Source organism: Lagopus muta, chromosome Z, assembly GCF_023343835.1.
Source record: "Lagopus muta isolate bLagMut1 chromosome Z, bLagMut1 primary, whole genome shotgun sequence".
NCBI lineage: Eukaryota > Metazoa > Chordata > Aves > Galliformes > Phasianidae > Lagopus > Lagopus muta.
Window position 1 is genome coordinate 20844 of NC_064472.1, and position 144179 is coordinate 165022.

Consider the following 144179-nt stretch of genomic DNA (forward strand, 5'->3'; position numbering starts at 1 on the left):
GTGGAGCCGCTCCGGCAGAGCCCCCCCCCCCGCGCCAAAGCTGCTCCGGTAGAGCCACGTGGAGCCGCTCCGGCAGAGCCCCCCCCCCCCCACCCAAAGCCGCTCCGGCAGAGCCACGTGGAGCCGCTCCGGCAGAGCCCCCCCCCCCCACCAAAGGCCGCTCCCGGCAGAGCCACGTGGAGCCGCTCCGGCAGAGCCCCCCCCCCCCCCCACCAAAGCCGCTCCGGCTGAGCCACGTGGAGCCGCTCCGGCAGAGCCCCCCCCCCACCAAAGCCGCTCCGGTAGATCCACGGGGAGCCGCTCCGGCAGAGCCCCCCCCCCCCCCCCCACCCCCCCCCCAAAGCCGCTCCGCACAGCCGCGGCAACCCTACCGGACTCCCAGAGACAGCAGCGCACCGTCCGTTCCGAAGGAGTCCGAGGAGCGTCTGAGCGCCTTCTGCCGAGAGCGCTGCTTTTCAATGCCGGCGGAGGGGCGGAGCCAATGACGTGGCAGAGCGAAAGACGTACACGTGTTCCAAAGGGGCGGGGAGGGGGCGGGGCCACGGTGCCGATTCGATCTGCGTACTGGAAACTGCGGGAAGTTTCGAGAAGGTGGGGACGACCGCGGGGGAACGGGGGGACCTGCGGCGGGGGGGGGCGCTGACCGCGACGAGGGGGGGGGGGGGGGGTGACGACTGCGGGGGGATGGAAGCGAGTGGAGCGGCCCCCGATGGCGAGAGGGCTAAGCAGTGACACGGTGCACGGCAAAGTGCAGCGGAGGCGGCACAGGATGGTGTAGGGTGACGAAGGTAGGTGGGGGTACGGCAGGGGCGGCGGGAGACGGGGAGGGCGGCGGGGGGGCGACGCGGTGTATCGGGTAAGACCGTGAGGGGGCGGCGGGGGGCGGTGGGGGGCGGTGGGGGGGTAGTGGGGTAAAGCGGGCGGGGGGCGACAGGGATGCAGTGAAGGAACACTGACTGGCTATGACGTATGGAAGCGGGGAAGGGGTCTGTAGCACCGCTTTTAAAGTTACACAAATGAACTGTGCGTGGCCTGGACGGCTAAACTGTTCTTACCGTAAATAACAGGCTAGAGGGCCCTGTCTAAGCAATAGGAGTTATTATATATTTATAGTAGTTATTATATTATTATAGTGACAGGAGGATTAAATCACCTTATCGTGATCTCGCAGTGGTAAGCGTTATGTGCTCGCTATGGTAGAGGCGACTGCTGGGTGGCTTGAAACATACGCGATACCCCATGCTACCGCCCGAAACGCTATATTAGGTCCCCAGAAACAAGTTCTGTGGCTACGTGGCACTACAAAAAGGATTGAGACAGAAAATGGGACTCATTTCAAAAATTCTCTTGTAAATATTTGGGCCGAAGATCATGGCATCGAGTGGATTTATCGTATCCCCTATCACGCACCAGCTTCTGGTAAAATTGAACGCTACAGTGCGTTGCTGAAAATCGTGTTGAAAGAGATGGGTGGCAGAAAATTTAAGCGTTGGGAGAAACATTTGGCAGAAGCCGCCTGGTTGGTCAGTGCTACAGCATCGATTGGTTGTGATGGTCCTGCTACGTGCCTAGGTACTGTCGATGGAGATAAGATCTCTGCAGTACAGGTAAAGAACATGTTGGGAAAAGCGGTTTGGTTCTTTCCAGCTTTGGGGAAAGGCAGACGTCTCCGTGCAACTGTTTTTGCCCAGGGACCTGGATACGCCCGGTGGTGCTGCAGAGAAATGGGGATGTTCGGTGTGTACCGCGAGGGAATTTGATGTTGGGAGTGCGGTCAGTAACTTCACATATATGTATAGGTTTGTGTGAGCCCGTGTTTAACGTTTGGTAATTATTGCTGGTTAGTATATATTAAGCGTGGTGTAGCATATGGGGTGGAATGTCATGGTTTTGTGATTTTTGGTTTTCGGTATTCCGTATCATAACATCGTGTGGAGCGCTGGGACTTCAACTGTCAGTGCTCAAGTCCTGGGTACCTGCCCAGAAGAGAAAAACTACGTTCCCTGGGGGACTTTGCGGTCAGGGAGAAGAGATTTCACTCCTGGCAAGGTCTCCTGATGCTCTTTTCATCTTCTCTTCCTCGTGGGAGCTGCTACCGTCTCCCTGTGGCTCAACTGCTCTGCCCATCTCGCCTCAGTGAAGCGGAGAGGCCTATGCACCGTTTTGACATTCTCTCTCATTAAAATTGGTTTATTAGTTTTAATTCTGCTTATATTGTATTATAATGTGTTATCTCGCATTCCGATACTATATATAGTAAATTAGTTTCTTACTCCCCGGATCGTTCCAGCTTCGGGGAGGAGGCTGCAAAGCTGCCTGATGGAAAAGGACTTGGGCGTACTGACGCACGGTGAGTCTGAAAGTGAGGCGGCGGCGTGTCTGGGAGGCCGACCTGCTCCTCGCTTATGTGGCTGTGCTGAGCGGGACTGGGAAAGCTGTACTGCCCCTGTGCTCTATGAAGGAGAGGCCTCACCACGAGTACTTTGTTCAGTTTTAGGCACCTTTAGGTACACAAAGGACGTGAAGGTGCTGGACCTGATCTGAACAACTGCAACGAGGCCGGTGAAGGGCTTGGTGAATGGGCCCTAACAGAAGAGACTGAACACACCGGGGCTGGTTAGTCTAGAGAAAAGCAGATGATTGAGAGGACGCCTTGTTGCTCTCTTTCCGTATCTGAAAGCTGCCTACAGCGAGAGCGGGGAGCGTCTCTTCTCAACAGAGACGGGACGATGGAAAATGGCCGCAAGTTGCAACGGGGTAATTTTACGTTGGATATTAGAAATCGCTTCTTGACAGAAAGGGAACTGAAGCGCTGCGATAGGCTCCCCAGGAAAGAAACTGAGTCACCATCCCCGAATGTGCTGAAATAACGTACCGATGTGCTGCTCGGGGACAGGATTTAGCACGGGGTTCTTACAGTTAAGGTACTACGGTTAGGTCACGCTTTGCGTCCACAGTTCACACATGTGGACCAGCCTACGTGATCAAGTAAGAGAGTAGAAAAGAAAACAAGAAAATATCCCATTACGGGAACAGCTGTGATATCCAGAAATCAAACTCCATAGCCACACAGTAGTAATAAAACACAAATGTTTACTGAGCATTTACATGCAAGGGGGCGAGAAACGCACATAATAAACAAGCTGCTCAAGGAACTTGACGCTCCCAAGAAAATGGTGTATTATTACAAGGAATCCCCAGAATAATTGCATTTTTTCCCCCTCCCCGGTTCGAGGCTCAGTTCTTCCGCATGCGTGCGTTTTCTCTCGCAGCTGCTTGCGGGTATTTCTAAGAAATCCGTATGACTTCCTCGCCGTGCGCACCTTGACCTCGGTGAGATGGAGGACGCTTGACTGGCTCCGGCTCTGCTATTACTGTCCTTAATAGCAGCCATGGCTCAGTATGGAAACCTAAGGTTGATACAAATAGATGAGAAAAGAGTGACAATCACACATATAACCATAACAAAGGAATAAATAGAACACAAAACATGGCACTATTGCAACCAGAATACAAAATGTAACAGCACGCAACACCAACTTGCCCCAGGCACCATCCTGTGTACACTAAAATAAAGAAAATTAGTAACCGATTCATCTTCTCCTTATAAGTTTAACTTCAGACAATGCGCTTTTCTTAACAGACCAAAGAGTGCGTCAGCATCGTGGAACAACCTCTAGTACCGATACTGCAGTCACTGCACATACATTATTAGGTCTACAAAAGAACGCCTCCAGCTGCTATAAAAAGGGATCGGTTGGTACCAACAGGCACCGATGCCCCCTTTTCTTGGGAGTTCCCAGAAATCTATTTACCATCGCGGCTCTCCCTTCTCAGTCATTAGATTGCTGTCCTCTCTATAACATTTCACAAGTTCTGATTCAGGTGTCGAGATTTTAGATTGACTGTCTGGAATCAAAGCGTTCTCCAACTGCCTGTCCTGCCCCCTGACCCATCATCTCATTTCTGGTTTCCTATCCAATGGGACCTTGCTGCTGTCCTTTACACTGGAGAACAGCACGCTCCTTGATTGCTTTACATCATGCCGTTTTCCTGTGTGCGCAATCGTCTCTTTTTTCACATGGTACCACCAGTATGCAGCATCCCAAGGACACCGTTAGCATCTATCCGTATCATTCAGGCTCTTCTCCAGGCAGTTATTTCAGCCTTTTGAGGGACAGACTCCTCGGGTAACAGTAAAGCTTCCAAAACCTTGTCAGTAGCAGCTACGGCATATCCTGCCTTACGTTTTGCTTGTCTCACAAAACTACTACCATCAATAAGCCAGGCGTAAATCAATAAGACCAATCCCAGTTTTTATCCTCAAACATCGCTTATTATCATAGAAATCCCTGTTTTTATCCTGTAATATAGCTTGTTTTCAAAGAAATCCCGGTTTTTTCCCCTTCAATATCGCTTATTTTCATAGAAATCCCTGTTTTTTCCCCTGAAATATCACTTATTTTCATAGAAATTCCTGTTTTTTCCCCTGAAATATCACTTGTTTTCCAAGAAATCCCTTTTTTTAACCTAAAATATTGCTTGTTTTCAAAGGTGTCACTTACCCCGCTCCAAGAATCAAGGCGCAGACATCACAGCAACTGAGGGGGTGCCAAAAGGCAAACAGCATCTGGCGGGGTACTTGGCACATGGGGAAAGCATGAAGATACCTTTATGTCCTGGAACGCCCGCACCTTGACCAGGAACAGGACACGCTCACTGCGGAACCTTGGACGTCCCAAAATGCCTGCTACGTCTGGTGGAGGAGTCGCCAATCCTACCAAGAAAGAAGAAAGCCTCACACGTGGTCCTCAACAAAGTGGATTAGAGAAGAAAGGTGGGCATTGTACAAACCCCAAGACGAGGACAGCACTCAGCAGAAGCCTGTTTAGGAGATACCTCTTCTTTTGGCACCTCACTTGGTCACAAGTGTGCCCGGGGGTCATGGGAACTCCAGCGAGGCACCGCCAGGCAACATGGAAAAAAGAGAAGAGAAACAGAACACAAGTGAAGCAAATACTACAGAAGCCAAAATGAAATGAACCTGCCATTTATTCAGAGCAAGAAGAAAAAAAAAAAGAAGAGAGACAGAATGAAAGTGTAGCAAATGCTCTGGAAACCAAAAGAAATCAAACCTACCTTTTCTTAAGAGCAGCAGGTGGCACTGACAACCCATCAGCACTGGGCAGAACTGAGCATGGGGAGAGGAAGAACACCCGGTGAAAGCAACGTGAGCACAAGGGACAACCGACACCAAGCCCCAAAGGACCTCAGCGAGCGTGTGAAACAGGAGACGTCAGGGATCCGGGGGACTGGGCGCATCCAGGAACGCCCACACCTTTACCACAAACGGGACACGTTCACTGCAGAAGCTTGGGCAGCCCAAAATGATGCTGCATCTGGTGGAGGAGTCGCCAAGCCTAGAAAGAAAGAAAGAAGAAAGCTTCACACGCGGTGCTCAACAACGTGACTTAGCAACAAAGGCTGGTCATTGTACAAAGCCCGAGTCAAGGACAGCACTCAGCAGAAGCCTCCTTAGGAGCCTACCTCTTCTGTTGCATCTCACTTGGTCAAAAGCGGGCACTGGCGTCCTGGGAACTCCAGCGAGGCGCCAACAGGCAACATGGCAAAAAGAGAAGAGAGACAGAATAAAAGTGTAGCAAATGCTATGGAAGACAACAGGAATCGAACCTACCTTTGATTGAGAGCAGCAGGGGGCACTGACACCCCATCAGCACTGGGCAGAGCCGGGCATGGGGAGAGGAAAAACACCCGGTGAAAGCAACGTGAGCACGAGGGACAACCGACACCAAGCCCGAGGACCTCAGCGAGCGTGTGAAACAGGAGACGGCGGGGATCCACGTACCTTGGCGCAGAGCCTCAGGAGCGGACACTGGCATCCACCAGCGGCTGTGCTTTCCTGCTGCATCCAACAAAGTCTTCCTCGCAGTCCTCCCACTGCTTAGAAGAGCAACCCACGTCCGGAACCTCGAGCCCAACAGAATGCGACGAGCAAGGAGCTGGGCATCAATCTCAAGGCCAACAACTCGGTTCCCCCAAACCTCACTGCTCAGCCTGACACCAGACACCAGAAGCCCAGGCACACATCTGAGCCCTGCGATTCCCAGCCCTTAAATGAGCTCAGGCTGGGCTCTGGCTCCACCCAGTCCCACCCCCGGCTTCATCGCACCCACCTGTGCCTCCACCCTGCTACTGCCATCCTGCACAAGCTTGTCCATCATTCCTTCAGTCTCTTCTGTAACAGGATGAGGGGAAAGAATGGAGAGAGAGAGCAAAGAAAAAGGCGGGGAAAAGGCGGGGAAAAGGCTGCTGCTGACCAATGAGATGCTGGCGGAGGCGGGACGGAGCTGCCGATGACCAATGAAAGACTGGCGAGGGCGGGACAGCTGCCGGTGACCAATGAGAGGCAGACAGGGGCGGGACCGCCCTGCCGCTGACCAATGATAGGCTGCAGGGGCGGGACGGCGCTGCCAATGACCAATGAGAGGCTGATGAGGGCGGAACGGCACTGTCGATTAGCAGTGAGACGCACATGAGGGCGGGACGGCGCTGCCGATGACCAATCACAGGCTGGCGAGGACGGGACGGCGCTGCCTATAACAAATCACAGGCAGGCGAGGGCGGAACGGCGCTGCCTGTGACCAATCACAGGATGACGAGGGCGGGACGGCGCTGCCGATGACCAATCACAGGCGGGCGAATGCGGGACAGCGCTGCCTGTGAGCAATCACAGGCTGACGAGGGCGGGACGGCGCTGTCGATCACCAATGAGAAGCACATGAGGGCGGGACGGCAGAGCCGGAGACCAATGAGAGCGTGGCGGGAGAGGGACAGTGCTGCCCTTGACCAACGAGAGTAAAGTGGAGAGCGCTTTCCGGAAGGGACAAAGGTGTCACTTACCCCTCTGCAAGGATCAGGGCGCAGCAGTGCAGCAAATCAGGGGGGCCAAAAGGCTAACAGCATCTGGTGGAGGACTGGGCACATGGGGAAGGCATGAAGATAGATACCTTCGTGTCCTGGAACGCCCACACCATTACCAGGAACAGGACACGCTCACTGCGGAACCTTGGACGTCCCAAAATGCCTGCTACGTCTGCTGGTGGAGTCGCCAATCCTACCAAGAAAGAAGAAAGCCTCACACGCGGTCCTCAACAAAGTGGGTTAGAGAAGAAAGGTGGGCATTGTACAAACCCCAAGACGAGGACAGCACTCAGCAGAAACCTGTTTAGGAGACACCTCTTCTTTTGGCACCTCACTTGGTCACAAGTGTGCCCGGGGGTCATGGGAACTCCAGCGAGGCACCGCCAGGCAACATGGAAAAAAGAGAAGAGAAACAGAACACAAGTGAAGCAAATACTACAGAAGCCAAAATGAATTGAACCTGCCAGTTATTGAAAGCAGCAGGTGGCACTGACATCTTTGCTCCTCTACATTTTTGCTTATATTCCAAGAAATCCCTGTTTTTAACCTTAAATATCGCTTATTTTCATAGAAATCCCTGTTTTTTCCCCTGAAAGATCGCTTACTTTCTCAGAAATCCCAGTTTTTATCCTCAAACATCGCTTATTATCATAGAAATCCCTGTTTTTATCCTGAAATATAGCTTGTTTTCAAAGAAATCCCGGTTTTTAACCTTAAATATCGCTTATTTTCATAGAAATCCCTGTTTTTCCCCTGAAATATCACTTATTTTCATAGAAATCCCTGTTTCTTCCCTGAAATATCGCTTATTTTCATAGAAATCCCCGTTTTTAGCCTAAAATATCACTTGATTTCAAAGGTGTCACTTACCCCTCTCCAAGAATCAAGGCGCAGACATTACAGCAACTGAGGGGGTGCCAAAAGGCAAACAGCATCTGGCGGGGTACTTGGCACTTGGGGAAAGCATGAAGATACCTTTATGTCCTGGAACGCCCACACCTTGACCAGGAACAGGACACGCTCACTGCGGAACCTTGGACGCCCCAAAACGCCTGCTACGTCTGGTGGTGGAGTCGCCAATCCTACCAAGAAAGAAGAAAGCCTCACACGCGGTCCTCAACAAAGTGGGTTAGAGAAGAAAGGTGGGCACTGTACAAACCCCAAAACGAGGACAGCACTCAGCAGAAGCCTGTTTAGGAGATACCTCTTCTTTTGGCACCTCACTTGGTCACAAGTGTGCCCGGGGGTCATGGGAACTCCAGCGAGGCACCGCCAGGCAACATGGAAAAAAGAGAAGAGAAACAGAACACAAGTGAAGCAAATACTACAGAAGCCAAAATGAATTGAACCTGCCATTTATTCAGAGCAAAAAGAAAAAAAAAAGAAGAGAGACAGAATGAAAGTGTAGCAAATGCTCTGGAAACCAAAAGAAATCAAACCTACCTTTTCTTAAGAGCAGCAGGTGGCACTGACAACCCATCAGCACTGGGCAGAACTGAGCATGGGGAGAGGAAGAACACCCGGTGAAAGCAACGTGAGCACAAGGGACAACCGACACCAAGCCCCAAAGGACCTCAGCGAGCGTGTGAAACAGGAGACGTCAGGGATCCGGGGGACTGGGCGCATCCAGGAACGCCCACACCTTTACCACAAACGGGACACGTTCACTGCAGAAGCTTGGGCAGCCCAAAATGATGCTGCATCTGGTGGAGGAGTCGCCAAGCCTGGAAAGAAAGAAAGAAGAAAGCTTCACACGCGGTGCTCAACAACGAGGCTTAGCAACAAAGGCCGGTCATTGTACAAAGCCTGAGTCAAGGACAGCACTCAGCAGAAGCCTCCTTAGGAGCCTACCTCTTCCGTTGCATCTCACTTGGTCAAAAGCGGGCACTGGCGTCCTGGGAACTCCAGCGAGGCGCCAACAGGCAACATGGCAAAAAGAGAAGAGAGACAGAATAAAAGTGTAGCAAATGCTATGGAAGACAACAGGAATTGAACCTACCTTTGATTGAGAGCAGCAGGGGGCACTGACATCCCATCAGCACTGGGCAGAGCCGGGCATGGGGAGAGGAAGAACACTCGGTGAAAGCAACGTGAGCACGAGGGACAACCGACACCAAGCCCGAGGACCTGAGCGAGCGTGTGAAACAGGAGACGGCGGGGATCCACGTACCTTGGCGCAGAGCCTCAGGAGCGGACACTGGCATCCACCAGCGGCTGTGCTTTCCTGCTGCATCCAACAAAGTCTTTCTCGCAGTCCTCCCACTGCTTAGAAGAGCAACCTGTGTCCGGAACCTCGAGCCCAACAGAATGCGACGAGCAAGGAGCTGGGCATCAATCTCAAGGCCAACAACTCGGTTCCCCCAAACCTCACTGCTCACTTAACCTCACTGACACCAGAAGCCCAGGCACACATCTGAGCCCTGCGATTCCCAGCCCTTAAATGAGCTCAGGCGGGGCTCTGGCTCCACCCAGTCCCACCCCCGGCTTCATCGCACCCACCTGTGCCTCCACCCTGCTGCTGCCATCCTGCACCAGCTTGTCCATCATTCCTTCAGTCACTTATGACACAGGATGAGGGGGAATAAAGGAGAGAGAAAGCAAAGAAAAAGGCGGGGAAAAGGCGGGGAAAAGGCTGCTGCTGACCAATGAGATACTGGCGGAGGCGGGACGGAGCTGCCGATGACCAATCACAGGCAGGCGAAGGCGGGACGGCGCTGCCTGTGACCAATCACAGGCTGACGAGGGCGGGATGGCGCTGCCGCTGACCAATGAGAGGCTGGCGGAGGCGGGACGGCGCTGCCGCTGACCAATGAGAGAATGACGGAGGCGGGACGGCGCTGCTGCTGACCAATGAGAGGCTGGCGGAGGCGGGACGGCGTTGCCGAGAACCAATGAGAGAATGACGGAGGCAGGACGGCGCTGCCGATGACCAATGAGAGGCTGACGAGGGCGGGACGGCGCGACCGGTGACCAATCACAGGCTGACGAGGGCGGGACAGCGCTGCCGATGACCAATCACTGGCTGAAGAGGGCGGGACGGCGCGGCCGGTGACCAATCACAGGCTGACGAGGGCGGGACAGCGCTGCCGCTGACCAATCACTGGCTGAAGAGGGCGGGACGGCGCGACCGGTGACCAATCACAGGCTGACGAGGGCAGGACAGCGCTGCCGCTGACCAATCACCGGCTGAAGAGGGCGGGACGGCGCGGCCGGTGACCAATGAGAGCCTGGCGGGAGAGGGACAGTGCTGTCCTTGACCAACGAGAGGAAAGTGGAGATCGCTTTCCCGAAGGGACAAAGGTGTCACTTACCCCTCTGCAAGGATCAGGGCGCAGCAGTGCAGCAAATCAGGGGGGCCAAAAGGCTAACAGCATCTGGTGGGGGACTGGGCACATGGGGAAGGCATGAAGATAGATACCTTCGTGTCCTGGAACGCCCACACCATTACCAGGAACAGGACACGCTAACTGCGGAACCTTGGACGTCCCAAAATGCCTGCTACGTCTGCTGGTGGAGTCGCCAATCCTACCAAGAAAGAAGAAAGCCTCACACGCGGTCCTCAACAAAGCGGGTTAGAGAAGAAAGGTGGGCATTGTACAAACCCCAAGACGAGGACAGCACTCAGCAGAAGCCTGTTTAGGAGACACCTCTTCTTTTGGCACCTCACTTGGTCACAAGTGTGCCTGGCTGTCATGGGAACTCCAGCGAGGCACCGCCAGGCAACATGGAAAAAAGAGAAGAGAAACAGAACACAAGTGAAGCAAATACTACATAAGCCAAAACGAATTGAACCTGCCAGTTATTGAAAGCAGCAGGTGGCACTGACATCTTTGCTCCTCTACATTTTTGCTTATATTCCAAGAAATCCCTGTTTTTAACCTTAAATATCGCTTATTTTCATAGAAACCCCTGTTTCTTCCCTGAAATATCGCTTATTTTCATAGAAATCCCTGTTTTTCCCCTGAAAGATCGCTTACTTTCTCAGAAATCCCAGTTTTTATCCTCAAACATCGCTTATTTTCATAGAATTCCCTGTTTTTATCCTGAAATATAGCTTGTTTTCAAAGAAATCCCTGTTTTCCCCCTTCAATATCGCTTATTTTCATAGAAATCCCTGTTTTTCCCCTGAAATATCACTTATTTTCCAAGAAATCCCTTTTTTTAACCTAAAATATCGCTTGATTTCAAAGGTGTCACTTACCCCTCTCCAAGAATCAAGGCGCAGACATTACAGCAACTGAGGGGGTGCCAAAAGGCAAACAGCATCTGGCGGGGTACTTGGCACTTGGGGAAAGCATGAAGATACCTTTATGTCCTGGAACGCCCACACCTTGACCAGGAACAGGACACGCTCACTGCGGAACCTTGGACGCCCCAAAACGCCTGCTACGTCTGGTGGTGGAGTCGCCAATCCTACCAAGAAAGAAGAAAGCCTCACACGCGGTCCTCAACAAAGTGGGTTAGAGAAGAAAGGTGGGCACTGTACAAACCCCAAAACGAGGACAGCACTCAGCAGAAGCCTGTTTAGGAGATACCTCTTCTTTTGGCACCTCACTTGGTCACAAGTGTGCCCGGGGGTCATGGGAACTCCAGCGAGGCACCGCCAGGCAACATGGAAAAAAGAGAAGAGAAACAGAACACAAGTGAAGCAAATACTACAGAAGCCAAAATGAATTGAACCTGCCATTTATTCAGAGCAAAAAGAAAAAAAAAAGAAGAGAGACAGAATGAAAGTGTAGCAAATGCTCTGGAAACCAAAAGAAATCAAACCTACCTTTTCTTAAGAGCAGCAGGTGGCACTGACAACCCATCAGCACTGGGCAGAACTGAGCATGGGGAAAGGAAGAACACCCGGTGAAAGCAACGTGAGCACGAGGGACAACCGACACCAAGCCCCAAAGGACCTCAGCGAGCGTGTGAAACAGGAGACGTCAGGGATCCGGGGGACTGGGCGCATCCAGGAACGCCCACACCTTTACCAGGAACGAGACACGTTCACTGCAGAAGCTTGGGCAGCCCAAAATGATGCTGCATCTGGTGGAGGAGTCGCCAAGCCTAGAAAGAAAGAAAGAAAGAAGAAAGCTTCACACGCGGTAATCAACAACGTGGCTTAGCAACAAAGGCTGGTCATTGTACAAAGCCCGAGTCAAGGACAGCACTCAGCAGAAGCCTCCTTAGGAGCCTACCTCTTCTGTTGCATCTCACTTGGTCAAAAGCGGGCACTGGCGTCCTGGGAACTCCAGCGAGGCGCCAACAGGCAACATGGCAAAAAGAGAAGAGAGACAGAATAAAAGTGTAGCAAATGCTATGGAAGACAACAGGAATCGAACCTACCTTTGATTGAGAGCAGCAGGGGGCACTGACACCCCATCAGCACTGGGCAGAGCCGGGCATGGGGAGAGGAAAAACACCCGGTGAAAGCAACGTGAGCACGAGGGACAACCGACACCAAGCCCGAGGACCTCAGCGAGCGTGTGAAACAGGAGACGGCGGGGATCCACGTACCTTGGCGCAGAGCCTCAGGAGCGGACACTGGCATCCACCAGCGGCTGTGCTTTCCTGCTGCATCCAACAAAGTCTTCCTCGCAGTCCTCCCACTGCTTAGAAGAGCAACCCGCGTCCGGAACCTCGAGCCCAACAGAATGCGACGAGCAAGGAGCTGGGCATCAATCTCAAGGCCAACAACTCGGTTCCCCCAAACCTCACTGCTCAGCCAACCTCACTGACACCAGAAGCCCAGGCACACATCTGAGCCCTGCGATTCCCAGCCCTTAAATGAGCTCAGGCTGGGCTCTGGCTCCACCCAGTCCCACCCCCGGCTTCATCGCACCCACCTGTGCCTCCACCCTGCTGCTGCCATCCTGCACCAGCTTGTCCATCGTTCCTTCAGTCTCTTCTGACACAGGATGAGGGGAAAGAATGGAGAGAGAGAGCAAAGAAAAAGGCGGGGAAAAGGCGGGGAAAAGGCTGCTGCGGACCAATGAGATGCTGGCGGAGGCGGGACGGAGCTGCCGATGACCAATCACAGGCAGGCGAAGGCGGGACGGCGCTGCCTGTGACCAATCACAGGCTGACGAGGGCGGGATGGCGCTGCCGCTGACCAATGATAGGCTGGCGGAGGCGGGACGGCGTTGTCGAGAACCAATGAGAGGCTGGCGGAGGAGGGACGGCGCTGCCGATGACCAATCACTTACAGGCGAGGGCGGGACGGCGCTGCCGATGACCAATCACAGGCGGGCGAGGGCGGGACGGCGCTGCCGATGACCAATCACAGGCTGACGAGGGCGGGACAGCGCTGCCGATGACCAATGAGAGGCTAACGAGGGCGGGACGGCGCGACCGGTGACCAATCACAGGCTGACGAGGGCGGGACAGCGCTGCCGATGACCAATCACTGGCTGAAGAGGGCGGGACGGCGCGGCCGGTGACCAATCACAGGCTGACGAGGGCGGGACAGCGCTGCCGCTGACCAATCACTGGCTGAAGAGGGCGGGACGGCGCGACCGGTGACCAATCACAGGCTGACGAGGGCGGGACAGCGCTGCCGCTGACCAATCACTGGCTGAAGAGGGCGGGACGGCGCGGCCGGTGACCAATGAGAGCCTGGCGGGAGAGGGACAGTGCTGCCCTTGACCAACGAGAGGTAAGTGGAGATTGCTTTCCCGAAGGGACAAAGGTGTCACTTACCCCTCTGCAAGGATCAGGGCGCAGCAGTGCAGCAAATCAGGGGGGCCAAAAGGCTAACAGCATCTGGTGGGGGACTGGGCACATGGGGAAGGCATGAAGATAGATACCTTTATGTCCTGGAACGCCCACACCATTACCAGGAACAGGACACGCTAACTGCGGAACCTTGGACGTCCCAAAATGCCTGCTACGTCTGCTGGTGGAGTCGCCAATCCTACCAAGAAAGAAGAAAGCCTCACACGCGGTCCTCAACAAAGCTGGTTAGAGAAGAAAGGTGGGCATTGTACAAACCCCAAGACGAGGACAGCACTCAGCAGAAGACTGTTTAGGAGACACCTCTTCTTTTGGCACCTCACTTGGTCACAAGTGTGCCTGGGTGTCATGGGAACTCCAGCGAGGCACCGCTAGGCAACATGGAAAAAAGAGAAGAGAAACAGAACACAAGTGTAGCAAATAGTACAGAAGCCAAAATGAATTGAACCTGCCAGTTATTGAAAGCAGCAGGTGGCACTGACATCTTTGCTCCTCTAAATTTTTGCTTATATTCCAAGAAATCCCTGTTTTTAACCTTAAATATCGCTTATTTTCATAGAAATCCCTGTTTCTTCCCTGAAATATCGCTTATTTTCATAGAAATCCCTGTTTTTTCCCCTGAAATATCGCTTACTTTCTCAGAAATCCCAGTTTTTATCCTCAAACATCGCTTATTTTCATAGAAATCCCTGTTTTTATCCTGAAATATAGCTTGTTTTCAAAGAAATCCCTGTTTTTCCCCCTTCAGTATAGCTTGTTTTCAAAGAAATCCCTGTTTTTTCCCCTTCAATATCGCTTATTTTCATAGAAATCCCTGTTTTTCCCCTGAAATATCACTTATTTTCATAGAAATCCCTGTTTTTAACCTAAAATATCGCTTGATTTCAAAGGTGTCACTTACCCCTCTCCAAGAATCAAGGCGCAGACATTACAGCAACTGAGGGGGTGCCAAAAGGCAAACAGCATCTGGCGGGGTACTTGGCACTTGGGGAAAGCATGAAGATACCTTTATGTCCTGGAACGCCCACACCTTGACCAGGAACAGGACACGCTCACTGCGGAACCTTGGACGCCCCAAAACGCCTGCTACGTCTGGTGGTGGAGTCGCCAATCCTACCAAGAAAGAAGAAAGCCTCACACGCGGTCCTCAACAAAGTGGGTTAGAGAAGAAAGGTGGGCACTGTACAAACCCCAAAACGAGGACAGCACTCAGCAGAAGCCTGTTTAGGAGATACCTCTTCTTTTGGCACCTCACTTGGTCACAAGTGTGCCCGGGGGTCATGGGAACTCCAGCGAGGCACCGCCAGGCAACATGGAAAAAAGAGAAGAGAAACAGAACACAAGTGAAGCAAATACTACAGAAGCCAAAATGAATTGAACCTGCCATTTATTCAGAGCAAAAAGAAAAAAAAAAGAAGAGAGACAGAATGAAAGTGTAGCAAATGCTCTGGAAACCAAAAGAAATCAAACCTACCTTTTCTTAAGAGCAGCAGGTGGCACTGACAACCCATCAGCACTGGGCAGAACTGAGCATGGGGAAAGGAAGAACACCCGGTGAAAGCAACGTGAGCACGAGGGTCAACCGACACCAAGCCCCAAAGGACCTCAGCGAGCGTGTGAAACAGGAGACGTCAGGGATCCAGGGGACTGTGCGCATCCAGGAACGCCCACACCTTTACCAGGAACGAGACACGTTCACTGCAGAAGCTTGGGCAGCCCAAAATGATGCTGCATCTGGTGGAGGAGCCGCCAAGCCTAGAAAGAAAGAAAGAAAGAAGAAAGCTTCACACGCGGTAATCAACAACGTGGCTTAGCAACAAAGGCTGGTCATTGTACAAAGCCCGAGTCAAGGACAGCACTCAGCAGAAGCCTCCTTAGGAGCCTACCTCTTCTGTTGCATCTCACTTGGTCAAAAGCGGGCACTGGCGTCCTGGGAACTCCAGCGAGGCGCCAACAGGCAACATGGCAAAAAGAGAAGAGAGACAGAATAAAAGTGTAGCAAATGCTATGGAAGACAACAGGAATCGAACCTACCTTTGATTGAGAGCAGCAGGGGGCACTGACACCCCATCAGCACTGGGCAGAGCCGGGCATGGGGAGAGGAAAAACACCCGGTGAAAGCAACGTGAGCACGAGGGACAACCGACACCAAGCCCGAGGACCTCAGCGAGCGTGTGAAACAGGAGACGGCGGGGATCCACGTACCTTGGCGCAGAGCCTCAGGAGCGGACACTGGCATCCACTAGCGGCTGTGCTTTCCTGCTGCATCCAACAAAGTCTTCCTCGCAGTCCTCCCACTGCTTAGAAGAGCAACCCGCGTCCGGAACCTCGAGCCCAACAGAATGCGACGAGCAAGGAGCTGGGCATCAATCTCAAGGCCAACAACTCGGTTCCCCCAAACCTCACTGCTCAGCCAACCTCACTGACACCAGAAGCCCAGGCACACATCCGAGCCCTGTGATTCCCAGCCCTTAAATGAGCTCAGGCTGGGCTCTGGCTCCACCCAGTCCCACCCCCGGCTTCATCGCACCCACCTGTGCCTCCACCCTGCTACTGCCATCCTGCACAAGCTTGTCCATCATTCCTTCAGTCTCTTCTGACACAGGATGAGGGGGAAGAAAGGAGAGAGAGAGCAAAGAAAAAGGCGGGGAAAAGGCGGGGAAAAGGCTGCTGCTGACCAATGAGATGCTGGCGGAGGCGGGACGGAGCTGCCGATGACCAATGAAAGACTGGCGAGGGCGGGACAGCTGCCGGTGACCAATGAGAGGCAGACAGGGGCGGGACCGCCCTGCCGATGACCAATGAGACGCTGCAGGGGCGGGACGGCGCTGCCAATGACCAATGAGAGGCTGGCGGAGGAGGGACGGCGCTGCCGATGACCAATCACTTACAGGCGAGGGCGGGACGGCGCTGCCGATGACCAATCACAGGCGGGCGAGGGCGGGACAATGCTGCCGATGACCAATGAGAGGCTGACGAGGGCGGGACAGCGCTGCCGATGACCAATCACTGGCTGAAGAGGGCGGGACGGCGCGGCCGGTGACCAATGAGAGCCTGGCGGGAGAGGGACAGTGCTGCCCTTGACCAACGAGAGGAAAGTGGAGATTGCTTTCCCGAAGGGACAAAGGTGTCACTTACCCCTCTGCAAGGATCAGGGCGCAGCAGTGCAGCAAATCAGGGGGGCCAAAAGGCTAACAGCATCTGGTGGGGGACTGGGCACATGGGGAAGGCATGAAGATAGATACCTTTATGTCCTGGAACGCCCACACCATTACCAGGAACAGGACACGCTAACTGCGGAACCTTGGACGTCCCAAAATGCCTGCTACGTCTGCTGGTGGAGTCGCCAATCCTACCAAGAAAGAAGAAAGCCTCACACGCGGTCCTCAACAAAGCTGGTTAGAGAAGAAAGGTGGGCATTGTACAAACCCCAAGACGAGGACAGCACTCAGCAGAAGCCTGTTTAGGAGACACCTCTTCTTTTGGCACCTCACTTGGTCACAAGTGTGCCTGGGTGTCATGGGAACTCCAGCGAGGCACCGCTAGGCAACATGGAAAAAAGAGAAGAGAAACAGAACACAAGTGTAGCAAATAGTACAGAAGCCAAAATGAATTGAACCTGCCAGTTATTGAAAGCAGCAGGTGGCACTGACATCTTTGCTCCTCTAAATTTTTGCTTATATTCCAAGAAATCCCTGTTTTTAACCTTAAATATCGCTTATTTTCATAGAAATCCCTGTTTCTTCCCTGAAATATCGCTTATTTTCATAGAAATCCCTGTTTTTCCCCTGAAATATCGCTTACTTTCTCAGAAATCCCAGTTTTTATCCTCAAACATCGCTTATTTTCATAGAAATCCCTGTTTTTATCCTGAAATATAGCTTGTTTTCAAAGAAATCCCTGTTTTTCCCCTTCAGTATAGCTTGTTTTCAAAGAAATCCCTGTTTTTCCCCTTCAATATCGCTTATTTTCATAGAAATCCCTGTTTTTCCCCTGAAATATCACTTATTTTCATAGAAATCCCTGTTTTTAACCTAAAATATCGCTTGATTTCAAAGGTGTCACTTACCCCTCTCCAAGAATCAAGGCGCAGACATTACAGCAACTGAGGGGGTGCCAAAAGGCAAACAGCATCTGGCGGGGTACTTGGCACTTGGGGAAAGCATGAAGATACCTTTATGTCCTGGAACGCCCACACCTTGACCAGGAACAGGACACGCTCACTGCGGAACCTTGGACGCCCCAAAACGCCTGCTACGTCTGGTGGTGGAGTCGCCAATCCTACCAAGAAAGAAGAAAGCCTCACACGCGGTCCTCAACAAAGTGGGTTAGAGAAGAAAGGTGGGCACTGTACAAACCCCAAAACGAGGACAACACTCAGCAGAAGCCTGTTTAGGAGATACCTCTTCTTTTGGCACCTCACTTGGTCACAAGTGTGCCCGGGGGTCATGGGAACTCCAGCGAGGCACCGCCAGGCAACATGGAAAAAAGAGAAGAGAAACAGAACACAAGTGAAGCAAATACTACAGAAGCCAAAATGAATTGAACCTGCCATTTATTCAGAGCAAAAAGAAAAAAAAAAGAAGAGAGACAGAATGAAAGTGTAGCAAATGCTCTGGAAACCAAAAGAAATCAAACCTACCTTTTCTTAAGAGCAGCAGGTGGCACTGACAACCCATCAGCACTGGGCAGAACTGAGCATGGGGAAAGGAAGAACACCCGGTGAAAGCAACGTGAGCACGAGGGACAACCGACACCAAGCCCGAGGACCTCAGCGAGCGTGTGAAACAGGAGACGGCGGGGATCCACGTACCTTGGCGCAGAGCCTCAGGAGCGGACACTGGCATCCACCAGCGGCTGTGCTTTCCTGCTGCATCCAACAAAGTCTTCCTCGCAGTCCTCCCACTGCTTAGAAGAGCAACCCGCGTCCGGAACCTCGAGCCCAACAGAATGCGACGAGCAAGGAGCTGGGCATCAATCTCAAGGCCAACAACTCGGTTCCCCCAAACCTCACTGCTCAGCCAACCTCACTGACACCAGAAGCCCAGGCACACATCCGAGCCCTGCGATTCCCAGCCCTTAAATGAGCTCAGGCTGGGCTCTGGCTCCACCCAGTCCCACCCCCGGCTTCATCGCACCCACCTGTGCCTCCACCCTGCTACTGCCATCCTGCACAAGCTTGTCCATCATTCCTTCAGTCTCTTCTGACACAGGATGAGGGGGAAGAAAGGAGAGAGAGAGCAAAGAAAAAGGCGGGGAAAAGGCGGGGAAAAGGCTGCTGCTGACCAATGAGATGCTGGCGGAGGCGGGACGGAGCTGCCGATGACCAATGAAAGACTGGCGAGGGCGGGACAGCTGCCGGTGACCAATGAGAGGCAGACAGGGGCGGGACCGCCCTGCCGATGACCAATGAGACGCTGCAGGGGCGGGACGGCGCTGCCAATGACCAATGAGAGGCTGGCGGAGGAGGGACGGCGCTGCCGATGACCAATCACTTACAGGCGAGGGCGGGACGGCGCTGCCGATGACCAATCACAGGCGGGCGAGGGCGGGACAATGCTGCCGATGACCAATGAGAGGCTGACGAGGGCGGGACAGCGCTGCCGATGACCAATCACTGGCTGAAGAGGGCGGGACGGCGCGGCCGGTGACCAATCACAGGCTGACGAGGGCGGGACAGCGCTGCCGCTGACCAATCACTGGCTGAAGAGGGCGGGACGGCGCGGCCGTTGACCAATCACAGGCTGACGAGGGCAGGACAGCGCTGCCGCTGACCAATCACTGGCTGAAGAGGGCGGGACGGCGCGGCCGGTGACCAATGAGAGCCTGGCGGGAGACGGACAGTGCTGTCCTTGACCAACGAGAGGAAAGTGGAGATTGCTTTCCCGAAGGGACAAAGGTGTCACTTACCCCTCTGCAAGGATCAGGGCGCAGCAGTGCAGCAAATCAGGGGGGCCAAAAGGCTAACAGCATCTGGTGGGGGACTGGGCACATGGGGAAGGCATGAAGATAGATACCTTCGTGTCCTGGAACGCCCACACCTTGACCAGGAACAGGACACGCTAACTGCGGAACCTTGGACGTCCCAAAATGCCTGCTACGTCTGCTGGTGGAGTCGCCAATCCTACCAAGAAAGAAGAAAGCCTCACACGCGGTCCTCAACAAAGCGGGTTAGAGAAGAAAGGTGGGCATTGTACAAACCCCAAGACGAGGACAGCACTCAGCAGAAGCCTGTTTAGGAGACACCTCTTCTTTTGGCACCTCACTTGGTCACAAGTGTGCCTGGCTGTCATGGGAACTCCAGCGAGGCACCGCCAGGCAACATGGAAAAAAGAGAAGAGAAACAGAACACAAGTGAAGCAAATAGTACAGAAGCCAAAATGAATTGAACCTGCCAGTTATTGAAAGCAGCAGGTGGCACTGACATCTTTGCTCCTCTAAATTTTTGCTTATATTCCAAGAAATCCCTGTTTCTTCCCTGAAATATCGCTTATTTTCATAGAAATCCCTGTTTTTCCCCTGAAATATCGCTTACTTTCTCAGAAATCCCAGTTTTTATCCTCAAACATCGCTTATTTTCATAGAAATCCCTGTTTTTATCCTGAAATATAGCTTGTTTTCAAAGAAATCCCTGTTTTTCCCCTTCAGTATAGCTTGTTTTCAAAGAAATCCCTGTTTTTCCCCTTCAATATCGCTTATTTTCATAGAAATCCCTGTTTTTTCCCCTGAAATATCAATCATTTTCATAGAAATCCCTGTTTTTAACCTAAAATATCGCTTGATTTCAAAGGTGTCACTTACCCCTCTCCAAGAATCAAGGCGCAGACATTACAGCAACTGAGGGGGTGCCAAAAGGCAAACAGCATCTGGCGGGGTACTTGGCACTTGGGGAAAGCATGAAGATACCTTTATGTCCTGGAACGCCCACACCTTGATCAGGAACAGGAATCGCTCACTGCGGAACCTTGGACGCCCCAAAACGCCTGCTACGTCTGGTGGTGGAGTCGCCAATCCTACCAAGAAAGAAGAAAGCCTCACACGCGGTCCTCAACAAAGTGGGTTAGAGAAGAAAGGTGGGCACTGTACAAACCCCAAAACGAGGACAGCACTCAGCAGAAGCCTGTTTAGGAGATACCTCTTCTTTTGGCACCTCACTTGGTCACAAGTGTGCCCGGGGGTCATGGGAACTCCAGCGAGGCACCGCCAGGCAACATGGAAAAAAGAGAAGAGAAACAGAACACAAGTGAAGCAAATACTACAGAAGCCAAAATGAATTGAACCTGCCATTTATTCAGAGCAAAAAGAAAAAAAAAGAAGAGAGACAGAATGAAAGTGTAGCAAATGCTCTGGAAACCAAAAGAAATCAAACCTACCTTTTCTTAAGAGCAGCAGGTGGCACTGACAACCCATCAGCACTGGGCAGAACTGAGCATGGGGAGAGGAAGAACACCCGGTGAAAGCAACGTGAGCACGAGGGACAACCGACACCAAGCCCCAAAGGACCTCAGCGAGCGTGTGAAACAGGAGACGTCAGGGATCCGGGGGACTGGGCGCATCCAGGAACGCCCACACCTTTACCACAAACGGGACACGTTCACTGCAGAAGCTTGGGCAGCCCAAAATGATGCTGCATCTGGTGGAGGAGTCGCCAAGCCTAGAAAGAAAGAAAGAAGAAAGCTTCACACGCGGTGCTCAACAACGTGACTTAGCAACAAAGGCCGGTCATTGTACAAAGCCTGAGTCAAGGACAGCACTCAGCAGAAGCCTCCTTAGGAGCCTACCTCTTCTGTTGCATCTCACTTGGTCAAAAGCGGGCACTGGCGTCCTGGGAACTCCAGCGAGGCGCCAACAGGCAACATGGCAAAAAGAGAAGAGAGACAGAATAAAAGTGTAGCAAATGCTATGGAAGACACCAAGAATCGAACCTACCTTTGATTGAGAGCAGCAGGGGGCACTGACACCCCATCAGCACTGGGCAGAACTGAGCATGGGGAAAGGAAGAACACCCGGTGAAAGCAACGTGAGCACGAGGGACAACCGACACCAAGCCCCAAAGGACCTCAGCGAGCGTGTGAAACAGGAGACGTCAGGGATCCGGGGGACTGGGCGCATCCAGGAACGCCCACACCTTTACCAGGAACGAGACACGTTCACTGCAGAAGCTTGGGCAGCCCAAAATGATGCTGCATCTGGTGGAGGAGTCGCCAAGCCTAGAAAGAAAGAAAGAAAGAAGAAAGCTTCACACGCGGTGCTCAACAACGTGGCTTAGCAACAAAGGCTGGTCATTGTACAAAGCCTGAGTCAAGGACAGCACTCAGCAGAAGCCTCCTTAGGAGCCTACCTCTTCTGTTGCATCTCACTTGGTCAAAAGCGGGCACTGGCGTCCTGGGAACTCCAGCGAGGTGCCAACAGGCAACATGGCAAAAAGAGAAGAGAGACAGAATAAAAGTGTAGCAAATGCTATGGAAGACAACAGGAATTGAACCTACCTTTGATTGAGAGCAGCAGGGGGCACTGACATCCCATCAGCACTGGGCAGAGCCGGGCATGGGGAGAGGAAGAACACTCGGTGAAAGCAACGTGAGCACGAGGGACAACCGACACCAAGCCCGAGGACCTGAGCGAGCGTGTGAAACAGGAGACGGCGGGGATCCACGTACCTTGGCGCAGAGCCTCAGGAGCGGACACTGGCATCCACCAGCGGCTGTGCTTTCCTGCTGCATCCAACAAAGTCTTTCTCGCAGTCCTCCCACTGCTTAGAAGAGCAACCCGTGTCCGGAACCTCGAGCCCAACAGAATGCGACGAGCAAGGAGCTGGGCATCAATCTCAAGGCCAACAACTCGGTTCCCCCAAACCTCACTGCTCACCCAACCTCACTGACACCAGAAGCCCAGGCACACATCTGAGCCCTGCGATTCCCAGCCCTTAAATGAGCTCAGGCTGGGCTCTGGCTCCACCCAGTCCCACCCCCGGCTTCATCGCACTCACCTGTGCCTCCACCCTGCTGCTGCCATCCTGCACCAGCTTGTCCATCATTCCTTCAGTCACTTCTGACACAGGATGAGGGGGAAGAAAGGAGAGAGAAAGCAAAGAAAAAGGCGGGGAAAAGGCGGGGAAAAGGCTGCTGCTGACCAATGAGATACGGGCGGAGGCGGGACGGAGCTGCCGATGACCAATCACAGGCAGGCGAAGGCGGGACGGCGCTGCCTGTGACCAATCACAGGCTGACGAGGGCGGGATGGCGCTGCCGCTGACCAATGAGAGGCTGGCGGAGGCGGGACGGCGCTGCCGCTGACCAATGAGAGAATGACGGAGGCGGGACGGCGCTGCTGCTGACCAATGAGAGGCTGGCGGAGGCGGGACGGCGTTGCCGAGAACCAATGAGAGGCTGGCGGAGGCGGGACTGCGCTGCCGATGACCAATCACAGGCAGGCGAAGGCGGGACGGCGCTGCCTGTGACCAATCACAGGCTGACGAGGGCGGGATGGCGCTGCCGCTGACCAATGAGAGGCTGGCGGAGGCGGGACGGCGCTGCCGCTGACCAATGAGAGAATGACGGAGGCGGGACGGCGCTGCTGCTGACCAATGAGAGGCTGGCGGAGGCGGGACGGCGGTGCCGAGAACCAATGAGAGGCTGGCGGAGGCGGGACTGCGCTGCCGATGACCAATCACTTACAGGCGAGGGCGGGACGGCGCTGCCGATGACCAATCACAGGCGGGCGAGGGCGGGACAAAGCTGCCGATGACCAATGAGAGGCTGACGAGGGAGGGGCGGCGCGACCGGTGACCAATCACAGGCTGACGAGGGCGGGACAGCGCTGCCGCTGACCAATCACTGGCTGAAGAGGGCGGGACGGCGCGGCCCGTGACCAATCACAGGCTGACGAGGGCGGGACAGCGCTGCCGCTGACCAATCACTGGCTGAAGAGGGCGGGACGGCGCGGCCGGTGACCAATCACAGGCTGACGAGGGCGGGACAGCGCTGCCGCTGACCAATCACTGGCTGAAGAGGGCGGGACGGCGCGGCCGTTGACCAATCACAGGCTGACGAGGGCAGGACAGAGCTGCCGCTGACCAATCACCGGCTGAAGAGGGCGGGACGGCGCGGCCGTTGACCAATGAGAGCCTGGCGGGAGAGGGACAGTGCTGCCCTTGACCAACGAGAGGAAAGTGGAGATTGCTTTCCCGAAGGGACAAAGGTGTCACTTACCCCTCTGCAAGGATCAGGGCGCAGCAGTGCAGCAAATCAGGGGGGCCAAAAGGCTAACAGCATCTGGTGGGGGACTGGGCACATGGGGAAGGCATGAAGATAGATACCTTCGTGTCCTGGAACGCCCACACCTTGACCAGGAACAGGACACGCTCACTGCGGAACCTTGGACGTCCCAAAATGCCTGCTACGTCTGCTGGTGGAGTCGCCAATCCTACCAAGAAAGAAGAAAGCCTCACACGCGGTCCTCAACAAAGCGGGTTAGAGAAGAAAGGTGGGCATTGTACAAACCCCAAGACGAGGACAGCACTCAGCAGAAGACTGTTTAGGAGACACCTCTTCTTTTGGCACCTCACTTGGTCACAAGTGTGCCTGGCTGTCATGGGAACTCCAGCGAGGCACCGCCAGGCAACATGGAAAAAAGAGAAGAGAAACAGAACACAAGTGAAGCAAATACTACAGAAGCCAAAATGAATTGAACCTGCCATTTATTCAGAGCAAAAAGAAAAAAAAAAGAAGAGAGACAGAATGAAAGTGTAGCAAATGCTCTGGAAACCAAAAGAAATCAAACCTACCTTTTCTTAAGAGCAGCAGGTGGCACTGACAACCCATCAGCACTGGGCAGAACTGAGCATGGGGAAAGGAAGAACACCCGGTGAAAGCAACGTGAGCACGAGGGTCAACCGACACCAAGCCCCAAAGGACCTCAGCGAGCGTGTGAAACAGGAGACGTCAGGGATCCAGGGGACTGTGCGCATCCAGGAACGCCCACACCTTTACCAGGAACGAGACACGTTCACTGCAGAAGCTTGGGCAGCCCAAAATGATGCTGCATCTGGTGGAGGAGTCGCCAAGCCTAGAAAGAAAGAAAGAAAGAAGAAAGCTTCACACGCGGTAATCAACAACGTGGCTTAGCAACAAAGGCTGGTCATTGTACAAAGCCCGAGTCAAGGACAGCACTCAGCAGAAGCCTCCTTAGGAGCCTACCTCTTCTGTTGCATCTCACTTGGTCAAAAGCGGGCACTGGCGTCCTGGGAACTCCAGCGAGGCGCCAACAGGCAACATGGCAAAAAGAGAAGAGAGACAGAATAAAAGTGTAGCAAATGCTATGGAAGACAACAGGAATCGAACCTACCTTTGATTGAGAGCAGCAGGGGGCACTGACACCCCATCAGCACTGGGCAGAGCCGGGCATGGGGAGAGGAAAAACACCCGGTGAAAGCAACGTGAGCACGAGGGACAACCGACACCAAGCCCGAGGACCTCAGCGAGCGTGTGAAACAGGAGACGGCGGGGATCCACGTACCTTGGCGCAGAGCCTCAGGAGCGGACACTGGCATCCACCAGCGGCTGTGCTTTCCTGCTGCATCCAACAAAGTCTTCCTCGCAGTCCTCCCACTGCTTAGAAGAGCAACCCGCGTCCGGAACCTCGAGCCCAACAGAATGCGACGAGCAAGGAGCTGGGCATCAATCTCAAGGCCAACAACTCGGTTCCCCCAAACCTCACTGCTCACCCAACCTCACTGACACCAGAAGCCCAGGCACACATCCGAGCCCTGCGATTCCCAGCCCTTAAATGAGCTCAGGCTGGGCTCTGGCTCCACCCAGTCCCACCCCCGGCTTCATCGCACCCACCTGTGCCTCCACCCTGCTACTGCCATCCTGCACAAGCTTGTCCATCATTCCTTCAGTCTCTTCTGACACAGGATGAGGGGGAAGAAAGGAGAGAGAGAGCAAAGAAAAAGGCGGGGAAAAGGCGGGGAAAAGGCTGCTGCTGACCAATGAGATGCTGGCGGAGGCGGGACGGAGCTGCCGATGACCAATGAAAGACTGGCGAGGGCGGGACAGCTGCCGGTGACCAATGAGAGGCAGACAGGGGCGGGACCGCCCTGCCGATGACCAATGAGACGCTGCAGGGGCGGGACGGCGCTGCCAATGACCAATGAGAGGCTGGCGGAGGAGGGACGGCGCTGCCGATGACCAATAACAGGCGGGCGAGGGCGGGACAATGCTGCCGATGACCAATGAGAGGCTGACGAGGGCGGGACAGCGCTGCCGATGACCAATCACTGGCTGAAGAGGGCGGGACGGTGCGGCCGGTGACCAATGAGAGCCTGGCGGGAGAGGGACAGTGCTGCCCTTGACCAACGAGAGGAAAGTGGAGATTGCTTTCCCGAAGGGACAAAGGTGTCACTTACCCCTCTGCAAGGATCAGGGCGCAGCAGTGCAGCAAATCAGGGGGGCCAAAAGGCTAACAGCATCTGGTGGGGGACTGGGCACATGGGGAAGGCATGAAGATAGATACCTTTATGTCCTGGAACGCCCACACCATTACCAGGAACAGGACACGCTTACTGCGGAACCTTGGACGTCCCAAAATGCCTGCTACGTCTGCTGGTGGAGTCGCCAATCCTACCAAGAAAGAAGAAAGCCTCACACGCGGTCCTCAACAAAGCTGGTTAGAGAAGAAAGGTGGGCATTGTACAAACCCCAAGACGAGGACAGCACTCAGCAGAAGACTGTTTAGGAGACACCTCTTCTTTTGGCACCTCACTTGGTCACAAGTGTGCCTGGGTGTCATGGGAACTCCAGCGAGGCACCGCTAGGCAACATGGAAAAAAGAGAAGAGAAACAGAACACAAGTGTAGCAAATAGTACAGAAGCCAAAATGAATTGAACCTGCCAGTTATTGAAAGCAGCAGGTGGCACTGACATCTTTGCTCCTCTAAATTTTTGCTTATATTCCAAGAAATCCCTGTTTTTAACCTTAAATATCGCTTATTTTCATAGAAATCCCTGTTTCTTCCCTGAAATATCGCTTATTTTCATAGAAATCCCTGTTTTTCCCCTGAAATATCGCTTACTTTCTCAGAAATCCCAGTTTTTATCCTCAAACATCGCTTATTTTCATAGAAATCCCTGTTTTTATCCTGAAATATAGCTTGTTTTCAAAGAAATCCCTGTTTTTCCCCTTCAATATCGCTTATTTTCATAGAAATCCCTGTTTTTTCCCCTGAAATATCACTTATTTTCATAGAAATCCCTGTTTTTAACCTAAAATATCGCTTGATTTCAAAGGTGTCACTTACCCCTCTCCAAGAATCAAGGCGCAGACATTACAGCAACTGAGGGGGTGCCAAAAGGCAAACAGCATCTGGCGGGGTACTTGGCACTTGGGGAAAGCATGAAGATACCTTTATGTCCTGGAACGCCCACACCTTGACCAGGAACAGGACACGCTCACTGCGGAACCTTGGACGCCCCAAAACGCCTGCTACGTCTGGTGGTGGAGTCGCCAATCCTACCAAGAAAGAAGAAAGCCTCACACGCGGTCCTCAACAAAGTGGGTTAGAGAAGAAAGGTGGGCACTGTACAAACCCCAAAACGAGGACAGCACTCAGCAGAAGCCTGTTTAGGAGATACCTCTTCTTTTGGCACCTCACTTGGTCACAAGTGTGCCCGGGGGTCATGGGAACTCCAGCGAGGCACCGCCAGGCAACATGGAAAAAAGAGAAGAGAAACAGAACACAAGTGAAGCAAATACTACAGAAGCCAAAATGAATTGAACCTGCCATTTATTCAGAGCAAAAAGAAAAAAAAAAGAAGAGAGACAGAATGAAAGTGTAGCAAATGCTCTGGAAACCAAAAGAAATCAAACCTACCTTTTCTTAAGAGCAGCAGGTGGCACTGACAACCCATCAGCACTGGGCAGAACTGAGCATGGGGAAAGGAAGAACACCCGGTGAAAGCAACGTGAGCACGAGGGTCAACCGACACCAAGCCCCAAAGGACCTCAGCGAGCGTGTGAAACAGGAGACGTCAGGGATCCAGGGGACTGTGCGCATCCAGGAACGCCCACACCTTTACCAGGAACGAGACACGTTCACTGCAGAAGCTTGGGCAGCCCAAAATGATGCTGCATCTGGTGGAGGAGCCGCCAAGCCTAGAAAGAAAGAAAGAAAGAAGAAAGCTTCACACGCGGTGCTCAACAACGTGGCTTAGCAACAAAGGCTGGTCATTGTACAAAGCCCGAGTCAAGGACAGCACTCAGCAGAAGCCTCCTTAGGAGCCTACCTCTTCTGTTGCATCTCACTTGGTCAAAAGCGGGCACTGGCGTCCTGGGAACTCCAGCGAGGCGCCAACAGGCAACATGGCAAAAAGAGAAGAGAGACAGAATAAAAGTGTAGCAAATGCTATGGAAGACAACAGGAATCGAACCTACCTTTGATTGAGAGCAGCAGGGGGCACTGACACCCCATCAGCACTGGGCAGAGCCGGGCATGGGGAGAGGAAAAACACCCGGTGAAAGCAACGTGAGCACGAGGGACAACCGACACCAAGCCCGAGGACCTCAGCGAGCGTGTGAAACAGGAGACGGCGGGGATCCACGTACCTTGGCGCAGAGCCTCAGGAGCGGACACTGGCATCCACCAGCGGCTGTGCTTTCCTGCTGCATCCAACAAAGTCTTCCTCGCAGTCCTCCCACTGCTTAGAAGAGCAACCCGCGTCCGGAACCTCGAGCCCAACAGAATGCGACGAGCAAGGAGCTGGGCATCAATCTCAAGGCCAACAACTCGGTTCCCCCAAACCTCACTGCTCAGCCAACCTCACTGACACCAGAAGCCCAGGCACACATCCGAGCCCTGCGATTCCCAGCCCTTAAATGAGCTCAGGCTGGGCTCTGGCTCCACCCAGTCCCACCCCCGGCTTCATCGCACCCACCTGTGCCTCCACCCTGCTACTGCCATCCTGCACAAGCTTGTCCATCATTCCTTCAGTCTCTTCTGACACAGGATGAGGGGGAAGAAAGGAGAGAGAGAGCAAAGAAAAAGGCGGGGAAAAGGCGGGGAAAAGGCTGCTGCTGACCAATGAGATGCTGGCGGAGGCGGGACGGAGCTGCCGATGACCAATGAAAGACTGGCGAGGGCGGGACAGCTGCCGGTGACCAATGAGAGGCAGACAGGGGCGGGACCGCCCTGCCGATGACCAATGAGACGCTGCAGGGGCGGGACGGCGCTGCCAATGACCAATGAGAGGCTGGCGGAGGAGGGACGGCGCTGCCGATGACCAATCACTTACAGGCGAGGGCGGGACGGCGCTGCCGATGACCAATCACAGGCGGGCGAGGGCGGGACAATGCTGCCGATGACCAATGAGAGGCTGACGAGGGCGGGACAGCGCTGCCGATGACCAATCACTGGCTGAAGAGGGCGGGACGGCGCGGCCGGTGACCAATCACAGGCTGACGAGGGCGGGACAGCGCTGCCGATGACCAATCACTGGCTGAAGAGGGCGGGACGGCGCGGCCGTTGACCAATCACAGGCTGACGAGGGCAGGACAGCGCTGCCGCTGACCAATCACTGGCTGAAGAGGGCGGGACGGCGCGGCCGGTGACCAATGAGAGCCTGGCGGGAGACGGACAGTGCTGTCCTTGACCAACGAGAGGAAAGTGGAGATTGCTTTCCCGAAGGGACAAAGGTGTCACTTACCCCTCTGCAAGGATCAGGGCGCAGCAGTGCAGCAAATCAGGGGGGCCAAAAGGCTAACAGCATCTGGTGGGGGACTGGGCACATGGGGAAGGCATGAAGATAGATACCTTCGTGTCCTGGAACGCCCACACCTTGACCAGGAACAGGACACGCTAACTGCGGAACCTTGGACGTCCCAAAATGCCTGCTACGTCTGCTGGTGGAGTCGCCAATCCTACCAAGAAAGAAGAAAGCCTCACACGCGGTCCTCAACAAAGCGGGTTAGAGAAGAAAGGTGGGCATTGTACAAACCCCAAGACGAGGACAGCACTCAGCAGAAGCCTGTTTAGGAGACACCTCTTCTTTTGGCACCTCACTTGGTCACAAGTGTGCCTGGCTGTCATGGGAACTCCAGCGAGGCACCGCCAGGCAACATGGAAAAAAGAGAAGAGAAACAGAACACAAGTGAAGCAAATAGTACAGAAGCCAAAATGAATTGAACCTGCCAGTTATTGAAAGCAGCAGGTGGCACTGACATCTTTGCTCCTCTAAATTTTTGCTTATATTCCAAGAAATCCCTGTTTTTAACCTTAAATATCGCTTATTTTCATAGAAATCCCTGTTTTTTCCCCTGAAAGATCGCTTACTTTCTCAGAAATCCCAGTTTTTATCCTCAAACATCGCTTATTTTCATAGAAATCCCTGTTTTTATCCTGAAATATAGCTTTTTTTCAAAGAAATCCCTGTTTTTCCCCTTCAGTATAGCTTGTTTTCAAAGAAATCCCTGTTTTTCCCCTTCAATATCGCTTATTTTCATAGAAATCCCTGTTTTTCCCCTGAAATATCAATCATTTTCATAGAAATCCCTGTTTTTAACCTAAAATATCGCTTGATTTCAAAGGTGTCACTTACCCCTCTCCAAGAATCAAGGCGCAGACATTACAGCAACTGAGGGGGTGCCAAAAGGCAAACAGCATCTGGCGGGGTACTTGGCACTTGGGGAAAGCATGAAGATACCTTTATGTCCTGGAACGCCCACACCTTGACCAGGAACAGGACACGCTCACTGCGGAACCTTGGACGCCCCAAAACGCCTGCTACGTCTGGTGGTGGAGTCGCCAATCCTACCAAGAAAGAAGAAAGCCTCACACGCGGTCCTCAACAAAGTGGGTTAGAGAAGAAAGGTGGGCACTGTACAAACCCCAAAACGAGGACAGCACTCAGCAGAAGCCTGTTTAGGAGATACCTCTTCTTTTGGCACCTCACTTGGTCACAAGTGTGCCCGGGGGTCATGGGAACTCCAGCGAGGCACCGCCAGGCAACATGGAAAAAAGAGAAGAGAAACAGAACACAAGTGAAGCAAATACTACAGAAGCCAAAATGAATTGAACCTGCCATTTATTCAGAGCAAAAAGAAAAAAAAAAGAAGAGAGACAGAATGAAAGTGTAGCAAATGCTCTGGAAACCAAAAGAAATCAAACCTACCTTTTCTTAAGAGCAGCAGGTGGCACTGACAACCCATCAGCACTGGGCAGAACTGAGCATGGGGAGAGGAAGAACACCCGGTGAAAGCAACGTGAGCACGAGGGACAACCGACACCAAGCCCCAAAGGACCTCAGCGAGCGTGTGAAACAGGAGACGTCAGGGATCCGGGGGACTGGGCGCATCCAGGAACGCCCACACCTTTACCACAAACGGGACACGTTCACTGCAGAAGCTTGGGCAGCCCAAAATGATGCTGCATCTGGTGGAGGAGTCGCCAAGCCTAGAAAGAAAGAAAGAAGAAAGCTTCACACGCGGTGCTCAACAACGTGACTTAGCAACAAAGGCCGGTCATTGTACAAAGCCTGAGTCAAGGACAGCACTCAGCAGAAGCCTCCTTAGGAGCCTACCTCTTCTGTTGCATCTCACTTGGACAAAAGCGGGCACTGGCGTCCTGGGAACTCCAGCGAGGTGCCAACAGGCAACATGGCAAAAAGAGAAGAGAGACAGAATAAAAGTGTAGCAAATGCTATGGAAGACAACAGGAATTGAACCTACCTTTGATTGAGAGCAGCAGGGGGCACTGACATCCCATCAGCACTGGGCAGAGCCGGGCATGGGGACAGGAAGAACACTCGGTGAAAGCAACGTGAGCACGAGGGACAACCGACACCAAGCCCGAGGACCTGAGCGAGCGTGTGAAACAGGAGACGGCGGGGATCCACGTACCTTGGCGCAGAGCCTCAGGAGCGGACACTGGCATCCACCAGCGGCTGTGCTTTCCTGCTGCATCCAACAAAGTCTTTCTCGCAGTCCTCCCACTGCTTAGAAGAGCAACCCGTGTCCGGAACCTCGAGCCCAACAGAATGCGACGAGCAAGGAGCTGGGCATCAATCTCAAGGCCAACAACTCGGTTCCCCCAAACCTCACTGCTCACCCAACCTCACTGACACCAGAAGCCCAGGCACACATCTGAGCCCTGCGATTCCCAGCCCTTAAATGAGCTCAGGCTGGGCTCTGGCTCCACCCAGTCCCACCCCCGGCTTCATCGCACTCACCTGTGCCTCCACCCTGCTGCTGCCATCCTGCACCAGCTTGTCCATCATTCCTTCAGTCACTTCTGACACAGGATGAGGGGGAAGAAAGGAGAGAGAAAGCAAAGAAAAAGGCGGGGAAAAGGCGGGGAAAAGGCTGCTGCTGACCAATGAGATACGGGCGGAGGCGGGACGGAGCTGCCGATGACCAATCACAGGCAGGCGAAGGCGGGACGGCGCTGCCTGTGACCAATCACAGGCTGACGAGGGCGGGATGGCGCTGCCGCTGACCAATGAGAGGCTGGCGGAGGCGGGACGGCGCTGCCGCTGACCAATGAGAGGCTGGCGGAGGCGGGACGGCGCTGCCGCTGACCAATGAGAGAATGACGGAGGCGGGACGGCGCTGCTGCTGACCAATGAGAGGCTGGCGGAGGCGGGACGGCGTTGCCGAGAACCAATGAGAGGCTGGCGGAGGCGGGACTGCGCTGCCGATGACCAATCACAGGCAGGCGAAGGCGGGACGGCGCTGCCTGTGACCAATCACAGGCTGACGAGGGCGGGATGGCGCTGCCGCTGACCAATGAGAGGCTGGCGGAGGCGGGACGGCGCTGCCGCTGACCAATGAGAGAATGACGGAGGCGGGACGGCGCTGCTGCTGACCAATGAGAGGCTGGCGGAGGCGGGACGGCGGTGCCGAGAACCAATGAGAGGCTGGCGGAGGCGGGACTGCGCTGCCGATGACCAATCACTTACAGGCGAGGGCGGGACGGCGCTGCCGCTGACCAATCACAGGCGGGCGAGGGCGGGACAAAGCTGCCGATGACCAATGAGAGGCTGACGAGGGAGGGACGGCGCGACCGGTGACCAATCACAGGCTGACGAGGGCGGGACAGCGCTGCCGATGACCAATCACTGGCTGAAGAGGGCGGGACGGCGCGGCCCGTGACCAATCACAGGCTGACGAGGGCGGGACAGCGCTGCCGCTGACCAATCACTGGCTGAAGAGGGCGGGACGGCGCGGCCGGTGACCAATCACAGGCTGACGAGGGCGGGACAGCGCTGCCGCTGACCAATCACTGGCTGAAGAGGGCGGGACGGCGCGGCCGTTGACCAATCACAGGCTGACGAGGGCAGGACAGAGCTGCCGCTGACCAATCACCGGCTGAAGAGGGCGGGACGGCGCGGCCGTTGACCAATGAGAGCCTGGCGGGAGAGGGACAGTGCTGCCCTTGACCAACGAGAGGAAAGTGGAGATTGCTTTCCCGAAGGGACAAAGGTGTCACTTACCCCTCTGCAAGGATCAGGGCGCAGCAGTGCAGCAAATCAGGGGGGCCAAAAGGCTAACAGCATCTGGTGGGGGACTGGGCACATGGGGAAGGCATGAAGATAGATACCTTCGTGTCCTGGAACGCCCACACCTTGACCAGGAACAGGACACGCTAACTGCGGAACCTTGGACGTCCCAAAATGCCTGCTACGTCTGCTGGTGGAGTCGCCAATCCTACCAAGAAAGAAGAAAGCCTCACACGCGGTCCTCAACAAAGCGGGTTAGAGAAGAAAGGTGGGCATTGTACAAACCCCAAGACGAGGACAGCACTCAGCAGAAGCCTGTTTAGGAGACACCTCTTCTTTTGGCACCTCACTTGGTCACAAGTGTGCCTGGCTGTCATGGGAACTCCAGCGAGGCACCGCCAGGCAACATGGAAAAAAGAGAAGAGAAACAGAACACAAGTGAAGCAAATAGTACAGAAGCCAAAATGAATTGAACCTGCCAGTTATTGAAAGCAGCAGGTGGCACTGACATCTTTGCTCCTCTAAATTTTTGCTTATATTCCAAGAAATCCCTGTTTTTAACCTTAAATATCGCTTATTTTCATAGAAACCCCTGTTTCTTCCCTGAAATATCGCTTATTTTCATAGAAATCCCTGTTTTTCCCCTGAAAGATCGCTTACTTTCTCAGAAATCCCAGTTTTTATCCTCAAACATCGCTTATTTTCATAGAAATCCCTGTTTTTATCCTGAAATATAGCTTTTTTTCAAAGAAATCCCTGTTTTTCCCCTTCAGTATAGCTTGTTTTCAAAGAAATCCCTGTTTTTCCCCTTCAATATCGCTTATTTTCATAGAAATCCCTGTTTTTCCCCTGAAATATCACTTATTTTCATAGAAATCCCTGTTTTTAACCTAAAATATCGCTTGATTTCAAAGGTGTCACTTATCCCTCTCCAAGAATCAAGGCGCAGACATTACAGCAACTGAGGGGGTGCCAAAAGGCAAACAGCATCTGGCGGGGTACTTGGCACTTGGGGAAAGCATGAAGATACCTTTATGTCCTGGAACGCCCACACCTTGACCAGGAACAGGACACGCTCACTGCGGAACCTTGGACGTCCCAAAACGCCTGCTACGTCTGGTGGTGGAGTCGCCAATCCTACCAAGAAAGAAGAAAGCCTCACACGCGGTCCTCAACAAAGTGGGTTAGAGAAGAAAGGTGGGCACTGTACAAACCCCAAAACGAGGACAGCACTCAGCAGAAGCCTGTTTAGGAGATACCTCTTCTTTTGGCACCTCACTTGGTCACAAGTGTGCCCGGGGGTCATGGGAACTCCAGCGAGGCACCGCCAGGCAACATGGAAAAAAGAGAAGAGAAACAGAACACAAGTGAAGCAAATACTACAGAAGCCAAAATGAATTGAACCTGCCATTTATTCAGAGCAAAAAGAAAAAAAAAGAAGAGAGACAGAATGAAAGTGTAGCAAATGCTCTGGAAACCAAAAGAAATCAAACCTACCTTTTCTTAAGAGCAGCAGGTGGCACTGACAACCCATCAGCACTGGGCAGAACTGAGCATGGGGAGAGGAAGAACACCCGGTGAAAGCAACGTGAGCACGAGGGACAACCGACACCAAGCCCCAAAGGACCTCAGCGAGCGTGTGAAACAGGAGACGTCAGGGATCCGGGGGACTGGGCGCATCCAGGAACGCCCACACCTTTACCAGGAACGAGACACGTTCACTGCAGAAGCTTGGGCAGCCCAAAATGATGCTGCATCTGGTGGAGGAGTCGCCAAGCCTAGAAAGAAAGAAAGAAGAAAGCTTCACACGCGGTGCTCAACAACGTGACTTAGCAACAAAGGCTGGTCATTGTACAAAGCCCGAGTCAAGGACAGCACTCAGCAGAAGCCTCCTTAGGAGCCTACCTCTTCTGTTGCATCTCACTTGGTCAAAAGCGGGCACTGGCGTCCTGGGAACTCCAGCGAGGCGCCAACAGGCAACATGGCAAAAAGAGAAGAGAGACAGAATAAAAGTGTAGCAAATGCTATGGAAGACAACAGGAATCGAACCTACCTTTGATTGAGAGCAGCAGGGGGGACTGACACCCCATCAGCACTGGGCAGAGCCGGGCATGGGGAGAGGAAAAACACCCGGTGAAAGCAACGTGAGCACGAGGGACAACCGACACCAAGCCCGAGGACCTGAGCGAGCGTGTGAAACAGGAGACGGCGGGGATCCACGTACCTTGGCGCAGAGCCTCAGGAGCGGACACTGGCATCCACCAGCGGCTATGCTTTCCTGCTGCATCCAACAAAGTCTTCCTCGCAGTCCTCCCACTGCTTAGAAGAGCAACCCGCGTCCGGAACCTCGAGCCCAACAGAATGCGACGAGCAAGGAGCTGGGCATCAATCTCAAGGCCAACAACTCGGTTCCCCCAAACCTCACTGCTCAGCCAACCTCACTGACACCAGAAGCCCAGGCACACATCCGAGCCCTGCGATTCCCAGCCCTTAAATGAGCTCAGGCTGGGCTCTGGCTCCACCCAGTCCCACCCCCGGCTTCATCGCACCCACCTGTGCCTCCACCCTGCTACTGCCATCCTGCACAAGCTTGTCCATCATTCCTTCAGTCTCTTCTGTAACAGGATGAGGGGAAAGAATGGAGAGAGAGAGCAAAGAAAAAGGCGGGGAAAAGGCGGGGAAAAGGCTGCTGCTGACCAATGAGATGCTGGCGGAGGCGGGACGGAGCTGCCGATGACCAATGAAAGACTGGCGAGGGCGGGACAGCTGCCGGTGACCAATGAGAGGCAGACAGGGGCGGGACCGCCCTGCCGATGACCAATGAGACGCTGCAGGGGCGGGACGGCGCTGCCAATGACCAATGAGAGGCTGGCGGAGGAGGGACGGCGATGCCGATGACCAATCACTTACAGGCGAGGGCGGGACGGCGCTGCCGATGACCAATCACAGGCGGGCGAGGGCGGGACAATGCTGCCGATGACCAATGAGAGGCTGACGAGGGCAGGACGGCGCGACCGGTGACCAATCACAGGCTGACGAGGGCGGGACAGCGCTGCCGATGACCAATCACTGGCTGAAGAGGGCGGGACGGCGCGGCCGGTGACCAATCACAGGCTGACAAGGGCGGGACAGCGCTGCCGCTGACCAATCACTGGCTGAAGAGGGCGGGACGGCGCGACCGGTGACCAATCACAGGCTGACGAGGGCGGGACAGCGCTGCCGCTGACCAATCACTGGCTGAAGAGGGCGGGATGGCGCGGCCGGTGACCAATGAGAGCCTGGCGGGAGAGGGACAGTGCTGTCCTTGACCAACGAGAGGAAAGTGGAGATTGCTTTCCCGAAGGGAGAAAGGTGTCACTTACCCCTCTGCAAGGATCAGGGCGCAGCAGTGCAGCAAATCAGGGGGGCCAAAAGGCTAACAGCATCTGGTGGGGGACTGGGCACATGGGGAAGGCATGAAGATAGATACCTTTATGTCCTGGAACGCCCACACCATTACCAGGAACAGGACACGCTAACTGCGGAACCTTGGACGTGCCAAAATGCCTGCTACGTCTGCTGGTGGAGTCGCCAATCCTACCAAGAAAGAAGAAAGCCTCACACGCGGTCCTCAACAAAGCGGGTTAGAGAAGAAAGGTGGGCATTGTACAAACCCCAAGACGAGGACAGCACTCAGCAGAAGCCTGTTTAGGAGACACCTCTTCTTTTGGCACCTCACTTGGTCACAAGTGTGCCTGGCTGTCATGGGAACTCCAGCGAGGCGCCAACAGGCAACATGGAAAAAAGAGAAGAGAGACAGAATAAAAGTGTAGCAAATGCTATGGAAGACAACAGGAATTGAACCTACCTTTGATTGAGAGCAGCAGGGGGCACTGACATCCCATCAGCACTGGGCAGAGCCGGGCATGGGGAGAGGAAGAGCACGAGGGACAACCGACACCAAGCCCGAGGACCTGAGCGAGCGTGTGAAACAGGAGACGGCGGGGATCCACGTACCTTGGCGCAGAGCCTCAGGAGCGGACACTGGCATCCACCAGCGGCTGTGCTTTCCTGCTGCATCCAACAAAGTCTTCCTCGCAGTCCTCCCACTGCTTAGAAGAGCAACCCGCGTCCGGAACCTCGAGCCCAACAGAATGCGACGAGCAAGGAGCTGGGCATCAATCTCAAGGCCAACAACTCGGTTCCCCCAAACCTCACTGCTCAGCCAACCTCACTGACACCAGAAGCCCAGGCACACATCTGAGCCCTGCGATTCCCAGCCCTTAAATGAGCTCAGGCTGGGTTCTGGCTCCACCCAGTCCCACCCCCGGCTTCATCGCACCCACCTGTGCCTCCACCCTGCTGCTGCCATCCTGCACCAGCTTGTCCATCGTTCCTTCAGTCTCTTCTGACACAGGATGAGGGGGAAGAAAGGAGAGAGAGAGCAAAGAAAAAGGCGGGGAAAAGGCGGGGAAAAGGCTGCTGCGGACCAATGAGATGCTGGCGGAGGCGGGACGGAGATGCCGATGACCAATCACAGGCACGCGAAGGCGGGACGGCGCTGCCTGTGACCAATCACAGGCTGACGAGGGCGGGATGGCGCGGCCGGTGACCAATGAGAGGCTGGCGGAGGCGGGACGGAGCTGCCGCTGACCAATGAGAGAATGGCAGAGGCGGGACGGCGCTGCTGCTGACCAGTGAGCGGCTGGCGGAGGCGGGACGGCGTTGCCGAGGACCAATGAGAGGCTGGCGGAGGCGGGACTGCGCTGCCGATGACCAATCACTTACAGGCGAGGGCGGGACGGCGCTGCCGATGACCAATCACAGGCGGGCGTGGGCGGGACAATGCTGCCGATGACCAATGAGAGGCTGACGAGGGCGGGACGGCGCGACCTGTGACCAATCACAGGCTGACGAGGGCGGGACAGCGCTGCCGATGACCAATCACTGGCTGAAGAGGGCGGGACGGCGCGACCGGTGACCAATCACAGGCTGACGAGGGCGGGACAGCGCTGCCGACGACCAATCACTGGCTGAAGAGGGCGGGACGGCGCGGCCGGTGACCAATCACAGGCTGACGAGGGCGGGACAGCGCTGCCGCTGACCAATCACTGGCTGAAGAGGGCGGGACGGCGCGGCCGTTGACCAATCACAGGCTGACGAGGGCAGGACAGCGCTGCCGATGACCAATCACTGGCTGAAGAGGGCAGGACGGCGCGGCCGGTGACCAATGAGAGCCTGGCGGGAGAGGGACAGTGCTGCCCTTGACCAACGAGAGGAAAGTGGAGATCGCTTTCCCGAAGGGACAAAGGTGTCACTTACCCCTCTGCAAGGATCAGGGCGCAGCAGTGCAGCAAATCAGGGGGGCCAAAAGGCTAACAGCATCTGGTGGGGGACTGGGCACATGGGGAAGGCATGAAGATAGATACCTTCGTGTCCTGGAACGCCCACACCTTGACCAGGAACAGGACACGCTAACTGCGGAACCTTGGACGTCCCAAAATGCCTGCTACGTCTGCTGGTGGAGTCGCCAATCCTACCAAGAAAGAAGAAAGCCTCACACGCGGTCCTCAACAAAGTGGGTTAGAGAAGAAAGGTGGGCATTGTACAAACCCCAAGACGAGGACAGCACTCAGCAGAAGACTGTTTAGGAGACACCTCTTCTTTTGGCACCTCACTTGGTCACAAGTGTGCCTGGGTGTCATGGGAACTCCAGCGAGGCTCTGCCAGGCAACATGGAAAAAAGAGAAGAGAAACAGAACACAAGTGTAGCAAATACTACAGAAGCCAAAATGAATTGAACCTGCCAGTTATAGAAAGCAGCAGGTGGCACTGACATCTTTGTTCCTCTAAATTTTTGCTTATATTCCAAGAAATCCCTGTTTTTAACCTTAAATATCGCTTATTTTCATAGAAATCCCTGTTTCTTCCCTGAAATATCGCTTATTTTCATAGAAATCCCTGTTTTTCCCCTGAAAGATCGCTTACTTTCTCAGAAATCCCAGTTTTTATCCTCAAACATCACTTATTTTCATAGAAATCCCTGTTTTTATCCTGAAAGATCGCTTACTTTCTCAGAAATCCCAGTTTTTATCCTCAAACATCGCTTATTTTCATAGAAATCCCTGTTTTTCCCCTTCAATATCGCTTATTTTCATAGAAATCCCTGTTTTTCCCCTGAAATATCACTTATTTTCATAGAAATCCCTGTTTTTCACCTAAAATATCGCTTGTTTTCAAAGGTGTCACTTACCCCGCTCCAAGAATCAAGGCGCAGACATTACAGCAACTGAGGGGGTGCCAAAAGGCAAACAGCATCTGGCGGGGTACTTGGCACTTGGGGAAAGCATGAAGATACCTTTATGTCCTGGAACGCCCACACCTTGACCAGGAACAGGACACGCTCACTGCGGAACCTTGGACGTCCCAAAATGCCTGCTACGTCTGGTGGTGGAGTCGCCAATCCTACCAAGAAAGAAGAAAGCCTCACACGCGGTCCTCAACAAAGCGGGTTAGAGAAGAAAGGTGGGCATTGTACAAACCCCAAGACGAGGACAGCACTCAGCAGAAGCCTGTTTAGGAGACAACTCTTCTTTTGGCACCTCACTTGGTCACAAGTGTGCCTGGCTGTCATGGGAACTCCAGCGAGGCACCGCCAGGCAACATGGAAAAAAGAGAAGAGAAACAGAACACAAGTGAAGCAAATACTACAGAAGCCAAAATGAATTGAACCTGCCATTTATTCAGAGCAAAAAGAAAAAAAAAAAGAAGAGAGACAGAATGAAAGTGTAGCAAATGCTCTGGAAACCAAAAGAAATCAAACCTACCTTTTCTTAAGAGCAGCAGGTGGCACTGACAACCCATCAGCACTGGGCAGAACTGAGCATGGGGAAAGGAAGAACACCCGGTGAAAGCAACGTGAGCACGAGGGACAACCGACACCAAGCCCCAAAGGACCTCAGCGAGCGTGTGAAACAGGAGACATCAGGGAACCGGGGGACTGGGCGCATCCAGGAACGCCCACACCTTTACCAGGAACGAGACACGTTCACTGCAGAAGCTTGGGCAGCCCAAAATGATGCTGCATCTGGTGGAGGAGTCGCCAAGCCTAGAAAGAAAGAAAGAAGAAAGCTTCACACGCGGTGCTCAACAACGTGGCTTAGCAACAAAGGCTGGTCATTGTACAAAGCCCGAGTCAAGGACAGCACTCAGCAGAAGCCTCCTTAGGAGCCTACCTCTTCTGTTGCATCTCACTTGGTCAAAAGCGGGCACTGGCGTCCTGGGAACTCCAGCGAGGCGCCAACAGGCAACATGGCAAAAAGAGAAGAGAGACAGAATAAAAGTGTAGCAAATGCTATGGAAGACAACAGGAATCGAACCTACCTTTGATTGAGAGCAGCAGGGGGCACTGACACCCCATCAGCACTGGGCAGAGCCGGGCATGGGGAGAGGAAAAACACCCGGTGAAAGCAACGTGAGCACGAGGGACAACCGACACCAAGCCCGAGGACCTCAGCGAGCGTGTGAAACAGGAGACGGCGGGGATCCACGTACCTTGGCGCAAAGCCTCAGGAGCGGACACTGGCATCCACCAGCGGCTGTGCTTTCCTGCTGCATCCAACAAAGTCTTCCTCGCAGTCCTCCCACTGCTTAGAAGAGCAACCCGCGTCCGGAACCTCGAGCCCAACAGAATGCGACGAGCAAGGAGCTGGGCATCAATCTCAAGGCCAACAACTCGGTTCCCCCAAACCTCACTGCTCAGCCAACCTCACTGACACCAGAAGCCCAGGCACACATCTGAGCCCTACGATTCCCAGCCCTTAAATGAGCTCAGGCTGGGCTCTGGCTCCACCCAGTCCCACCCCCGGCTTCATCGCACCCACCTGTGCCTCCACCCTGCTACTGCCATCCTGCACAAGCTTGTCCATCATTCCTTCAGTCTCTTCTGTAACAGGATGAGGGGAAAGAATGGAGAGAGAGAGAGCAAAGAAAAAGGCGGGGAAAAGGCGGGGAAAAGGCTGCTGCGGACCAATGAGATGCTGGCGGAGGCGGGACGGAGATGCCGATGACCAATCACAGGCACGCGAAGGCGGGACGGCGCTGCCTGTGACCAATCACAGGCTGACGAGGGCGGGATGGCGCTGCCGCTGACCAATGAGAGGCTGGCGGAGGCGGGACGGCGCTGCCGCTGACTAATGAGAGGCTGGCGGAGGCGGGACGGCGCTGCCGCTGACCAATGAGAGAATGACGGAGGCGGGACGGCGCTGCTGCTGACCAATGAGAGGCTGGCGGAGGCGGGACGGCGTTGCCGAGAACCAATGAGAGGCTGGCGGAGGCGGGACTGCGCTGCCGATGACCAATCACTTACAGGCGAGGGCGGGACGGCGCTGCCGATGACCAATCACAGGCGGGCGAGGGCGGGACAATGCTGCCGATGACCAATGAGAGGCTGACGAGGGCGGGACGGCGCGACCGGTGACCAATCACAGGCTGACGAGGGCGGGACAGCGCTGCCGATGACCAATCACTGGCTGAAGAGGGCGGGACGGCGCGATCGGTGACCAATCACAGGCTGACGAGGTCGGGACAGCACTGCCGACGACCAATCACTGGCTGAAGAGGGCGGGACGGCGCGGCCGGTGACCAATCACAGGCTGACAAGGGCGGGACAGCGCTGCCGCTGACCAATCACTGGCAGAAGAGGGCGGGACGGCGCGACCGGTGACCAATCACAGGCTGACGAGGGCGGGACAGCGCTGCCGCTGACCAATCACTGGCTGAAGAGGGCGGGACGGCGCGGCCGGTGACCAATGAGAGCCTGGCGGGAGAGGGACAGTGCTGCCCTTGACCAACGAGAGGAAAGTGGAGATCGCTTTCCCGAAGGGACAAAGGTGTCACTTACCCCTCTGCAAGGATCAGGGCGCAGCAGTGCAGCAAATCAGGGGGGCCAAAAGGCTAACAGCATCTGGTGGGGGACTGGGCACATGGGGAAGGCATGAAGATAGATACCTTCGTGTCCTGGAACGCCCACACCTTGACCAGGAACAGGACACGCTAACTGCGGAACCTTGGACGTCCCAAAATGCCTGCTACGTCTGCTGGTGGAGTCGCCAATCCTACCAAGAAAGAAGAAAGCCTCACACGCGGTCCTCAACAAAGCAGGTTAGAGAAGAAAGGTGGGCATTGTACAAACCCCAAGACGAGGACAGCACTCAGCAGAAGACTGTTTAGGAGACACCTCTTCTTTTGGCACCTCACTTGGTCACAAGTGTGCCTGGGTGTCATGGGAACTCCAGCGAGGCTCCGCCAGGCAACATGGCAAAAAGAGAAGAGAGACAGAATAAAAGTGTAGCAAATGCTATGGAAGACAACAGGAATCGAACCTACCTTTGATTGAGAGCAGCAGGTGGCACTGACATCCCATCAGCACTGGGCAGAGCCGGGCATGGGGAGAGGAAGAACACTCGGTGAAAGCAACGTGAGCACGAGGGACAACCGACACCAAGCCCGAGGACCTCAGCGAGCGTGTGAAACAGGAGACGGCGGGGATCCACGTACCTTGGCGCAGAGCCTCAGGAGCGGACACTGGCATCCACCAGCGGCTGTGCTTTCCTGCTGCATCCAACAAAGTCTTCCTCGCAGTCCTCCCACTGCTTAGAAGAGCAACCCGCGTCCGGAACCTCGAGCCCAACAGAATGCGACGAGCAAGGAGCTGGGCATCAATCTCAAGGCCAACAACTCGGTTCCCCCAAACCTCACTGCTCAGCCAACCTCACTGACACCAGAAGCCCAGGCACACATCTGAGCCCTGCGATTCCCAGCCCTTAAATGAGCTCAGGCTGGGCTCTGGCTCCACCCAGTCCCACCCCCGGCTTCATCGCACCCACCTGTGCCTCCACCCTGCTGCTGCCATCCTGCACCAGCTTGTCCATCGTTCCTTCAGTCTCTTCTGACACAGGATGAAGGGGAAGAAAGGAGAGAGAGAGCAAAGAAAAAGGCGGGGAAAAGGCGGGGAAAAGGCTGCTGCGGACCAATGAGATGCTGGCGGAGGCGGGACGGAGATGCCGATGACCAATCACAGGCACGCGAAGGCGGGACGGCGCTGCCTGTGACCAATCACAGGCTGACGAGGGCGGGATGGCGCGGCCGGTGACCAATGAGAGGCTGGCGGAGGCGGGACGGCGCTGCCGCTGACCAATGAGAGAATGGCAGAGGCGGGACGGCGCTGCTGCTGACCAGTGAGCGGCTGGCGGAGGCGGGACGGCGTTGCCGAGGACCAATGAGAGGCTGGCGGAGGCGGGACTGCGCTGCCGATGACCAATCACTTACAGGCGAGGGCGGGACGGCGCTGCCGATGACCAATCACAGGCGGGCGTGGGCGGGACAATGCTGCCGATGACCAATGAGAGGCTGACGAGGGCGGGACGGCGCGACCTGTGACCAATCACAGGCTGACGAGGGCGGGACAGCGCTGCCGATGACCAATCACTGGCTGAAGAGGGCGGGACGGCGCGACCGGTGACCAATCACAGGCTGACGAGGGCGGGACAGCGCTGCCGACGACCAATCACTGGCTGAAGAGGGCGGGACGGCGCGGCCGGTGACCAATCACAGGCTGACGAGGGCGGGACAGCGCTGCCGCTGACCAATCACTGGCTGAAGAGGGCGGGACGGCGCGACCGGTGACCAATCACAGGCTGACGAGGGCGGGACAGCGCTGCCGCTGACCAATGAGAGAATGACGGAGGCGGGACGGCGCTGCTGCTGACCAATGAGAGGCTGGCGGAGGCGGGACGGCGTTGCCGAGAACCAATGAGAGGCTGGCGGAGGCGGGACTGCGCTGCCGATGACCAATCACTTACAGGCGAGGGCGGGACGGCGCTGCCGATGACCAATCACAGGCGGGCGAGGGCGGGACAATGCTGCCGATGACCAATGAGAGGCTGACGAGGGCGGGACGGCGCGACCGGTGACCAATCACAGGCTGACGAGGGCGGGACAGCGCTGCCGATGACCAATCACTGGCTGAAGAGGGCGGGACGGCGCGGCCGGTGACCAATCACAGGCTGACGAGGGCGGGACAGCGCTGCCGACGACCAATCACTGGCTGAAGAGGGCGGGACGGCGCGACCGGTGACCAATCACAGGCTGACGAGGGCGGGACAGCGCTGCCGCTGACCAATCACTGGCTGAAGAGGGCGGGACGGCGCGGCCGTTGACCAATCACAGGCTGACGAGGGCAGGACAGCGCTGCCGCTGACCAATCACTGGCTGAAGAGGGCGGGACGGCGCGGCCGGTGACCAATGAGAGCCTGGCGGGAGAGGGACAGTGCTGCCCTTGACCAACGAGAGGAAAGTGGAGATCGCTTTCCCGAAGGGACAAAGGTGTCACTTACCCCTCTGCAAGGATCAGGGCGCAGCAGTGCAGCAAATCAGGGGGGCCAAAAGGCTAACAGCATCTGGTGGGGGACTGGGCACATGGGGAAGGCATGAAGATAGATACCTTCGTGTCCTGGAACGCCCACACCTTGACCAGGAACAGGACACGCTAACTGCGGAACCTTGGACGTCCCAAAATGCCTGCTACGTCTGCTGGTGGAGTCGCCAATCCTACCAAGAAAGAAGAAAGCCTCACACGCGGTCCTCAACAAAGCGGGTTAGAGAAGAAAGGTGGGCATTGTACAAACCCCAAGACGAGGACAGCACTCAGCAGAAGACTGTTTAGGAGACACCTCTTCTTTTGGCACCTCACTTGGTCACAAGTGTGCCTGGGTGTCATGGGAACTCCAGCGAGGCACCGCCAGGCAACATGGAAAAAAGAGAAGAGAAACAGAACACAAGTGTAGCAAATACTACAGAAGCCAAAATGAATTGAACCTGCCAGTTATAGAAAGCAGCAGGTGGCACTGACATCTTTGTTCCTCTAAATTTTTGCTTATATTCCAAGAAATCCCTGTTTTTAACCTTAAATATCGCTTATTTTCATAGAAATCCCTGTTTCTTCCCTGAAATATCGCTTATTTTCATAGAAATCCCTGTTTTTCCCCTGAAAGATCGCTTACTTTCTCAGAAATCCCAGTTTTTATCCTCAAACATCACTTATTTTCATAGAAATCCCTGTTTTTATCCTGAAAGATCGCTTACTTTCTCAGAAATCCCAGTTTTTATCCTCAAACATCGCTTATTTTCATAGAAATCCCTGTTTTTCCCCTTCAATATCGCTTATTTTCATAGAAATCCCTGTTTTTCCCCTGAAATATCACTTATTTTCATAGAAATCCCTGTTTTTCACCTAAAATATCGCTTGTTTTCAAAGGTGTCACTTACCCCGCTCCAAGAATCAAGGCGCAGACATTACAGCAACTGAGGGGGTGCCAAAAGGCAAACAGCATCTGGCGGGGTACTTGGCACTTGGGGAAAGCATGAAGATACCTTTATGTCCTGGAACGCCCACACCTTGACCAGGAACAGGACACGCTCACTGCGGAACCTTGGACGTCCCAAAATGCCTGCTACGTCTGCTGGTGGAGTCGCCAATCCTACCAAGAAAGAAGAAAGCCTCACACGCGGTCCTCAACAAAGCGGGTTAGAGAAGAAAGGTGGGCATTGTACAAACCCCAAGACGAGGACAGCACTCAGCAGAAGCCTGTTTAGGAGACACCTCTTCTTTTGGCACCTCACTTGGTCACAAGTGTGCCTGGCTGTCATGGGAACTCCAGCGAGGCACCGCCAGGCAACATGGAAAAAAGAGAAGAGAAACAGAACACAAGTGAAGCAAATACTACAGAAGCCAAAATGAATTGAACCTGCCATTTATTCAGAGCAAAAAGAAAAAAAAAAAGAAGAGAGACAGAATGAAAGTGTAGCAAATGCTCTGGAAACCAAAAGAAATCAAACCTACCTTTTCTTAAGAGCAGCAGGTGGCACTGACAACCCATCAGCACTGGGCAGAACTGAGCATGGGGAGAGGAAGAACACCCGGTGAAAGCAACGTGAGCACGAGGGACAACCGACACCAAGCCCCAAAGGACCTCAGCGAGCGTGTGAAACAGGAGACATCAGGGAACCGGGGGACTGGGCGCATCCAGGAACGCCCACACCTTTACCAGGAACGAGACACGTTCACTGCAGAAGCTTGGGCAGCCCAAAATGATGCTGCATCTGGTGGAGGAGTCGCCAAGCCTAGAAAGAAAGAAAGAAGAAAGCTTCACACGCGGTGCTCAACAACGTGGCTTAGCAACAAAGGCTGGTCATTGTACAAAGCCCGAGTCAAGGACAGCACTCAGCAGAAGCCTCCTTAGGAGCCTACCTCTTCTGTTGCATCTCACTTGGTCAAAAGCGGGCACTGGCGTCCTGGGAACTCCAGCGAGGCGCCAACAGGCAACATGGCAAAAAGAGAAGAGAGACAGAATAAAAGTGTAGCAAATGCTATGGAAGACAACAGGAATCGAACCTACCTTTGATTGAGAGCAGCAGGGGGCACTGACACCCCATCAGCACTGGGCAGAGCCGGGCATGGGGAGAGGAAAAACACCCGGTGAAAGCAACGTGAGCACGAGGGACAACCGACACCAAGCCCGAGGACCTCAGCGAGCGTGTGAAACAGGAGACGGCGGGGATCCACGTACCTTGGCGCAGAGCCTCAGGAGCGGACACTGGCATCCACCAGCGGCTGTGCTTTCCTGCTGCATCCAACAAAGTCTTCCTCGCAGTCCTCCCACTGCTTAGAAGAGCAACCCGCGTCCGGAACCTCGAGCCCAACAGAATGCGACGAGCAAGGAGCTGGGCATCAATCTCAAGGCCAACAACTCGGTTCCCCCAAACCTCACTGCTCAGCCAACCTCACTGACACCAGAAGCCCAGGCACACATCCGAGCCCTACGATTCCCAGCCCTTAAATGAGCTCAGGCTGGGCTCTGGCTCCACCCAGTCCCACCCCCGGCTTCATCGCACCCACCTGTGCCTCCACCCTGCTACTGCCATCCTGCACAAGCTTGTCCATCATTCCTTCAGTCTCTTCTGTAACAGGATGAGGGGAAAGAATGGAGAGAGAGAGAGCAAAGAAAAAGGCGGGGAAAAGGCGGGGAAAAGGCTGCTGCGGACCAATGAGATGCTGGCGGAGGCGGGACGGAGATGCCGATGACCAATCACAGGCACGCGAAGGCGGGACGGCGCTGCCTGTGACCAATCACAGGCTGACGAGGGCGGGATGGCGCTGCCGCTGACCAATGAGAGGCTGGCGGAGGCGGGACGGCGCTGCCGCTGACTAATGAGAGGCTGGCGGAGGCGGGACGGCGCTGCCGCTGACCAATGAGAGAATGACGGAGGCGGGACGGCGCTGCTGCTGACCAATGAGAGGCTGGCGGAGGCGGGACGGCGTTGCCGAGAACCAATGAGAGGCTGGCGGAGGCGGGACTGCGCTGCCGATGACCAATCACTTACAGGCGAGGGCGGGACGGCGCTGCCGATGACCAATCACAGGCGGGCGAGGGCGGGACAATGCTGCCGATGACCAATGAGAGGCTGACGAGGGCGGGACGGTGCGACCGGTGACCAATCACAGGCTGACGAGGGCGGGACAGCGCTGCCGATGACCAATCACTGGCTGAAGAGGGCGGGACGGCGCGATCGGTGACCAATCACAGGCTGACGAGGGCGGGACAGCGCTGCCGACGACCAATCACTGGCTGAAGAGGGCGGGACGGCGCGGCCGGTGACCAATCACAGGCTGACAAGGGCGGGACAGCGCTGCCGCTGACCAATCACTGGCTGAAGAGGGCGGGACGGCGCGACCGGTGACCAATCACAGGCTGACGAGGGCGGGACAGCGCTGCCGCTGACCAATCACTGGCTGAAGAGGGCGGGACGGCGCGGCCGTTGACCAATCACAGGCTGACGAGGGCAGGACAGCGCTGCCGCTGACCAATCACTGGCTGAAGAGGGCGGGACGGCGCGGCCGGTGACCAATGAGAGCCTGGCGGGAGAGGGACAGTGCTGCCCTTGACCAACGAGAGGAAAGTGGAGATCGCTTTCCCGAAGGGACAAAGGTGTCACTTACCCCTCTGCAAGGATCAGGGCGCAGCAGTGCAGCAAATCAGGGGGGCCAAAAGGCTAACAGCATCTGGTGGGGGACTGGGCACATGGGGAAGGCATGAAGATAGATACCTTCGTGTCCTGGAACGCCCACACCTTGACCAGGAACAGGACACGCTAACTGCGGAACCTTGGACGTCCCAAAATGCCTGCTACGTCTGCTGGTGGAGTCGCCAATCCTACCAAGAAAGAAGAAAGCCTCACACGCGGTCCTCAACAAAGCGGGTTAGAGAAGAAAGGTGGGCATTGTACAAACCCCAAGACGAGGACAGCACTCAGCAGAAGACTGTTTAGGAGACACCTCTTCTTTTGGCACCTCACTTGGTCACAAGTGTGCCTGGGTGTCATGGGAACTCCAGCGAGGCTCCGCCAGGCAACATGGAAAAAAGAGAAGAGAAACAGAACACAAGTGTAGCAAATACTACAGAAGCCAAAACGAATTGAACCTGCCAGTTATAGAAAGCAGCAGGTGGCACTGACATCTTTGTTCCTCTAAATTTTTGCTTATATTCCAAGAAATCCCTGTTTTTAACCTTAAATATCGCTTATTTTCATAGAAATCCCTGTTTCTTCCCTGAAATATCGCTTATTTTCATAGAAATCCCTGTTTTTCCCCTGAAAGATCGCTTACTTTCTCAGAAATCCCAGTTTTTATCCTCAAACATCACTTATTTTCATAGAAATCCCTGTTTTTATCCTGAAATATAGTTTGTTTTCAAAGAAATCCCTGTTTTTCCCCTTCAATATCGCTTATTTTCATAGAAATCCCTGTTTTTATCCTGAAATATAGCTTGTTTTCAAAGAAATCCCTGTTTTTTCCCCTTCAATATCGCTTATTTTCATAGAAATCCCTGTTTTTCCCCTGAAATATCACTTATTTTCCAAGAAATCCCTTTTTTTAACCTAAAATATCGCTTGTTTTCAAAGGTGTCACTTACCCCGCTCCAAGAATCAAGGCGCAGACATTACAGCAACTGAGGGGGTGCCAAAAGGCAAACAGCATCTGGTGGGGTACTTGGCACTTGGGGAAAGCATGAAGATACCTTTATGTCCTGGAACGCCCACACCTTGACCAGGAACAGGACACGCTCACTGCGGAACCTTGGACGTCCCAAAATGCCTGCTACGTCTGCTGGTGGAGTCGCCAATCCTACCAAGAAAGAAGAAAGCCTCACACGCGGTCCTCAACAAAGTGGGTTAGAGAAGAAAGGTGGGCACTGTACAAACCCCAAAACGAGGACAGCACTCAGCAGAAGACTGTTTAGGAGATACCTCTTCTTTTGGCACCTCACTTGGTCACAAGTGTGCCCGGGGGTCATGGGAACTCCAGCGAGGCACCGCCAGGCAACATGGAAAAAAGAGAAGAGAAACAGAACACAAGTGAAGCAAATACTACAGAAGCCAAAATGAATTGAACCTGCCATTTATTCAGAGCAAAAAGAAAAAAAAAAAGAAGAGAGACAGAATGAAAGTGTAGCAAATGCTCTGGAAACCAAAAGAAATCAAACCTACCTTTTCTTAAGAGCAGCAGGTGGCACTGACAACCCATCAGCACTGGGCAGAACTGAGCATGGGGAAAGGAAGAACACCCGGTGAAAGCAACGTGAGCACGAGGGACAACCGACACCAAGCCCCAAAGGACCTCAGCGAGCGTGTGAAACAGGAGACGTCAGGGAACCGGGGGACTGGGCGCATCCAGGAACGCCCACACCTTTACCAGGAACGAGACACGTTCACTGCAGAAGCTTGGGCAGCCCAAAATGATGCTGCATCTGGTGGAGGAGTCGCCAAGCCTAGAAAGAAAGAAAGAAAGAAGAAAGCTTCACACGCGGTGCTCAACAACGTGGCTTAGCAACAAAGGCTGGTCATTGTACAAAGCCCGAGTCAAGGACAGCACTCAGCAGAAGCCTCCTTAGGAGCCTACCTCTTCTGTTGCATCTCACTTGGTCAAAAGCGGGCACTGGCGTCCTGGGAACTCCAGCGAGGCGCCAACAGGCAACATGGCAAAAAGAGAAGAGAGACAGAATAAAAGTGTAGCAAATGCTATGGAAGACAACAGGAATCGAACCTACCTTTGATTGAGAGCAGCAGGTGGCACTGACATCCCATCAGCACTGGGCAGAGCCGGGCATGGGGAGAGGAAGAACACTCGGTGAAAGCAACGTGAGCACGAGGGACAACCGACACCAAGCCCGAGGACCTGAGCGAGCGTGTGAAACAGGAGACGGCGGGGATCCACGTACCTTGGCGCAGAGCCTCAGGAGCGGACACTGGCATCCACCAGCGGCTGTGCTTTCCTGCTGCATCCAACAAAGTCTTCCTCGCAGTCCTCCCACTGCTTAGAAGAGCAACCCGCGTCCGGAACCTCGAGCCCAACAGAATGCGACGAGCAAGGAGCTGGGCATCAATCTCAAGGCCAACAACTCGGTTCCCCCAAACCTCACTGCTCAGCCAACCTCACTGACACCAGAAGCCCAGGCACACATCTGAGCCCTGCGATTCCCAGCCCTTAAATGAGCTCAGGCTGGGCTCTGGCTCCACCCAGTCCCACCCCCGGCTTCATCGCACCCACCTGTGCCTCCACCCTGCTGCTGCCATCCTGCACCAGCTTGTCCATCGTTCCTTCAGTCTCTTCTGACACAGGATGAGGGGGAAGAAAGGAGAGAGAGAGCAAAGAAAAAGGCGGGGAAAAGGCTGCTGCGGACCAATGAGATGCTGGCGGAGGCGGGACGGAGATGCCGATGACCAATCACAGGCAGGCGAAGGCGGGACGGCGCTGCCTGTGACCAATCACAGGCTGACGAGGGCGGGATGGCGCTGCCGCTGACCAATGAGAGGCTGGCGGAGGCGGGACGGCGCTGCCGCTGACCAATGAGAGAATGGCAGAGGCGGGACGGCGCTGCTGCTGACCAGTGAGAGGCTGGCGGAGGCGGGACGGCGTTGCCGAGGACCAATGAGAGGCTGGCGGAGGCGGGACTGCGCTGCCGATGACCAATCACTTACAGGCGAGGGCGGGACGGCGCTGCCGATGACCAATCACAGGCGGGCGAGGGCGGGACAATGCTGCCGATGACCAATGAGAGGCTGACGAGGGCGGGACGGCGCGACCGGTGACCAATCACAGGCTGACGAGGGCGGGACAGCGCTGCCGATGACCAATCACTGGCTGAAGAGGGCGGGACGGCGCGGCCGGTGACCAATCACAGGCTGACGAGGGCGGGACAGCGCTGCCGACGACCAATCACTGGCTGAAGAGGGCGGGACGGCGCGGCCGGTGACCAATCACAGGCTGACAAGGGCGGGACAGCGCTGCCGCTGACCAATCACTGGCTGAAGAGGGCGGGACGGCGCGGCCGGTGACCAATCACAGGCTGACGAGGGCGGGACAGCGCTGCCGCTGACCAATCACTGGCTGAAGAGGGCGGGACGGCGCGGCCGGTGACCAATGAGAGCCTGGCGGGAGAGGGACAGTGCTGCCCTTGACCAACGAGAGGAAAGTGGAGATCGCTTTCCCGAAGGGACAAAGGTGTCACTTACCCCTCTGCAAGGATCAGGGCGCAGCAGTGCAGCAAATCAGGGGGGCCAAAAGGCTAACAGCATCTGGTGGGGGACTGGGCACATGGGGAAGGCATGAAGATAGATACCTTCGTGTCCTGGAACGCCCACACCTTGACCAGGAACAGGACACGCTCACTGCGGAACCTTGGACGTCCCAAAATGCCTGCTACGTCTGCTGGTGGAGTCGCCAATCCTACCAAGAAAGAAGAAAGCCTCACACGCGGTCCTCAACAAAGCTGGTTAGAGAAGAAAGGTGGGCATTGTACAAACCCCAAGACGAGGACAGCACTCAGCAGAAGACTGTTTAGGAGACACCTCTTCTTTTGGCACCTCACTTGGTCACAAGTGCGCCTGGGTGTCATGGGAACTCCAGCGAGGCTCCGCCAGGCAACATGGAAAAAAGAGAAGAGAAACAGAACACAAGGGTAGCAAATACTACAGAAGCCAAAACGAATTGAACCTGCCAGTTATAGAAAGCAGCAGGTGGCACTGACATCTTTGTTCCTCTAAATTTTTGCTTATATTCCAAGAAATCCCTGTTTTTAACCTTAAATATCGCTTATTTTCATAGAAATCCCTGTTTCTTCCCTGAAATATCGCTTATTTTCATAGAAATCCCTGTTTTTCCCCTGAAAGATCGCTTACTTTCTCAGAAATCCCAGTTTTTATCCTCAAACATCACTTATTTTCATAGAAATCCCTGTTTTTATCCTGAAATATAGCTTGTTTTCAAAGAAATCCCTGTTTTTCCCCTTCAATATCGCTTATTTTCATAGAAATCCCTGTTTTTATCCTGAAATATAGCTTGTTTTCAAAGAAATCCCTGTTTTTCCCCTTCAATATCGCTTATTTTCATAGAAATCCCTGTTTTTCCCCTGAAATATCACTTATTTTCCAAGAAATCCCTGTTTTTAACCTAAAATATCGCTTGTTTTCAAAGGTGTCACTTACCCCGCTCCAAGAATCAAGGCGCAGACATTACAGCAACTGAGGGGGTGCCAAAAGGCAAACAGCATCTGGCGGGGTACTTGGCACTTGGGGAAAGCATGAAGATACCTTTATGTCCTGGAACGCCCACACCTTGACCAGGAACAGGACACGCTCACTGCGGAACCTTGGACGTCCCAAAATGCCTGCTACGTCTGGTGGTGGAGTCGCCAATCCTACCAAGAAAGAAGAAAGCCTCACACGCGGTCCTCAACAAAGTGGGTTAGAGAAGAAAGGTGGGCACTGTACAAACCCCAAAACGAGGACAGCACTCAGCAGAAGACTGTTTAGGAGATACCTCTTCTTTTGGCACCTCACTTGGTCACAAGTGTGACCGGGGGTCATGGGAACTCCAGCGAGGCACCGCCAGGCAACATGGAAAAAAGAGAAGAGAAACAGAACACAAGTGAAGCAAATACTACAGAAGCCAAAATGAATTGAACCTGCCATTTATTCAGAGCAAAAAGAAAAAAAAAAGAAGAGAGACAGAATGAAAGTGTAGCAAATGCTCTGGAAACCAAAAGAAATCAAACCTACCTTTTCTTAAGAGCAGCAGGTGGCACTGACAACCCATCAGCACTGGGCAGAACTGAGCATGGGGAAAGGAAGAACACCCGGTGAAAGCAACGTGAGCACGAGGGACAACCGACACCAAGCCCCAAAGGACCTCAGCGAGCGTGTGAAACAGGAGACGTCAGGGATCCGGGGGACTGGGCGCATCCAGGAACGCCCACACCTTTACCAGGAACGAGACACGTTCACTGCAGAAGCTTGGGCAGCCCAAAATGATGCTGCATCTGGTGGAGGAGTCGCCAAGCCTAGAAAGAAAGAAAGAAAGAAGAAAGCTTCACACGCGGTGCTCAACAACGTGGCTTAGCAACAAAGGCTGGTCATTGTACAAAGCCCGAGTCAAGGACAGCACTCAGCAGAAGCCTCCTTAGGAGCCTACCTCTTCTGTTGCATCTCACTTGGTCAAAAGCGGGCACTGGCGTCCTGGGAACTCCAGCGAGGCGCCAACAGGCAACATGGCAAAAAGAGAAGAGAGACAGAATAAAAGTGTAGCAAATGCTATGGAAGACAACAGGAATCGAACCTACCTTTGATTGAGAGCAGCAGGTGGCACTGACATCCCATCAGCACTGGGCAGAGCCGGGCATGGGGAGAGGAAGAACACTCGGTGAAAGCAACGTGAGCACGAGGGACAACCGACACCAAGCCCGAGGACCTGAGCGAGCGTGTGAAACAGGAGACGGCGGGGATCCACGTACCTTGGCGCAGAGCCTCAGGAGCGGACACTGGCATCCACCAGCGGCTGTGCTTTCCTGCTGCATCCAACAAAGTCTTCCTCGCAGTCCTCCCACTGCTTAGAAGAGCAACCCGTGTCCGGAACCTCGAGCCCAACAGAATGCGACGAGCAAGGAGCTGGGCATCAATCTCAAGGCCAACAACTCGGTTCCCCCAAACCTCACTGCTCACCCAACCTCACTGACACCAGAAGCCCAGGCACACATCTGAGCCCTGCGATTCCCAGCCCTTAAATGAGCTCAGGCTGGGCTCTGGCTCCACCCAGTCCCACCCCCGGCTTCATCGCACCCACCTGTGCCTCCACCCTGCTGCTGCCATCCTGCACCAGCTTGTCCATCGTTCCTTCAGTCTCTTCTGACACAGGATGAGGGGGAAGAAAGGAGAGAGAGAGCAAAGAAAAAGGCGGGGAAAAGGCGGGGAAAAGGCTGCTGCGGACCAATGAGATGCTGGCGGAGGCGGGACGGAGATGCCGATGACCAATCACAGGCAGGCGAAGGCGGGACGGCGCTGCCTGTGACCAATCACAGGCTGACGAGGGCGGGATGGCGCTGCCGCTGACCAATGAGAGGCTGGCGGAGGCGGGACGGCGCTGCCGCTGACCAATGAGAGAATGGCAGAGGCGGGACGGCGCTGCTGCTGACCAGTGAGCGGCTGGCGGAGGCGGGACGGCGTTGCCGAGGACCAATGAGAGGCTGGCGGAGGCGGGACTGCGCTGCCGATGACCAATCACTTACAGGCGAGGGCGGGACGGCGCTGCCGATGACCAATCACAGGCGGGCGTGGGCGGGACAATGCTGCCGATGACCAATGAGAGGCTGACGAGGGCGGGACGGCGCGACCTGTGACCAATCACAGGCTGACGAGGGCGGGACGGCGCGGCCGGTGACCAATCACAGGCTGACGAGGGCGGGACAGCGCTGCCGACGACCAATCACTGGCTGAAGAGGGCGGGACGGCGCGGCCGGTGACCAATCACAGGCTGACGAGGGCGGGACAGCGCTGCCGCTGACCAATCACTGGCTGAAGAGGGCGGGACGGCGCGACCGGTGACCAATCACAGGCTGACGAGGGCGGGACAGCGCTGCCGCTGACCAATGAGAGAATGACGGAGGCGGGACGGCGCTGCTGCTGACCAATGAGAGGCTGGCGGAGGCGGGACGGCGTTGCCGAGAACCAATGAGAGGCTGGCGGAGGCGGGACTGCGCTGCCGATGACCAATCACTTACAGGCGAGGGCGGGACGGCGCTGCCGATGACCAATCACAGGCGGGCGAGGGCGGGACAATGCTGCCGATGACCAATGAGAGGCTGACGAGGGCGGGACGGCGCGACCGGTGACCAATCACAGGCTGACGAGGGCGGGACAGCGCTGCCGACGACCAATCACTGGCTGAAGAGGGCGGGACGGTGCGGCCGGTGACCAATCACAGGCTGACGAGGGCGGGACAGCGCTGCCGACGACCAATCACTGGCTGAAGAGGGCGGGACGGCGCGGCCGGTGACCAATCACAGGCTGACGAGGGCGGGACAGCGCTGCCGCTGACCAATCACTGGCTGAAGAGGGCGGGACGGCGCGGCCGTTGACCAATCACAGGCTGACGAGGGCAGGACAGCGCTGCCGCTGACCAATCACTGGCTGAAGAGGGCAGGACGGCGCGGCCGGTGACCAATGAGAGCCTGGCGGGAGAGGGACAGTGCTGCCCTTGACCAACGAGAGGAAAGTGGAGATCGCTTTCCCGAAGGGACAAAGGTGTCACTTACCCCTCTGCAAGGATCAGGGCGCAGCAGTGCAGCAAATCAGGGGGGCCAAAAGGCTAACAGCATCTGGTGGGGGACTGGGCACATGGGGAAGGCATGAAGATAGATACCTTCGTGTCCTGGAACGCCCACACCTTGACCAGGAACAGGACACGCTCACTGCGGAACCTTGGACGTCCCAAAATGCCTGCTACGTCTGGTGGTGGAGTCGCCAATCCTACCAAGAAAGAAGAAAGCCTCACACGCGGTCCTCAACAAAGCGGGTTAGAGAAGAAAGGTGGGCATTGTACAAACCCCAAGACGAGGACAGCACTCAGCAGAAGACTGTTTAGGAGACACCTCTTCTTTTGGCACCTCACTTGGTCACAAGTGTGCCTGGGTGTCAAGGGAACTCCAGCGAGGCTCCGCCAGGCAACATGGAAAAAAGGGAAGAGAAACAGAACACAAGTGTAGCAAATACTACAGAAGCCAAAACGAATTGAACCTGCCAGTTATTGAAAGCAGCAGGTGGCACTGACATCTTTGTTCCTCTAAATTTTTGCTTATATTCCAAGAAATCCCTGTTTTTCCCCTTCAATATCGCTTATTTTCATAGAAATCCCTGTTTTTCCCCTGAAATATCACTTATTTTCCAAGAAATCCCTGTTTTTAACCTAAAATATCGCTTGTTTTCAAAGGTGTCACTTACCCCGCTCCAAGAATCAAGGCGCAGACATTACAGCAACTGAGGGGGTGCCAAAAGGCAAACAGCATCTGGCGGGGTACTTGGCACTTGGGGAAAGCATGAAGATACCTTTATGTCCTGGAACGCCCACACCATTACCAGGAACAGGACACTCTCACTGCGGAACCTTGGACGTCCCAAAATGCCTGCTACGTCTGGTGGTGGAGTCGCCAATCCTACCAAGAAAGAAGAAAGCCTCACACGCGGTCCTCAACAAAGTGGGTTAGAGAAGAAAGGTGGGCACTGTACAAACCCCAAAACGAGGACAGCACTCAGCAGAAGACTGTTTAGGAGATACCTCTTCTTTTGGCACCTCACTTGGTCACAAGTGTGCCCGGGGGTCATGGGAACTCCAGCGAGGCACCGCCAGGCAACATGGAAAAAAGAGAAGAGAAACAGAACACAAGTGAAGCAAATACTACAGAAGCCAAAATGAATTGAACCTGCCATTTATTCAGAGCAAAAAGAAAAAAAAAAAGAAGAGAGACAGAATGAAAGTGTAGCAAATGCTCTGGAAACCAAAAGAAATCAAACCTACCTTTTCTTAAGAGCAGCAGGTGGCACTGACAACCCATCAGCACTGGGCAGAACTGAGCATGGGGAAAGGAAGAACACCCGGTGAAAGCAACGTGAGCACGAGGGACAACCAACACCAAGCCCCAAAGGACCTCAGCGAGCGTGTGAAACAGGAGACGTCAGGGATCCGGGGGACTGGGCGCATCCAGGAACGCCCACACCTTTACCAGGAACGAGACACGTTCACTGCAGAAGCTTGGGCAGCCCAAAATGATGCTGCATCTGGTGGAGGAGTCGCCAAGCCTAGAAAGAAAGAAAGAAAGAAGAAAGCTTCACACGCGGTGCTCAACAACGTGGCTTAGCAACAAAGGCTGGTCATTGTACAAAGCCCGAGTCAAGGACAGCACTCAGCAGAAGCCTCCTTAGGAGCCTACCTCTTCTGTTGCATCTCACTTGGTCAAAAGCGGGCACTGGCGTCCTGGGAACTCCAGCGAGGCGCCAACAGGCAACATGGCAAAAAGAGAAGAGAGACAGAATAAAAGTGTAGCAAATGCTATGGAAGACAACAGGAATCGAACCTACCTTTGATTGAGAGCAGCAGGTGGCACTGACATCCCATCAGCACTGGGCAGAGCTGGGCATGGGGAGAGGAAGAACACTCGGTGAAAGCAACGTGAGCACGAGGGACAACCGACACCAAGCCCGAGGACCTGAGCGAGCGTGTGAAACAGGAGACGGCGGGGATCCACGTACCTTGGCGCAGAGCCTCAGGAGCGGACACTGGCATCCACCAGCGGCTGTGCTTTCCTGCTGCATCCAACAAAGTCTTCCTCGCAGTCCTCCCACTGCTTAGAAGAGCAACCCGCGTCCGGAACCTCGAGCCCAACAGAATGCGACGAGCAAGGAGCTGGGCATCAATCTCAAGGCCAACAACTCGGTTCCCCCAAACCTCACTGCTCAGCCAACCTCACTGACACCAGAAGCCCAGGCACACATCTGAGCCCTGCGATTCCCAGCCCTTAAATGAGCTCAGGCTGGGCTCTGGCTCCACCCAGTCCCACCCCCGGCTTCATCGCACCCACCTGTGCCTCCACCCTGCTGCTGCCATCCTGCACCAGCTTGTCCATCGTTCCTTCAGTCTCTTCTGACACAGGATGAGGGGGAAGAAAGGAGAGAGAGAGCAAAGAAAAAGGCGGGGAAAAGGCGGGGAAAAGGCTGCTGCGGACCAATGAGATGCTGGCGGAGGCGGGACGGAGATGCCGATGACCAATCACAGGCAGGCGAAGGCGGGACGGCGCTGCCTGTGACCAATCACAGGCTGACGAGGGCGGGATGGCGCTGCCGCTGACCAATGAGAGGCTGGCGGAGGCGGGACGGCGCTGCCGCTGACCAATGAGAGAATGGCAGAGGCGGGACGGCGCTGCTGCTGACCAGTGAGAGGCTGGCGGAGGCGGGACGGCGTTGCCGAGGACCAATGAGAGGCTGGCGGAGGCGGGACTGCGCTGCCGATGACCAATCACTTACAGGCGAGGGCGGGACGGCGCTGCCGATGACCAATCACAGGCGGGCGAGGGCGGGACAATGCTGCCGATGACCAATGAGAGGCTGACGAGGGCGGGACGGCGCGACCGGTGACCAATCACAGGCTGACGAGGGCGGGACAGCGCTGCCGATGACCAATCACTGGCTGAAGAGGGCGGGACGGCGCGGCCGGTGACCAATCACAGGCTGACGAGGGCGGGACAGCGCTGCCGACGACCAATCACTGGCTGAAGAGGGCGGGACGGCGCGGCCGGTGACCAATCACAGGCTGACAAGGGCGGGACAGCGCTGCCGACGACCAATCACTGGCTGAAGAGGGCGGGACGGCGCGGCCGGTGACCAATCACAGGCTGACTAGGGCGGGACAGCGCTGCCGCTGACCAATCACTGGCTGAAGAGGGCGGGACGGCGCAGCCGGTGACCAATCACAGGCTGACGAGGGCAGGACAGCGCTGCCGCTGACCAATCACCGGCTGAAGAGGGCTGGACGGCGCGGCCGGTGACCAATGAGAGCCTGGCGGGAGAGGGACAGTGCTGCCCTTGACCAACGAGAGGAAAGTGGAGATCGCTTTCCCGAAGGGACAAAGGTGTCACTTACCCCTCTGCAAGGATCAGGGCGCAGCAGTGCAGCAAATCAGGGGGGCCAAAAGGCTAACAGCATCTGGTGGGGGACTGGGCACATGGGGAAGGCATGAAGATAGATACCTTCGTGTCCTGGAACGCCCACACCTTGACCAGGAACAGGACACGCTAACTGCGGAACCTTGGACGTCCCAAAATGCCTGCTACGTCTGCTGGTGGAGTCGCCAATCCTACCAAGAAAGAAGAAAGCCTCACACGCGGTCCTCAACAAAGCGGGTTAGAGAAGAAAGGTGGGCATTGTACAAACCCCAAGACGAGGACAGCACTCAGCAGAAGACTGTTTAGGAGACACCTCTTCTTTTGGCACCTCACTTGGTCACAAGTGTGCCCGGGGGTCATGGGAACTCCAGCGAGGCTCCGCCAGGCAACATGGAAAAAAGAGAAGAGAAACAGAACACAAGGGTAGCAAATACTACAGAAGCCAAAACGAATTGAACCTGCCAGTTATTGAAAGCAGCAGGTGGCACTGACATCTTTGTTCCTCTAAATTTTTGCTTATATTCCAAGAAATCCCTGTTTTTAACCTTAAATATCGCTTATTTTCATAGAAATCCCTGTTTCTTCCCTGAAATATCGCTTATTTTCATAGAAATCCCTGTTTTTCCCCTGAAAGATCGCTTACTTTCTCAGAAATCCCAGTTTTTATCCTCAAACATCGCTTATTTTCATAGAAATCCCTGTTTTTATCCTGAAATATAGCTTGTTTTCAAAGAAATCCCTGTTTTTCCCCTTCAATATCGCTTATTTTCATAGAAATCCCTGTTTTTCCCCTGAAATATCACTTATTTTCCAAGAAATCCCTTTTTTTAACCTAAAATATCGCTTGTTTTCAAAGGTGTCACTTACCCCGCTCCAAGAATCAAGGCGCAGACATTACAGCAACTGAGGGGGTGCCAAAAGGCAAACAGCATCTGGTGGGGTACTTGGCACTTGGGGAAAGCATGAAGATACCATTATGTCCTGGAACGCCCACACCTTGACCAGGAACAGGACACGCTCACTGCGGAACCTTGGACGTCCCAAAACGCCTGCTACGTCTGCTGGTGGAGTCGCCAATCCTACCAAGAAAGAAGAAAGCCTCACACGTGGTCCTCAACAAAGCGGGTTAGAGAAGAAAGGTGGGCATTGTACAAACCCCAAGACGAGGACAGCACTCAGCAGAAGCCTGTTTAGGAGATACCTCTTCTTTTGGCACCTCACTTGGTCACAAGTGTGCCTGGGTGTCATGGGAACTCCAGCGAGGCACCGCCAGGCAACATGGAAAAAAGAGAAGAGAAACAGAACACAAGTGAAGCAAATACTACAGAAGCCAAAATGAATTGAACCTGCCATTTATTCAGAGCAAAAAGAAAAAAAAAAAGAAGAGAGACAGAATGAAAGTGTAGCAAATGCTCTGGAAACCAAAAGAAATCAAACCTACCTTTTCTTAAGAGCAGCAGGTGGCACTGACAACCCATCAGCACTGGGCAGAACTGAGCATGGGGAAAGGAAGAACACCCGGTGAAAGCAACGTGAGCACGAGGGACAACCGACACCAAGCCCCAAAGGACCTCAGCGAGCGTGTGAAACAGGAGACGTCAGGGATCCGGGGGACTGGGCGCATCCAGGAACGCCCACACCTTTACCAGGAACGAGACACGTTCACTGCAGAAGCTTGGGCAGCCCAAAATGATGCTGCATCTGGTGGAGGAGTCGCCAAGCCTAGAAAGAAAGAAAGAAGAAAGCTTCACACGCGCTGCTCAACAACGTGGCTTAGCAACAAAGGCTGGTCATTGTACAAAGCCCGAGTCAAGGACAGCACTCAGCAGAAGCCTCCTTAGGAGCCTACCTCTTCTGTTGCATCTCACTTGGTCAAAAGCGGGCACTGGCGTCCTGGGAACTCCAGCGAGGCGCCAACAGGCAACATGGCAAAAAGAGAAGAGAGACAGAATAAAAGTGTAGCAGACGCTATGGAAGACAACAGGAATCAAACCTACCTTTGATTGAGAGCAGCAGGTGGCACTGACATCCCATCAGCACTGGGCAGAGCCGGGCATGGGGAGAGGAAGAACACTCGGTGAAAGCAACGTGAGCACGAGGGACAACCGACACCAAGCCCGAGGACCTGAGCGAGCGTGTGAAACAGGAGACGGCGGGGATCCACGTACCTTGGCGCAGAGCCTCAGGAGCGGACACTGGCATCCACCAGCGGCTGTGCTTTCCTGCTGCATCCAACAAAGTCTTCCTCGCAGTCCTCCCACTGCTTAGAAGAGCAACCCGTGTCCGGAACCTCGAGCCCAACAGAATGCGACGAGCAAGGAGCTGGGCATCAATCTCAAGGCCAACAACTCGGTTCCCCCAAACCTCACTGCTCAGCCAACCTCACTGACACCAGAAGCCCAGGCACACATCTGAGCCCTGCGATTCCCAGCCCTTAAATGAGCTCAGGCTGGGCTCTGGCTCCACCCAGTCCCACCCCCGGCTTCATCGCACCCACCTGTGCCTCCACCCTGCTGCTGCCATCCTGCACCAGCTTGTCCATCATTCCTTCAGTCACTTCTGACACAGGATGAGGGGGAAGAAAGGAGAGAGAAAGCAAAGAAAAAGGCGGGGAAAAGGCGGGGAAAAGGCTGCTGCTGACCAATGAGATGCTGGCGGAGGCGGGACGGAGCTGCCGATGACCAATCACAGGCAGGCGAAGGCGGGACGGCGCTGCCTGTGACCAATCACAGGCTGACGAGGGCGGGATGGCGCTGCCGCTGACCAATGAGAGGCTGGCGGAGGCGGGACGGCGCTGCCGCTGACCAATGAGAGGCTGGCGGAGGCGGGACGGCGCTGCCGCTGACCAATGAGAGAATGACGGAGGCGGGACGGAGCTGCTGCTGACCAATGAGAGGCTGGCGGAGGCGGGACGGCGTTGCCGAGAACCAATGAGAGGCTGGCGGAGGCGGGACTGCGCTGCCGATGACCAATCACAGGCAGGCGAAGGCGGGACGGCGCTGCCTGTGACCAATCACAGGCTGACGAGGGCGGGATGGCGCGGCCGGTGACCAATGAGAGGCTGGCGGAGGCGGGACGGCGCTGCCGCTGACCAATGAGAGAATGACGGAGGCGGGACGGCGCTGCTGCTGACCAATGAGAGGCCGGCGGAGGCGGGACGGCGTTGCCGAGAACCAATGAGAGGCTAGCGGAGGCGGGACTGCGCTGCCGATGACCAATCACAGGCGGGCGAGGGCGGGACAATGCTGCCTATGACCAATGAGAGGCTGACGAGGGCGGGACGGCGCGACCGGTGACCAATCACAGGCTGACTAGGGCGGGACAGCGCTGCCGATGACCAATCACTGGCTGAAGAGGGCGGGACGGCGCGGCCGGTGACCAATCACAGGCTGACGAGGGCGGGACAGCGCTGCCGCTGACCAATCACTGGCTGAAGAGGGCGGGACGGCGCGGCCGGTGACCAATCACAGGCTGACGAGGGCGGGACAGCGCTGCCGATGACCAATCACTGGCTGAAGAAGGCGGGACGGCGCGGCCGGTGACCAATCACAGGCTGACGTGGGCAGGACAGCGCTGCCGCTGACCAATCACCGGCTGAAGAGGGCGGGACGGCGCGGCCGGTGACCAATGAGAGCCTGGCGGGAGAGGGACAGTGCTGCCCTTGACCAACGAGAGGAAAGTGGAGATCGCTTTCCCGAAGGGACAAAGGTGTCACTTACCCCTCTGCAAGGATCAGGGCGCAGCAGTGCAGCAAATCAGGGGGGCCAAAAGGCTAACAGCATCTGGTGGGGGACTGGGCACATGGGGAAGGCATGAAGATAGATACCTTTATGTCCTGGAACGCCCACACCATTACCAGGAACAGGACACGCTAACTGCGGAACCTTGGACGTCCCAAAATGCCTGCTACGTCTGCTGGTGGAGTCGCCAATCCTACCAAGAAAGAAGAAAGCCTCACACGCGGTCCTCAACAAAGCGGGTTAGAGAAGAAAGGTGGGCATTGTACAAACCCCAAGACGAGGACAGCACTCAGCAGAAGACTGTTTAGGAGACACCTCTTCTTTTGGCACCTCACTTGGTCACAAGTGTGCCTGGGTGTCATGGGAACTCCAGCGAGGCACCGCCAGGCAACATGGAAAAAAGAGAAGAGAAACAGAACACAAGTGTAGCAAATACTACAGAAGCCAAAACGAATTGAACCTGCCAGTTATAGAAAGCAGCAGGTGGCACTGACATCTTTGTTCCTCTAAATTTTTGCTTATATTCCAAGAAATCCCTGTTTTTAACCTTAAATATCGCTTATTTTCATAGAAATCCCTGTTTCTTCCCTGAAATATCGCTTATTTTCATAGAAATCCCTGTTTTTCCCCTGAAAGATCGCTTACTTTCTCAGAAATCCCAGTTTTTATCCTCAAACATCGCTTATTTTCATAGAAATCCCTGTTTTTATCCTGAAATATAGCTTGTTTTCAAAGAAATCCCTGTTTTTCCCCTTCAATATCGCTTATTTTCATAGAAATCCCTGTTTTTCCCCTGAAATATCACTTATTTTCCAAGAAATCCCTTTTTTTAACCTAAAATATCGCTTGTTTTCAAAGGTGTCACTTACCCCGCTCCAAGAATCAAGGCGCAGACATTACAGCAACTGAGGGGGTGCCAAAAGGCAAACAGCATCTGGCGGGGTACTTGGCACTTGGGGAAAGCATGAAGATACCTTTATGTCCTGGAACGCCCACACCATTACCAGGAACAGGACACTCTCACTGCGGAACCTTGGACGTCCCAAAATGCCTGCTACGTCTGGTGGTGGAGTCGCCAATCCTACCAAGAAAGAAGAAAGCCTCACACGTGGTCCTCAACAAAGCGGGTTAGAGAAGAAAGGTGGGCACTGTACAAACCCCAAGACCAGGACAGCACTCAGCAGAAGCCTGTTTAGGAGATACCTCTTCTTTTGGCACCTCACTTGGTCACAAGTGTGCCTGGGGGTCATGGGAACTCCAGCGAGGCACCGCCAGGCAACATGGAAAAAAGAGAAGAGAAACAGAACACAAGTGAAGCAAATACTACAGAAGCCAAAAGGAATTGAACCTGCCATTTATTCAGAGCAAAAAGAAAAAAAAAAAGAAGAGAGACAGAATGAAAGTGTAGCAAATGCTCTGGAAACCAAAAGAAATCAAACCTACCTTTTCTTAAGAGCAGCAGGTGGCACTGACAACCCATCAGCACTGGGCAGAACTGAGCATGGGGAAAGGAAGAACACCCGGTGAAAGCAACGTGAGCACGAGGGACAACCGACACCAAGCCCCAAAGGACCTCAGCGAGCGTGTGAAACAGGAGACGTCAGGGATCCGGGGGACTGGGCGCATCCAGGAACGCCCACACCTTTACCAGGAACGAGACACGTTCACTGCAGAAGCTTGGGCAGCCCAAAATGATGCTGCATCTGGTGGAGGAGTCGCCAAGCCTAGAAAGAAAGAAAGAAGAAAGCTTCACACGCGCTGCTCAACAACGTGGCTTAGCAACAAAGGCTGGTCATTGTACAAAGCCCGAGTCAAGGACAGCACTCAGCAGAAGCCTCCTTAGGAGCCTACCTCTTCTGTTGCATCTCACTTGGTCAAAAGCGGGCACTGGCGTCCTGGGAACTCCAGCGAGGCGCCAACAGGCAACATGGCAAAAAGAGAAGAGAGACAGAATAAAAGTGTAGCAGACGCTATGGAAGACAACAGGAATCGAACCTACCTTTGATTGAGAGCAGCAGGTGGCACTGACATCCCATCAGCACTGGGCAGAGCCGGGCATGGGGAGAGGAAGAACACTCGGTGAAAGCAACGTGAGCACGAGGGACAACCGACACCAAGCCCGAGGACCTGAGCGAGCGTGTGAAACAGGAGACGGCGGGGATCCACGTACCTTGGCGCAGAGCCTCAGGAGCGGACACTGGCATCCACCAGCGGCTGTGCTTTCCTGCTGCATCCAACAAAGTCTTCCTCGCAGTCCTCCCACTGCTTAGAAGAGCAACCCGTGTCCGGAACCTCGAGCCCAACAGAATGCGACGAGCAAGGAGCTGGGCATCAATCTCAAGGCCAACAACTCGGTTCCCCCAAACCTCACTGCTCAGCCAACCTCACTGACACCAGAAGCCCAGGCACACATCTGAGCCCTGCGATTCCCAGCCCTTAAATGAGCTCAGGCTGGGCTCTGGCTCCACCCAGTCCCACCCCCGGCTTCATCGCACCCACCTGTGCCTCCACCCTGCTGCTGCCATCCTGCACCAGCTTGTCCATCATTCCTTCAGTCACTTCTGACACAGGATGAGGGGGAAGAAAGGAGAGAGAAAGCAAAGAAAAAGGCGGGGAAAAGGCGGGGAAAAGGCTGCTGCTGACCAATGAGATGCTGGCGGAGGCGGGACGGAGCTGCCGATGACCAATCACAGGCAGGCGAAGGCGGGACAGCGCTGCCTGTGACCAATCACAGGCTGACGAGGGCGGGACGGTGCGGCCGGTGACCAATGAGAAACCAGAAAAACCCCATAAGGGCCCCACAAGAGCCCCAAAGGAGCCCCAAAAAGAGCCCCGAAAGTGCCCTGCAAGCCACATATTAGAGCACCAAAGGAGCCCCAAAAAAGCCCCACAAGTGCCCCAAAAGGCACCCAAAGGAGCCCTACAAGCCACACATCACTGCCCTGCAAGCCACATATTAGAGCACCAAAGGAGCCCCAGAAGTGCCCCAGAAGTTACCCAAAGGAGCCCTAAAGGAGCCAAACAGGAGCCCCAAAGGAGCCCCAAAGGAGCCCCAAATGGAGCCCCAGAAGTGCCCTGCAAGCCACACATCACTGCCCTGCAAGCCACACATTAGAGCAACAGAAGAGCCCTAAAGGAGCTTCAAAGGAGCCCCGAAAGAGCCCTAAAGGAGCCAGAAAGGAGCCCCTAAAGAGCCCCAAAACAAGCCCCAAAAGAGCCCTGCAAGCCACATATTAGAGCACCAGAAGAGCCCCACAAGGGCCCCAAAAAAGCCCCACAAATGCCCCAAAAGAGACCCTACAGACCCCAAAAGAGACCCCAAAAGAGACCCCAAAACGAGCCCCAAAAGTGCCCTACAAGCCACATGTCACTGGCCTGCAAGCCACATATGAGAGCACCAGAAGAGCCCCAGAAGTGCCCCAAAAAAGCCGCATAAGTGGCACAAAAGAGCCCCAAAAGAGAGCCAGGAAGGAGCCGCACTGGAGACCAAAAGGAGCCCCAAAGGAGCCCCAAAAGAGCCCCAAAGGAGCCCTGCAAACCACATATGGGAGAACCAAAGGAGCCCCAAAAGAGACCCTAAAGAACCCCAAAGAAACCCTGCAAGCCACGCATCATTGCCCTGCAAGCCACATATTAGAGCACAAGAAGAGCTCCACAAGTGCCCCAAAGGAGCCCTAAAAGGAACCCTAAAATGATCCGCAAAAAGGAGCCGCTAAAGAGCCGTGCAAGCCACATATTAGTGCCCCAGAAAAGCCCCGTAAGTGCCCCAAAACATCCCCATAAGTACCCCAAAGGAGCCCCAAAAGAGCCCCAAAGGAGCCCCAAAAGGAGCCAAAAAGGAGCCAAAAATACCCAAAAAGGACCCAAAAAGGAGACCGAAAAGGAGACCAAAAAGTGCCCTGCAAGCCACACATCACTGCCCTGCAAGCCACACATTAGAGCACCAGAAGAGCCCACAAATGCCCCTAAAAAGCACCATAAGTGACCCAAAAGAGCCCCAAAGGAGCCCCAAAAGACACCCAAAAGGAGCCCTGCAAGCCACATATTAGAGCACCAGAAGAGCCCCACAAGTGCCCCAAAAAAGCCCCATAAGTGCCCGAAAAGGGCCTCAAATAGAACCACAGCAGCCCCACAGCGACCCACAAGTGACCTGGCCCCAAGTGGCGGCGCTTGGCAGCGGCTTCGCGGCGGCTCCGAGCGGCTTCGCGGCGGCTCCGAGCAGCGCGGAGCAGCACAACATCGAGCAACCGCGCACAACCACGATCTATTGCGCAACCGCGGCCGCTGCCACGCTCTTTATATAGGCGCCAGTTTCTGCTCCGCATGCGCAGTTGTGTCCTCGCGCACTGCGCATGCGCGGCATCGGAACCGCTACTGCGCATGCGCGAACATCGCCGCCATTTTGGCGCATGCGCATAACCGGCAAGCACACTGCGCATGCGCGTCGCATAAAAAAAAAAAAAAAAAGGTTGCAGTACCGATTTTTCGCCACACGGTGGCAGTAGAGAGCGAGATTTAAACGTATAATAGGAAATAACAAATATTATACTTACATATTATATATACGTATTATATTAAACAAATAATCAAATAATTAAAAAAATATAGAAATAATGTTTAACATAAACCAAAATCAAACATAGAAAACAAAATTAAATAAAAAAATAAATATTAAAATACCTTAAAAAAAAATTAAATTAAAAAAAAAATGAAAAAAATTCGGAATTAAAGAATAAAATCTAAAGTAAACAAAAGCTCTGTAGAAATCAAGAATCTTTTTTACAAATAAAAAATTAAAAAAAATAAAGCAGTAAAATATTAAAGAATTTAAACTGAATTAATATTAAAAATTAAATGGAAAGCAGGAAAGAAAAAAATTAAAAAAAGAGGTTAAAAAAACAATAGAAAAATTAAAAAAAAGAATTAAAAAATAAAAAAAGGAGCTTAGACAAAATTAAAAAAAAGGAAAAAAAAATAAAAAGTAAGTGATAACTAAGAAACAGTTTATAAGAATTAAAAAAAAATAAATTAAAAAAAAGTCAACGAAAAAAGACTTAATTTTTTTAAAAAATATATTTTAATATTATTATTGTTTACCTACTAATATTAATAAGCATTTTAATTACAATTATTTGCTTTATTTCAATTTATTAATTAACCGGAATGAGCTCTGCGCATGCTCAAAAAAAAAAACAAACAACACCTTGCAGTTCCGATTTTTGGCCACACGGTGGCAGCAGAGAGCAAGAAAAAAAATCCCTAAAAAAAAAATAAAATAAAAAAATTGGTTGCAGTTCCGATTTTTGGCCACACGGTGGCAGCTAAGAGCAAGAAAAAAAAAACCCTTAAAAATAAAATAAAATAAAATAAAGTAAAATAAAATAAAATAAAATAATAAAATAAAATGAAATAAAATAAAATAAAATCAGCAAAAATAAAATAAAATGAAATAAAATGAAATTTAAAAAATTAATAAAATAAAATAAAATAAAGTAAAATGAAATAAAATAAAATAAAATCAAATAAAATCAAACATGATAAAATAAAACAAAATAAAATAAGAAAAAATAAAATAATATAAAATAAATGAAATGAAATAAAATAAAACGAATTTTGGCCACAGGGTGGCAGCAGAGAGCAAGAAATAAAAATACCAAAAAAAAAAAAAAAGAAAAAAATTGGTTGCAGTAGCGATTTTTGGCCACAGGGTGGCAGCACAGAGCAAGAAAAAAATTCCCTAAAAAAAAAAATAACAGAAAAAACTGGCTGCAGTTCCGATTTTACGCCACAGGGTGGCAGCAGAAAGCAAGAAAAAAAAAACCCTAAAAAAAAAAAAATTGGTTGCAGTTCCAATTTTTGGCCACAGGGTGGCAGCAGGGAGAAGAAAAAAAAATTCTAGAAAAAAAAAGAAAAAAAATTGGTTGCAGTACCGATTTTTGGCCACAGGGTGGCAGCAGAGAGAAAGAAAAAAAAAATTCCAGAAAAAAAAAGTAAAAAAAAATTGGTTGCAGTTGCGATTTTTGGCCAGAGGGTGGCAGCACAGAGCAAGAAAAAAAATCCCTAAAAAAAAAAATAAAAGAAAAAACTGGCTGCAGTTCCGATTTTACGCCACAGGGTGGCAGCAGAAAGCAAGAAAAAAAAAACCCTTAAAAAAAAAAAATTGGTTGCAGTTCCGATTTTTGGCCACAGGGTGGCAGCAGGGAGAAGAAAAAAAATTCTAGAAAAAAAAAAGAAAAAAAATTGGTTGCAGTACCGATTTTTGGCCACAGGGTGGCAGCAGAGAGAAAGAAAAAAAAATTCCAGAAAAAAAAAAGTAAAAAAAAATTGGTTGCAGTACCGATTTTTGGCCACAGGGTGGCAGCAGAGAGCAAGAAAAAAAAATCGCTTAAAAAAAACAAATTGGTTGCAGTACCGATTTTTGGCCACAGGGTGGTAGCAGAGAGAAAGAAAAAAAAAATTCCAGAAAAAAAAAGTAAAAAAAAATTGGTTGCAGTTGCGATTTTTGGCCAGAGGGTGGCAGCACAGAGCAAGAAAAAAAATCCCTAAAAAAAAAATAAAAGAAAAGACTGGCTGCAGTTCCGATTTTACAACACAGGGAGGCAGCAGAAAGCAAGAAAAAAAAAAAACCTTAAAAAAAAAAAATTGGTTGCAGTTCCGATTTTTGGCCACAGGGTGGCAGCAGGGAGAAGAAAAAAAAATTCTAGAAAAAAAAAAGAAAAAAAATTGGTTGCAGTACCGATTTTTGGCCACAGGGTGGAAGCAGAGAGAAAGAAAAAAAAATTCCAGAAAAAAAAAAGTAAAAAAAAATTGGTTGCAGTACCGATTTTTGGCCACAGGGTGGCAGCAGAGAGCAAGAAAAAAAAATCGCTTAAAAAAAACAAATTGGTTGCAGTACCGATTTTTGGCCACAGGGTGGTAGCAGAGAGAAAGAAAAAAAAAATTCCAGAAGAAAAAAGTAAAAAAAAATTGTTTGCAGTTGCGATTTTTGGCCAGAGTGTGGCAGCACAGAGCAAGAAAAAAAATCCCTAAAAAAAAAAATAAAAGAAAAAACTGGCTGCAGTTCCGATTTTACGCCACAGGGTGGCAGCAGAAAGCAAGAAAAAAAAAAACCCTTAAAAAAAAAAAAATTGGTTGCAGTTCCGATTTTTGGCTACAGGGTGGCAGCAGGGAGAAGAAAAAAAATTCTAGAAAAAAAAAAGAAAAAAAATTGGTTGCAGTACCGATTTTTGGCCACAGGGTGGCAGCAGAGAGAAAGAAAAAAAAATTCCAGAAAAAAAAAAGTAAAAAAAAATTGGATGCAGTACCGATTTTTGGCCACAGGGTGGCGGCAGAGAGCAAGAAAAAAAAATCGCTTAAAAAAAACAAATTGGTTCCAGTTCCGATTTTTGGCCACAGGGTGGCAGCAGAGAGCAAGAAAAAAATCCCTAAAAAAAAATAAATAAAAATAAAATAAAATAAAATAAGCTAAAATAAAATAAAAAAAGATAAAATTAAATACAATAAAATACAATAAAATAAAATCAGCTAAAATAAAATAAGATGTAAACAAGCTAAAATAATAAAACAAAATAAAAATATAAAAAATAATAAAATAAAATGAAATAAAATGAAATCACATAATATAAAATAAAATGAAATGAAATAAAATAATAAAGATAAAATATAATAAGAAAAAATAAAATAAATTAAAATAAAATAAAATAGAATAAAATAAGAAAAAATAAAATAAAATAAGATAAAATAAAATAAATGAAATGAAATAAAATAAAATGAAATAAAATGAAAAAAAAGAAATAAAAAAAATAGAAAAAAAAAATAAATAAAAAAATAGAAAAATAGAAAAATAAAAGATACAAAATAAAAAAATCGTTGAAAAATAATCAAAAATGAAAAAAAGATTAAAAAATTAAAAAGGGTAAATAAATTAAAAAATAAACAATAAAAAAAATAAAAAATAAAAAATAAAAAATAAAATTAAAAATAAAAACTGAAAATTGAATATTGAAAACTAAAAATGAAAAATCGAAAATTGAAAATTGAAAATTAAAAACTAAAAATTAAAAATTAAACAAAATAAAGAAATAAGAAATGAAAGAATAAAAAAATAAAAAAATAAGAAAACCAGAATCAACATAAAAAGGAGAAATAAAAAGAAAAAAGAAAAAAAAAAAACAGAAAAAAGAAAGGAAAATTGAAAATAAAAAAATGAAATCAAAATAAAATAAAAATGAATCCTAAAAATAAAAATGAATAAAAAATAAAAATACAGGAAAATAAAGAAATAAAGGACGAAAAATGAAAAAATGAAATACAATTAAAAATCCAAAATCGGAAAAAAAAATAAAAAAAGAACAAAGAAAATATGAAAATGAAAAAATGAAAAAAAATCCAAAATCGAAATCAAAATAAAATCAAAATAAAATAAAGAGGAAATGAGAAAAGAAAAAAATGAAATAAAAATTAAAACACTAAAAAAATAAAAAATAAAAAATGGAAAAATGAAAGAAAATCCAAAATCCAAAATAGAAAACGAAATAAAATAAAAATAAAACAAATAGAATATAAGAATATAAAAAAATGAAATAAAAATTCAAAAATTAAAAAATAAATCAAAATTTAATCAATTTTTCCCCTTAAATATCGCTTATTTTCATAGGAATCCCTGTTTATATCCTTAAATATTGCTTATTTTCATAGAAATCCCTGTTTTTCCCCTAAAATATCACTTATTTTCAGTAAAATCCCTGTTTTTATCCTAAAATATCGCTTATTTTTCTAGAAATCCCGGTTTTTAACATTAAATATCGCATATTCTCATGGAAATCCCTGTTTCTCCCCGAAAAATATCGTTTAATTTCATAGAAATCCCTGTTTTTCCCCTGAAATATCGTTTTTTTTTTCATAGAAATCCCTGTTTTTCCCAAGAAATCTCGCTTATTTCCATAGAAATCCCTGTTTTTCCCCTAAAATAACGCTAATTTTCATGGAAATCCCTGTTATTAACCTCAAATATCTATTATTTTCATAGAAATCCCTGTTTTTTCCCCTGAAATATCGCTTATTTACATAGAAATCCCTGTTTTTCCCCTAAAATATCGCTTATTTTCATCGAAATCCCTGTTTTTAACCTTAAATATTGCTTATTTTCATAGAAATCCCTGTTTTTCCCCTAAAATATCGCTTATTTTCATAGAAATCCCTGTTTTTCCCCTAAAATATCGCTTATTTTCATAGAAATCCCTGTTTTTCCCCTAAAATATCGCTTATTTTCATAGAAATCCCTGTTTTTCCCCTAAAATATTGCTTATTTTCATAGAAATCCCTGTTTTTCCCCTAAAATATCGCTTATTTTCATAGAAATCCCTGTTTTTATCCTGCATTATCGCTTATTTTTCTAGAAATCCCTGTTTTTAACCTTAAATATTGCTTATTTTCATAGATATCCCTGTTTTTAACCTTAAATATTGCTTATTTTCATAGAAATCCCTGTTTTTCCCCTTCAATATCGCTTATTTTCATAGAAATCCCTGTTTTTTCCCCTAAAATATCGCTTATTTTCATAGAAATCCCTGTTTTTAACCTTAAATATTGCTTATTTTCATAGAAATCCCTGTTTTTCCCCGTAAATATCGCTTATTTTCATAGAAATCCCTGTTTTTCCCCTGAAATATTGCTTATTTTCATAGCAATCCCTGTTTATCCCCTGAAATATCGCTTATTTTCATAGAAATCTCTGTTTTTAACCTAAAATATCGCTTATTTTCATAGAAATCCCAGTTTATAACCTTAAATATCGCTTATTTTCATAGAAATCCCTGTTTTTTCCCCTTCAATATCGCTAATTTTCATAGAAATCCCTATTTTTCCCCTCAAATATCGCTTATTTTCAAAGAAAACCATGTTTTTTCCCCTAAAATATTGCTTATTTTCCAAGCATTCCCTGTTATTAACCTGAAATATCGCTTATTTTCCTAGAAATCCCTGTTTTTCCCCTGAAATATCGCTTATTTTCATAGAAATCCCTGTTTTTCCCCTAAAATATCGCTTACTTTCATAGAAATCCCTCTTTTTACCATAAAATATCGCTTATTTTCATAGAAATCCCTGTTTTTAACATGAAATATCGCTGATTTTCATAGAAAACCTTGTTTTTTCCCCTTCAATATCACTTATTTTCCATGAAATCCCTGTTTTTCCCCTGAAATATCACTTATTTTCCAAGAAATCCCTGTTTTTAACCTAAAATATCGCTTGTTTTCAAAGGTGTCACTTACCCCGCTCCAAGAATCAAGGCGCAGACATTACAGCAACTGAGGGGGTGCCAAAAGGCAAACAGCATCTGGCGGGGTACTTGGCACTTGGGGAAAGCATGAAGATGCCTTTATGTCCTGGAACGCCCACACCTTGACCAGGAACAGGACACGCTCACTGCGGAACCTTGGACGTCCCAAAATGCCTGCTACGTCTGGTGGAGGAGTCGCCAAGCCTACCAAGAAAGAAGAAAGCCTCACACGCGGTCCTCAACAAAGTGGGTTAGAGAAGAAAGGTGGGCATTGTACAAACCCCAAGACGAGGACAGCACTCAGCAGAAGCCTGTTTAGGAGACACCTCTCCTTTTGGCACCTCACATGGTCACAAGGTTGGGGAGGAAAGAGTAAACAGCAACCCGCGTCCAGAACCTCGAGCCCAACAGAATGGCAAACGGGGGAGTTGTCTAAGGGATCCCATTTATGATCTTTCTGCTTCTCTTTCCCATTTCCTTTCAACTTGGGCTCCTCGCGAGGAACATTTCTTTAATTCTTGCACTCATGAAGCGACCTCAGCCAATTCTGTTTCAGAAAAGGAGTCTTACTGTTGACATATAAATACAAAGTCTGATAGGCCCAATTTTTGCCAGACTCCTATTTTGGTCACAATAATGATTTTCCCTGCAGTGCTCTCTGCTGTATACAGTATTGAAACATCTTTTCCCTGTTCCTTTCCCAGTTCTGAAGCACTTCTCCCAAGGGGCTGGCTCTCTCTAGGCACCATTCCGGGGACTTTTTCCCCTGCTCTCACAACTCCTATTCCCCATCCCTCCAGGATGCTGCCGTGAACTCCCCAGCTCACAGGTTACCACACTCTGATGCTCGGATTTGGGGCCCAATCCCTCAGCAGTACTATACTCCTATCTTGGATTAATAGGGGTGTACTGCTGGCACTTCAAGCGCACAGGGTACCGCACACCAACAGCTCCTCCCGAGGCTCTTCCTTTCACCAACACAGCCGCTCCGTCCGTCCCTGGCCGTTGCCCCTCGCGGCACAGCGGAACCGCAGGGCGGCACTCAGCACTCGCTTCGCACTGACGGCGCGTCTCAGTCACACACACTCAAGAGTCTCAACCGACCCCCATATAAAGAGTTCAACGCCCTTACCTTGGTCCGTGCACGAAGTTACCGGGTCACCATGGCCAACACCCGTGCCTGCCTGCCCCTTGGCTTTCACAGAGCCCGTCCTTATGGAACAGTCTTGGTTTTTTATTGGCCATCCCAAGGAGTCACCTCAGCACCCAGACAGGACCGCTGCCATCAGCGGGGTGCACCTATCCTGTGCAGGGCCGTAGGCAAACTCCTAAAGAGGCGATCATAATCCCGGACGAGCCCCCAAGTTGTAGGAAAAATTCAAGTAATTTTGTCAGGATGGTATCTCTGATAACAGCAGAATTTATTCGCGATTGCAATGGCGGCGTCCCACAAGCGGGAGCGCCTATGGACACAACATGACAGCCTTTAGACCCTGTTTGCTCCCCCTTGCCTCCCCCCTCCCCTGTTTCCCCACTGGCTGGGTACTCCAGGCTCACAATCTTATCAAAAGGTTGACATTTGCTATTTACTAGTTCATTTATTTGTTATCTGCTGCCAGTCAGTCGTCATCCTGTTGTTTCCAAGATGTCTGGTGCTCTCCTCCTACTGATATGGTGATTTTCTTTGAAGTCATCATCGTTAAACAAAGAGCACTGGGGATGATGGCAGGCCTTCCCAATGTCAGGCGCTTCCTCAGGCTGCCATGGCTGTCCTCTGGTTTGTGCTCGTGCAGGATATTCTTGCAGTGTGTATGACAAAATATACATCTATACACCAACATACAGAGCGTGCGTCCCAGGGAAGGTTCATCTATAAGATAAGTGATGTAAACTTATCAAAGATCTTCACCAAATTAAGCAGAAAGACTCCCAAAAAGAACTATGATAGCGGAGATCATAAAGTAAAAATAAGAGCACACAAATCCAATGCAGAAACAACACCTGATTCCCACAGTCACCAATCCTAGAAAGAAAGAAGAAAGCCTCACACGTGGTCCTCAACAAAGTGGGTTAGAGAAGAAAGGTGGGCATTGTACAAACCCCAAGACCAGGACAGCACTCAGCAGAAGCCTGTTTAGGAGACACCTCTTCTTTTGGCACCTCACTTGGTCACAAGTGTGCCCGGGGGTCATGGGAACTCCAGCGAGGCACCGCCAGGCAACATGGAAAAAAGAGAAGAGAAACAGAACACAAGTGAAGCAAATACTACAGAAGCCAAAATGAATTGAACCTGCCATTTATTCAGAGCAAAAAGAAAAAAAAAAGAAGAGAGACAGAATGAAAGTGTAGCAAATGCTCTGGAAACCAAAAGAAATCAAACCTACCTTTTCTTAAGAGCAGCAGGTGGCACTGACAACCCATCAGCACTGGGCAGAACTGAGCATGGGGAAAGGAAGAACACCCGGTGAAAGCAACGTGAGCACGAGGGACAACCGACACCAAGCCCCAAAGGACCTGAGCGAGCGTGTGAAACAGGAGACGGCAGGGATCCGGGGGACTGGGCACATCCAGGAACGCCCACACCTTTACCACAAACGGGACACGTTCACTGCAGAAGCTTGGGCAGCCCAAAATGATGCTGCATCTGGTGGAGGAGTCGCCAAGCCTAGAAAGAAAGAAAGAAGAAAGCTTCACACGCGGTGCTCAACAACGTGGCTTAGCAACAAAGGCTGGTCATTGTACAAAGCCCGAGTCAAGGACAGCACTCAGCAGAAGCCTCCTTAGGAGCCTACCTCTTCTGTTGCATCTCACTTGGTCAAAAGCGGGCACTGGCGTCCTGGGAACTCCAGCGAGGCGCCAACAGGCAACATGGCAAAAAGAGAAGAGAGACAGAATAAAAGTGTAGCAGATGCTACGGAAGACAACAGGAATCGAACCTACTTTTGATTGAGAGCAGCAGGTGGCACTGACATCCCATCAGCACTGGGCAGAGCTGGGCATGGGGAGAGGAAGAACACTCGGTGAAAGCAACGTCAGCACGAGGGACAACCGACACCAAGCCCGAGGACCTGAGCGAGCGTGTGAAACAGGAGACGGCAGGGATCCACGTACCTTGGCGCAGAGCCTCAGGAGCGGACACTGGCATCCACCAGCGGCTGTGCTTTCCTGCTGCATCCAACAAAGTCTTTCTCACAGTCCTCCCACTGCTTAGAAGAGCAACCTGTGTCCGGAACCTCGAGCCCAACAGAATGCGACGAGCAAGGAGCTGGGCATCAATCTCAAGGCCAACAACTCGGTTCCCCCAAACCTCACTGTTCAGCCAACCTCACTGACACCAGAAGCCCAGGCACACATCTGAGCCCTGCGATTCCCAGCCCTTAAATGAGCTCAGGCTGGGCTCTGGCTCCACCCAGTCCCACCCCCGGCTTCATCGCACCCACCTGTGCCTCCACCCTGCTGCTGCCATCCTGCACCAGCTTGTCCATCATTCCTTCAGTCTCTTCTGTAACAGGATGAGGGGAAAGAAAGGAGAGAGAGAGCAAAGAAAAAGGCGGGGAAAAGGCTGCTGCTGACCAATGAGATGCTGGCGGAGGCGGGACGGAGCTGCCGATGACCAATGAAAGACTGGCGAGGGCGGGACAGCGCTGCCGGTGACCAATGAGAGGCAGAAAGGGGCGGGACCGCCCTGCCGATGACCAATGAGACGCTGCAGGGGCGGGACGGCGCTGCCAATGACCAATGAGAGGCTGATGAGGGCGGGACGGCGCTGTCGATTAGCAGTGAGACGCACATGAGGGCGGGACGGCACTGCCAATGACCAATCACAGGCTGACGAGGGCGGGACGGCGCTGCCTATAACCAATCACAGGCAGGCGAGGGCGGGACGGCGCTGCCGATGACCAATCACAGGCGGGCGAGGGCGGGATAATGCTGCCGGTGACCAATGAGAGGTTGACGAGGGCGGTACGGCGCTGCCGGTGACCAATCACAGGCTGACGAGGGCGGGACAGCGCTGCCGATGACCAATCACTGGCTGAAGAGGGCGGGACGGCGCTGCCGATGACCAATCACCGGCTGGCGAGGGCGGGAAAACGCTGCCGACGACCAATGAGAGGCTGACGAGGGCGGGATAGCGCTGCCGATGACCAATGAGAGGATGGCGAGGGCGGGAAAACGCTGCCGATGACCAATGAGAGGCTGACGAGGGCGGGACAGCGCTGCCGATGACCAATGAGAGGATGGCGAGGGCGGGACGGCGCTGCCACTGACCAATCACAGGCTGACGAGGGCGGGACGGCGCTGCTGATGACCAATCACAGGCGGACGAGGGCGGGACGGCGTTGTCGGTGACCAATCAGAGGCTAACGAGAGAGGGACGGCGCTGCCAATAACCAATCACAGGCTGACGAGGGCGGGACGGCACGGCCGGTGACCAATCACAGGCGGACGAGGGCGGGACGGCGCGGCCGGTGACCAATCACAGGCGGACGAGGGCGGGACATCGCTGCCAATGACCAATCATATAATATATATATTGTATAAAATATAATACCTATGTATATTATTATATATAATATATATTATTATATATAATTATTATTTATGTATATTATATTTATAAATATTTATAATAATATTATATATAATAATTTATATAATATATAATATATTTATATAATATATATTATATATAATAATTCATACATATTTATAATATATTTATATATATTATTATATATTACATATTATTCTATATAATAATTATAATATTGCTTATTTTCATAGAAATCTCTGTTTTTCCCCTCAAATATCGCTTATTTTCATAGAAATCCCTGTTTTTCCCCTAAAATATTGCTTATTTTCATAGAAATCCCTGTTTTTTCCCCTGAAATATCGCTTATTTTCATAGAAATCCCTGATTTTAACCTTAAATATCGCTTATTTTCATAGAAATCCGTTTTTCCCCTGTAATATCGCTTACTTTCATAGAAATCCCAGTTTTTCCCCTTCAATATCACTTATTTTCCATGAAATCCCTGTTTTTCCCCTGAAATATCACTTATTTTCCAAGAAATCCCTGTTTTTAACCTAAAATATCGCTTGTTTTCAAAGGTGTCACTTACCCCACTCCAAGAATCAAGGCGCAGACATTACAGCAACTGAGGGGGTGCCAAAAGGCAAACAGCATCTGGCGGGGTACTTGGCACTTGGGGAAAGCATGAAGATACCTTTATGTCCTGGAACGCCCACACCTTGACCAGGAACAGGACACGCTCACTGCGGAACCTTGGACGTCCCAAAATGCCTGCTACGTCTGGTGGAGGAGTCGCCAAGCCTACCAGGAAAGAAGAAAGCCTCACACGCGGTCCTCAACAAAGTGGGTTAGAGAAGAAAGGTGGGCATTGTACAAACCCCAAGACGAGGACAGCACTCAGCAGAAGCCTGTTTAGGAGACACCTCTCCTTTTGGCACCTCACATGGTCACAAGGTTGGGGAGGAAAGAGTAAACAGCAACCCGCGTCCGGAACCTCGAGCCAAACAGAATGGCAAACGGGGGAGTTGTCTAAGGGATCCCATTTATGATCTTTCTGCTTCTCTTTCCCATTTCCTTTCAACTTGGGCTCCTCGCGAGGAACATTTCTTTAATTCTTGCACTCATGAAGCGACCTCAGCCAATTCTGTTTCAGAAAAGGAGTCTTACTGTTGACATATAAATACAAAGTCTGATAGGCCCAATTTTTGCCAGACTCCTATTTTGGTCACAATAATGATTTTCCCTGCAGTGCTCTCTGCTGTATACAGTATTGAAACATCTTTTCCCTGTTCCTTTCCCAGTTCTGAAGCACTTCTCCCAAGGGGCTGGCTCTCTCTAGGCACCATTCCGGGGACTTTTTCCCCTGCTCTCACAACTCCTATTCCCCATCCCTCCAGGATGCTGCCGTGAACTCCCCAGCTCACAGGTTACCACACTCTGATGCTCGGATTTGGGGCCCAATCCCTCAGCAGTACTATACTCCTATCTCGGATTAATAGGGGTGTACTGCTGGCACTTCAAGCGCACAGGGTACCGCACACCAACAGCTCCTCCCGAGGCTCTTCCTTTCACCAACACAGCTGCTCCGTCCGTCCCTGGCCGTTGCCCCTCGCGGCACAGCGGAACCGCAGGGCGGCACTCAGCACTCGCTTCGCACTGACGGCGCGTCTCAGTCACACACACTCAAGAGTCTCAACCGACCCCCATAGAAAGAGTTCAATGCCCTTACCTTGGTCCGTGCACGAAGTTACCGGGTCACCATGGCCAACACCCGTGCCTGCCTGCCCCTTGGCTTTCACAGAGCCCGTCCTTATGGAACAGTCTTGGTTTTTTATTGGCCATCCCAAGGAGTCACCTCAGCACCCAGACAGGACCGCTGCCATCAGCGGGGTGCACCTATCCTGTGCAGGGCGGTAGGCAAACTCCTAAAGAGGCGATCATAATCCCGGACGAGCCCCCAAGTTGTAGGAAAAAGTCAAGTAATTTTGTCAGGATGCTATCTCTGATAACAGCAGAATTTATTCGCGATTGCAATGGCGGCGTCCCACAAGCGGGAGCGCCTATGGACACAACATGACAGCCTTTAGACCCTGTTTGCTCCCCCTTGCCTCCCCCCTCCCCTGTTTCCCCACTGGCTGGGTACTCCAGGCTCACAATCTTATCAAAAGGTTGACATTTGCTATTTACTAGTTCATTTATTTGTTATCTGCTGCCAGTCAGTCGTCATCCTGTTGTTTCCAAGATGTCTGGTGCTCTCCTCCTACTGATATGGTGATTTTCTTTGAAGTCATCATCGTTAAACAAAGAGCACTGGGGATGATGGCAGGCCTTCCCAATGTCAGGCTCTTCCTCAGGCTGCCATGGCTGTTCTCTGGTTTGTGCTCGTGCAGGATATTCTTGCAGTGTGTATGACAAAATATACATCTATACACCAACATACAGAGCGTGCGTCCCAGGGAAGGTTCATCTATAAGATAAGTGATGTAAACTTATCAAAGATCTTCACCAAATTAAGCAGAAAGACTCCCAAAAAGAACTATGATAGCGGAGATCATAAAGTAAAAATAACAGCACACAAATCCAATGCAGAAACAACACCTGATTCCCACAGTCACCAATCCTAGAAAGAAAGAAGAAAGCCTCACACGTGGTCCTCAACAAAGTGGGTTAGAGAAGAAAGGTGGGCATTGTACAAACCCCAAGACCAGGACAGCACTCAGCAGAAGCCTGTTTAGGAGACACCTCTTCTTTTGGCACCTCACTTGGTCACAAGTGTGCCCGGGGGTCATGGGAACTCCAGCGAGGCACCGCCAGGCAACATGGAAAAAAGAGAAGAGAAACAGAACACAAGTGAAGCAAATACTACAGAAGCCAAAATGAATTGAACCTGCCATTTATTCAGAGCAAAAAGAAAAAAAAAAGAAGAGAGACAGAATGAAAGTGTAGCAAATGCTCTGGAAACCAAAAGAAATCAAACCTACCTTTTCTTAAGAGCAGCAGGTGGCACTGACAACCCATCAGCACTGGGCAGAACTGAGCATGGGGAAAGGAAGAACACCCGGTGAAAGCAACGTGAGCACGAGGGACAACCGACACCAAGCCCCAAAGGACCTCAGCGAGCGTGTGAAACAGGAGACGGCAGGGATCCGGGGGACTGGGCACATCCAGGAACGCCCACACCTTTACCACAAACGGGACACGTTCACTGCAGAAGCTTGGGCAGCCCAAAATGATGCTGCATCTGGTGGAGGAGTCGCCAAGCCTAGAAAGAAAGAAAGAAGAAAGCTTCACACGCGCTGCTCAACAACGTGGCTTAGCAACAAAGGCTGGTCATTGTACAAAGCCCGAGTCAAGGACAGCACTCAGCAGAAGCCTCCTTAGGAGCCTACCTCTTCTGTTGCATCTCACTTGGTCAAAAGCGGGCACTGGCGTCCTGGGAACTCCAGCGAGGCGCCAACAGGCAACATGGCAAAAAGAGAAGAGAGACAGAATAAAAGTGTAGCAGATGCTATGGAAGACAACAGGAATCGAACCTACCTTTGATTGAGAGCAGCAGGTGGCACTGACATCCCATCAGCACTGGGCAGAGCTGGGCATGGGGAGAGGAAGAACACTCGGTGAAAGCAACGTCAGCACGAGGGACAACCGACACCAAGCCCGAGGACCTGAGCGAGCGTGTGAAACAGGAGACGGCAGGGATCCACGTACCTTGGCGCAGAGCCTCAGGAGCGGACACTGGCATCCACCAGCGGCTGTGCTTTCCTGCTGCATCCAACAAAGTCTTTCTCACAGTCCTCCCACTGCTTAGAAGAGCAACCTGTGTCCGGAACCTCGAGCCCAACAGAATGCGACGAGCAAGGAGCTGGGCATCAATCTCAAGGCCAACAACTCGGTTCCCCCAAACCTCACTGCTCACCCAACCTCACTGACACCAGAAGCCCAGGCACACATCTGAGCCCTGCGATTCCCAGCCCTTAAATGAGCTCAGGCTGGGCTCTGGCTCCACCCAGTCCCACCCCCGGCTTCATCGCACCCACCTGTGCCTCCACCCTGCTGCTGCCATCCTGCACCAGCTTGTCCATCATTCCTTCAGTCTCTTCTGTAACAGGATGAGGGGAAAGAAAGGAGAGAGAGAGAGCAAAGAAAAAGGCGGGGAAAAGGGTGCTGCTGACCAATGAGATGCTGGCGGAGGCGGGACGGAGCTGCCGATGACCAATGAAAGAATGGCGAGGGCGGGACAGCGCTGCCGGTGACCAATGAGAGGCAGAAAGGGGCGGGACCGCCCTGCCGATGACCAATGAGACGCTGCAGGGGCGGGACGGCGCTGCCAATGACCAATGAGAGGCTGATGAGGGCGGGACGGCGCTGTCGATTAGCAGTGAGACACACATGAGGGCGGGACGGCACTGCCAATGACCAATCACAGGCTGACGAGGGCGGGACGGCGCTGCCTATAACCAATCACAGGCAGGCGAGGGCGGGACGGCGCTGCCGATGACCAATCACAGGCGGGCGAGGGCGGGATAATGCTGCCGGTGACCAATGAGAGGTTGACGAGGGCGGTACGGCGCTACCGGTGACCAATCACAGGCTGACGAGGGCGGGACAGCGCTGCCGATGACCAATCACTGGCTGAAGAGGGCGGGACGGCGCTGCCGATGACCAATCACCGGCTGGCGAGGGCGGGAAAACTCTGCCGACGACCAATGAGAGGCTGACGAGGGCGGGACAGCGCTGCCGATGACCAATGAGAGGATGGCGAGGGCGGGAAAACGCTGCCGATGACCAATGAGAGGCTGACGAGGGCGGGACAGCGCTGCCGATGACCAATGAGAGGATGGCGAGGGCGGGACGGCGCTGCCACTGACCAATCACAGGCTGACGAGGGCGGGACGGCGCTGCTGATGACCAATCACAGGCGGACGAGGGCGGGACGGCGTTGTCGGTGACCAATCAGAGGCTAACGAGAGAGGGACGGCGCTGCCAATAACCAATCACAGGCTGACGAGGGCGGGACGGCGCGGCCGGTGACCAATCACAGGCGGACGAGGGCGGGACGGCGCGGCCGGTGACCAATCACAGGCGGACGAGGGCGGGACATCGCTGCCAATGACCAATCATATAATATATATATTATATAAAATATAATACCTATGTATATTATTATATATAATATATATTATTATATATAATTATTATTTATGTATATTATATTTATAAATATTTATAATAATATTATATATAATAATTTATATAATATATAATATATTTATATAATATATATTATATATAATAATTCATACATATTTATAATATATTTATATATATTATTATATATTACATATTATTCTATATAATAATTATAATATTGCTTATTTTCATAGAAATCTCTGTTTTTCCCCTCAAATATCGCTTATTTTCATAGAAATCCCTGTTTTTCCCCTAAAATATTGCTTATTTTCATAGAAATCCCTGTTTTTCCCCTGAAATATCGCTTATTTTCATAGAAATCCCTGATTTTAACCTTAAATATCGCTTATTTTCATAGAAATCCGTTTTTCCCCTGTAATATCGCTTACTTTCATAGAAATCCCTGTTTTTCCCCTGAAATATCACTTATTTTCCAAGAAATCCCTGTTTTTAACCTAAAATATCGCTTGTTTTCAAAGGTGTCACTTACCCCACTCCAAGAATCAAGGCGCAGACATTACAGCAACTGAGGGGGTGCCAAAAGGCAAACAGCATCTGGCGGGGTACTTGGCACTTGGGGAAAGCATGAAGATACCTTTATGTCCTGGAACGCCCACACCTTGACCAGGAACAGGACACGCTCACTGCGGAACCTTGGACGTCCCAAAATGCCTGCTACGTCTGGTGGAGGAGTCGCCAAGCCTACCAGGAAAGAAGAAAGCCTCACACGCGGTCCTCAACAAAGTGGGTTAGAGAAGAAAGGTGGGCATTGTACAAACCCCAAGACGAGGACAGCACTCAGCAGAAGCCTGTTTAGGAGACACCTCTCCTTTTGGCACCTCACATGGTCACAAGGTTGGGGAGGAAAGAGTAAACAGCAACCCGCGTCCGGAACCTCGAGCCAAACAGAATGGCAAACGGGGGAGTTGTCTAAGGGATCCCATTTATGATCTTTCTGCTTCTCTTTCCCATTTCCTTTCAACTTGGGCTCCTCGCGAGGAACATTTCTTTAATTCTTGCACTCATGAAGCGACCTCAGCCAATTCTGTTTCAGAAAAGGAGTCTTACTGTTGACATATAAATACAAAGTCTGATAGGCCCAATTTTTGCCAGACTCCTATTTTGGTCACAATAATGATTTTCCCTGCAGTGCTCTCTGCTGTATACAGTATTGAAACATCTTTTCCCTGTTCCTTTCCCAGTTCTGAAGCACTTCTCCCAAGGGGCTGGCTCTCTCTAGGCACCATTCCGGGGACTTTTTCCCCTGCTCTCACAACTCCTATTCCCCATCCCTCCAGGATGCTGCCGTGAACTCCCCAGCTCACAGGTTACCACACTCTGATGCTCGGATTTGGGGCCCAATCCCTCAGCAGTACTATACTCCTATCTCGGATTAATAGGGGTGTACTGCTGGCACTTCAAGCGCACAGGGTACCGCACACCAACAGCTCCTCCCGAGGCTCTTCCTTTCACCAACACAGCCGCTCCGTCCGTCCCTGGCCGTTGCCCCTCGCGGCACAGCGGAACCGCAGGGCGGCACTCAGCACTCGCTTCGCACTGACGGCGCGTCTCAGTCACACACACTCAAGAGTCTCAACCGACCCCCATATAAAGAGTTCAATGCCCTTACCTTGGTCCGTGCACGAAGTTACCGGGTCACCATGGCCAACACCCGTGCCTGCCTGCCCCTTGGCTTTCACAGAGCCCGTCCTTATGGAACAGTCTTGGTTTTTTATTGGCCATCCCAAGGAGTCACCTCAGCACCCAGACAGGACCGCTGCCATCAGCGGGGTGCACCTATCCTGTGCAGGGCGGTAGGCAAACTCCTAAAGAGGCGATCATAATCCCGGACGAGCCCCCAAGTTGTAGGAAAAAGTCAAGTAATTTTGTCAGGATGGTATCTCTGATAACAGCAGAATTTATTCGCGATTGCAATGGCGGCGTCCCACAAGCGGGAGCGCCTATGGACACAACATGACAGCCTTTAGACCCTGTTTGCTCCCCCTTGCCTCCCCCCTCCCCTGTTTCCCCACTGGCTGGGTACTCCAGGCTCACAATCTTATCAAAAGGTTGACATTTGCTATTTACTAGTTCATTTATTTGTTATCTGCTGCCAGTCAGTCGTCATCCTGTTGTTTCCAAGATGTCTGGTGCTCTCCTCCTACTGATATGGTGATTTTCTTTGAAGTCATCATCGTTAAACAAAGAGCACTGGGGATGATGGCAGGCCTTCCCAATGTCAGGCGCTTCCTCAGGCTGCCATGGCTGTTCTCTGGTTTGTGCTCGTGCAGGATATTCTTGCAGTGTGTATGACAAAATATACATCTATACACCAACATACAGAGCGTGCGTCCCAGGGAAGGTTCATCTATAAGATAAGTGATGTAAACTTATCAAAGATCTTCACCAAATTAAGCAGAAAGACTCCCAAAAAGAACTATGATAGCGGAGATCATAAAGTAAAAATAACAGCACACAAATCCAATGCAGAAACAACACCTGATTCCCACAGTCACCAATCCTAGAAAGAAAGAAGAAAGCCTCACACGTGGTCCTCAACAAAGTGGGTTAGAGAAGAAAGGTGGGCATTGTACAAACCCCAAGACCAGGACAGCACTCAGCAGAAGCCTGTTTAGGAGACACCTCTTCTTTTGGCACCTCACTTGGTCACAAGTGTGCCCGGGGGTCATGGGAACTCCAGCGAGGCACCGCCAGGCAACATGGAAAAAAGAGAAGAGAAACAGAACACAAGTGAAGCAAATACTACAGAAGCCAAAATGAATTGAACCTGCCATTTATTCAGAGCAAAAAGAAAAAAAAAAGAAGAGAGACAGAATGAAAGTGTAGCAAATGCTCTGGAAACCAAAAGAAATCAAACCTACCTTTTCTTAAGAGCAGCAGGTGGCACTGACAACCCATCAGCACTGGGCAGAACTGAGCATGGGGAAAGGAAGAACACCCGGTGAAAGCAACGTGAGCACGAGGGACAACCGACACCAAGCCCCAAAGGACCTCAGCGAGCGTGTGAAACAGGAGACGGCAGGGATCCGGGGGACTGGGCACATCCAGGAACGCCCACACCTTTACCACAAACGGGACACGTTCACTGCAGAAGCTTGGGCAGCCCAAAATGATGCTGCATCTGGTGGAGGAGTCGCCAAGCCTAGAAAGAAAGAAAGAAGAAAGCTTCACACGCGGTGCTCAACAACGTGGCTTAGCAACAAAGGCTGGTCATTGTACAAAGCCCGAGTCAAGGACAGCACTCAGCAGAAGCCTCCTTAGGAGCCTACCTCTTCTGTTGCATCTCACTTGGTCAAAAGCGGGCACTGGCGCCCTGGGAACTCCAGCGAGGCGCCAACAGGCAACATGGCAAAAAGAGAAGAGAGACAGAATAAAAGTGTAGCAGATGCTATGGAAGACAACAGGAATCGAACCTACCTTTGATTGAGAGCAGCAGGTGGCACTGACATCCCATCAGCACTGGGCAGAGCTGGGCATGGGGAGAGGAAGAACACTCGGTGAAAGCAACGTCAGCACGAGGGACAACCGACACCAAGCCCGAGGACCTGAGCGAGCGTGTGAAACAGGAGACGGCAGGGATCCACGTACCTTGGCGCAGAGCCTCAGGAGCGGACACTGGCATCCACCAGCGGCTGTGCTTTCCTGCTGCATCCAACAAAGTCTTTCTCACAGTCCTCCCACTGCTTAGAAGAGCAACCTGTGTCCGGAACCTCGAGCCCAACAGAATGCGACGAGCAAGGAGCTGGGCATCAATCTCAAGGCCAACAACTCGGTTCCCCCAAACCTCACTGCTCAGCCAACCTCACTGACACCAGAAGCCCAGGCACACATCTGAGCCCTGCGATTCCCAGCCCTTAAATGAGCTCAGGCTGGGCTCTGGCTCCACCCAGTCCCACCCCCGGCTTCATCGCACCCACCTGTGCCTCCACCCTGCTGCTGCCATCCTGCACCAGCTTGTCCATCATTCCTTCAGTCTCTTCTGTAACAGGATGAGGGGAAAGAAAGGAGAGAGAGAGCAAAGAAAAAGGCGGGGAAAAGGCTGCTGCTGACCAATGAGATGCTGGCGGAGGCGGGACGGAGCTGCCGATGACCAATGAAAGACTGGCGAGGGCGGGACAGCGCTGCCGGTGACCAATGAGAGGCAGAAAGGGGCGGGACCGCCCTGCCGATGACCAATGAGACGCTGCAGGGGCGGGACGGCGCTGCCAATGACCAATGAGAGGCTGATGAGGGCGGGACGGCGCTGTCGATTAGCAGTGAGACACACATGAGGGCGGGACGGCACTGCCAATGACCAATCACAGGCTGACGAGGGCGGGACGGCGCTGCCTATAACCAATCACAGGCAGGCGAGGGCGGGACGGCGCTGCCGATGACCAATCACAGGCGGGCGAGGGCGGGATAATGCTGCCGGTCACCAATGAGAGGTTGACGAGGGCGGTACGGCGCTGCCGGTGACCAATCACAGGCTGACGAGGGCGGGACAGCGCTGCCGATGACCAATCACTGGCTGAAGAGGGCGGGACGGCGCTGCCGATGACCAATCACCGGCTGGCGAGGGCGGGAAAACGCTGCCGACGACCAATGAGAGGCTGACGAGGGCGGGACAGCGCTGCCGAAGACCAATGAGAGGATGGCGAGGGCGGGAAAACGCTGCCGATGACCAATCACAGGCTGACGAGGGCGGGACAGCGCTGCCGATGACCAATGAGAGGATGGCGAGGGCGGGACGGCGCTGCCACTGACCAATCACAGGCTGACGAGGGCGGGACGGCGCTGCTGATGACCAATCACAGGCGGACGAGGGCGGGACGGCGTTGTCGGTGACCAATCACAGGCTAACGAGGGCGGGACGGCGCTGCCAATAACCAATCACCGGCTGACGAGGGCGGGACGGCACGGCCGGTGACCAATCACAGGCGGACGAGGGCGGGACGGCGCGGACGGTGACCAATCACAGGCGGACGAGGGCGGGACATCGCTGCCAATGACCAATCATATAATATATATATTATATAAAATATAATACCTATGTATATTATTATATATAATATATATTATTATATATAATTATTATTATTTATGTATATTATATTTATAAATATTTATAATAATATTATATATAATAATTTATATAATATATAATATATTTATATAATATATATTATATATAATAATTTATACATATTTATAATATATTTATATATATTATTATATATTACATATTATTCCATATAATAATTATAATATTGCTTATTTTCATAGAAATCCATGTTTTTAACCTTAAATATCGCCTATTTTCATAGAAATCCCTGTTTTTAACCTTAAATATGGCTTATTTTCATAGAAATCCCTGTTTTTCCCCTAAAATATCGCTTATTTTCGTATAAATCCCTGCTTTTCCCCTAAAATATCGCTTATTTTCATAGAAATCCCTGTTTTTTTCCTAAAATATCGCTTACTTATCTAGAAATCCCTGTTTTTAACATTAAATATCGCTTATTTTCATGGAAATCCTTATTTTTCCCCTAAAATATCGCTTATTTTCATAGAAATCCCTGATTTTAACCTTAAATATTGCTTATTTTCATAGAAATCCCTGATTTTAACCTTAAATATCGCTTATTTTCATAGAAATCCCTGTTTTTCCCCTTCAATATCACTTATTTTCCATGAAATCCCTGTTTTTCCCCTGAAATATCACTTATTTTCCAAGAAATCCCTGTTTTTAACCTAAAATATCGCTTGTTTTCAAAGGTGTCACTTACCCCACTCCAAGAATCAAGGCGCAGACATTACAGCAACTGAGGGGGTGCCAAAAGGCAAACAGCATCTGGCGGGGTACTTGGCACTTGGGGAAAGCATGAAGATACCTTTATGTCCTGGAACGCCCACACCTTGACCAGGAACAGGAGACGCTCACTGCGGAACCTTGGACGTCCCAAAATGCCTGCTACGTCTGGTGGAGGAGTCGCCAAGCCTACCAAGAAAGAAGAAAGCCTCACACGCGGTCCTCAACAAAGTGGGTTAGAGAAGAAAGGTGGGCATTGTACAAACCCCAAGACGAGGACAGCACTCAGCAGAAGCCTGTTTAGGAGACACCTCTCCTTTTGGCACCTCACATGGTCACAAGGTTGGGGAGGAAAGAGTAAACAGCAACCCGCGTCCGGAACCTCGAGCCAAACAGAATGGCAAACGGGGGAGTTGTCTAAGGGATCCCATTTATGATCTTTCTGCTTCTCTTTCCCATTTCCTTTCAACTTGGGCTCCTCGCGAGGAACATTTCTTTAATTCTTGCACTCATGAAGCGACCTCAGCCAATTCTGTTTCAGAAAAGGAGTCTTACTGTTGACATATAAATACAAAGTCTGATAGGCCCAATTTTTGCCAGACTCCTATTTTGGTCACAATAATGATTTTCCCTGCAGTGCTCTCTGCTGTATACAGTATTGAAACATCTTTTCCCTGTTCCTTTCCTAGTTCTGAAGCACTTCTCCCAAGGGGCTGGCTCTCTCTAGGCACCATTCCGGGGACTTTTTCCCCTGCTCTCACAACTCCTATTCCCCATCCCTCCAGGATGCTGCCGTGAACTCCCCAGCTCACAGGTTACCACACTCTGATGCTCGGATTTGGGGCCCAATCCCTCAGCAGTACTATACTCCTATCTCGGATTAATAGGGGTGTACTGCTGGCACTTCAAGCGCACAGGGTACCGCACACCAACAGCTCCTCCCGAGGCTCTTCCTTTCACCAACACAGCCGCTCCGTCCGTCCCTGGCCGTTGCCCCTCGCGGCACAGCGGAACCGCAGGGCGGCACTCAGCACTCGCTTCGCACTGACGGCGCGTCTCAGTCACACACACTCAAGAGTCTCAACCGACCCCCATAGAAAGAGTTCAATGCCCTTACCTTGGTCCGTGCACGAAGTTACCGGGTCACCATGGCCAACACCCGTGCCTGCCTGCCCCTTGGCTTTCACAGAGCCCGTCCTTATGGAACAGTCTTGGTTTTTTATTGGCCATCCCAAGGAGTCACCTCAGCACCCAGACAGGACCGCTGCCATCAGCGGGGTGCACCTATCCTGTGCAGGGCGGTAGGCAAACTCCTAAAGAGGCGATCATAATCCCGGACGAGCCCCCAAGTTGTAGGAAAAAGTCAAGTAATTTTGTCAGGATGGTATCTCTGATAACAGCAGAATTTATTCGCGATTGCAATGGCGGCGTCCCACAAGCGGGAGCGCCTATGGACACAACATGACAGCCTTTAGACCCTGTTTGCTCCCCCTTGCCTCCCCCCTCCCCTGTTTCCCCACTGGCTGGGTACTCCAGGCTCACAATCTTATCAAAAGGTTGACATTTGCTATTTACTAGTTCATTTATTTGTTATCTGCTGCCAGTCAGTCGTCATCCTGTTGTTTCCAAGATGTCTGGTGCTCTCCTCCTACTGATATGGTGATTTTCTTTGAAGTCATCATCGTTAAACAAAGAGCACTGGGGATGATGGCAGGCCTTCCCAATGTCAGGCGCTTCCTCAGGCTGCCATGGCTGTCCTCTGGTTTGTGCTCGTGCAGGATATTCTTGCAGTGTGTATGACAAAATATACATCTATACACCAACATACAGAGCGTGCGTCCCAGGGAAGGTTCATCTATAAGATAAGTGATGTAAACTTATCAAAGATCTTCACCAAATTAAGCAGAAAGACTCCCAAAAAGAACTATGATAGCGGAGATCATAAAGTAAAAATAACAGCACACAAATCCAATGCAGAAACAACACCTGATTCCCACAGTCACCAATCCTAGAAAGAAAGAAGAAAGCCTCACACGTGGTCCTCAACAAAGTGGGTTAGAGAAGAAAGGTGGGCATTGTACAAACCCCAAGACCAGGACAGCACTCAGCAGAAGCCTGTTTAGGAGACACCTCTTCTTTTGGCACCTCACTTGGTCACAAGTGTGCCCGGGGGTCATGGGAACTCCAGCGAGGCACCGCCAGGCAACATGGAAAAAAGAGAAGAGAAACAGAACACAAGTGAAGCAAATACTACAGAAGCCAAAATGAATTGAACCTGCCATTTATTCAGAGCAAAAAGAAAAAAAAAAAGAAGAGAAACAGAATGAAAGTGTAGCAAATGCTCTGGAAACCAAAAGAAATCAAACCTACCTTTTCTTAAGAGCAGCAGGTGGCACTGACATCCCGTCAGCACTGGGCAGAACTGAGCATGGGGAAAGGAAGAACACCCGGTGAAAGCAACGTCAGCACGAGGGACAACCGACACCAAGCCCCAAAGGACCTGAGCGAGCGTGTGAAACAGGAGACGGCAGGGATCCACGTACCTTGGCGCAGAGCCTCAGGAGCGGACACTGGCATCCACCAGCGGCTGTGCTTTCCTGCTGCATCCAACAAAGTCTTTCTCACAGTCCTCCCACTGCTTAGAAGAGCAACCTGTGTCCGGAACCTCGAGCCCAACAGAATGCGACGAGCAAGGAGCTGGGCATCAATCTCAAGGCCAACAACTCGGTTCCCCCAAACCTCACTGCTCAGCCAACCTCACTGACACCAGAAGCCCAGGCACACATCTGAGCCCTGCGATTCCCAGCCCTTAAATGAGCTCAGGCTGGGCTCTGGCTCCACCCAGTCCCACCCCCGGCTTCATCGCACCCACCTGTGCCTCCACCCTGCTGCTGCCATCCTGCACCAGCTTGTCCATCATTCCTTCAGTCTCTTCTGTAACAGGATGAGGGGAAAGAAAGGAGAGAGAGAGCAAAGAAAAAGGCGGGGAAAAGGCTGCTGCTGACCAATGAGATGCTGGCGGAGGCGGGACGGAGCTGCCGATGACCAATGAAAGACTGGCGAGGGCGGGACAGCGCTGCCGGTGACCAATGAGAGGCAGAAAGGGGCGGGACCGCCCTGCCGATGACCAATGAGACGCTGCAGGGGCGGGACGGCGCTGCCAATGACCAATGAGAGGCTGATGAGGGCGGGACGGCGCTGTCAATTAGCAGTGAGACACACATGAGGGCGGGACGGCACTGCCAATGACCAATCACAGGCTGACGAGGGCGGGACGGCGCTGCCTATAACCAATCACAGGCAGGCGAGGGCGGGACGGCGCTGCCGATGACCAATCACAGGCGGGCGAGGGCGGGATAATGCTGCCGGTGACCAATGAGAGGTTGACGAGGGCGGTACGGCGCTGCCGGTGACCAATCACAGGCTGACGAGGGCGGGACAGCGCTGCCGATGACCAATCACTGGCTGAAGAGGGCGGGACGGCGCTGCCGATGACCAATGAGAGGATGGCGCGGGCGGGACGGCGCTGCTGATGACCAACCACAGGCTGACGAGGGCGGGACGGCGCTGCTGATGACCAATCACAGGCTGTCGAGGGCGGGACGGCGCTGTCGGTGACCAATCACAGGCTAACGAGGGCGGGACGGCGCTGCCAATAACCAATCACAGGCTGACGAGGGCGGGACGGCGCGGCGGGTGACCAATCACAGGCGGACGAGGGCGGGACGGCGCGGCCGGTGACCAATCACTTACAGGCGAGGGCGGGACGGCGCTGCCAATGACCAATCATATAATATATACATTATATAAAATATAATACCTATGTATATTATTATATATAATATATATTATTATATATAATTATTATTATTTATGTATATTATATTTATAAATAATTATAATAATATTATATATAATAATTTATATAATATATAATATATTTATATAATATATATTATGTAATTATATAATATATAATATATTTATATAATATATATTATATATAATAATTTATACATATTTATAATATATTTATATATATTATTATATATTATATATTATTATATGTAATAAATAATTATAATATTGCTTATTTTCATAGAAATCCCTGTTTTTTACCTTAAATATCGCTTATTTTCATAGAAATCCCTGTTTTTAACCTAAAATATCGCTTATTTTCATAGAAATCCCTGTTTTTCCCCTTCAATATCGCTTATTTTCATAGAAATCCCTGATTTTAACATTAAATATCGCTTATTTTCATAGAAATCCCTGATTTTAACCTTAAATATCGCTTATTTTCATGGAAATCCCTGCTTTTCCCCTGAAATATCGCTTATTTTCATAGAAATCCCTGTTTTTAACCTTAAATATCGCTTATTTATCTAGAAATCCCTGTTTTTCCACTAAAATATTGCTTATTTTCATAGAAATCCCTGTTTTTCCCCTAAAATATCGCTTATTTTCATAGAAATCCCTGTTTTTCCCCTAAGATATCGCTTATTTTCATAGAAATCCCTGTTTTCCCCTAAGATATCGCTTATTTTCATAGAAATCCCTGTTTTACCACTTCAATATCACTTATTTTCATGGAAATCCCTGTTTTTCCCCTTAAATATCACTTATTTTCATGGAAATCCCTGTTTTTCCCCTGAAATATTGCTTATTTTCATAGAAATCCCTGTTTTTCTCCTGAAATATCGCTTATTTTCATAGAAATCCCTGTTTTTCCCCTAAAATATCGCTTATTTTCATAGAAATCCCTGTTTTTCCCCTTAAATATCGCTTATTTTCATAGAAATCCCTGTTTTTCCCCTAAAATATCGCTTATTTTCAAAGAAATCCCTGTTTTTCCCCTGAAATATCGCTTATTTTCATAGAAATCCCTGTTTTTCCCCTGAAATATCGCTTATTTTCATAGAAATCCCTGTTTTTCTCCTGAAATATCACTTATTTTCATAGAAATCCCTGTTTTTCCCTTAAAATATCGCTTATTTTCATGGAAATCCCTGTTTTTATCCTGAAATATCGCTTATTTTCATAGAAATCCCTGTTTTTCCCCTAAAATATCGCTTATTTTCATTGAAATCCCTGTTTTTAACCTTAAATATCGCTTATTTTCATAGAAATCCCTGTTTTTCCCCTCAAATATCGCTTATTTTCATAGAAATCCCTGTTTTTCCCCTGAAATATCGCTTATTTTCATTGAAATCCCTGTTTTTCCCCTTAAATATCACATATTTTCATGGAAATCCCTGTTTTTCCCCTGAAATATTGCTTATTTTCATAGAAATCCCTGTTTTTCTCCTGAAATATCGCTTATTTTCATAGAAATCCCTGTTTTTCCCCTAAAATATCGCTTATTTTCATAGAAATCCCTGTTTTTCCCCTTAAATATCGCTTATTTTCATAGAAATCCCTGTTTTTCCCCTAAAATATCGCTTATTTTCAAAGAAATCCCTGTTTTTCCCCTGAAATATCGCTTATTTTCATAGAAATCCCTGTTTTTCCCCTGAAATATCGCTTATTTTCATAGAAATCCCTGTTTTTCTCCTGAAATATCACTTATTTTCATAGAAATCCCTGTTTTTCCCTTAAAATATCGCTTATTTTCATGGAAATCCCTGTTTTTATCCTGAAATATCGCTTATTTTCATAGAAATCCCTGTTTTTCCCCTAAAATATCGCTTATTTTCATTGAAATCCCTGTTTTTAACCTTAAATATCGCTTATTTTCATAGAAATCCCTGTTTTTCCCCTCAAATATCGCTTATTTTCATAGAAATCCCTGTTTTTCCCCTGAAATATCGCTTATTTTCATTGAAATCCCTGTTTTTCCCCTAAAATATCGCTTATTTTCATAGAAATCCCTGTTTTTCCCCTAAGATATCGCTTATTTTCATAGAAATCCCTGTTTTTCCCCTTAGATATCGCTTATTTTCATAGAAATCCCTGTTTTTAACCTTAAATATCGCTTATTTTCATAGAAATCCCTGTTTTAAACCTGAAATATCGCTTATTTTCATAGAAATCCCTGTTTTTCCCTTAAAATATCGCTTATTTTCATAGAAATCCTTGTTTTTCCCTAAAATATCGCTTATTTCCATTCAAATCCCTGTTATTCCCCTTAAATATCGCTTATTTTCATGGAAATCCCTGTTTTTCCCCTTAAACATCGCTTATTTTCATAGAAATCCCTGTTTTTCCCCTAAAATATCGCTTATTTTCATAGAAATCCCTGTTTTTCCCCTAAAATATCGCTTATTTTCATAGAAATCCCTGTTTTTCCAGTAAAATATCGCTTATTTTCATAGAAATCCCTGTTTTTCCCCTAAAATATCGCTTATTTTCATAGAAATCCCTGTTTTTCCCCTGAAATATCGCTTATTTTCAAAGAAATCCCTGTTTTTACCCTGAAATATGGCTTATTTTTCTAGAAATCCCTGTTTTTCCCCTTAAAATATCGCATATTTTCATAGAAATCCATGTTTTTAACCTTAAATATCACCTATTTTCATAGAAATCCCTGTTTTTAACCTGAAATATCTGTTATTTTCATAGGAATCCCTGTTTTTCCCCTGAAATATCGCTTATTTTCATAGAAATCCCTGTTTTTCCACTAAAATATTGCTTATTTTCATAAAAATCCCTGTTTTTAACCTAAAATATCGCTTATTTTCATAGAAATCCCTGTTTTTCTCCTGAAATATCGCTTATTTTCATGGAAATCCCTGTTTTTCCCCTAAAATATCGCTTATTTTCATTGAAATCCCTGTCTTTAACCTTAAATATCGCTTATTTTCATAGAAATCCCTGTTTTTCCCCAGAAATATCGCTTATTTTCATAGAAATCCCTGTTTTTCCCCTCAAATATCGCTTATTTTCATTGAAATCCCTGTTTTTCCCCTTAAATATCACGTATTTTCATCGAAATCCCTGTTTTTCCCCTGAAATATCGCTTATTTTCATAGAAAACCATGTTTTTCCCCTAAAATATCGCTTATTTTCATAGAAATCCCTGTTTTTAACCTGAAATATCGCTTATTTTCATAGAAATCCCTGTTTTAAACCTGAAATATTGCTTATTTTCATAGAAATCCCTGTTTTTCCCTTAAAATATCGCTTATTTTCATAGAAATCCCTGTTTTTCCCCTAAAATATCACTTATTTCCATTGAAATCCCTGTTTTTAACCTGAAATATCACTTATTTTCATAGAAATCCCTGTTTTTCCCCTGAAATATCGCTTATTTTCATAGAAATCCCTGTTTTTCCCCTGAAATATCGCTTATTTTCATAGAAATCCCTGTTTTTCCCCTGAAATATCGCTTATTTTCATAGAAATCCCTGTTTTTCTCCTGAAATATCTCTTATTTTCATAGAAATCCCTGTTTTAAACCTGAAATATCGCTTATTTTCATAGAAATCCCTGTTTTTCCCTTAAAATATCGCTTATTTTCATGGAAATCCCTGTTTTTTCCCTAAAATATCGCTTATTTCCATTGAAATCCCTGTTATTCCCCTTAAATATCGCTTATTTTCACGGAAATCCCTGTTTTTCCCCTAAAATATCGCTTATTTTCATAGAAAACCCTGTTTTTAACCTGAAATATCTCTTATTTTCATAGGAATTACTGTTTTTCCCCTAAAATATCGCTTATTTTCATAGAAATCCCTGTTTTTCCCCTAAAATATTACTTATTTTCATAGAATTCCCTGTTTTTAACCTAAAATATCGCTTATTTTCATAGAAATCCCTGTTTTTCCCCTAAGATATCGCTTATTTTCATAGAAATCCCTGTTTTTAACCTTAAACATCGCTTATTTTCATGGAAATCCCTGTTTTTCCCCTAAAATATCGCTTATTTTCATGGAAATCCCTGTTTTAAACCTGAAATATCGCTTATTTTCATGGAAATCCCTGTTTTTCCCCTAAAATATCGCTTATTTTCATGGAAATCCCTGTTTTTCCCCTAAGATAACGCTTATTTTCATAGAAATCCCTGCTTTTAACCTAAAATATCGCTTATTTTCAAAGAAATCCCTGTTTTTCCCCTGAAATATCGCTTATTTTCATAGAAATCCCTGTTTTTCCCCTGAAATATCGCTTATTTTCATAGAAATCCCTGTTTTTCTCCTGAAATATCGCTTATTTTCATAGAAATCCCTGTTTTTCCCCTGAAATATCGCTTATTTTCATAGAAATCCCTGTTTTTCCCCTAAAATATCGCTTAATTTCGTAGAAATCCCTGTTTTTCCCCTTAAATATCGCTTATTTTCATGGAAATCCCTGTTTTTCCCCTGAAATATCGCTTATTTTCATAGAAATCCCTGTTTTTCCACTTAAATATCGCTTATTTTCATAGAAATCCCTGTTTTTCCCCTCAAATATCGCTTATTTTCATAGAAATCCCTGTTTTTAACATAAAATATCACTTATTTTCAAAGAAATCCCTGTTTTTCCCCTGAAATATCGCTTATTTTCATAGAAATCCCTGTTTTTCCCCTGAAATATCGCTTATTTTCATGGAAATCCCTGTTTTTCCCCTGAAATATCGCTTATTTTCATAGAAATCCCTGTTTTTCCCCTAAAATATCGCTTATTTTCATGGAAATCCCTGTTTTTCCCCTAAAGCATCACTTATTTTCATGGAAATCCCTGTTTTCCCCCTTAAATATCGCTTATTTTCATGGAAATCCCTGTTTTTCCCCTTAAAAATCGTTTATTTTCATAGAAATCCCTGTTTTTAACCTGAAATATCGCTTATTTTCATAGAAATCCCTGTTTTTAACCTAAAATATCGCTTACTTTCAAAGAAATCCCTGTTTTTCCCCTGAAATATCGCTTATTTTCATAGAAATCCCTGTTTTTCCCCTGAAATATCGCTTATTTTCATAGAAATCCCTGTTTTTCCCCTAAAATATCGCTTATTTTCATTGAAATCCCTGTCTTTAACCTTAAATATCACTTATTTTCATAGAAATCCCTGTTTTTCCCCTAAAATATCGCTTATTTTCATAGAAATCCCTGTTTTTAACCTTAAATATCGCTTATTTTCATTGAAATCCCTGTTTTTCCCCTTAAATATCACTTATTTTCATAGAAATCCCTGTTTTTCCCCTAAAATATCGCTTATTTTCATAGAAATCCCTGTTTTTAACCTGAAATATCGCTTATTTTCATAGAAATCCCTGTTTTAAACCTGAAATATCGCTTATTTTCATAGAAATCCCTGTTTTCCCCTGAAATATCGTTTTCATAGAAATCCCTGTTTTTCCCCTAAAGCATCGCTTGTTTTCATGGAAATCCCTGTTTTTCCCCTTAAATATCACTTATTTTCATAGAAATCCCTGTTTTTAACCTTAAATATCGCTTATTTTCATAGAAATCCCTGTTTTTCCCCTGAAATATCGCTTATTTTCATAGAAATCCCTGTTTTTTCCCTGAAATATTGCTTATTTTCATGGAAATCCCTGTTTTTCCCCTGAAATATCGCTTATTTTCATAGAAATCCCTGTTTTTCCCCTGAAATATCACTTTTTTTCCAAGAAATCCCTGTTTTTAACCTAAAATATCGCTTGATTTCAAAGGTGTCACTTACCCCACTCCAAGAATCAAGGCGCAGACATTACAGCAACTGAGGGGGTGCCAAAAGGCAAACAGCATCTGGCGGGGTACTTGGCACTTGGGGAAAGCATGAAGATACCTTTATGTCCTGGAACGCCCACACCTTGACCAGGAACAGGACACGCTCACTGCGGAACCTTGGACGTCCCAAAATGCCTGCTACGTCTGGTGGAGGAGTCGCCAAGCCTACCAAGAAAGAAGAAAGCCTCACACGTGGTCCTCAACAAAGTGGGTTAGAGAAGAAAAGTGGGCATTGTACAAACCCCAAGACCAGGACAGCACTCAGCAGAAGCCTGTTTAGGAGACACCTCTTCTTTTGGCACCTCACATGGTCACAAGTTTGGGGAGGAAAGTGTAAAGAACAACCCGCGTCCGGAACCTCGAGCCGAACAGAATGCGACGAGCAAGGAGCTGGGCATCAATCTCAAGGCCAACAACTCGGTTCCCCCAAACCTCACTGCTCAGCCAACCTCACTGACACCAGAAGCCCAGGCACACATCTGAGCCCTGCGATTCCCAGCCCTTAAATGAGCTCAGGCTGGGCTCTGGCTCCACCCAGTCCCACCCCCGGCTTCATCGCACCCACCTGTGCCTCCACCCTGCTGCTGCCATCCTGCACCAGCTTGTCCATCATTCCTTCAGTCTCTTCTGTAACAGGATGAGGGGAAAGAAAGGAGAGAGAGAGCAAAGAAAAAGGCGGGGAAAAGGCTGCTGCTGACCAATGAGATGCTGGCGGAGGCGGGACGGAGCTGCCGATGACCAATGAAAGACTGGCGAGGGCGGGACAGAGCTGCCGGTGACCAATGAGAGGCAGAAAGGGGCGGGACCGCCCTGCCGATGACCAATGAGACGCTGCAGGGGCGGGACGGCGCTGCCAATGACCAATGAGAGGCTGATGAGGGCGGGACGGCGCTGTCGATTAGCAGTGAGACACACATGAGGGCGGGACGGCACTGCCAATGACCAATCACAGGCTGACGAGGGCGGGACGGCGCTGCCTATAACTAATCACAGGCTGACGAGGGCGGGACAGCGCTGCCGATGACCAATCACAGGCGGGCGAGGGCGGGATAATGCTGCCGGTGACCAATGAGAGGTTGACGAGGGCGGTACGGCGCTGCCGGTGACCAATCACAGGCTGACGAGGGCGGGACAGCGCTGCCGATGACCAATCACTGGCTAAAGAGGGCGGGACGGCGCTGCCGATGACCAATCACCGGCTGGCGAGGGCGGGAAAACGCTGCCGACGACCAATGAGAGGCTGACGAGGGCGGGACAGCGCTGCCGATGACCAGTGAGAGGATGGCGAGGGCGGGACGGCGCTGCCACTGACCAATCACAGGCTGACGAGGGCGGGACGGCGCTGCCAATAACCAATCACAGGCTGACGAGGGCGGGACGGCGCGGCCGGTGACCAATCACAGGCGGACGAGGGCGGGACGGCGCGGCCGGTGACCGATCACATACAGGCGAGGGCGGGACGGCGCTGCCAATGACCAATCATATAATATATACATTATATAAAATATAATACCTATGTATATTATTATATATAATATATATTATTATATATAATTATTATTATTATTTATGTATATTATATTTATAAATAATTATAATAATATTATATATAATAATTTATACATATTTATAATATATTTATATATATTATTATATATTATATATTATTATATACAATAAATAATTATAATATTGCTTATTTTCATAGAAATCCCTGTTTTTTACCTTAAATATCGCTTATTTTCATAGGAATCCCTGTTTTAAACCTAAAATATCGCTTATTTTCATAGAAATCCCTGTTTTTCCCCTCAAATATCGCTTATTTTCATAGAAAACCATGTTTTTCCACTCAAATATCGCTTATTTTCATTGAAATCCCTGTTTTTCCCCTTCAATATCGCTTATTTTCATAGAAATCCCTGATTTTATCCTTAAATATCGCTTATTTTCATAGAAATCCCTGTTTTTCCCCTTAAATATCGCTTATTTTCATGGAAATCCCTGCTTTTCCCCTGAAATATCGCTTATTTTCATAGAAATCCCTGTTTTTATCCTAAAATATCGCTTATTTATCTAGAAATCCCTGTTTTTAACATTAAATATCGCTTATTTTCATGGAAATCCTTATTTTTCCCCTAAAATATCGCTTATTTTCATAGAAATCCCTGATTTTAACCTTAAATATCGCTTATTTTCATTGAAATCCCTGTTTTTCCCCTGTAATATCGCTTACTTTCATAGAAATCCCAGTTTTTCCCCTTCAATATCACTTATTTTCCATGAAATCCCTGTTTTTCCCCTGAAATATCACTTATTTTCCAAGAAATCCCTGTTTTTAACCTAAAATATCGCTTGTTTTCAAAGGTGTCACTTACCCCACTCCAAGAATCAAGGCGCAGACATTACAGCAACTGAGGGGGTGCCAAAAGGCAAACAGCATCTGGCGGGGTACTTGGCACTTGGGGAAAGCATGAAGATACCTTTATGTCCTGGAACGCCCACACCTTGACCAGGAACAGGACACGCTCACTGCGGAACCTTGGACGTCCCAAAATGCCTGCTACGTCTGGTGGAGGAGTCGCCAAGCCTACCAGGAAAGAAGAAAGCCTCACACGCGGTCCTCAACAAAGTGGGTTAGAGAAGAAAGGTGGGCATTGTACAAACCCCAAGACGAGGACAGCACTCAGCAGAAGCCTGTTTAGGAGACACCTCTCCTTTTGGCACCTCACATGGTCACAAGGTTGGGGAGGAAAGAGTAAACAGCAACCCGCGTCCGGAACCTCGAGCCAAACAGAATGGCAAACGGGGGAGTTGTCTAAGGGATCCCATTTATGATCTTTCTGCTTCTCTTTCCCATTTCCTTTCAACTTGGGCTCCTCGCGAGGAACATTTCTTTAATTCTTGCACTCATGAAGCGACCTCAGCCAATTCTGTTTCAGAAAAGGAGTCTTACTGTTGACATATAAATACAAAGTCTGATAGGCCCAATTTTTGCCAGACTCCTATTTTGGTCACAATAATGATTTTCCCTGCAGTGCTCTCTGCTGTATACAGTATTGAAACATCTTTTCCCTGTTCCTTTCCTAGTTCTGAAGCACTTCTCCCAAGGGGCTGGCTCTCTCTAGGCACCATTCCGGGGACTTTTTCCCCTGCTCTCACAACTCCTATTCCCCATCCCTCCAGGATGCTGCCGTGAACTCCCCAGCTCACAGGTTACCACACTCTGATGCTCGGATTTGGGGCCCAATCCCTCAGCAGTACTATACTCCTATCTCGGATTAATAGGGGTGTACTGCTGGCACTTCAAGCGCACAGGGTACCGCACACCAACAGCTCCTCCCGAGGCTCTTCCTTTCACCAACACAGCCGCTCCGTCCGTCCCTGGCCGTTGCCCCTCGCGGCACAGCGGAACCGCAGGGCGGCACTCAGCACTCGCTTCGCACTGACGGCGCGTCTCAGTCACACACACTCAAGAGTCTCAACCGACCCCCATAGAAAGAGTTCAATGCCCTTACCTTGGTCCGTGCACGAAGTTACCGGGTCACCATGGCCAACACCCGTGCCTGCCTGCCCCTTGGCTTTCACAGAGCCCGTCCTTATGGAACAGTCTTGGTTTTTTATTGGCCATCCCAAGGAGTCACCTCAGCACCCAGACAGGACCGCTGCCATCAGCGGGGTGCACCTATCCTGTGCAGGGCGGTAGGCAAACTCCTAAAGAGGCGATCATAATCCCGGACGAGCCCCCAAGTTGTAGGAAAAAGTCAAGTAATTTTGTCAGGATGGTATCTCTGATAACAGCAGAATTTATTCGCGATTGCAATGGCGGCGTCCCACAAGCGGGAGCGCCTATGGACACAACATGACAGCCTTTAGACCCTGTTTGCTCCCCCTTGCCTCCCCCCTCCCCTGTTTCCCCACTGGCTGGGTACTCCAGGCTCACAATCTTATCAAAAGGTTGACATTTGCTATTTACTAGTTCATTTATTTGTTATCTGCTGCCAGTCAGTCGTCATCCTGTTGTTTCCAAGATGTCTGGTGCTCTCCTCCTACTGATATGGTGATTTTCTTTGAAGTCATCATCGTTAAACAAAGAGCACTGGGGATGATGGCAGGCCTTCCCAATGTCAGGCGCTTCCTCAGGCTGCCATGGCTGTTCTCTGGTTTGTGCTCGTGCAGGATATTCTTGCAGTGTGTATGACAAAATATACATCTATACACCAACATACAGAGCGTGCGTCCCAGGGAAGGTTCATCTATAAGATAAGTGATGTAAACTTATCAAAGATCTTCACCAAATTAAGCAGAAAGACTCCCAAAAAGAACTATGATAGCGGAGATCATAAAGTAAAAATAACAGCACACAAATCCAATGCAGAAACAACACCTGATTCCCACAGTCACCAATCCTAGAAAGAAAGAAGAAAGCCTCACACGTGGTCCTCAACAAAGTGGGTTAGAGAAGAAAGGTGGGCATTGTACAAACCCCAAGACCAGGACAGCACTCAGCAGAAGCCTGTTTAGGAGACACCTCTTCTTTTGGCACCTCACTTGGTCACAAGTGTGCCCGGGGGTCATGGGAACTCCAGCGAGGCACCGCCAGGCAACATGGAAAAAAGAGAAGAGAAACAGAACACAAGTGAAGCAAATACTACAGAAGCCAAAATGAATTGAACCTGCCATTTATTCAGAGCAAAAAGAAAAAAAAAAAGAAGAGAAACAGAATGAAAGTGTAGCAAATGCTCTGGAAACCAAAAGAAATCAAACCTACCTTTTCTTAAGAGCAGCAGGTGGCACTGACATCCCATCAGCACTGGGCAGAACTGAGCATGGGGAAAGGAAGAACACCCGGTGAAAGCAACGTCAGCACGAGGGACAACCGACACCAAGCCCCAAAGGACCTGAGCGAGCGTGTGAAACAGGAGACGGCAGGGATCCACGTACCTTGGCGCAGAGCCTCAGGAGCGGACACTGGCATCCACCAGCGGCTGTGCTTTCCTGCTGCATCCAACAAAGTCTTTCTCACAGTCCTCCCACTGCTTAGAAGAGCAACCTGTGTCCGGAACCTCGAGCCCAACAGAATGCGACGAGCAAGGAGCTGGGCATCAATCTCAAGGCCAACAACTCGGTTCCCCCAAACCTCACTGCTCAGCCAACCTCACTGACACCAGAAGCCCAGGCACACATCTGAGCCCTGCGATTCCCAGCCCTTAAATGAGCTCAGGCTGGGCTCTGGCTCCACCCAGTCCCACCCCCGGCTTCATCGCACCCACCTGTGCCTCCACCCTGCTGCTGCCATCCTGCACCAGCTTGTCCATCATTCCTTCAGTCTCTTCTGTAACAGGATGAGGGGAAAGAAAGGAGAGAGAGAGCAAAGAAAAAGGCGGGGAAAAGGCTGCTGCTGACCAATGAGATGCTGGCGGAGGCGGGACGGAGCTGCCGATGACCAATGAAAGACTGGCGAGGGCGGGACAGCGCTGCCGGTGACCAATGAGAGGCAGAAAGGGGCGGGACCGCCCTGCCGATGACCAATGAGACGCTGCAGGGGCGGGACGGCGCTGCCAATGACCAATGAGAGGCTGATGAGGGCGGGACGGCGCTGTCAATTAGCAGTGAGACACACATGAGGGCGGGACGGCACTGCCAATGACCAATCACAGGCTGACGAGGGCGGGACGGCGCTGCCTATAACCAATCACAGGCAGGCGAGGGCGGGACGGCGCTGCCGATGACCAATCACAGGCGGGCGAGGGCGGGATAATGCTGCCGGTGACCAATGAGAGGTTGACGAGGGCGGTACGGCGCTGCCGGTGACCAATCACAGGCTGACGAGGGCGGGACAGCGCTGCCGATGACCAATCACTGGCTGAAGAGGGCGGGACGGCGCTGCCGATGACCAATGAGAGGATGGCGCGGGCGGGACGGCGCTGCTGATGACCAATCACAGGCTGACGAGGGCGGGACGGCGCTGCTGATGACCAATCACAGGCTGTCGAGGGCGGGACGGCGCTGTCGGTGACCAATCACAGGCTAACGAGGGCGGGACGGCGCTGCCAATAACCAATCACAGGCTGACGAGGGCGGGACGGCGCGGCGGGTGACCAATCACAGGCGGACGAGGGCGGGACGGCGCGGCCGGTGACCAATCACTTACAGGCGAGGGCGGGACGGCGCTGCCAATGACCAATCATATAATATATACATTATATAAAATATAATACCTATGTATATTATTATATATAATATATATTATTATATATAATTATTATTATTTATGTATATTATATTTATAAATAATTATAATAATATTATATATAATAATTTATATAATATATAATATATTTATATAATATATATTATGTAATTATATAATATATAATATATTTATATAATATATATTATATATAATAATTTATACATATTTATAATATATTTATATATATTATTATATATTATATATTATTATATGTAATAAATAATTATAATATTGCTTATTTTCATAGAAATCCCTGTTTTTTACCTTAAATATCGCTTATTTTCATAGAAATCCCTGTTTTTAACCTAAAATATCGCTTATTTTCATAGAAATCCCTGTTTTTCCCCTTCAATATCGCTTATTTTCATAGAAATCCCTGATTTTAACATTAAATATCGCTTATTTTCATAGAAATCCCTGATTTTAACCTTAAATATCGCTTATTTTCATGGAAATCCCTGCTTTTCCCCTGAAATATCGCTTATTTTCATAGAAATCCCTGTTTTTAACCTTAAATATCGCTTATTTATCTAGAAATCCCTGTTTTTCCACTAAAATATTGCTTATTTTCATAGAAATCCCTGTTTTTCCCCTAAAATATCGCTTATTTTCATAGAAATCCCTGTTTTTCCCCTAAGATATCGCTTATTTTCATAGAAATCCCTGTTTTCCCCTAAGATATCGCTTATTTTCATAGAAATCCCTGTTTTCCCCCTTAAATATCGCTTATTTTCATGGAAATCCCTGTTTTTCCCCTTAAATATCACTTATTTTCATGGAAATCCCTGTTTTTCCCCTGAAATATTGCTTATTTTCATAGAAATCCCTGTTTTTCTCCTGAAATATCGCTTATTTTCATAGAAATCCCTGTTTTTCCCCTAAAATATCGCTTATTTTCATAGAAATCCCTGTTTTTCCCCTTAAATATCGCTTATTTTCATAGAAATCCCTGTTTTTCCCCTAAAATATCGCTTATTTTCAAAGAAATCCCTGTTTTTCCCCTGAAATATCGCTTATTTTCATAGAAATCCCTGTTTTTCCCCTGAAATATCGCTTATTTTCATAGAAATCCCTGTTTTTCTCCTGAAATATCACTTATTTTCATAGAAATCCCTGTTTTTCCCTTAAAATATCGCTTATTTTCATGGAAATCCCTGTTTTTATCCTGAAATATCGCTTATTTTCATAGAAATCCCTGTTTTTCCCCTAAAATATCGCTTATTTTCATTGAAATCCCTGTTTTTAACCTTAAATATCGCTTATTTTCATAGAAATCCCTGTTTTTCCCCTCAAATATCGCTTATTTTCATAGAAATCCCTGTTTTTCCCCTGAAATATCGCTTATTTTCATAGAAATCCCTGTTTTTCCCCTTAAATATCACATATTTTCATGGAAATCCCTGTTTTTCCCCTGAAATATTGCTTATTTTCATGGAAATCCCTGTTTTTCTCCTGAAATATCGCTTATTTTCATAGAAATCCCTGTTTTTCCCCTAAAATATCGCTTATTTTCATAGAAATCCCTGTTTTTCCCCTGAAATATCGCTTATTTTCATAGAAATCCCTGTTTTTCCCCTAAAATATCGCTTATTTTCAAAGAAATCCCTGTTTTTCCCCTGAAATATCGCTTATTTTCATAGAAATCCCTGTTTTTCCCCTGAAATATCGCTTATTTTCATAGAAATCCCTGTTTTTCTCCTGAAATATCACTTATTTTCATAGAAATCCCTGTTTTTCCCTTAAAATATCGCTTATTTTCATGGAAATCCCTGTTTTTATCCTGAAATATCGCTTATTTTCATAGAAATCCCTGTTTTTCCCCTAAAATATCGCTTATTTTCATTGAAATCCCTGTTTTTCCCCTTAAATATCGCTTATTTTCATAGAAATCCCTGTTTTTCCCCTCAAATATCGCTTATTTTCATAGAAATCCCTGTTTTTCCCCTGAAATATCGCTTATTTTCATTGAAATCCCTGTTTTTCCCCTAAAATATCGCTTATTTTCATAGAAATCCCTGTTTTTCCCCTAAGATATCGCTTATTTTCATAGAAATCCCTGTTTTTCCCCTGAAATATCGCTTATTTTCATAGAAATCCCTGTTTTTAACCTTAAATATCGCTTATTTTCATAGAAATCCCTGTTTTAAACCTGAAATATCGCTTATTTTCATAGAAATCCCTGTTTTTCCCTTAAAATATCGCTTATTTTCATAGAAATCCTTGTTTTTCCCTAAAATATCGCTTATTTCCATTCAAATCCCTGTTATTCCCCTTAAATATCGCTTATTTTCATGGAAATCCCTGTTTTTCCCCTTAAACATCGCTTATTTTCATAGAAATCCCTGTTTTTCCCCTTAAACATCGCTTATTTTCATAGAAATCCCTGTTTTTCCCCTAAAATATCGCTTATTTTCATAGAAATCCCTGTTTTTCCAGTAAAATATCGCTTATTTTCATAGAAATCCCTGTTTTTCCCCTAAAATATCGCTTATTTTCATAGAAATCCCTGTTTTTCCCCTGAAATATCGCTTATTTTCAAAGAAATCCCTGTTTTTACCCTGAAATATGGCTTATTTTTCTAGAAATCCCTGTTTTTCCCCTTAAAATATCGCATATTTTCATAGAAATCCATGTTTTTAACCTTAAATATCACCTATTTTCATAGAAATCCCTGTTTTTAACCTGAAATATCTGTTATTTTCATAGGAATCCCTGTTTTTCCCCTGAAATATCGCTTATTTTCATAGAAATCCCTGTTTTTCCACTAAAATATTGCTTATTTTCATAAAAATCCCTGTTTTTAACCTAAAATATCGCTTATTTTCATAGAAATCCCTGTTTTTCTCCTGAAATATCGCTTATTTTCATGGAAATCCCTGTTTTTCCCCTAAAATATCGCTTATTTTCATTGAAATCCCTGTCTTTAACCTTAAATATCGCTTATTTTCATAGAAATCCCTGTTTTTCCCCAGAAATATCGCTTATTTTCATAGAAATCCCTGTTTTTCCCCTCAAATATCGCTTATTTTCATTGAAATCCCTGTTTTTCCCCTTAAATATCACGTATTTTCATCGAAATCCCTGTTTTTCCCCTGAAATATCGCTTATTTTCATAGAAAACCATGTTTTTCCCCTAAAATATCGCTTATTTTCATAGAAATCCCTGTTTTTAACCTGAAATATCGCTTATTTTCATAGAAATCCCTGTTTTAAACCTGAAATATCGCTTATTTTCATAGAAATCCCTGTTTTTCCCTTAAAATATCGCTTATTTTCATAGAAATCCCTGTTTTTCCCCTAAAATATCACTTATTTCCATTGAAATCCCTGTTTTTAACCTGAAATATCACTTATTTTCATAGAAATCCCTGTTTTTCCCCTGAAATATCGCTTATTTTCATAGAAATCCCTGTTTTTCCCCTGAAATATCGCTTATTTTCATAGAAATCCCTGTTTTTCCCCTGAAATATCGCTTATTTTCATAGAAATCCCTGTTTTTCTCCTGAAATATCTCTTATTTTCATAGAAATCCCTGTTTTAAACCTGAATTATCGCTTATTTTCATAGAAATCCCTGTTTTTCCCTTAAAATATCGCTTATTTTCATGGAAATCCCTGTTTTTTCCCTAAAATATCGCTTATTTCCATTGAAATCCCTGTTATTCCCCTTAAATATCGCTTATTTTCACGGAAATCCCTGTTTTTCCCCTAAAATATCGCTTATTTTCATAGAAAACCCTGTTTTTAACCTGAAATATCTCTTATTTTCATAGGAATTACTGTTTTTCCCCTAAAATATCGCTTATTTTCATAGAAATCCCTGTTTTTCCCCTAAAATATTACTTATTTTCATAGAATTCCCTGTTTTTAACCTAAAATATCGCTTATTTTCATAGAAATCCCTGTTTTTCCCCTAAGATATCGCTTATTTTCATAGAAATCCCTGTTTTTCCCCTAAAATATCGCTTATTTTCATGGAAATCCCTGTTTTAAACCTGAAATATCGCTTATTTTCATGGAAATCCCTGTTTTTCCCCTAAAATATCGCTTATTTTCATGGAAATCCCTGTTTTTCCCCTAAGATAACGCTTATTTTCATGGAAATCCCTGCTTTTAACCTAAAATATCGCTTATTTTCAAAGAAATCCCTGTTTTTCCCCTGAAATATCGCTTATTTTCATAGAAATCCCTGTTTTTCCCCTGAAATATCGCTTATTTTCATAGAAATCCCTGTTTTTCTCCTGAAATATCTCTTATTTTCATAGAAATCCCTGTTTTAAACCTGAATTATCGCTTATTTTCATAGAAATCCCTGTTTTTCCCTTAAAATATCGCTTATTTTCATGGAAATCCCTGTTTTTTCCCTAAAATATCGCTTATTTCCATTGAAATCCCTGTTATTCCCCTTAAATATCGCTTATTTTCACGGAAATCCCTGTTTTTCCCCTAAAATATCGCTTATTTTCATAGAAAACCCTGTTTTTAACCTGAAATATCTCTTATTTTCATAGGAATTACTGTTTTTCCCCTAAAATATCGCTTATTTTCATAGAAATCCCTGTTTTTCCCCTAAAATATTACTTATTTTCATAGAATTCCCTGTTTTTAACCTAAAATATCGCTTATTTTCATAGAAATCCCTGTTTTTCCCCTAAGATATCGCTTATTTTCATAGAAATCCCTGTTTTTAACCTTAAATATCGCTTATTTTCATGGAAATCCCTGTTTTTCCCCTGAAATATCGCTTATTTTCAAAGAAATCCCTGTTTTTACCCTGAAATATGGCTTATTTTTCTAGAAATCCCTGTTTTTCCCCTTAAAATATCGCATATTTTCATAGAAATCCATGTTTTTAACCTTAAATATCACCTATTTTCATAGAAATCCCTGTTTTTAACCTGAAATATCTGTTATTTTCATAGGAATCCCTGTTTTTCCCCTGAAATATCGCTTATTTTCATAGAAATCCCTGTTTTTCCACTAAAATATTGCTTATTTTCATAAAAATCCCTGTTTTTAACCTAAAATATCGCTTATTTTCATAGAAATCCCTGTTTTTCTCCTGAAATATCGCTTATTTTCATGGAAATCCCTGTTTTTCCCCTAAAATATCGCTTATTTTCATTGAAATCCCTGTCTTTAACCTTAAATATCGCTTATTTTCATAGAAATCCCTGTTTTTCCCCAGAAATATCGCTTATTTTCATAGAAATCCCTGTTTTTCCCCTCAAATATCGCTTATTTTCATTGAAATCCCTGTTTTTCCCCTTAAATATCACGTATTTTCATCGAAATCCCTGTTTTTCCCCTGAAATATCGCTTATTTTCATAGAAAACCATGTTTTTCCCCTAAAATATCGCTTATTTTCATAGAAATCCCTGTTTTTAACCTGAAATATCGCTTATTTTCATAGAAATCCCTGTTTTAAACCTGAAATATCGCTTATTTTCATAGAAATCCCTGTTTTTCCCTTAAAATATCGCTTATTTTCATAGAAATCCCTGTTTTTCCCCTAAAATATCACTTATTTCCATTGAAATCCCTGTTTTTAACCTGAAATATCACTTATTTTCATAGAAATCCCTGTTTTTCCCCTGAAATATCGCTTATTTTCATAGAAATCCCTGTTTTTCCCCTGAAATATCGCTTATTTTCATAGAAATCCCTGTTTTTCCCCTGAAATATCGCTTATTTTCATAGAAATCCCTGTTTTTCTCCTGAAATATCTCTTATTTTCATAGAAATCCCTGTTTTAAACCTGAATTATCGCTTATTTTCATAGAAATCCCTGTTTTTCCCTTAAAATATCGCTTATTTTCATGGAAATCCCTGTTTTTTCCCTAAAATATCGCTTATTTCCATTGAAATCCCTGTTATTCCCCTTAAATATCGCTTATTTTCACGGAAATCCCTGTTTTTCCCCTAAAATATCGCTTATTTTCATAGAAAACCCTGTTTTTAACCTGAAATATCTCTTATTTTCATAGGAATTACTGTTTTTCCCCTAAAATATCGCTTATTTTCATAGAAATCCCTGTTTTTCCCCTAAAATATTACTTATTTTCATAGAATTCCCTGTTTTTAACCTAAAATATCGCTTATTTTCATAGAAATCCCTGTTTTTCCCCTAAGATATCGCTTATTTTCATAGAAATCCCTGTTTTTAACCTTAAATATCGCTTATTTTCATGGAAATCCCTGTTTTAAACCTGAAATATCGCTTATTTTCATGGAAATCCCTGTTTTTCCCCTAAAATATCGCTTATTTTCATGGAAATCCCTGTTTTTCCCCTAAGATAACGCTTATTTTCATGGAAATCCCTGCTTTTAACCTAAAATATCGCTTATTTTCAAAGAAATCCCTGTTTTTCCCCTGAAATATCGCTTATTTTCATAGAAATCCCTGTTTTTCCCCTGAAATATCGCTTATTTTCATAGAAATCCCTGTTTTTCCCCTGAAATATTGCTTATTTTCATAGAAATCCCTGTTTTTCCCCTGAAATATCGCTTATTTTCATAGAAATCCCTGTTTTAAACCTGAATTTTCGCTTATTTTCATAGAAATCCCTGTTTTTCCCTTAAAATATCGCTTATTTTCATGGAAATCCCTGTTTTTTCCCTAAAATATCGCTTATTTCCATTGAAATCCCTGTTATTCCCCTTAAATATCGCTTATTTTCACGGAAATCCCTGTTTTTCCCCTAAAATATCGCTTATTTTCATAGAAAACCCTGTTTTTAACCTGAAATATCTCTTATTTTCATAGGAATTACTGTTTTTCCCCTAAAATATCGCTTATTTTCATAGAAATCCCTGTTTTTCCCCTAAAATATTACTTATTTTCATAGAATTCCCTGTTTTTAACCTAAAATATCGCTTATTTTCATAGAAATCCCTGTTTTTCCCCTAAGATATCGCTTATTTTCATAGAAATCCCTGTTTTTCCCCTAAAATATCGCTTATTTTCATGGAAATCCCTGTTTTAAACCTGAAATATCGCTTATTTTCATGGAAATCCCTGTTTTTCCCCTAAAATATCGCTTATTTTCATGGAAATCCCTGTTTTTCCCCTAAGATAACGCTTATTTTCATGGAAATCCCTGCTTTTAACCTAAAATATCGCTTATTTTCAAAGAAATCCCTGTTTTTCCCCTGAAATATCGCTTATTTTCATAGAAATCCCTGTTTTTCCCCTGAAATATCGCTTATTTTCATAGAAATCCCTGTTTTTCCCCTGAAATATCGCTTATTTTCATAGAAATCCCTGTTTTTCCCCTGAAATATCGCTTATTTTCATAGAAATCCCTGTTTTTCCCCTGTAATATCGCTTACTTTCATAGAAATCCCAGTTTTTCCCCTTCAATATCACTTATTTTCCATGAAATCCCTGTTTTTCCCCTGAAATATCACTTATTTTCCAAGAAATCCCTGTTTTTAACCTAAAATATCGCTTGTTTTCAAAGGTGTCACTTACCCCACTCCAAGAATCAAGGCGCAGACATTACAGCAACTGAGGGGGTGCCAAAAGGCAAACAGCATCTGGCGGGGTACTTGGCACTTGGGGAAAGCATGAAGATACCTTTATGTCCTGGAACGCCCACACCTTGACCAGGAACAGGACACGCTCACTGCGGAACCTTGGACGTCCCAAAATGCCTGCTACGTCTGGTGGAGGAGTCGCCAAGCCTACCAGGAAAGAAGAAAGCCTCACACGCGGTCCTCAACAAAGTGGGTTAGAGAAGAAAGGTGGGCATTGTACAAACCCCAAGACGAGGACAGCACTCAGCAGAAGCCTGTTTAGGAGACACCTCTCCTTTTGGCACCTCACATGGTCACAAGGTTGGGGAGGAAAGAGTAAACAGCAACCCGCGTCCGGAACCTCGAGCCAAACAGAATGGCAAACGGGGGAGTTGTCTAAGGGATCCCATTTATGATCTTTCTGCTTCTCTTTCCCATTTCCTTTCAACTTGGGCTCCTCGCGAGGAACATTTCTTTAATTCTTGCACTCATGAAGCGACCTCAGCCAATTCTGTTTCAGAAAAGGAGTCTTACTGTTGACATATAAATACAAAGTCTGATAGGCCCAATTTTTGCCAGACTCCTATTTTGGTCACAATAATGATTTTCCCTGCAGTGCTCTCTGCTGTATACAGTATTGAAACATCTTTTCCCTGTTCCTTTCCTAGTTCTGAAGCACTTCTCCCAAGGGGCTGGCTCTCTCTAGGCACCATTCCGGGGACTTTTTCCCCTGCTCTCACAACTCCTATTCCCCATCCCTCCAGGATGCTGCCGTGAACTCCCCAGCTCACAGGTTACCACACTCTGATGCTCGGATTTGGGGCCCAATCCCTCAGCAGTACTATACTCCTATCTCGGATTAATAGGGGTGTACTGCTGGCACTTCAAGCGCACAGGGTACCGCACACCAACAGCTCCTCCCGAGGCTCTTCCTTTCACCAACACAGCCGCTCCGTCCGTCCCTGGCCGTTGCCCCTCGCGGCACAGCGGAACCGCAGGGCGGCACTCAGCACTCGCTTCGCACTGACGGCGCGTCTCAGTCACACACACTCAAGAGTCTCAACCGACCCCCATAGAAAGAGTTCAATGCCCTTACCTTGGTCCGTGCACGAAGTTACCGGGTCACCATGGCCAACACCCGTGCCTGCCTGCCCCTTGGCTTTCACAGAGCCCGTCCTTATGGAACAGTCTTGGTTTTTTATTGGCCATCCCAAGGAGTCACCTCAGCACCCAGACAGGACCGCTGCCATCAGCGGGGTGCACCTATCCTGTGCAGGGCGGTAGGCAAACTCCTAAAGAGGCGATCATAATCCCGGACGAGCCCCCAAGTTGTAGGAAAAAGTCAAGTAATTTTGTCAGGATGGTATCTCTGATAACAGCAGAATTTATTCGCGATTGCAATGGCGGCGTCCCACAAGCGGGAGCGCCTATGGACACAACATGACAGCCTTTAGACCCTGTTTGCTCCCCCTTGCCTCCCCCCTCCCCTGTTTCCCCACTGGCTGGGTACTCCAGGCTCACAATCTTATCAAAAGGTTGACATTTGCTATTTACTAGTTCATTTATTTGTTATCTGCTGCCAGTCAGTCGTCATCCTGTTGTTTCCAAGATGTCTGGTGCTCTCCTCCTACTGATATGGTGATTTTCTTTGAAGTCATCATCGTTAAACAAAGAGCACTGGGGATGATGGCAGGCCTTCCCAATGTCAGGCGCTTCCTCAGGCTGCCATGGCTGTTCTCTGGTTTGTGCTCGTGCAGGATATTCTTGCAGTGTGTATGACAAAATATACATCTATACACCAACATACAGAGCGTGCGTCCCAGGGAAGGTTCATCTATAAGATAAGTGATGTAAACTTATCAAAGATCTTCACCAAATTAAGCAGAAAGACTCCCAAAAAGAACTATGATAGCGGAGATCATAAAGTAAAAATAACAGCACACAAATCCAATGCAGAAACAACACCTGATTCCCACAGTCACCAATCCTAGAAAGAAAGAAGAAAGCCTCACACGTGGTCCTCAACAAAGTGGGTTAGAGAAGAAAGGTGGGCATTGTACAAACCCCAAGACCAGGACAGCACTCAGCAGAAGCCTGTTTAGGAGATACCTCTTCTTTTGGCACCTCACTTGGTCACAAGTGTGCCCGGGGGTCATGGGAACTCCAGCGAGGCACCGCCAGGCAACATGGAAAAAAGAGAAGAGAAACAGAACACAAGTGAAGCAAATACTACAGAAGCCAAAATGAATTGAACCTGCCATTTATTCAGAGCAAAAAGAAAAAAAAAAAGAAGAGAAACAGAATGAAAGTGTAGCAAATGCTCTGGAAACCAAAAGAAATCAAACCTACCTTTTCTTAAGAGCAGCAGGTGGCACTGACATCCCATCAGCACTGGGCAGAACTGAGCATGGGGAAAGGAAGAACACCCGGTGAAAGCAACGTCAGCACGAGGGACAACCGACACCAAGCCCCAAAGGACCTGAGCGAGCGTGTGAAACAGGAGACGGCAGGGATCCACGTACCTTGGTGCAGAGCCTCAGGAGCGGACACTGGCATCCACCAGCGGCTGTGCTTTCCTGCTGCATCCAACAAAGTCTTTCTCACAGTCCTCCCACTGCTTAGAAGAGCAACCTGTGTCCGGAACCTCGAGCCCAACAGAATGCGACGAGCAAGGAGCTGGGCATCAATCTCAAGGCCAACAACTCGGTTCCCCCAAACCTCACTGCTCAGCCAACCTCACTGACACCAGAAGCCCAGGCACACATCTGAGCCCTGCGATTCCCAGCCCTTAAATGAGCTCAGGCTGGGCTCTGGCTCCACCCAGTCCCACCCCCGGCTTCATCGCACCCACCTGTGCCTCCACCCTGCTGCTGCCATCCTGCACCAGCTTGTCCATCGTTCCTTCAGTCTCTTCTGTAACAGGATGAGGGGAAAGAAAGGAGAGAGAGAGCAAAGAAAAAGGCGGGGAAAAGGCTGCTGCTGACCAATGAGATGCTGGCGGAGGCGGGACGGAGCTGCCGATGACCAATGAAAGACTGGCGAGGGCGGGACAGCGCTGCCGGTGACCAATGAGAGGCAGAAAGGGGCGGGACCGCCCTGCCGATGACCAATGAGACGCTGCAGGGGCGGGACGGCGCTGCCAATGACCAATGAGAGGCTGATGAGGGCGGGACGGCGCTGTCAATTAGCAGTGAGACACACATGAGGGCGGGACGGCACTGCCAATGACCAATCACAGGCTGACGAGGGCGGGACGGCGCTGCCTATAACCAATCACAGGCAGGCGAGGGCGGGACGGCGCTGCCGATGACCAATCACAGGCGGGCGAGGGCGGGATAATGCTGCCGGTGACCAATGAGAGGTTGACGAGGGCGGTACGGCGCTGCCGGTGACCAATCACAGGCTGACGAGGGCGGGACAGCGCTGCCGATGACCAATCACTGGCTGAAGAGGGCGGGACGGCGCTGCCGATGACCAATGAGAGGATGGCGCGGGCGGGACGGCGCTGCTGATGACCAATCACAGGCTGACGAGGGCGGGACGGCGCTGCTGATGACCAATCACAGGCTGTCGAGGGCGGGACGGCGCTGTCGGTGACCAATCACAGGCTAACGAGGGCGGGACGGCGCTGCCAATAACCAATCACAGGCTGACGAGGGCGGGACGGCGCGGCGGGTGACCAATCACAGGCGGACGAGGGCGGGACGGCGCGGCCGGTGACCAATCACTTACAGGCGAGGGCGGGACGGCGCTGCCAATGACCAATCATATAATATATACATTATATAAAATATAATACCTATGTATATTATTATATATAATATATATTATTATATATAATTATTATTATTTATGTATATTATATTTATAAATAATTATAATAATATTATATATAATAATTTATATAATATATAATATATTTATATAATATATATTATGTAATTATATAATATATAATATATTTATATAATATATATTATATATAATAATTTATACATATTTATAATATATTTATATATATTATTATATATTATATATTATTATATGTAATAAATAATTATAATATTGCTTATTTTCATAGAAATCCCTGTTTTTTACCTTAAATATCGCTTATTTTCATAGAAATCCCTGTTTTTCCCCTAAAATATCGCTTATTTTCATAGAAATCCCTGTTTTTCCCCTTCAATATCGCTTATTTTCATAGAAATCCCTGATTTTAACATTAAATATCGCTTATTTTCATAGAAATCCCTGATTTTAACCTTAAATATCGCTTATTTTCATGGAAATCCCTGCTTTTCCCCTGAAATATCGCTTATTTTCATAGAAATCCCTGTTTTTAACCTTAAATATCGCTTATTTATCTAGAAATCCCTGTTTTTCCACTAAAATATTGCTTATTTTCATAGAAATCCCTGTTTTTCCCCTAAAATATCGCTTATTTTCATAGAAATCCCTGTTTTTCCCCTAAGATATCGCTTATTTTCATAGAAATCCCTGTTTTCCCCTAAGATATCGCTTATTTTCATAGAAATCCCTGTTTTACCACTTCAATATCACTTATTTTCATGGAAATCCCTGTTTTTCCCCTTAAATATCACTTATTTTCATGGAAATCCCTGTTTTTCCCCTGAAATATTGCTTATTTTCATAGAAATCCCTGTTTTTCTCCTGAAATATCGCTTATTTTCATAGAAATCCCTGTTTTTCCCCTAAAATATCGCTTATTTTCATAGAAATCCCTGTTTTTCCCCTTAAATATCGCTTATTTTCATAGAAATCCCTGTTTTTCCCCTAAAATATCGCTTATTTTCAAAGAAATCCCTGTTTTTCCCCTGAAATATCGCTTATTTTCATAGAAATCCCTGTTTTTCCCCTGAAATATCGCTTATTTTCATAGAAATCCCTGTTTTTCTCCTGAAATATCACTTATTTTCATAGAAATCCCTGTTTTTCCCTTAAAATATCGCTTATTTTCATGGAAATCCCTGTTTTTATCCTGAAATATCGCTTATTTTCATAGAAATCCCTGTTTTTCCCCTAAAATATCGCTTATTTTCATTGAAATCCCTGTTTTTAACCTTAAATATCGCTTATTTTCATAGAAATCCCTGTTTTTCCCCTCAAATATCGCTTATTTTCATAGAAATCCCTGTTTTTCCCCTGAAATATCGCTTATTTTCATTGAAATCCCTGTTTTTCCCCTTAAATATCACATATTTTCATGGAAATCCCTGTTTTTCCCCTGAAATATTGCTTATTTTCATAGAAATCCCTGTTTTTCTCCTGAAATATCGCTTATTTTCATAGAAATCCCTGTTTTTCCCCTAAAATATCGCTTATTTTCATAGAAATCCCTGTTTTTCCCCTGAAATATCGCTTATTTTCATAGAAATCCCTGTTTTTCCCCTAAAATATCGCTTATTTTCAAAGAAATCCCTGTTTTTCCCCTGAAATATCGCTTATTTTCATAGAAATCCCTGTTTTTCCCCTGAAATATCGCTTATTTTCATAGAAATCCCTGTTTTTCTCCTGAAATATCACTTATTTTCATAGAAATCCCTGTTTTTCCCTTAAAATATCGCTTATTTTCATGGAAATCCCTGTTTTTATCCTGAAATATCGCTTATTTTCATAGAAATCCCTGTTTTTCCCCTAAAATATCGCTTATTTTCATTGAAATCCCTGTTTTTCCCCTTAAATATCGCTTATTTTCATAGAAATCCCTGTTTTTCCCCTCAAATATCGCTTATTTTCATAGAAATCCCTGTTTTTCCCCTGAAATATCGCTTATTTTCATTGAAATCCCTGTTTTTCCCCTAAAATATCGCTTATTTTCATAGAAATCCCTGTTTTTCCCCTAAGATATCGCTTATTTTCATAGAAATCCCTGTTTTTCCCCTTAGATATCGCTTATTTTCATAGAAATCCCTGTTTTTAACCTTAAATATCGCTTATTTTCATAGAAATCCCTGTTTTAAACCTGAAATATCGCTTATTTTCATAGAAATCCCTGTTTTTCCCTTAAAATATCGCTTATTTTCATAGAAATCCTTGTTTTTCCCTAAAATATCGCTTATTTCCATTCAAATCCCTGTTATTCCCCTTAAATATCGCTTATTTTCATGGAAATCCCTGTTTTTCCCCTTAAACATCGCTTATTTTCATAGAAATCCCTGTTTTTCCCCTTAAACATCGCTTATTTTCATAGAAATCCCTGTTTTTCCCCTAAAATATCGCTTATTTTCATAGAAATCCCTGTTTTTCCAGTAAAATATCGCTTATTTTCATAGAAATCCCTGTTTTTCCCCTAAAATATCGCTTATTTTCATAGAAATCCCTGTTTTTCCCCTGAAATATCGCTTATTTTCAAAGAAATCCCTGTTTTTACCCTGAAATATGGCTTATTTTTCTAGAAATCCCTGTTTTTCCCCTTAAAATATCGCATATTTTCATAGAAATCCATGTTTTTAACCTTAAATATCACCTATTTTCATAGAAATCCCTGTTTTTCCACTAAAATATTGCTTATTTTCATAAAAATCCCTGTTTTTAACCTAAAATATCGCTTATTTTCATAGAAATCCCTGTTTTTCTCCTGAAATATCGCTTATTTTCATGGAAATCCCTGTTTTTCCCCTAAAATATCGCTTATTTTCATTGAAATCCCTGTCTTTAACCTTAAATATCGCTTATTTTCATAGAAATCCCTGTTTTTCCCCAGAAATATCGCTTATTTTCATAGAAATCCCTGTTTTTCCCCTCAAATATCGCTTATTTTCATTGAAATCCCTGTTTTTCCCCTTAAATATCACGTATTTTCATCGAAATCCCTGTTTTTCCCCTGAAATATCGCTTATTTTCATAGAAAACCATGTTTTTCCCCTAAAATATCGCTTATTTTCATAGAAATCCCTGTTTTTAACCTGAAATATCGCTTATTTTCATAGAAATCCCTGTTTTAAACCTGAAATATCGCTTATTTTCATAGAAATCCCTGTTTTTCCCTTAAAATATCGCTTATTTTCATAGAAATCCCTGTTTTTCCCCTAAAATATCACTTATTTCCATTGAAATCCCTGTTTTTAACCTGAAATATCACTTATTTTCATAGAAATCCCTGTTTTTCCCCTGAAATATCGCTTATTTTCATAGAAATCCCTGTTTTTCCCCTGAAATATCGCTTATTTTCATAGAAATCCCTGTTTTTCCCCTGAAATATCGCTTATTTACATAGAAATCCCTGTTTTTCTCCTGAAATATCTCTTATTTTCATAGAAATCCCTGTTTTAAACCTGAAATATCGCTTATTTTCATAGAAATCCCTGTTTTTCCCTTAAAATATCGCTTATTTTCATGGAAATCCCTGTTTTTTCCCTAAAATATCGCTTATTTCCATTGAAATCCCTGTTATTCCCCTTAAATATCGCTTATTTTCACGGAAATCCCTGTTTTTCCCCTAAAATATCGCTTATTTTCATAGAAAACCCTGTTTTTAACCTGAAATATCTCTTATTTTCATAGGAATTACTGTTTTTCCCCTAAAATATCGCTTATTTTCATAGAAATCCCTGTTTTTCCCCTTAGATATCGCTTATTTTCATAGAATTCCCTGTTTTTAACCTAAAATATCGCTTATTTTCATAGAAATCCCTGTTTTTCCCCTAAGATATCGCTTATTTTCATAGAAATCCCTGTTTTTAACCTTAAATATCGCTTATTTTCATGGAAATCCCTGTTTTTCCCCTTAGATATCGCTTATTTTCATGGAAATCCCTGTTTTAAACCTGAAATATCGCTTATTTTCATGGAAATCCCTGTTTTTCCCCTAAAATATCGCTTATTTTCATGGAAATCCCTGTTTTTCCCCTAAGATAACGCTTATTTTCATAGAAATCCCTGCTTTTAACCTAAAATATCGCTTATTTTCAAAGAAATCCCTGTTTTTCCCCTGAAATATCGCTTATTTTCATAGAAATCCCTGTTTTTCCCCTGAAATATCGCTTATTTTCATAGAAATCCCTGTTTTTCCCCTGAAATATCGCTTATTTTCATAGAAATCCCTGTTTTTCCCCTGAAATATCGCTTATTTTCATAGAAATCCCTGTTTTTCCCCTAAAATATCGCTTAATTTCGTAGAAATCCCTGTTTTTCCCCTTAAATATCGCTTATTTTCATGGAAATCCCTGTTTTTCCCCTGAAATATCGCTTATTTTCATAGAAATCCCTGTTTTTCCACTTAAATATCGCTTATTTTCATAGAAATCCCTGTTTTTCCCCTCAAATATCGCTTATTTTCATAGAAATCCCTGTTTTTAACATAAAATATCACTTATTTTCAAAGAAATCCCTGTTTTTCCCCTGAAATATCGCTTATTTTCATAGAAATCCCTGTTTTTCCCCTGAAATATCGCTTATTTTCATGGAAAACCCTGTTTTTCCCCTGAAATATCGCTTATTTTCATAGAAATCCCTGTTTTTCCCCTAAAATATCGCTTATTTTCATGGAAATCCCTGTTTTTCCCCTAAAGCATCACTTATTTTCATGGAAATCCCTGTTTTCCCCCTTAAATATCGCTTATTTTCATGGAAATCCCTGTTTTTCCCCTTAAATATCGCTTATTTTCATAGAAATCCCTGTTTTTAACCTGAAATATCGCTTATTTTCATAGAAATCCCTGTTTTTAACCTAAAATATCGCTTACTTTCAAAGAAATCCCTGTTTTTCCCCTGAAATATCGCTTATTTTCATAGAAATCCCTGTTTTTCCCCTGAAATATCGCTTATTTTCATAGAAATCCCTGTTTTTCCCCTAAAATATCGCTTATTTTCATTGAAATCCCTGTCTTTAACCTTAAATATCGCTTATTTTCATAGAAATCCCTGTTTTTCCCCTAAAATATCGCTTATTTTCATAGAAATCCCTGTTTTTAACCTTAAATATCGCTTATTTTCATTGAAATCCCTGTTTTTCCCCTTAAATATCACTTATTTTCATAGAAATCCCTGTTTTTCCCCTAAAATATCGCTTATTTTCATAGAAATCCCTGTTTTTAACCTGAAATATCGCTTATTTTCATAGAAATCCCTGTTTTAAACCTGAAATATCGCTTATTTTCATAGAAATCCCTGTTTTCCCCTGAAATATCGTTTTCATAGAAATCCCTGTTTTTCCCCTAAAATATCGCTTATTTTCATAGAAATCCCTGTTTTTCCCCTGAAATATCGCTTATTTTCAAAGAAATCCCTGTTTTTACCCTGAAATATGGCTTATTTTTCTAGAAATCCCTGTTTTTCCCCTTAAATATCGCATATTTTCATAGAAATCCATGTTTTTAACCTTAAATATCACCTATTTTCATAGAAATCCCTGTTTTTAACCTGAAATATCTGTTATTTTCATAGGAATCCCTGTTTTTCCCCTGAAATATCGCTTATTTTCATAGAAATCCCTGTTTTTCCACTAAAATATTGCTTATTTTCATAAAAATCCCTGTTTTTAACCTAAAATATCGCTTATTTTCATAGAAATCCCTGTTTTTCTCCTGAAATATCGCTTATTTTCATGGAAATCCCTGTTTTTCCCCTAAAATATCGCTTATTTTCATTGAAATCCCTGTCTTTAACCTTAAATATCGCTTATTTTCATAGAAATCCCTGTTTTTCCCCAGAAATATCGCTTATTTTCATAGAAATCCCTGTTTTTCCCCTCAAATATCGCTTATTTTCATTGAAATCCCTGTTTTTCCCCTTAAATATCACGTATTTTCATCGAAATCCCTGTTTTTCCCCTGAAATATCGCTTATTTTCATAGAAAACCATGTTTTTCCCCTAAAATATCGCTTATTTTCATAGAAATCCCTGTTTTTAACCTGAAATATCGCTTATTTTCATAGAAATCCCTGTTTTAAACCTGAAATATCGCTTATTTTCATAGAAATCCCTGTTTTTCCCTTAAAATATCGCTTATTTTCATAGAAATCCCTGTTTTTCCCCTAAAATATCACTTATTTCCATTGAAATCCCTGTTTTTAACCTGAAATATCACTTATTTTCATAGAAATCCCTGTTTTTCCCCTGAAATATCGCTTATTTTCATAGAAATCCCTGTTTTTCCCCTGAAATATCGCTTATTTTCATAGAAATCCCTGTTTTTCCCCTGAAATATCGCTTATTTTCATAGAAATCCCTGTTTTTCTCCTGAAATATCTCTTATTTTCATAGAAATCCCTGTTTTAAACCTGAAATATCGCTTATTTTCATAGAAATCCCTGTTTTTCCCTTAAAATATCGCTTATTTTCATGGAAATCCCTGTTTTTTCCCTAAAATATCGCTTATTTCCATTGAAATCCCTGTTATTCCCCTTAAATATCGCTTATTTTCACGGAAATCCCTGTTTTTCCCCTAAAATATCGCTTATTTTCATAGAAAACCCTGTTTTTAACCTGAAATATCTCTTATTTTCATAGGAATTACTGTTTTTCCCCTAAAATATCGCTTATTTTCATAGAAATCCCTGTTTTTCCCCTAAAATATTACTTATTTTCATAGAATTCCCTGTTTTTAACCTAAAATATCGCTTATTTTCATAGAAATCCCTGTTTTTCCCCTAAGATATCGCTTATTTTCATAGAAATCCCTGTTTTTAACCTTAAATATCGCTTATTTTCATGGAAATCCCTGTTTTTCCCCTAAAATATCGCTTATTTTCATGGAAATCCCTGTTTTAAACCTGAAATATCGCTTATTTTCATGGAAATCCCTGTTTTTCCCCTAAAATATCGCTTATTTTCATGGAAATCCCTGTTTTTCCCCTAAGATAACGCTTATTTTCATAGAAATCCCTGCTTTTAACCTAAAATATCGCTTATTTTCAAAGAAATCCCTGTTTTTCCCCTGAAATATCGCTTATTTTCATAGAAATCCCTGTTTTTCCCCTGAAATATCGCTTATTTTCATAGAAATCCCTGTTTTTCCCCTGAAATATCGCTTATTTTCATAGAAATCCCTGTTTTTCCCCTGAAATATCGCTTATTTTCATAGAAATCCCTGTTTTTCCCCTAAAATATCGCTTAATTTCGTAGAAATCCCTGTTTTTCCCCTTAAATATCGCTTATTTTCATGGAAATCCCTGTTTTTCCCCTGAAATATCGCTTATTTTCATAGAAATCCCTGTTTTTCCACTTAAATATCGCTTATTTTCATAGAAATCCCTGTTTTTCCCCTCAAATATCGCTTATTTTCATAGAAATCCCTGTTTTTAACATAAAATATCACTTATTTTCAAAGAAATCCCTGTTTTTCCCCTGAAATATCGCTTATTTTCATAGAAATCCCTGTTTTTCCCCTGAAATATCGCTTATTTTCATGGAAATCCCTGTTTTTCCCCTGAAATATCGCTTATTTTCATAGAAATCCCTGTTTTTCCCCTAAAATATCGCTTATTTTCATGGAAATCCCTGCTTTTCCCCTGAAATATCGCTTATTTTCATAGAAATCCCTGTTTTTATCCTAAAATATCGCTTATTTATCTAGAAATCCCTGTTTTTAACATTAAATATCGCTTATTTTAATGGAAATCCTTATTTTTCCCCTAAAATATCGCTTATTTTCATAGAAATCCCTGATTTTAACCTTAAATATCGCTTATTTTCATTGAAATCCCTGTTTTTCCCCTGTAATATCGCTTACTTTCATAGAAATCCCAGTTTTTCCCCTTCAATATCACTTATTTTCCATGAAATCCCTGTTTTTCCCCTGAAATATCACTTATTTTCCAAGAAATCCCTGTTTTTAACCTAAAATATCGCTTGTTTTCAAAGGTGTCACTTACCCCACTCCAAGAATCAAGGCGCAGACATTACAGCAACTGAGGGGGTGCCAAAAGGCAAACAGCATCTGGCGGGGTACTTGGCACTTGGGGAAAGCATGAAGATACCTTTATGTCCTGGAACGCCCACACCTTGACCAGGAACAGGAGACGCTCACTGCGGAACCTTGGACGTCCCAAAATGCCTGCTACGTCTGGTGGAGGAGTCGCCAAGCCTACCAGGAAAGAAGAAAGCCTCACACGCGGTCCTCAACAAAGTGGGTTAGAGAAGAAAGGTGGGCATTGTACAAACCCCAAGACCAGGACAGCACTCAGCAGAAGCCTGTTTAGGAGACACCTCTCCTTTTGGCACCTCACATGGTCACAAGGTTGGGGAGGAAAGAGTAAACAGCAACCCGCGTCCGGAACCTCGAGCCCAACAGAATGGCAAACGGGGGAGTTGTCTAAGGGATCCCATTTATGATCTTTCTGCTTCTCTTTCCCATTTCCTTTCAACTTGGGCTCCTCGCGAGGAACATTTCTTTAATTCTTGCACTCATGAAGCGACCTCAGCCAATTCTGTTTCAGAAAAGGAGTCTTACTGTTGACATATAAATACAAAGTCTGATAGGCCCAATTTTTGCCAGACTCCTATTTTGGTCACAATAATGATTTTCCCTGCAGTGCTCTCTGCTGTATACAGTATTGAAACATCTTTTCCCTGTTCCTTTCCCAGTTCTGAAGCACTTCTCCCAAGGGGCTGGCTCTCTCTAGGCACCATTCCGGGGACTTTTTCCCCTGCTCTCACAACTCCTATTCCCCATCCCTCCAGGATGCTGCCGTGAACTCCCCAGCTCACAGGTTACCACACTCTGATGCTCGGATTTGGGGCCCAATCCCTCAGCAGTACTATACTCCTATCTCGGATTAATAGGGGTGTACTGCTGGCACTTCAAGCGCACAGGGTACCGCACACCAACAGCTCCTCCCGAGGCTCTTCCTTTCACCAACACAGCCGCTCCGTCCGTCCCTGGCCGTTGCCCCTCGCGGCACAGCGGAACCGCAGGGCGGCACTCAGCACTCGCTTCGCACTGACGGCGCGTCTCAGTCACACACACTCAAGAGTCTCAACCGACCCCCATATAAAGAGTTCAATGCCCTTACCTTGGTCCGTGCACGAAGTTACCGGGTCACCATGGCCAACACCTGTGCCTGCCTGCCCCTTGGCTTTCACAGAGCCCGTCCTTATGGAACAGTCTTGGTTTTTTATTGGCCATCCCAAGGAGTCACCTCAGCACCCAGACAGGACCGCTGCCATCAGCGGGGTGCACCTATCCTGTGCAGGGCGGTAGGCAAACTCCTAAAGAGGCGATCATAATCCCGGACGAGCCCCCAAGTTGTAGGAAAAATTCAAGTAATTTTGTCAGGATGGTATCTCTGATAACAGCAGAATTTATTCGCGATTGCAATGGCGGCGTCCCACAAGCAGGAGCGCCTATGGACACAACATGACAGCCTTTAGACCCTGTTTGCTCCCCCTTGCCTCCCCCCTCCCCTGTTTCCCCACTGGCTGGGTACTCCAGGCTCACAATCTTATCAAAAGGTTGACATTTGCTATTTACTAGTTCATTTATTTGTTATCTGCTGCCAGTCAGTCGTCATCCTGTTGTTTCCAAGATGTCTGGTGCTCTCCTCCTACTGATATGGTGATTTTCTTTGAAGTCATCATCGTTAAACAAAGAGCACTGGGGATGATGGCAGGCCTTCCCAATGTCAGGCGCTTCCTCAGGCTGCCATGGCTGTTCTCTGGTTTGTGCTCGTGCAGGATATTCTTGCAGTGTGTATGACAAAATATACATCTATACACCAACATACAGAGCGTGCGTCCCAGGGAAGGTTCGTCTATAAGATAAGTGATGTAAACTTATCAAAGATCTTCACCAAATTAAGCAGAAAGACTCCCAAAAAGAACTATGATAGCGGAGATCATAAAGTAAAAATAACAGCACACAAATCCAATGCAGAAACAACACCTGATTCCCACAGTCACCAATCCTAGAAAGAAAGAAGAAAGCCTCACACGTGGTCCTCAACAAAGTGGGTTAGAGAAGAAAGGTGGGCATTGTACAAACCCCAAGACCAGGACAGCACTCAGCAGAAGCCTGTTTAGGAGACACCTCTTCTTTTGGCACCTCACTTGGTCACAAGTGTGCCCGGGGGTCATGGGAACTCCAGCGAGGCACCGCCAGGCAACATGGAAAAAAGAGAAGAGAAACAGAACACAAGTGAAGCAAATACTACAGAAGCCAAAATGAATTGAACCTGCCATTTATTCAGAGCAAAAAGAAAAAAAAAAGAAGAGAGACAGAATGAAAGTGTAGCAAATGCTCTGGAAACCAAAAGAAATCAAACCTACCTTTTCTTAAGAGCAGCAGGTGGCACTGACAACCCATCAGCACAGGTCGCACAGGTCGGCATCCAGGCAGGTCTTGAACAACTCCAGATAAGGAGACTCCACCACCTCCCTGGGCAGCCTGTGCCAGTGCTCCTCACCTCACTGCAAAGAAGTTCCTGCGCATATTAGCCACATATTAGAGCACCAGAAGAGACCCACAAGGGCCCCAGAAAAACCCCATAAGGGCCCCAAAAGAGCCCCAAAGGAGCCCTGAAAGTGCCCTGCAAGCCACATATTAGAGCACCAAAGGAGCCCCAGAAGTGCCCCAAAGGAGCCCCAGAAGTGCCCTGCAAGCCACACATCACTGCCCTGCAAGCCACACATTAGAGCACCAGAAGAGCCCTAAAGGGGCTTCAAAGGAGCCCCTAAAGAGCCCTAAAGGAGCCGGAAAGGAGCCCCTAAAGAGCCCCAAAACGAGCCCCAAAAGAGCCCTGCAAGCCACATATTAGAGCACCAGAAGAGCCCCACAAGGGCCCCAAAAAAGCCCCACAAATGCCCCAAAAGAGACCCCAAAAGAGACCCCAAAAGAGACCCCAAAAGAGACCCCAAAAGAGACCCCAAAACGAGCCCTACAAGCCACACGTCACTGGCCTGCAAGCCACATATGAGAGCACCAGAAGAGCCCCAGAAGTGCCCCCAAAAAGCCGCATAAGTGGCACAAAAGAGCCCCAAAAGAGAGCCAGAAAGGAGCCGCACAGGAGACCAAAACGAGCCCCAAAAGAGCCCCAAAAGAGCCCTGCAAACCACATATGGGAGAACCAAAGGAGCCCCAAAAGAGACCCTAAAGAACCCCAAAGGAGCCCTGCAAGCCACGCATCATTGCCCTGCAAGCCACATATTAGAGCACAAGAAGAGCTCCACAAGTGCCCCAAAGGAGCCCTAAAAGGAACCCTAAAATGAGCCGCAAAAAGGAGCCGCTAAAGAGCCGTGCAAGCCACATATTAGTGCCCCAGAAAAGCCCCGTAAGTGCCCCAAAACATCCCCATAAGTGCCCCCAAAGGAGCCCCAAAAGAGCCCCAAAAGAGCCCTAAAAGAGCCCTGCAAGCCACGCAGCACTGCCCTGCAAACCACATATTAGAGCACCAGAAAAGCCCTACAAGTGCCCCAAAAGAGACCCTAGAGACCCCAAGAGACCCCAAAAGAGACTAAAAAGAGACCCAAGAGACCCCAGACCAAAAAAGAGACCCAAGAGTCACAAAAGAGACCCTCAAGAGACCCAAAAGGAGCCCCAAAAAAGCCCCAAAAGTACCCTGCAAGTCACACATCCCTGCCCTGCAAGCCACATATTAGAGAGCCAAAGGAGCCCCAAAGGAGCCCCAAAGGAGCCCCAAAGGAGCCCCAAAGGAGCCCCAAAGGAGCCCCAAAGGAGCCCCGCATGCCACACATCACTGCTCTGCAAGCCACATAAAAGAGCACCAGAAGATCCCCACAAAGGCACCAACGCAGCCAGAAAGGAGCCAGAAAGGAGCCAGAAAGGAGCCAGAAAGGAGCCAGAAAGGAGCCAGAAAGGAGCCCAAAAAGGAGCCCAAAAAGGAGCCCAAAAAGGAGCCCAAAAAGGAGACCAAAAAGGAGACCAAAAAGGAGACCAAAAAGAGCCCCGAAAGAGCCCAATAAGTGCCCCATAAGTAGCACAAAACAGCCCCACAAGAGACCCAAAAGTGCCCTGCAAGCCACATATTAGAGCCCCAAAGGACCCCCACAAGTGCCCCAAAGGAGCCCCAAACGGAGCCCCAAACGGAGCCCCAAACGGAGCCCCAAACGGAGCCCCAAACGGAGCCCAAAACGGAGCCCAAAACGTGCCCTGCAAGCCACACATCACTGTCCTGCAAGCCACAAATAAGAGCACCAGAAGAGCCCCACAAGTGCCCCAAAGGAGCCCTGAAAGAGCCGCAAAAGAGCCTGAAAGAAGTTCCAAAGAACCCCAAAAGAGACCAAAAAGGAGCCCCACAAGTGCCCCAAAAAAGCCCCATACCTCGGCTGTTCGAAGCTCCCTCACGGCGGCTCCGAGGGGCTTCGCGGCGGCTTCGAGAAGCTTCGCGGTGGCTCCGAGCGGCTTCGTGGCGGCTCCGAGCGCCTTCCCGAAACTCCGAGCGGCTTCGTGGCGGCTTCGCGGCGGCTCCGAGCGGCTTCGCGGCGGCTCCGAGCTCCTTCCCGGCGGCTTCGCGGCGGCTCCGAAGGGCTTCCCGAAACTCCGAGCGGCTTCCTGGCTGCTCCGAACGGCTTCGTGGCGGCTCCGAGCGGCTTCGCGGCTGTTCGAAGTTCCTTCCCGGCGGCTCCGAGCACCCGCGCATAACCGTGATCTATGTGCAACCGCGGCCGCTGCCACGCTCTTTATATAGGCGCCTGTTTCTGCTCCGCATGCGCAGTTGTGTCCTCGCGCACTGCGCATGCGCGGCCTCGGAAGCGCTACTGCGCATTCGCGTAGCAAAAAAAAAAAAAGCTGCAGTACCGATTTTTCGCCACACGGCGGCAGTAGAGAACGAGACAAACACATATTTAGAAATTGTATGTAATATATTATTGTCAAGAACTATAAAAAAATAAAATAATAATAAAGATGAAACAAAATAAAACAAAGCAAAAAAAATGAGCCCCAAAAAAGCCCCATAAGTGCCCCACAGGAGCCCCAAAAGTGCCCTGCAAGCCACATATTAGAGCCCCAAAGGGCCACCACAAGTGCCCCAGAAGAGCCCCAAAGAAGCCCAAAAAGGAGCCCAAAAAGGAGCCCAAAAAGGAGCCCAAAAAGGAGCCAAAAAAAAGAGCCAAAAAGGAGCCAAAAAAGAGCCAAAAAGGAACCCCAAAGGAGCCAAAAAGGAAACAAAAAGGAGACAAAAGGGAGCCCCAAAAGGGAGCCCCAAAAGGGAGCCCCAAAAGGGAGCCCCAAAAGGGAGCCCCAAAAGGGAGCCCCAAACCAGACCCTAAAGAGCCCCGAAAGAGACCGAAAAGGAGCCCCACAAGTGCCCCAAAAAAGCCCCATACCTCGGCTGTTCGAAACTCCGAGCGGCGGCTCCGAGCGGCTTCGCGGCGGATTCGTGGCGGCTCGAAGCTCCTTCCCGGCGGCTCCGAAAGGCTTCGCGACGGCTTCGCGGCGGCTCCAAAGGGCTTCCCGAAACTCCGAGCTCCTTCCCGGCGGCTCCGAGCGGCTTCGCGGCGGCTCCGAGCGGCTTCGCGGCTGTTCGAAGCTCCTTCCCGGCGGCTCCGAGCGGCTTCGCGGCGGCTCCGAGCTCCTTCCCGGCGGCTTCGAGAAGCTTCGCGGCGGCTCCGAGCGGCTTCGCGGCGGCTCCGAAAGGCTTCGCGGCGGCTCCGAAGGGCTTCGCGGCGGCTCCGAGAAGCTTCGCGGCAGCTCCGAGAAGCTTCGCGGCAGCTCCGAAGGGCTTCCCGAAACTCCGAGCGGCTTCGCGGCGGCTCCGAGCGGCTTCCCGGCGGCTCCGAGCGGCTTCGCGGCTGTTCGAAGCTCCTTCCCGGCGGCTCCGAAGGGCTTCCCGAAACTCCGAGCGGCTTCATGGCGGCTCCGAACGGCTTCGTGGCGGCTCCGAGCGGCTTCCCGAAACTCCGAGCTCCTTCCCGGCGGCTCCGAGAAGCTTCGCGGCGGCTCCAAGCTCCTTCCCGGCGGCTCCGAGGGGCTTCGCGGCGGCTTCGAGCTCCTTCCCGGCGGCTCCGTGCGGCGCAGAGCAGCAGAGCATCGAGCAGCCGCGCACAACCACGATCTATGCGCAACCGCGGCCGCTGCCACGCTCTTTATATAGGCGCCTGTTTCTGCTCCGCATGCGCAGTTGTGTCCTCGCGCACTGCGCATGCGCGGCCTCGGAACCGCTACTGCGCATGCGCGAACATCGCCGCCATTTTGGCGCATGCGCAAAACCGGCAAGCACACCGCAAAAAAAAAAAAAAAAAAAAAAGGTTGCAGTACCGATTTTTCGCCACACGGTGGCAGTAGAGAGCGAGATTTACACATATAATAGGTATTAACTAATATTGTATATATATATTATGCGTATATATTATTTGAAAGAAAAGATAAAATAATTTAAAATAAATAGAAGTAATGACAAAGATTAAATAAAATCACACAAAGAAAAAAGAACATAAAATTGAATAAAAAAATAAAAACGAAAATTAAATAAGATAAAATAAAAAGAACGCTGCCATAAAATTGAATGAAATTAAATAATAAATAAATAAATAAAATGAAAAAAAAAATCGGAATTAAAGAATAAAATCTAAAATAAAAAGCTCTGTAGAAATAAAGAATTTTTATTACAAATAAAAAATAAAACAATTAACCAATAAAATATTTATGAATTTAAACTGGAGTAATATTAAAAATTAAATGGGAAAGTAGAAAAGCAAAAAAATAAAAAAAATGTTAAAAAAAAACAAAACAATAAAAAAAAGAATAAAAGTAAAAAAAAAAAAGGAGCATAAAAAAAAAAATAAAAAAGGAAAAAAAAAACAAAAGTAAGTGGTAATTAAGAAATAGCTTATCAGAAATTAAAAAAATAAAAAAATTTTAAAAAAAATCTACGAAAAAAGACATAATTTTAAAAAGGCAATATATTTTAATATTAAATTTGGTTATCTATTAACATTAATATTAATAAGCATATTAATTACAATTATTTGCTTTATTTCAATTTATTAATTAACCGGAAAGAGCCCAGGCACACATCTGAGCCCTGCGATTCCCAGCCCTTAAATGAGCTCAGGCTGGGCTCTGGCTCCACCCAGTCCCACCCCCGGCTTCATCGCACCCACCTGTGCCTCCACCCTGCTGCTGCCATCCTGCACCAGCTTGTCCATCATTCCTTCAGTCTCTTCTGTAACAGGATGAGGGGAAAGAAAGGAGAGAGAGAGCAAAGAAAAAGGCGGGGAAAAGGCTGCTGCTGACCAATGAGATGCTGGCGGAGGCGGGACGGAGGTGCCGATGACCAATGAAAGACTGGCGAGGGCGGGACAGCGCTGCCGGTGACGAATGAGAGGCAGAAAGGGGCGGGACCGCCCTGCCGATGACCAATGAGACGCTGCAGGGGCGGGACGGCGCTGCCAATGACCAATGAGAGGCTGATGAGGGCGGGACGGCGCTGTCGATTAGCAGTGAGACACACATGAGGGCGGGACGGCACTGCCAATGACCAATCACAGGCTGACGAGGGCGGGACGGCGCTGCCTATAACCAATCACAGGCAGGCGAGGGCGGGACGGCGCTGCCGATGACCAATCACAGGCGGGCGAGGGCGGGATAATGCTGCCGGTGACCAATGAGAGGTTGACGAGGGCGGTACGGCGCTGCCGGTGACCAATCACAGGCAGACGAGGGCGGGACAGCGCTGCCGATGACCAATCACCGGCTGGCGAGGGCGGGAAAACGCTGCCGACGACCAATGAGAGGCTGACGAGGGCGGGACAGCGCTGCCGATGACCAATGAGAGGATGGCGAGGGCGGGACGGCGCTGCCACTGACCAATCACAGGCTGACGAGGGCGGGACGGCGCTGTCGGTGACCAATCACAGGCTAACGAGGGCGGGACGGCGCTGCCAATAACCAATCACAGGCTGACGAGGGCGGGACGGCGCGGCCGGTGACCAATCACAAGCGGAAGAGGGCGGGACGGCGCGGCCGGTGAACAATCACTTACAGGCGAGGGCGGGACGGCGCTGCCAATGACCAATCATATAATATATACATTATATAACATATAATACCTATGTATATTATTATATATAATATATATTATTATATATAATTATTGTTGTTCATGTATATTATATTTATAAATAATTATAATAATCTTATATGTAATAATTTATATAATATATATTTATATAATATATATTATATAATTATATAATATATAATATATTTATATAATATATATTATATATAATAATTTATACATATTTATAATATATTTATATATATTATTATATATTATATATTATTATATATAATAAATAATTATAATATCACTTATTTTCATAGAAATCCCTGTTTTTTACCTTAAATATCACTTATTTTCATAGGAATCCCTGTTTTTCCTCTGAAATATCGCTTATTTTCATGGAAATCCCTGTTTTTTTACCTTAAATATCGCTTATTTTCATAGAAATCCCTGTTTTTAACCTTAAATATCACTTATTTTCATAGAAATCCCTGTTTTTCCCCTTAAATATCACTTATTTTCATAGAAATCCCTGTTTTTCCACTTAAATATCGCTTATTTTCATGGAAATCCCTGTTTTTCCCCTTAAATATCGCTTATTGTCATAGAAATCCCTGTTTTTCCCCTAAAATATCGCTTATTTTCATGGAAATCCCTGTTTTTAACCCTAAAATATCGCTTATTTTCAAAGAAATCCCTGTTTTTCCCCTGAAATATCGCTTATTTTCATGGAAATCCCTGTTTTTCCCCTAAAATATCGCTTATTTTCATAGAAATCCCTGTTTTTCCCCTGAAATATCGCTTATTTTCATAGAAATCCCTGTTTTTCCCCTAAAATATCGCTTATTTTCATAGAAATCCCTGTTTTTCCCCTGAAATATCGCTTATTTTCACAGAAATCCCTGTTTTTCCCCTGAAATATCGCTTATTTTCATTGAAATCCCTGTTTTTCCCCTAAAATATCGCTTATTTTCATGGAAATCCCTGTTTTTCCCCTGAAATATCGCTTATTTTCATGGAAATCCCTGTTTTTATCCTGAAATATCGCTTATTTTCATAGAAATCCCTGTTTTTCCCCTGAAATATCGCTTATTTTCATAGAAATCCCTGTTTTTAACCTTAAACATCGCTTATTTTCATAGAAATCCCTGTTTTTCCCCTAAAATATCGCTTATTTTCATAGAAATCCCTGTTTTTCCCCTAAAATATCGCTTATTTTCATAGAAATCCCTGTTTTTAACATTAAATATCGCTTATTTTCATAGAAATCCCTGTTTTTCCCCTAAAATATCGCTTATACTTATAGAAATTCCTGTTTTTCCCCTAAAATATCGCTTATTTTCATAGAAATCCCTGTTTTTCCCCTTAAATATCGCTTATTTTCATAGAAATCCCTGTTTTTCCCCTTAAATATCGCTTATTTTCATAGAAATCCCTGTTTTTCCCCTAAAATATCGCTTATTTTCATAGAAATCCCTGTTTTTCCCCTAAAATATCGCTTATTTTCATAGAAATCCCTGTTTTTCGCCTAAAATATCCCTTATTTTCATAGAAATCCCTGTTTTTCCCCTAAGATATCGCTTATTTTCATGGAAATCCCTGTTTTTCCCCTAAAATATCGCTTATTTTCATAGAAATCCCTCTTTTTCCCCTAAAATATCGCTTATTTTCATAGAAATCCCTATTTTTAACCCTAAAATATCGCTTATTTTCATAGACATCCCTGTTTTTCCCCTAAAACATCGCTTATTTTCATAGAAATCCCTGTTTTTAACCTCAAATATCGCTTATTTTCATAGAAATCCCTGTTTTTCCCCTAAAATATCGCTTATTTTCATAGAAATCCCTGTTTTTCCCCTAAAATATCGCTTATTTTCATAGAAATCCCTGTTTTTAACATTAAATATCGCTTATTTTCATAGAAATCCCTGTTTTTCCCCTAAAATATCGCTTATACTTATAGAAATTCCTGTTTTTCCCCTAAAATATCGCTTATTTTCATAGAAATCCCTGTTTTTCCCCTTAAATATCGCTTATTTTCATAGAAATCCCTGTTTTTCCCCTTAAATATCGCTTATTTTCATAGAAATCCCTGTTTTTCCCCTAAAATATCGCTTATTTTCATAGAAATCCCTGTTTTTCCCCTAAAATATCGCTTATTTTCATAGAAATCCCTGTTTTTCGCCTAAAATATCCCTTATTTTCATAGAAATCCCTGTTTTTCCCCTAAGATATCGCTTATTTTCATGGAAATCCCTGTTTTTCCCCTAAAATATCGCTTATTTTCATAGAAATCCCTCTTTTTCCCCTAAAATATCGCTTATTTTCATAGAAATCCCTATTTTTAACCCTAAAATATCGCTTATTTTCATAGACATCCCTGTTTTTCCCCTAAAACATCGCTTATTTTCATAGAAATCCCTGTTTTTAACCTCAAATATCGCTTATTTTCATAGAAATCCCTGTTTTTCCCCTTAAATATTACTTGTTTTCATATAAATCCCTGTTGTTCCCCTAAAATATCATTTATTTTCATAGAAATCCCTATTTTTCCCTTAAAATATCGCTTATTTTCAAAGAAATCCCTGTTTTTATCCTGAAATATCGCTTATTTTTCTAGAAATCCCTGTTTTTCCCCTAAAATATCGCTTATTTTCATGGAAATCCCTGTTTTTAACCTTAAATATCGCTTATTTTCAAAGAAATCCCTGTTTTTCCCCTAAAATATCGCTTATTTTCATAGAAATCCCTGTTTTTAACCTTAAATATCGCTTATTTTCATAGGAATCCCTGTTTTTCCTCTGAAATATCGCTTATTTTCATAGAAATCCCTGTTTTTTTACCTTAAATATCGCTTATTTTCATAGAAATCCCTATTTTCCCCTGAAATATCGCTTATTTTCATGGAAATCCCTGTTTTTCCCCTTAAATATCACTTATTTTCAGGGAAATCCCTGTTTTTCCCCTGAAATATCGCTTATTTTCACAGAAATCCCTGTTTTTCTCCTGAAATATCGCTTATTTTCATAGAAACCCCTGTTTTTCCCCTAAAATATCGCTTATTTTCATAGAAATCCCTGTTTTTCCCCTAAGATATCGCTTATTTTCGTAGAAAACCCTGTTTTTAACATCAAATATCGCTTATTTTCATAGAAATCCCTGTTTTTCCCCTGAAATATCGCTTATTTTCAAAGAAATCCCTGTTTTTCCCCTGAAATATCGCTTATTTTCATAGAAATCCCTGTTTCTCTTCTGAAATATCGCTTATTTTCATAGAAATCCCTGTTTTAAACCTAAAATATCGCTTATTTTCATAGAAAACCCTGTTTTTCCCTTAAAATATCGCTTATTTTCCATGGAAATCCCTGTTTTTATCCTGAAATATCACTTATTTTCATAGAAATCCCTGTTTTTAACCTTAAATATAGCTTATTTTCATGGAAATCCCTGTTTTTCCCCTTAAATATCGCTTATTTTCATGGAAATCCCTCTTTTTCCCCTAAAATATCGCTTATTTTCATAGAAATCCCTCTTTTTCCCCTAAAATATCGCTTATTTTCATAGACATCCCTGTTTTTCCCCTAAAATATCGCTTATTTTCATAGAAAACCCTGTTTTTAACCTCAAATATCGCTTATTTTCATAGAAATCCCTGTTATTCCCCTTAAATATTACTTGTTTTCATATAAATCCCTGTTGTTCCCCTAAAATATCACTTATTTTCATAGAAATCCCTATTTTTCCCCTGAAATATCGCTTATTTTCAAAGAAATCCCTGTTTTTATCCTGAAATATCGCTTATTTTTCTAGAAATCCCTGTTTTTCCCCTAAAATATCGCTTATTTTCATGGAAATCCCTGTTTTTAACCTTAAATATCGCTTATTTTCATAGAAATCCCTGTTTTTCCCCTAAAATATCGCTTATTTTCATAGAAATCCCTGTTTTTAACCTTAAATATCGCTTATTTTCATAGGAATCCCTGTTTTTCCTCTGAAATATCGCTTATTTTCATAGAAATCCCTGTTTTTTTACCTTAAATATCGCTTATTTTCATAGAAATCCCTATTTTCCCCTGAAATATCGCTTATTTTCATGGAAATCCCTGTTTTTCCCCTTAAATATCACTTATTTTCATGGAAATCCCTGTTTTTCCCCTTAAATATCACTTATTTTCAGGGAAATCCCTGTTTTTCCCCTAAAATATCGCTTATTTTCACAGAAATCCCTGTTTTTCTCCTGAAATATCGCTTATTTTCATAGAAACCCCTGTTTTTCCCCTAAAATATCGCTTATTTTCATAGAAATCCCTGTTTTTTTACCTTAAATATCGCTTATTTTCATTGAAATCCCTGTTTTTAACCTTAAATATCGCTTATTTTCATAGAAATCCCTGTTTTTCCCCTCCAATATCGCTTATTTTCATAGAAATCCCTGCTTTTCCCCTGAAATATCGCTTATTTTCATAGAAATCCCTGTTTTTAACCTTAAATATCGCTTATTTTCATGGAAATCCCTGCTTTTCCCCTGAAATATCGCTTATTTTCATAGAAATCCCTGTTTTTCCCCTAAAATATCGCTTATTTTCATAGAAATCCCTGTTTTTAACCTTAAATATCGCTTATTTTCATGGAAATCCCTGTTTTTCCCCTTAAATATCGCTTATTTTCATAGAAATCCCTGTTTTTAACCTTAAATATCGCTTATTTTCATGGAAATCCCTGTTTTTCCCCTAAAATATCGCTTATTTTCATAGAAATCCCTGTTTTTCCCCTGAAATTTCGCTTATTTTCATAGAAATCCCTGTTTTTCCCCTAAAATTTCGCTTATTTTCATAGAAACCCCTGTTTTTCCCCTAAAATATCGCTTATTTTCATAGAAATCCCTGTTCTTCCCCTGAAATATCGCTTATTTTCATAGAAATCCCTGTTTCTCCCCTGAAATATCGCTTATTTTCATAGAAATCCCTGTTTTTCCCCTAAAATATCGCTTGTTTTCATAGAAATCCCTGTTTTTAACATAAATATCGCTTATTTTCATAGAAATCCCTGTTTTTCCCCTAAAATATCGCTTATTTTCATGGAAATCCCTGTTTTTCCCCTAAAATATCGCTTATTTTCATAGAAATCCCTGTTTTTAACCTTAAATATCGCTTATTTTCATAGAAATCCCTGTTTTAAACCTGAAATATCGCTTATTTTCATAGAAATCCCTGTTTTAAACCTGAAATATCGCTTATTTTCATAGAAATCCCTGTTTTTCCCCTTAAATATCACTTATTTTCATAGAAATCCCTGTTTTTAACCTTAAATATCGCTTATTTTCATAGAAATCCCTGTTTTTCCCCTAAGATATCGCTTATTTTCGTAGAAAACCCTGTTTTTAACATCAAATATCGCTTATTTTCATAGAAATCCCTGTTTTTCCCCTGAAATATCGCTTATTTTCAAAGAAATCCCTGTTTTTCCCCTGAAATATCGCTTATTTTCATAGAAATCCCTGTTTCTCCCCTGAAATATCGCTTATTTTCATAGAAATCCCTGTTTTTTTACCTTAAATATCGCTTATTTTCATAGAAATCCCTATTTTCCCCTGAAATATCGCTTATTTTCATGGAAATCCCTGTTTTTCCCCTTAAATATCACTTATTTTCATGGAAATCCCTGTTTTTCCCCTTAAATATCACTTATTTTCAGGGAAATCCCTGTTTTTCCCCTAAAATATCGCTTATTTTCACAGAAATCCCTGTTTTTCTCCTGAAATATCGCTTATTTTCATAGAAACCCCTGTTTTTCCCCTAAAATATCGCTTATTTTCATAGAAATCCCTGTTTTTTTACCTTAAATATCGCTTATTTTCATAGAAATCCCTGTTTTTCCCCTGAAATATTGCTTATTTTCATAGAAATCCCTGTTTTTAACCTTAAATATCGCTTATTTTCATGGAAATCCCTGCTTTTCCCCTGAAATATCGCTTATTTTCATAGAAATCCCTGTTTTTCCCCTAAAATATCGCTTATTTTCATAGAAATCCCTGTTTTTAACCTTAAATATCGCTTATTTTCATGGAAATCCCTGTTTTTCCCCTTAAATATCGCTTATTTTCATAGAAATCCCTGTTTTTAACCTTAAATATCGCTTATTTTCATGGAAATCCCTGTTTTTCCCCTAAAATATCGCTTATTTTCATAGAAATCCCTGTTTTTCCCCTGAAATTTCGCTTATTTTCATAGAAATCCCTGTTTTTCCCCTAAAATTTCGCTTATTTTCATAGAAACCCCTGTTTTTCCCCTGAAATATCGCTTATTTTCATAGAAATCCCTGTTCTTCCCCTGAAATATCGCTTATTTTCATAGAAATCCCTGTTTCTCCCCTGAAATATCGCTTATTTTCATAGAAATCCCTGTTTTTCCCCTAAAATATCGCTTGTTTTCATAGAAATCCCTGTTTTTAACATAAATATCGCTTATTTTCATAGAAATCCCTGTTTTTCCCCTAAAATATCGCTTATTTTCATGGAAATCCCTGTTTTTCCCCTAAAATATCGCTTATTTTCATAGAAATCCCTGTTTTTAACCTTAAATATCGCTTATTTTCATAGAAATCCCTGTTTTAAACCTGAAATATCGCTTATTTTCATAGAAATCCCTGTTTTAAACCTGAAATATCGCTTATTTTCATAGAAATCCCTGTTTTTCCCCTTAAATATCACTTATTTTCATAGAAATCCCTGTTTTTAACCTTAAATATCGCTTATTTTCATAGTTGTTATCATCATCATAGTTTTCATCGCTCATGTTCATAGTTCATATTTCACGGTGGCAGTAGAGAGCGAGATTTACACATATAATAGGTATTAACTAATATTGTATATATATATTATGCGTATATATTATTTGAAAGAAAAGATAAAATAATTTAAAATAAATAGAAGTAATGACAAAGATTAAATAAAATCACACAAAGAAAAAAGAACATAAAATTGAATAAAAAAATAAAAACGAAAATTAAATAAGATAAAATAAAAAGAACGCTGCCATAAAATTGAATGAAATTAAATAATAAATAAATAAATAAAATGAAAAAAAAAATCGGAATTAAAGAATAAAATCTAAAATAAAAAGCTCTGTAGAAATAAAGAATTTTTATTACAAATAAAAAATAAAACAATTAACCAATAAAATATTTATGAATTTAAACTGGAGTAATATTAAAAATTAAATGGGAAAGTAGAAAAGCAAAAAAATAAAAAAAATGTTAAAAAAAAACAAAACAATAAAAAAAAGAATAAAAGTAAAAAAAAAAAAGGAGCATAAAAAAAAAAAATAAAAAAGGAAAAAAAAAACAAAAGTAAGTGGTAATTAAGAAATAGCTTATCAGAAATTAAAAAAATAAAAAAATTTTAAAAAAAATCTACGAAAAAAGACATAATTTTAAAAAGGCAATATATTTTAATATTAAATTTGGTTATCTATTAACATTAATATTAATAAGCATATTAATTACAATTATTTGCTTTATTTCAATTTATTAATTAACCGGAAAGAGCCCAGGCACACATCTGAGCCCTGCGATTCCCAGCCCTTAAATGAGCTCAGGCTGGGCTCTGGCTCCACCCAGTCCCACCCCCGGCTTCATCGCACCCACCTGTGCCTCCACCCTGCTGCTGCCATCCTGCACCAGCTTGTCCATCATTCCTTCAGTCTCTTCTGTAACAGGATGAGGGGAAAGAAAGGAGAGAGAGAGCAAAGAAAAAGGCGGGGAAAAGGCTGCTGCTGACCAATGAGATGCTGGCGGAGGCGGGACGGAGGTGCCGATGACCAATGAAAGACTGGCGAGGGCGGGACAGCGCTGCCGGTGACGAATGAGAGGCAGAAAGGGGCGGGACCGCCCTGCCGATGACCAATGAGACGCTGCAGGGGCGGGACGGCGCTGCCAATGACCAATGAGAGGCTGATGAGGGCGGGACGGCGCTGTCGATTAGCAGTGAGACACACATGAGGGCGGGACGGCACTGCCAATGACCAATCACAGGCTGACGAGGGCGGGACGGCGCTGCCTATAACCAATCACAGGCAGGCGAGGGCGGGACGGCGCTGCCGATGACCAATCACAGGCGGGCGAGGGCGGGATAATGCTGCCGGTGACCAATGAGAGGTTGACGAGGGCGGTACGGCGCTGCCGGTGACCAATCACAGGCAGACGAGGGCGGGACAGCGCTGCCGATGACCAATCACCGGCTGGCGAGGGCGGGAAAACGCTGCCGACGACCAATGAGAGGCTGACGAGGGCGGGACAGCGCTGCCGATGACCAATGAGAGGATGGCGAGGGCGGGACGGCGCTGCCACTGACCAATCACAGGCTGACGAGGGCGGGACGGCGCTGTCGGTGACCAATCACAGGCTAACGAGGGCGGGACGGCGCTGCCAATAACCAATCACAGGCTGACGAGGGCGGGACGGCGCGGCCGGTGACCAATCACAAGCGGACGAGGGCGGGACGGCGCGGCCGGTGAACAATCACTTACAGGCGAGGGCGGGACGGCGCTGCCAATGACCAATCATATAATATATACATTATATAACATATAATACCTATGTATATTATTATATATAATATATATTATTATATATAATTATTGTTGTTCATGTATATTATATTTATAAATAATTATAATAATCTTATATGTAATAATTTATATAATATATATTTATATAATATATATTATATAATTATATAATATATAATATATTTATATAATATATATTATATATAATAATTTATACATATTTATAATATATTTATATATATTATTATATATTATATATTATTATATATAATAAATAATTATAATATCACTTATTTTCATAGAAATCCCTGTTTTTTACCTTAAATATCACTTATTTTCATAGGAATCCCTGTTTTTCCTCTGAAATATCGCTTATTTTCATGGAAATCCCTGTTTTTTTACCTTAAATATCGCTTATTTTCATAGAAATCCCTGTTTTTAACCTTAAATATCACTTATTTTCATAGAAATCCCTGTTTTTCCCCTTAAATATCACTTATTTTCATAGAAATCCCTGTTTTTCCACTTAAATATCGCTTATTTTCATGGAAATCCCTGTTTTTCCCCTTAAATATCGCTTATTGTCATAGAAATCCCTGTTTTTCCCCTAAAATATCGCTTATTTTCATGGAAATCCCTGTTTTTAACCCTAAAATATCGCTTATTTTCAAAGAAATCCCTGTTTTTCCCCTGAAATATCGCTTATTTTCATGGAAATCCCTGTTTTTCCCCTAAAATATCGCTTATTTTCATAGAAATCCCTGTTTTTCCCCTGAAATATCGCTTATTTTCATAGAAATCCCTGTTTTTCCCCTAAAATATCGCTTATTTTCATAGAAATCCCTGTTTTTCCCCTGAAATATCGCTTATTTTCACAGAAATCCCTGTTTTTCCCCTGAAATATCGCTTATTTTCATTGAAATCCCTGTTTTTCCCCTAAAATATCGCTTATTTTCATGGAAATCCCTGTTTTTCCCCTGAAATATCGCTTATTTTCATGGAAATCCCTGTTTTTAACCTTAAACATCGCTTATTTTCATAGAAATCCCTGTTTTTCCCCTGAAATATCGCTTATTTTCATAGAAATCCCTGTTTTTAACCTTAAACATCGCTTATTTTCATAGAAATCCCTGTTTTTCCCCTAAAATATCGCTTATTTTCATAGAAATCCCTGTTTTTCCCCTAAAATATCGCTTATTTTCATAGAAATCCCTGTTTTTAACATTAAATATCGCTTATTTTCATAGAAATCCCTGTTTTTCCCCTAAAATATCGCTTATACTTATAGAAATTCCTGTTTTTCCCCTAAAATATCGCTTATTTTCATAGAAATCCCTGTTTTTCCCCTTAAATATCGCTTATTTTCATAGAAATCCCTGTTTTTCCCCTAAAATATTGCTTATTTTCATAGAAATCCCTGTTTTTCCCCTGAAATATCACTTTTTCCCATAGAAATCCCTGTTTTTCGCCTAAAATATCCCTTATTTTCATAGAAATCCCTGTTTTTCCCCTAAGATATCGCTTATTTTCATGGAAATCCCTGTTTTTCCCCTAAAATATCGCTTATTTTCATAGAAATCCCTCTTTTTCCCCTAAAATATCGCTTATTTTCATAGAAATCCCTATTTTTAACCCTAAAATATCGCTTATTTTCATAGACATCCCTGTTTTTCCCCTAAAACATCGCTTATTTTCATAGAAATCCCTGTTTTTAACCTCAAATATCGCTTATTTTCATAGAAATCCCTGTTTTTCCCCTTAAATATTACTTGTTTTCATATAAATCCCTGTTGTTCCCCTAAAATATCATTTATTTTCATAGAAATCCCTATTTTTCCCTTAAAATATCGCTTATTTTCAAAGAAATCCCTGTTTTTATCCTGAAATATCGCTTATTTTTCTAGAAATCCCTGTTTTTCCCCTAAAATATCGCTTATTTTCATGGAAATCCCTGTTTTTAACCTTAAATATCGCTTATTTTCAAAGAAATCCCTGTTTTTCCCCTAAAATATCGCTTATTTTCATAGAAATCCCTGTTTTTAACCTTAAATATCGCTTATTTTCATAGGAATCCCTGTTTTTCCTCTGAAATATCGCTTATTTTCATAGAAATCCCTGTTTTTTTACCTTAAATATCGCTTATTTTCATAGAAATCCCTATTTTCCCCTGAAATATCGCTTATTTTCATGGAAATCCCTGTTTTTCCCCTTAAATATCACTTATTTTCAGGGAAATCCCTGTTTTTCCCCTGAAATATCGCTTATTTTCACAGAAATCCCTGTTTTTCTCCTGAAATATCGCTTATTTTCATAGAAACCCCTGTTTTTCCCCTAAAATATCGCTTATTTTCATAGAAATCCCTGTTTTTCCCCTAAGATATCGCTTATTTTCGTAGAAAACCCTGTTTTTAACATCAAATATCGCTTATTTTCATAGAAATCCCTGTTTTTCCCCTGAAATATCGCTTATTTTCAAAGAAATCCCTGTTTTTCCCCTGAAATATCGCTTATTTTCATAGAAATCCCTGTTTCTCCCCTGAAATATCGCTTATTTTCATAGAAATCCCTGTTTTAAACCTAAAATATCGCTTATTTTCATAGAAAACCCTGTTTTTCCCTTAAAATATCGCTTATTTTCCATGGAAATCCCTGTTTTTATCCTGAAATATCACTTATTTTCATAGAAATCCCTGTTTTTAACCTTAAATATAGCTTATTTTCATGGAAATCCCTGTTTTTCCCCTTAAATATCGCTTATTTTCATGGAAATCCCTGTTTTTCCCCTAAAATATCGCTTATTTTCATAGACATCCCTGTTTTTCCCCTAAAATATCGCTTATTTTCATAGAAAACCCTGTTTTTAACCTCAAATATCACTTATTTTCATAGAAATCCCTGTTTTTAACCTTAAATATAGCTTATTTTCATGGAAATCCCTGTTTTTCCCCTTAAATATCGCTTATTTTCATGGAAATCCCTCTTTTTCCCCTAAAATATCGCTTATTTTCATAGAAATCCCTCTTTTTCCCCTAAAATATCGCTTATTTTCATAGACATCCCTGTTTTTCCCCTAAAATATCGCTTATTTTCATAGAAAACCCTGTTTTTAACCTCAAATATCGCTTATTTTCATAGAAATCCCTGTTTTTCCCCTTAAATATTACTTGTTTTCATATAAATCCCTGTTGTTCCCCTAAAATATCACTTATTTTCATAGAAATCCCTATTTTTCCCCTGAAATATCGCTTATTTTCAAAGAAATCCCTGTTTTTATCCTGAAATATCGCTTATTTTTCTAGAAATCCCTGTTTTTCCCCTAAAATATCGCTTATTTTCATGGAAATCCCTGTTTTTAACCTTAAATATCGCTTATTTTCATAGAAATCCCTGTTTTTCCCCTAAAATATCGCTTATTTTCATAGAAATCCCTGTTTTTAACCTTAAATATCGCTTATTTTCATAGGAATCCCTGTTT

At 47.3% G+C, this 144179-nt stretch overlaps 3 long non-coding RNA genes across 9 annotated transcripts in view; 1 reads left to right on the forward strand and 2 right to left on the reverse strand.

The window, feature by feature from the left end:
* Positions 1-441, reverse strand: part of LOC125687101 (uncharacterized) — a 6580-nt gene extending 6139 nt beyond the window's left edge. The window contains exon 1 of the long non-coding RNA XR_007373964.1: positions 372-441. This is a non-coding gene — a long non-coding RNA (uncharacterized LOC125687101). The remainder of the gene's footprint in view (positions 1-371) is intronic.
* Positions 442-3297: 2856 nt separating this feature from the next.
* LOC125686621 (uncharacterized) lies at positions 3298-63882 on the reverse strand. 7 transcript variants are annotated; one of them, XR_007373858.1, is made up of 11 exons: positions 63085-63882; positions 57224-59342; positions 49452-49866; positions 36680-36728; positions 27948-29528; positions 14853-15417; positions 10735-11355; positions 8102-8291; positions 7213-8024; positions 4566-7135; positions 3298-3410 (listed from the first exon to the last, which is right to left on the reverse strand). It is a non-coding gene; the product is annotated as an uncharacterized LOC125686621 (long non-coding RNA). The 7 variants fall into 7 exon arrangements; XR_007373856.1 differs by lacking the exons at positions 10735-11355; positions 14853-15417; positions 27948-29528; ... (2 more) ...; positions 57224-59342; positions 63085-63882 and adding exons at positions 8794-10467; positions 13921-14238; positions 17369-17943; positions 20753-21234; positions 24648-26210 and having other exon boundaries at positions 8102-8666; XR_007373853.1 differs by lacking the exons at positions 10735-11355; positions 14853-15417; positions 27948-29528; ... (2 more) ...; positions 57224-59342; positions 63085-63882 and adding exons at positions 8794-8837; positions 8942-10467; positions 13921-14238; positions 17369-17943; positions 20753-23997 and having other exon boundaries at positions 8102-8666.
* LOC125686622 (uncharacterized) lies at positions 12788-15083 on the forward strand. Its single transcript, XR_007373859.1, has 2 exons — positions 12788-13585; positions 14553-15083. It is a non-coding gene; the product is annotated as an uncharacterized LOC125686622 (long non-coding RNA).
* Positions 63883-144179: the final 80297 nt, after the last annotated feature.